A 144,179-nucleotide genomic window follows, 5' to 3' on the forward strand; every position below is an offset into this window, starting at 1 on the left:
TATATTCATTTAATTAGCCTATGCTTTTGATACCAAAAGTAATCATCACAATTCAACGTACACACTATTTCCCCAGTAATTTAAACCCAAAACCGAAAACAAAAAACAAAAAACCCAAAACAAAATGATTTTAAAAAGCGAAAAACAAAACGGGAAGAGGAAATTCCGGCACACATCATATGCAGAGGAAATATTGATACCTCCCCATTTACATGATACAAAATATGGAGAGAGAGAGAGAGAGAGAGAGAGAGAGAGAGAGAGGAGGATGGGTGGGTGGAGCTGAGTCGACTCAGTGGTGGGGGGCCGGGAGCGGGGGCGAGGGCGAGGGCGAGTGAATCGGCACCGGAGGCTTGCACTGGTAGCACTTGGCGAAGAGGCCGAAGGAGTCAACCTGGTTGACGAAGTTGGTCATGCTGGCCCACCCGCCGAACCCGAACCCGACCACCAGCACCCATACCACCACGAAGGCGTTCACCACAAACATGGCCGTCCAGCTTGGCATGAAGAACGGTGGCTTCTCTGCCGCATTCTGCAATTATACAAGCCCGCGTCACTTAGCAATCCCCAGAATTATTAAACTAAGATAAAATATTACACGACTAGCACAGTAGCTCTGCCACGTGACCGAACAGTTCATGGAGAAAGAAAGAATCCCAGCTGAGTTGGCGTCTGGGTGTCAACAAATCAAAATTTGTACATGCAACTGAATCCGGAATAAGAGCGAGTCAACTCGCCAGCTCATCCGAGCCAGACATACCCAATGACTCAACTGTAGCACATAACTAAATGAAAATGACTCGCCACCTATCGCCCCTCTAACTCCTAATATTTCCAAATCCATGCTTTAAATGCCGCTGTACCCTACTGTCACTCTCTCTAATGGGGGCAGGGCAGGGCACAGGCACTGCACCCGCTGCAGAATGTAAGCAAGGTTTCCAATGACCAAAATGGCCTCACCATTTTAGTGGAATCATATTAAATGACAATAAAGCCCTTGGGAGCGACGAAATGAAATTCTACCTGACGGGCGGAGGGTTTCCGGTAGGTGAGCATGTGGGCGAGGGCGGGGATTATGTAGACGGTGAAGCTGACGAGGAGAGATCCGACGGTGGAGTTGATGGGGCCGAAGAAAGGGAAGATGATAGCCAGAAACCAGATGGGGATGACCACCGGCAGCCGCGCCAGCGCCCGCAGGCACAGGCTCCTCGTGTCGTGCATCCCAATCACCTTCTCCCACACGAAGTACAGCGGCGTGCATGCGAACCCAAATGTTATGAACTGCGCAGGAAATTACCGGAATCTCACAAGGGCAATTGCGGAATTTCATAGATTATAGTTTTAAATTATAAAGTTTCTTCAATTAATTAGTCGGTCCAAATATTCTTGAACAAATTAAAGTAACCAATACGTGGTGGGGAGGTAATTAATTCATAATATTATTATTTAACCTGGTGAATGAGCATGAGGATAACGGCGGCGTCACGGAAGCGCGTGCGGGGAAGGAGAGAGAAGGCGTTGGAGTGGTCGAGCAGCTGGTCGCCAAACGCCCAGTACATGGCGGAGGCCGACGGCAGCGTCAGCGTGAAGACGTAGAGGGTGGCCAGCAAGTAGATGTACTTGAATTTCTGAGGCTTCCACATGGCGTGCATTATTTCCCTGCGTCGCGGACAAATTTCCCACCCCAATCAGAGCATGAACTTGAAAATAACATGACGGAAAACTGCCGGGAATCTTTTTTCAATTCCCTCAGAATTCAAGGAACAAATAACTATGTATATACACACAGTAGGACGGCCGGAAATCTGAAAACGGATTCCCACTTTGTTTTGTTTTTTATACATATTTCGCTTTCAATTCCTCATCAAAGGAATCGTAATACGAATGTATATACTTGTACATGCAGCAGTAGTACTTGAAACATATGCATTTACCCAGGAGAGGAAACGTGGGATGGTGATTAATTAAGTTAAATGACTAAAGTGCCCCTGGATGACTTTGGATTCTGCAGTTCCGTGAACAGGGGTTTGTGAAAGAAATGATGTCAAGCTTGAGAAAAGGGCGACCAGATCAAAAATCATATCAATCTTGACAGCGAAAATCGAAAATAAAAAATTAATAGTATGAAGACTAGAAAATATAAATGATTGGCTCGTTCATTTTTACAGCTGTGGATTTTTTTTTTATCCCAATGGAAATGCAGAGAAGTGCTGTTTGTTTTCCGAGCAAACAAAAGCAGTTGGCATGATTTTGTCTGTGGTCTCGGACCACGAGACTGCCGGCAAAAGCTGCAAACAAAAGCCGTGTAGAATGAAGCGAAGAACAAGAAGCTCCGTAATTAACAATATTACGAAGTCAGAGATCTAGAGAAAGCGAAACTCACACAGTGACGGCATGTCCGCCGAAGGTGTAGAGGATATTGGTGGCGCCGGTGAAGTACAGCACCAGCTTGTTCGGACCTGTGTGCAACACGCCTTCCGCCTGCCCAAAAAATAACACCCACACAAAACCTCTAATTACTTAGAAACAAAACCCAAGCTAGACAAATGAATTATCAATTTTCAGATAAAAAGTAGTAAGGCCGTGAGGGGGGAATACCTGACCGTGGACGAGGGCGGCGACGGTGAGGTACCAGGCTGTGAAGGTGGTCATGCCGAGGCCGAGAAAAGACCAAATCCGATAATTGTGGAAGGAAGGTATGAAGACGGTGGTGGCGCAGCAAGCTCCAAATATGTACGTCCATGTCCGCTTGTCCAATCGGTCGTTGATGTAGTATATGTTACTGCTCCAATCAACGGTACTAGTTAAATTAATATATGTTTCAATCGGAGACAGCTCACTTCAGATTTTACCTAATTGAGGTTAAAAGAAGAAAGATCTTACCTTGCACAGGCTATGAGCTGAATCACGGACCCAAACAGCAGGAAAGTACAGTTGAAAGCCAAACCCACAGCCTTCCAGTAAGGACCCAGTAACCCATCCAGCACTTCAAACCACTACAGTTGTAGGGAAAAAATACATAGCATAAAATTAGTTCTTTTTTTTTTTTCGGTGGTGGTTGTGTATCGGGGACGGCAGCGGCGAGAGGCGGCGGTGGTGGTGGGAAGGAAATTAAGTAAAGAAATTATATTTATAATTAATAACCTGTATGACATGGTTCTTAAAGCTGACGTTCTCTTTCTCCTTGCGGCTGCGGTACTCGATGTATAGGACACTGATGAGGTAGGCAGTCCAGCTTCCCATGATGCCATAGAGCACCTGCAGTAAGATCCCCGAGAGCATTCCCAGCTGGGAGAAAGAGTACGGTAGCGTCAACAGCACTTGTGCCACCTGCAATGAAGAATTGCAAATCAAATATCTGCTTTCAGCTTATTGAAGAAGAAGAGAAGATTTAAATTAAAGGAACTTGTGTGTGGTTTCAAGGACCTGATTAGAGGCGCAGCTGAACCAGGCGTCCCAAGCAGAGCCACCATGCCAGAGGAAGCTCTTGACGCTGAACATGGAATTGTCTTCTTCTTTCTCTTCCTCACGACTGGCCTCATGCTCTGCCTCGCTGAAGTTTGGGACGATGGCTTCTTCTGCTTGCTTTTGACCCAACATTGTCTCCGTTTTCCCTAAACCTGAAGTCTAAAACCTGATGAATCTGAAACGCAAAAAAAGACAGTATATGAGACAAAACAAGCAATCCAAACCCCCCTCCGAGAAAATGAAAGCCAATTAGGCCCCAGATCCCCTAACTATCAGTAGCTAAAAACCAGATTTCTAACACAAATTGAAGACCCAGAAAAGAAAAAAGAAGAATTTAAAAAAAGACAAAGCATGAGAAACAGTTACATAATTTTCAAGAACCAGTACGTTGAAAAATAAACCCAACCCAATACCACTTTTCTGCTATACCTTGTTCAACAGTTCGAGATGTCACTTTCTCGTACTGATTGAAAGACCCAGCGAGTGATTTATCCGATCCGTCAATGGACAAATGCGCCTGCGCACAAAAATGAAAAACCCGTCCTTTCCCTGACCGGATTTTACCACTTTTCTCTTGCTTTAAGAAGCCAGCGAGGAAGGGGGCTTGCTAAACGCAGAAACAGAGCCGGCAGGAGCTGAAACAGAGGCTTTTAAAAATTCCCCATTCCGAGATTTGGCAGGGGAAATTAAATGCTGGAAATAATTGCTAAATCTCCAAGTAGGATCTCTTCCCTTCGAAAGCAACAAGATGGCCCGAATTCCCAACTTCAATGCCGCCCCCAATCGCCAGAAATGACAGTGCAGAGCAAGATACGGCGAGACCTTAAAAGCAGCGAAATCAAGCAGAGCGCCTCCGAAAGTGTTGCCGCAGCTACAAGAAAAGACCCTTTTTCTTCTATCCAGCTACAGATTATACATATATATATATATGTATATATATATTATTGTTATTATTATTATAACAAAAAAAAAAAGATGTGCTGAATTTGCTTATCCCCCCATAGGTTATATATGAGAGAGAAAGAGACAGCACAGCTGAGCGAGGTAACAAATGCTAAACCCAATTCCCAGATTTCTACTTTCGTATTCGATTCCCGGCTACTCTCTTCAGAGCGAGAGAGAGAGAGAGAGAGAGCTATGGATTGGACAGAGACTTGGTTCTGATCAGCAGAGGGGTGAGAATCGCCTGCTGCTGCTTTTATAAAGCTCAAATCCCGCTCCTAACGGCTCTCATATGGTCAAATTAGAAAATTAAATTTCGGAAAGAAATCAATTTTCCGTGGAAAATGTTTTCCATTTCCCACAGTCCTGTCTGCGTCTTTCTAAATTAATTTCCGTCTCAGAATTTATTTATTTATTTTTTGTTCTAGCGGGGGAGAGGGGGCGGGGGGTCTCAGAATCCTTCATCACTTCCCATCATTTTTTAAATACGGAAAATGTTTAAGTCGGATTTAAATCGCCGTCAAATCATTTGTGGGGTTAATTTCTATATTAATTCATCGACCTCCTCGCTGTCTCTCTTAAACAATATGGCCATGCAAATCCCCATTGCTTCCACGGCGCGTGGATTACAATTTCCATAAATTTTAATAATTTTTTTTGGCCTTATTTTTGTTTTTTCAGAATTAAATATTAAATAAAATTATCAATTTGTTATTAAGTCACAAAAATTGAATCACTGTCATGATTTAATTTGAATGTCTCTGCTATTTAAGTCAGAAAATTTTATATATATATATATATATATATATATTTATCAACTAGACCCTTAAAAGTAAAAAATATAATATCTTTCTAAAGATTTTAAGGATTATTTAGTATCATTATAAAAAATTACAGAAACGAAAAGCAAAAAGACAAGAAACATAAACTAAAAATATGAAATTAGAACCTATCTAATTAACATTTATAAAACTAATAAAAATTAAAAAGTTAATTAAAAATGCTCATTTTCATCTTGAAATCAAATAATATTATTAAAAATACACATTAAAAATTATAATAATAATAATAATAATAATTTTTTTATAATTATTTTATTTAATTGTTCTATTTTTTAAATTTACTTTACAATAAAAAAATTATTGGAAATGACAAAGGAAAAGCAGTACAAATATTTTGTAATTAACTTTATCATTATTTTTTGAATATGTACATATATATATATATATATATATATATCTTTTAGTTATATTTAAAATCACATGATCATTTAATTTTAATTTTAATTTAAAAGTATATCAAATGAATAATTTGATACGAAAAAATTATTTCTAGATATTAAAAGTTTTAACAACAGGTTGTAAAAACAACTAAAAACCACAAAAATCTAGTTTTCAATTTTTTGGCAATCAGTTGAAAACCAAAAAAAAAAAAAAAAAAAAAAAGCAATCTAACAACAATAAATGTGTTTTTATAATTTATTTTCTTCATTGTGGAGAAAATAGAAATAGAAAACAATAATCATACCAAACAGGCCCTTATTTTCATATATTTTACTTTAATAACGTGATAGAAAATAATTTTCAATTTTTTTTGTAAATAAGGTTATTGCCTTTTTGGTGTTATTTTTTTTAAATTAAATGCTAATTAAAAATGTCAATTTGCTAACATGTCACAAAATTGAAACAATATTCTATATGATGTAAATTTGAATTTCTCCACCATGTCATTTTTGTTCAAAAATTATTTTCTAGACTCCATGTGTATATATTGCACATCAATAAAGTGATGGAGATTTTTTTTTTTTTTTTTTGTCATCCTACATGTGCATTAGAAATTAAAAATGGTTAATTTTAAGAAAATATTTTTTATTAGGTGATTTGTTCAATAATAGGAAAAAGGTAAGCTTAGCTTTTGAACTTGAAACATCAATTTAACTTTAACCTTACGAAGAGAAACAACGACAAATCAATACAAAAATAATCTTTACATATAACAAACTAGCAATGATACAATGTTTCTATAAGCAATGTGTCGGTTACACATTGCACGACATAATAATCTTACTTAATATGTGGTAAATTGACCCTTTTCTTGGATTGTTGGAAATCATGTAAATGTACTTTAATTAAATGTATATCATAGTATGTGAAGAAATCATAATACTAAGAAAATATTTTCTATTAATTACTAGGTGTACAATCTTATGAAATTGAAACATTAATTTTACTTTGTCATACTAAAGTAATAGAATAAATTAATGATATTATGTATAGAAGACCACATGGCAATAATGATATAATATCACATGGTTAGTTAATAGATGGCAACCCTTTAGAAGCAACATAAATTGACTATAGCTATAGAGAAATTTTTATAATTTGTGAAGATTGATAATTGTAAATGAGGACAAAAAGAAATCATGGATGGCCTAAAAAAATTTAGAAAAAAAAAATGATATAGTTGTAAAAGTAAAATCGTCCTCTTAGGAGATGATACGAAAAAAATCTGAAAGTAGTGAGTCGTGATAATAGTAAAATAAATTGTTCTTAGTTATTATTGAATAGTGAGAGGCACGACCTATAATGATAAGCCAAATGGAGAAATTTTTTTTTCAAGAAGGGAAAAGAAAAAATTAATGCTCATGCAAACCTAAGTATAGGTCTAGTTTATATTTAGTCCAATTTTTATATATTTTTCCTTATTTAATATTGCTTTTATTTTTTAACTTATAATTATGAAAATAAAATATCTTAGTTATACCTTTCCTCAATCGCAAACAAACCCCTGTAAAGCCAAATTTAGATCTTATCATTTTAAGGTTATTGTTATCTTACCAAACTCATAATCAACTAGTCCATTTATTTAGAAAAATATGTTGTAAAAGAAATATTACCATTGTAGTCATTCTTATTTACGTAATTAACAAAACTCGTTCAAATAAAGGTATAACTATGAATTATGTGTTGTGTTTTGTTGTGCTTCAAAGGGTTAGCTAGGGTTCACTCAACAAAAAATAGTGTTTCAATTTTTGTGGATCATATTCTCCAACACATGATTTTTTTTTTTCATCACCATTACTTTGTCAAAAAGTTTCTTATACAAGTTGTAATTTTCAAATGATGTAATCAACCAACAAAATCCTTGAAGTAGACAAGGGTGAGACAACTTCTATCCTAATCCAAACCCACTTTGCAGAAAAGCAATTAATATCGTTACTATGACAAAATGGATAATTTGAAAAAATATTATTGTATCTTTGTGAGAAATTTACCATGAGTAAGTGGCCATATGTATAAACAATCTAATTATAAGCATAAATTTAATTTTGAAATATAATTTACTCATTTTTTTGTTGAGATACTCACTTCCACTGTCTTGAACTTGAACAAGACATCTGGCGAAGTAAAACAATTTAAGATGCTCTCGAGCGAAAGCAATCCTATTGGAAATTTAAAAGAATATTGGCGAATTTGGCCTTCCATTTTTACCTTAATTTTCCTTTTCAAAAGTAAAATCAAGTATAATAAGTTCAATAAATAACTTTTTCAACTAAAAGTCAACTTCTAACTTTTTTTAGAGAATATATGTTTATAAAATATTGGTTTGAAACTTTTAAAAGTTAAAAGTTAATATTTATCCCAACAAATTCTTTTATTTCATTTTTATCCTTAATCTTTTTTTTGAAATAGTACAAAATTGTCAATGTATTAATTACATTTTCTAAAAATATATATTCATTAGTCATTTTAAATATTTTCAGTCACTTTATAATATATTGTTTTGATAATTCAAAATTCCAACTTAAACAAAATTGAGCGAGCGCCACAACTTCCTCCTAATAAATTAAGGATTATTTTTCACGCAAAATTGAATTGAAGACCTCCTATTATCAAGAGCCTTTTAAACCAATCCTTAGAGGCATGTCTTTTTCTTTCTGACAACGTCTCTTTTATAAAGAGTGAATAAATTTTTACAATGCACTCAATTATTTATTTTTCATCAATTTTTTTTTAAAAAAATTACTTTACAAGGGCAAACTCAACTTTACAATGATTAACATTAACAATATAATTTGAAACATGGTTAAACCATAAGGCAAATAAATTGACTTGACTTAATTAGACGAGTAGGTACAACTTGATAAACAACCCCATCTAAATATTCTTACACTTTTCAAAATTTTGAGTTCAATTGATCACATTTGAAAATATTTTTCCTCTTTTATTAGAAAATATTCAAAAAAGACTACCTTAACCCTATGTTTGGACGGGTCTTAGATTTGAAGTTGTATTGAATTTGAATAAAATGTAGTATAAATGATATTCAAATTTGTTCAAATCCATCAAAATCCAATTCTATGGTCTGACGCTCCCACACGCTACCTAAGTTGAAAGAGAATTTGCAAATCATTCAAATAGTGCATTTATTACCTTCTAACAAAAGTCCTTATTGCGTTTCATTCTCATTATTTGCACCCAATAAATTATGGCCACTAATAATAATCAAACAACTCATTTTTTAGCCTTTCGAGAATTTTAAAATTTTCTAAGACAAACATTTTGCACCTAAAAATTCAAGCAAAAATTATCATATTTTTGTAACATAGAAGGAGGCGAATATTTCTTCATACAACGAATTTTTTACTTTCTCGTCTGATAAATTGAGAATCATAATCATAAAATCATCATTTAAAAAATTAAAAATAAAATTAGAGTTCTAATTTTTTTTTTTTTAAAGCCCCAATAGCTCAAACTTATTACTTACAAGGTTTGGGAAAAAAATAAATAAAATAATAATAATAATAATAATGCATGAATGGGGGAGGTTGTGGTCACGCTCCATGAAAGGGAGTGGCAATGTGGGGTTTAGGGTTGGAAAGAGGATCCAACCCAAAGAGACTGTCCACTGTGGGCTGCCGAATGGAGGCCCATAACATAATGGATCTTTAAGAGCAGCAGCATCATCTTATATGCATGATTTCGGCGCGGCGCAGGCGCAGGCGCAGGGCAGCCGAACATTTTGCCATGGAGAGCGACAGACACAGTGAGACAGGTGGGGGGTGGGTGGCTCAAGCCGAGCCACAATGGCCCCGCCACATTCCCTTGAGGGGGCACGCGTTTAAAGCGTCACGCGCACCATGAAGCCTAACCCCACTCCTCCTCTTCCTCGCCGGCTCCTCATCAACAAAAGCTTCCCTTTTTACCCTACTCCTACAGTTCGCTGTTCGCCTAACGGCGTTGGGACCCGCTTCCTCCCAACCACACTTGGACATTAATCTCTTAGTGTAATTAAATTAAATTGAATTATATCAAATTTCTTCTTTCAATTTTTTTTTTTCTCAATGATTCTTGCCTTTTTGACTGAATGAATTGAACCTTTTGATAAGTCACTTGGGGTCAACTTTTTTTTTTTTGGATTTGGGCAAGGGTGGGGGCATTGGAAATTTAGAATGTGAAATTAAAGAGAAACAAAGGAAGGGGATCACTAAGCAGCCAGGGCCATGGATGAAAATGTGAGGGACTAATGAAGGAGGATAATGATTCTACGTGTAATTATTTAAAATTTAAAATTATAATTAGACTCTTTGAATATATAGAAATATATTATTGAGGCAAAAGACATTAACATTCACGAGGTTTGACAAAAAATAATAATAATAATAATAATGATTTCCTTTGAAGTTTCAAAAAATTCAGAGACATCCCTTAAGACTTCAAGAATTCCAAGGACTTCTCTTGAAGTTTGCCAAAAATGTACAAACCTTCCCTTATATCTTACAAAAAAGACAAGTTTTTTGAAAGGAAGTCTGTGTCTTTTTAACAAACCTCTCTCGAGGTTTGTTTAATTTTTGAAACCTTAGAGCTATTGATAGGGATCGGCAATCCTTACCTCTTTCTTTTGCCGACATGGTGATATGTGGACGACCACCAGATTTCCATATTAGCGTGTAATTCTTGCAAGTACACGTGAAGTACCTTGAAGATTTTCAGCACGAGAAGACCTGAGATGACATGCCATTGCAAGCCTAAGTTCAAGACCCACGTGGGCCTCACACGGCTCCATTGAGCCCCACACATATTGGACCTCCCTTTTAACTTATGATTGTATTAAAATTTGTAATGTTGCAAGACAGTTTGCTTGCATGTGCAGGTTTAGAAAGTTGTGTTAAGATTTAAATGTGCTAGTAAGTTGTGTGTGTGTTAATTTCCCATGTGTGTTTTCCCATGCCTTATCTCCCATGCTTGTGTAAGAGTTTTGTCTTGTCCCTTTGTGCTAAATCTTTATATTTGGCATTGCAAGAACTATGTAGAGCAGCAGATATTGATATTGAATATAGTAAAAGGTATTTCCTTTGCTGAAGCTTGTTATAGCTTTGTCCAATCATTTGTGATTGTATAGTGAGAGATTCGAAAATCAGATGTTGAGAAACCACTATCTATCTAGCATTTCTATCACCATCAATTTCCTTTCACCCATGTCACTTTCATATACATAAAACAACTTACGTCTTCACTCGTTCAAAGTTTGTTTCAAGAATATTTTGTTGAGATTTGAGTTTGTGGTGAACAATATTACGTTATCCAGTGATTTTCCCCACTAAGATTGTTCTTTACTTCACTTTGAATTGGTTGTGAAACTTTATTTGAAACCTATAAGCCTTAGTTGAGAAATAGCCCTTGAATCATTTCTTCAAAACCCGTAGCAGGTCAAGCAATTGACCCCGACAGTCAGTCGACTAACCTGCTTCTGCCACTCCATAATTCAGTTTAAAAATTCATTAGGTGACTGAGGTCTTTAGCTCATTCAACTGACCAGCTACTGCCTTCCCAAAATTCAATTTCTAAATTCTTTAGGCGACTTACTCTAAAGCCTAGGTAACTGAAGTCACCCAAAATCTTAAATTTCAACATTTATACACTTATTTCTTTGTCAATTCTGGGAATATTGCTTTGTTAACTTAGACCTTGAAATTAGGAATAGCTTCCCAAGGGGGAGGGGGTGAATTGGCTTTTAAAACTTTCATTTTAGTTCCTTTTAGAATTCTTAAACTTATTTTATTTCTTTTAACCAATTCGTAACTTATTTGTTTAATTTGTTAAGCACTCAAGAACTTAGTTTCTTTATTTAATCTTAATCATACAAACATCCAATCATTCAACCAAACCAATCAACTATAATTAGAAAGTAAACAAACAAGCCAATACACAGCACTTATGTAATATAAAAACTCAAGATGGTTTTTTGTTTATATTAGCCAAATTTGAACCAAGCCCTATAGTGAATGAGAATTTATGCTTGCTGATGTAAAGCCCTGTATAGATGAATCCAATCACTCTTTCCAAATATTTAGAACTCAAATAAACTCTTAGTAAATTTATCTTTGGGACGTTAACCAAGTAACATACGCCCGTATGGTTTCCACAAGATATGGTGTAACCAACGTACTCCCTTTCGGTTCCCGCAACCCAAATCAAAATTAAACCTTAAGTTTGTTTGATTTCCAAATTTACGTAGTTTATATGAATATCAAATTTAAACCATCCACGCAATTTAAATATGCACTGAAAATAAAGAATAGGGAAAAAGAGAGTGAGACAGAGATTTTTACAAGGTTCGGCTTATACCTAGCCTACGTCATCGCCTTTGGCAAACCACCAAAGGATTCGCTAAACCTGTTCCGTTGACGGGTGGAACAAAACCTTTACAAGCGATACCCCACGCTCAAACACTCCTTCACTAGGCTATAGCTTGCCTCTCCAAACGATGTCCCCTCATTCAGTCACTCCTTTAGGCTAGAGCCCGCCTCTCTAAGCAATATCCCCTTGCTTAACCAACGATCCAAACAATCCTTGGAACGTCAAAGAACTACAAGAAACATAAGATAAGATCTGCGTACAAGTATACTCTCTCAAAGAGCAAGTTAGTACAATTTCAGCACTATATACTTGAATGTAAAATATCAATATGAAATAGAATGAAGCTTAAGTGTAGAATTCACCGATATCCTTCTTAGATGAGAATTAGCAGTAGGAATTTAGAGGAGGAAGGATTAGCACTTCAGAATATCTTAGCAAAAGAGTTTTGCAATGAGTGAGTAAGAGAACTTGTAAGAACAAGAGTGCTTTCAGCTTCACAAACAGATTTTTCAATTCTTGGGTATATTTTGATTTGCAAAACCATATATTTATTGGCTTTCAAACTTGTTTCCATGTTGCTAAAGTTTCCTTAGAGAATTTCTTAAGTTGTTAGAAAATTTGGAGCTCAAAACGGTTATATTTTAAAATATTAGAATTTAAAAATTTCCTTGTTGAACATTGTTCAGATGTCTGAAGTATCGAGTTCATTCATCTGAAGTTCCTGAAACCCCTTAAAAAATGAACTGGACACAGGGTCAGATGTCTAAAGAGAGGGTTCAGATGTCTGAAGTGTCAAGTTCAGATGTCTGAAGTGTCAAGTTCAGATGTCTGAAGTGTCTCGTTCAGTCATCTGAATAGCTACTGCCTGTTTTAGTTTTGTCCAAAATATCTTCAGACGTCTGAGGTGTCGCGTTCAGACATTTGAAGTGGTTCTGTGTGCTGTTCAAACAGCTGAAGTGCCTCCCGTGAACAGTGTTCAGATGGTTGACAATTGTGACCCCGCTTCAGTATTTTGCTCATAACGTTTTCTGTATAACTCCAAATTAGGTGTTCTTGGTTTCAAAAAGAAATCTAAGAGAAAATACTACATCTTTCATGTTGAATACATTTTAAAATAAGGAATTTTTGATAGATAAAAGTTCACCTCAATTCGGATGTATAAAAACTGACAGCATTTGGAAAAACTCTTTTTGGTGCTTTTTATTCCAAAAATGATTCCAACTTTTTAAAATAATTTTTGACCTTATAAAAATATTTTTCAAGTATTTTAAAAGGTATCTAGGTCCAAAAAGTTAACCTAAGAGCTTCAAAATATTTCAAACGATATTTTAAACATTAAAGCACTTACATGAGACTTCTAAGACATTAACATTCTAGGTTCTTGAATCTTCATGCTTTGTCCTTGGATTAAGTCCATCTTTTCTTCAAGCTTCCATATTCTTCGAGCTTTCTCACTTTGCCTTTCTTTGGCTCTTTCGACTTTAATATTCCTTGGCTTTCAACAACTCATTCATGTCCTCATAATCTTCAAGGTTTAATATATCATCTTTAAATCCATGCTTTGACTCATTTAAGCTTCATTTGATCCTTGTGAGCACTTTGATCTTACTTTCTCATATGTGAACCCTGAAATATCATTACTCACACAAATACATTAAATTTCACTTGTTTGTTAGCATCAAAATAAGATAATAAGATTTTAAGCCTTGTAAGACTAACAATCTCTCCATTTTTGTCGATGACAAATAAGGAGTAAAAATGTGAGTAAACCTTAAAAAGGCTCCCCCTTTCAATAAGCTTCATCTTAATAAGATCAATATTAATTTCATCAATCATGCTCATCACTTTCTTTTGGTTTTACAATCTTTTTCAATCAATATTAAATACTTAAATACTTCTTTTGAATAGATATTATGCTCATGCTCAATTTTTGCTTCACAACTTCTCCCCCTTTTGACATCAATTAAAAAGAAAAAAAACATGGTTTAAATTCAAATACAAATCATTTTGAGCTTATCAATAACTATGTATTCCAAACATATGTACACACTCAAGTTATTGTTTTTCAATATAGCATGTGTAGTGTGTAGCTCACAGCATTTATTCAAGATACCAACTGATATTAATTTGATGGATTTTTATTTTACCAATTTAAAATTTTAAAATTTAATTCATGATATCAATTAATTAATGATTCATGACACTCCCCCTGAATTCAATACATTCAGTTTTGTTATGAATTTTGCTTTTATCATCCCATGTAAAATATTGAATCATATCATGTATCAAATATTAATATCATGCTAAGATCATCAATGTCACATCATGCTCATAGACATAATCATGCACATAAATAATTTGACTTTGTGATACCAAGTGAGCTTTTAGATTTGATATCTATTGAAATTTTTAACATGTGAAACCAAAAATACTTTATAAATACCAAAGCTTAATATCACATAATGTATAGTTCATGGATATCAATATAACTACTATATCTTTCATGGCTCATAGAAAAGAAAAAAAAACAGTATGTTTATCCATGTGATTCATTTAAAATCATGCATGTTCAAGAATTATCCGTATATCAAAAATTTATGATTAAGCTTAATAATCTCATTCTCAATTTTCAACATAGTGAACCATACTTTTCAATATAAATCAAGTCAAGTTAATTAATACACATGTAGCATATAGCATATCAACACATCACATGTAGGCAAGTAAGCATGTAGCATGTAACATCAAGGCGCTTATATAATAAGCTCAGATTTGATATTTTCTTAAGTTAAGCCTTGTAAAAATTCATCCTATGATTTTGGCCAACAATGCCATTTTCTATTTTATATATATGTGTGAAGTCATTATTTCATTTTTGGTACCTATATTTTCTTGGGTCCGGAGAATTTTTCAGGAGAGGTTTCTTTTATTTTCCATTCTTGTTTGGTTTTAACACCTTTCCTTTTAAATGGACATTCAAATTTTATATGCCCATTTTTCTTGCATTGATAGCATATGGTGTTTGTGTAGGCATTAGAAGATGTCCAAGTATAGTCTTTAGATTCTTTTGAGAAATATCCCTAGTAAGAATTCTTCTTCATTTTATTTTCAATTCCATTGAAACCAATGCCTTCTTTATTTAGAGACATTCTTTGTAAGCCAATCATCTTATCAAGGTTTTTCTTTCCTTTTGTGAAGTTGTAAAATATTTTATCCTTATCTTTGATTTGATTCTTAAGATCATTTAACTCTATGTCTTTCTTGTTATCAACCTTCTTTAATGATTTCTCTAATTCTAGAAATAATTTTTTGATTCTATCCTCTAATTCAGAAATATACATATCTTTCTCATATATGGTAAAGGATAAGGATCGAAGGTCTTCTATCATTTGGTCATTCTTGCTCTCGAGTTTCTCAATTTTCAAGTTGTTTTCTTTTTCAGCAAGATTTTTGGATTCTATTTCTTTCATTGCTGATTCATACTTATGTTCTAATTGCTTGAGTTTTAAGTCTATATCTCTTTTAGCATCCTTTAGGAATTCTAACTCTTTCACTAAACTTTTATTCTTATTCTTCAATGAGGTGTTTTGTTTATTTGCTTTCATCAGCATCTTATGTACTTTGAATAGATCATTTTGAAGTTCATCATAAGATGGCATACCCTTATCACTTGATTCATCACTACAAGAATTATTTGAAGATTTAGTTGAGGAGTTTTCTTCGTTATCCCATGCCATAAAGCACATGTTAGCTTTACCGTGATCCCAAGAGGGGGGGGGTGAATTGGTTTTTTTTTTAATTTTATCTCCTAGGTATTCCTCTTAGCAGCAGTATGTTCACAAACCTAGAGTCAATCTAGTGCAAATAATGTAAATATACCAGAAATTAAATAAAGCAGTTTAAACAACTATACAAGCACCAGAAAGCAGTAAAGAGAGGATGACACGCAAATATGTTATCGAGGTTCGGCCAACTGCCTACATCCCCGCCTTGGCTAACCAGCACAAGGATTATCACAATACCTTGCTCACTTAAACGGGTGGAGCGGCACCTATACAACCAGGTCAAATTACCACAGGGTTGACCTCAACCTTTACACCAATCCTTACCGGACTGGATTACCGCCCCCTCAGGCCACGCTTGGAATCTCTTAGATATACAATCACAAGGTACAATATAAGAGTGCTTTCACTTAAAGCAGATTTGTACCACAAATGCGCACAAACACAAACACCACAGATGATTTAATAATGTAAGCTCAGTGTGGTCTAGATGGTTCAACTCTCAAACAATTTTTCTATTAGTGTAGTACGCACGTGAGAGTGTCAATAATAATAATCTGTGTACTTCAAAATATTAAGTCAAGCGTGTTCACACAGAGTATCAAACAAGCCTCAACATTATCAATCAATAGAATGTGTCAATCATACGAATGTGTAAATGCTTGGATTGCAAAATAGATAATCTTTGTTTTCGGCAAATGATATATATACTTGTACAAATAATACCACAAAGATTAGTGTAACAAGCACAAATATCTTTTCACAAATTGTTCAATAAATTCCACAAGATATTTGAGTAAGCTTGAAATATGTTTTTGCAAATCAAAACAAATACAAACTTCCAAAGATATTGCAATGATAATGCAACACTCAGAAGTTTACCACAAGTCTTCTTAGAGTAGGCTTATTAGCAAAGCCTCCTAAGAAAACTTAGGTTATGCCCTTGAGAGAAAAATCGATTCAAACACTCTAAACAATGAGAGCAAACCTCTAAGCAATAATACTCAATACACTTACAAATGATTTTGATAGATGAAGAAGGTAAGCTTGAGTAGGTTTCAAAAGGAGTATGAGTAATGAGAAGCAAAAATAAGTATTTTGGCTTGAGAGAGATTTTCTTAATCTTTTTGCTAATCAGTGCTTAATCCATCAAATGAAGGAGTATATATAGACATACTGAAAATTTTGACCGTTGGGGACCTATTTGGGATTGTTAGAAAAGATTAATGACATTTAAAATAATTTAACCTTGTTTAAAGCATTTAACCACTGTAAAAAAATAGGAGCAACCCGAGAGGTCCGGTCAACCAGAAATGGTTCGGTCGACCAGGACTCAAATGGCTCGGTCGACCAGGGGCATTTTGAACTGAGTAGTCGGTCGACCGAGGAAGGGCGATTTTCCAAAATTCTGAGGTTTGGTCGACCGGGCCCTTTTGAACTATGTGGTACGGTCGACCAGACCGCTGTGAATTCTCCCGAGACCCTTCGGTCGACCAGGTAGTTGGAATACAAAAGTGCTTGGTCGACCGGGAGGTTAAAAAGTTGACTTCCAGGTGGTTCGGTCGATCGGGGTCAAATGAACTACATGGTCTCGGTCGACCGGGACCTAGGTCAACGGTTGACCCAGGTAGGGTTCGGTCGACCAGGCCAAAAATGAACTATTTTAGCCGGTCGATCGAAAGTGCACCATGTGCATTTTGGTCCCGTATTGACCCAAACAAGTCTTATTCAAGTGCCTAATAAACATATGTGAAATATGTGTGTGTCCTAAGGTCACTTGAGGTCCAATTTGAAGGCACCGAAAAAATTCGGTGTCTTCGGTCGACCGAAGGGCACCCTAAGGTTCTGTCTCATTCACGGTTCGATTTGAGCTTACAAAACAAATCATGCATGTGATGTGTGTACTTATTACAAACCGAAAACCCTAATTACTATTACAGACAGTTTCACTGAAAATTATTACAATTAAGAGTATGAAATTGTCTTCAAGCTTCGAGCTTACACGTGCCACTGAAGATATGCTAATATGAACCTACACATGAACTGGATATTTATTAAATACAATTGTATTTGTCATTATCAAAACCAAGGTGTGACCTATAAGGTCAACAGCACGTGTAAGCAACCTCTTGGTCACTTATTTCATTCTCCGAACTAATTGTAGTATCCCAAGTAGTGACTTTCATGGCCTTCTTGTTTTTCCTTTTAGACTCTTTCTTTAATAGTAGACATTCCTGTTTTAAATGTCCAGCTTTATTGCAATTATAGCATTTAGATGCTTTATTCCTTGATTTCTTTTTACTAACTTCTTCTTCTTCTGATTCAGAGTCTTGATTTCTTCTTTTAAATTTGTTTCTCCTTCTTAGTATCCTTGCTAGTTTTTTAGATATGAAGGCTTCTTCATCTTCATCCATTTCACTACTTGAGTTTTCTTCTAAGACTTTAAAGGCTATTTTTTCTTGGGCTTTGGTTTTCCCACTCTTTTCATTCATTGTCATTTCATATGTGAGAAGAGAACCTATAAGTTCATCTAAGGAAGTGTTTTTCAATTTCTTCCTTCTGTTATGGCAGTGGCTTTTGGTTCCCATACGGTTGGTAGCCCTCTAAGAATTTCCCTTATCATTTCATAAGTAGTGTAGGTTTTTCCTAATACATTTAGGGAATTGATTATGTGAGTGAACCTAGTAAACATATTTGTATTTGATTCATCCGGGTTCATCTTAAAAGCTTCATACTCGCTTGTGATTATATCAACCCTATTATCCCTAACATCCATTGTTCCTTCATAAGTAACTTCTAGCTTATCCCATATTTCCTTAGCTGATTTACAAGCCATTACTCAATTAAATTCATTAGCATCCAAGGCACAATATAAAGCATTTAACTTGAATTTGTTTGGAGCATTTTATAATCTTGATCGGCCATATCTTTCTTCTCTTTTGGGATTTGTTTTCCATCTAATATCTTAGTGGGAATTTGTTCTCCATCTATAACAACTTCCCATACTTTCCAATTCATCGTTTGGAGATAAATTTGCATTCTCTTTTTCCAAAACGTATAGTTCAAACCACAAAAGATAGGAAGCCTAGTTGAAGATTGTCCCTCTCCAAAGGGAGCTACACCTAAGTTAGCCATTTAAATATTTTTATAACTACTAATTAGGATTTTTTATAACCCTACTTCTGATACCAATTGAAATTAGGAATAGTTTCCCAAGAGGGGGGGGGGGGTGAATTGGTTTTTAAAACTTTTGTTTTAGTTCCTTTTAGAATTATTAAACTTATTTTATTTCTTTTAATCAATTCGTGACTTATTTGTTTAATTTGTTAAGCACTCAAGAACTTAGTTTCTTTATTTAATCTTTAACTATACAAACATCCAATCATTCAACAAAACCAATTAACTATAATTAGAAAGTAAACAAACAAGCCAATACACAACACTTATGTAATATAAAAACTCAAGATGGTTGTTTGTTTATATTAGCCAAATTTGAACCAAGCCTTGTAGTGAATGAGAATTTATGCTTGCTGATGTAAAAGCCTCTATAGATGAATCCAATCACTCTTTCCAAATATTTAGAACTCAAATAAACTCTTGGTAAATTTATCTTTGGGACGTTAACCAAGTAATGTAGTCCTGTATGGTTTCTGCAAGATATGGTACAACCAACGTACTTCCTTTCAGTTTCCGCAACCCAAATCAAAATTAAACCTTAAGTTTGTTTGATTTCCAAATATACGTACTTTATATGATTTTAAAATTTAAACCATCCACACAATTTAAATATGCACTGAAAATAAAGAATAGGGAAAGAGAGAGTGAGATGGAGATTTTTACGAGGTTCGGCTTATACCCAGCCTACGTCATCGCCTTTGGCAAATCACCAAAGGATTCACTAAACCTGTTCCATTGACAGGTGGAACAAAACCTTTACAAGCGATACCCACGCTCAAGCACTCCTTCACTAGGCTAGAGCTTGCCTCTCCAAACGATGTCCCCTCGTTCGGTCACTCCTTTAGGCTAGAGCCCGCCTCTCTAAGCAATATCCCCTTAGTTAACCAATGATCCAAACAATCCTTAGAACATCAAAGAACTACAAGAAACATAACATAAGATCTGTGTACAAGTATACTCTCTCAAAGAGCAAGTTAGTACATATTCGGTACTCTATACTTGAATGTAAAATATCAATATGAAATAGAATGAAGCTTAAGTGTAGAATTCACTAATATCCTTCTTAGATGAGGATTAGCAGTAGGAATTCAAAGGAGGAAGGATTAGCACTTCAGAATATCTTAGCAAAAGAGTTTTGCATTAAGTGAGCAAGAGAACTTGTAAGAATAAGAGTGCTTTCAGCTTCACAAACATATTTTTCAACTCTTGGCTATATTTTGATTTGCAAAACCATATATTTATAGGCTTTCAAACTTTTTTCCATGTTGCTAAAGTTTCCTTAGAGAGTTTCTCAAGTTGTTAGAAAATTTGGAGCCCAAAATGGTTATATTTTAAAATATTAGAATTTAAAAATTTCCCTGTTAAACAGTGTTCAAATGTCTAAAGTATCGAGTTCAGTCATCTAAAGTTCCTGAAACCCCTTAAAAAATGAAGTGGACACAGGGTTAGATGTCTGAAGAGAGGATTTAGACGTCTGAAGTGTCAAGTTCAGATGTCTAAAGTGTCTCGTTCAGTCATCTGAATAGCTACTGCCTGTTTTAGTTTTGTCTAAAATATCTTCAGACGTCTGAGGTGTCGCGTTCAGACATTTGAAGTGGTTCTGTGTGCTGTTTAGACAGCTGAAGTGCCTCCCGTGAACAGTGTTCATATGGTTGATAGCTGTGATCCCGCTTCAGTATTTTGCTTATAAAGTTTTCTGTATAACTCCAAATTAGGTGTTCTTGGTTTCAAAAGAAATCTAAGAGAAAATACTACATCTTTAATGTTGAAGACATTTTAAAATAAGGAGGTTTTGACAAGATAAAAGTTCACCTCAATTCGGATGTATAAAAACTGACAGCATTTGGAAAAACTCTTTTTGGTGCTTTTCATTCCAGAAATGATTGTAACCTTTTTAAAATAATTTTTGACCTTATAAAAATATTTTCCAAGTATTTTAAAAGGTATCTAGGTCCAAGAAGTTAACCTAAGAGCTTCAAAATATTTCAAATGATATTTTAAACATTAAAGCACTTACATGAGACTTCTAAGACATTAACATTCTAGGTTCTTGAGTCTTCATGCTTTGTCCTTGGATTGAGTCCATCTTTTCTTCAAGCTTCCATATTCTTTGAGCTTTCTCACTTTGCCTTTCTTTGGCTCTTTTGTCTTTAATATTCCTTGGCTTTCAACAACTCATTCATGTCCTCATAATCTTCAAGGTTTAATATATCATCTTTAAATCCATGCTTTAACTCATTTAAGCTTCATTTGATCCTTATGAGCACTTTGATCTTACTTTCTCATATGTGAACCCTGAAATATCATTACTCACACAAATACATTAAATTTCACTTGTTTGTTAGCATCTAAACAAGATAACAAGATTTTAAGCCTTGTAAGGCCATATACCTATATTTTTGAATGATTGAAATAGCATCTTTAAAGCATATTACTTGATTCCTTTGTGAAATAAACTTTGAGATTGAATTTCGGAACAATTTATATACCTTTTCAAAGTTCTTAAACTTGTGAACCATAGCCTACTTTATATTGTTTAAGTTTGGTTGTTCAATTCTTAATTTGATGTGTATTTGATGTATGTGTTGATTTGAGGGTTAACAAGTAGGACTTGGTCACCCTCCCCCGTCCTACATCATCTTGGTATCAAAGCCTAAGTTTAGTTAGGCTAAACCCTCCAACCCCTTTCTTCTTTGGCTGAATTGGCCTCCCCAAAATTCTCTTCCTTAGCTGTGAGTCATCTGCCCTTATGTTGGTATATTTTGATGGCAACTCGAGCTGGGAACTGTTATCATGGCTGTATGACTAATATAGACCTTGATACCCTTTTAGATGACCTTCAAGCCCAAGTTCAAGTCTTAGCTCAAGACTTAACTCATGCCCTTGCCAGAATGGAAAGATTGGAAGATAATTTAGTTCTTGAACCACCTCTAGAGAATCTAGGATAGCCCCTTGAGGTTGACAATGAGATTACTTGCCACCACTCTAGGGAACCAAATAACCTTCCAAGAGAAAGGACACCACCTTTGGAACGACCTCCTGTTCATCCCCCACTAAGACCAAATGCTCATAGAAGATTCCAGCGTCATAACCTTTATGTTCCAAATTAGAATGAAGAGGATTATGATGAAGAAAAATTCCAACCAAGAAGATCATATGGTAGTGAAAATCATGATCTAAAAATGGATGTAATGAAAAGAGTAAAAATTGAAGTCCTTACATATAATGGTCAAATGGATCCAAAATTTTTTCAGGATTGGTTAGTTAAAATGGATTCATACTTTGATTGGTATAAGATGCATGACCCACACCATGTGAGGTTTGCAAAAATGAGACTAACTGGGCAAGTTAAGCTTCATTGGGTAAATGTTGAAAGACAATAAGTTTGCTTAGGTTATAGACCTATAGAATATTAGGACGTGATGAAGGAGAGGCTGACAGAAAAATATGTTCCAATTTCTTATAGGGAATGTCTCATGGATCATCTTTATAACCTTAGACAAGATAGTATGAGTGTGACCGAGTATATGAGCAAGTTTGATGAACTATCCATTAGATAAGGGGTAGAAGAGAGCATTAGCCAAAAAATTTCTAGGTTTAGGTTTGGCCTGAAACCTGAACTTATGAAAGACTTGTTTCCCTATCACATCGACTCCCTTGAGCATGCCTTTAACTTGACATATGACTATGAACATATGAGTAAAGCTCAAATGGGAAGAAAATTTGGAAACTCCTCCAATGACACTTACTAGAGAAAGGCTATATCTTATAAGAGGACTAGATTTACCAACACGGGTCAAGTCACTTCAAGAGGTAGCATTCCCATTGTCCAGTAGCCCTTGGACAAAGGAAAGGCTCCTATGAATGGGTCCTCTAAACAAATCTCTAAAAATGATGTGTGCTACAAGTGTTATAAAAAATGCCACTTTGCTAAGCAATACCCCACTAGAAACTTAGCAATTGAAAGAGAGGACGAAGAAGAAGAGTCGGGAGAAGAACACCCTTATATTCTTGAAGAAGCAGCAAATGAGGATGAATTGTCCATTGAAGAAGAAGAAAATGCTACTGTGAATGTGATGTGATGTATCATGGTGACTCCTTGAGAACAAAAGGATTGGCACCAAATTTCTATTTTTCATACTTACATCAACGGTGGAAATAAGAGTTACAAAATGATCATCGATGGTGGAAGTTGCATGAATGTGATCTCAAAATTAGCTTTAAAAAAATTGGGATTGAAAGTTGAAGCCCATCTCAATCCATATAAAGTTTCTTGGTAAAATGCCACAACAATGCTCATAAGCCACAGGTGCTTAGTCCCTATCAAGATTGCGGACTATGAAGACGAAATCTGGTGTGACGTCCTTCCCATGGATGTTGCCCATATTTTATTTGGAAGACCTTGGTTGTATGATCTTGATGTTGCACACAATGGTCGAGCCAACACCTATACTTTTAGGTGCAATGGAAAGAAGATTGTCTTAAGTCCTTTAGAGCCTAAAAAGGACAAACAAGACAAAGAAAAAAAAAAGTTTGAAAAGAAGAGAGAAAGTTGGAACTTCTTTGCATGTTCTAAGCAAGAAGCAATTTGAGCAAGAGAGTAAAAATATATAGGTTTTCTATGCCGTAAATGACTCCTTTACTCTTAACAATGAAACACCATATGAAGTGTCACCTATACTTTCTGAATTTGATGAATGTTATCTCTAAACCTCCAAATGAATTACCCCCAATGAGAGATATTCAATATGCTATATATCTTATTCAAGGATCATCTTTACCCAATTTTCCTCACTATAGGATAAATCCTAAAGAACATGAGGAATTGAAAAGGCAAGTTAAAGAGTTGAGAAGTAAGAGATTTATTCAAGAAAGCATGAGCCCATGTGCATGTCTTGCCCTTCTTACTCCAAAGAAATATGGGATTTAGAGAATGTGCATTGACAGTAGAGCCATTAATAAAATCACAGTTAAATAAAGATTTCCTATACCCAAGTTAGATGATATGTTGGATCAAATGGTTGGTTCCAAGATCTTTTCCAAAATAGATCTTAAGAGTAGATACCATCAGATTAGAATTGGACTTGGAGATGAATGGAAAATTGCATTCAAAACTAAAGATGGCTTGTACGAATGGTTGGTGATGCCATTTGGTGTAGCGCCCCGACCCGCCACGTGGGGCCGGAGTGCTAATAAAACATACATATATATAAATACATCTCTTTCTGATACCAATTGTAGTGTATAAATATGCAACCCGCCCTAACTAGGGGATCCCAGGTGCAACTATCATTACTGAAATTAAATCCTTACAGCGGAAAATACTAAAAACATCCCAACCACTTTACCAGAGTTCTAGCTGTTTCCCAAATATACGTACACACCACTATCTGTCTACATATTACAATCCCAAAACAACAACATAATATATCTAGTATCTCACCAAATCTAGTAACCACTCCCAGAAGTTTAATCCCAGCCCCGAGGTAAGCTAGGTACGGTTCCCTAGAGGACCTGAAAAATAATTTGTATAATGGGGTGAGACACTTCTTAGTAAGACGAATTATAGTACTATCAGTGTGTGGCTAGCATAAGTTCTCGTGAATATAAAACTTTCATTATTTAATTGTATATAAAATGGCAATTAAAACTGTACTACACTATATCTTTAAAAATACATAATTCTGAATAATAAACTGTCGACTCAATGTAGCCCTTTTATAGTAAATTTTCCCATATATGCATAAAAGATACAACCTAAACTGTTGTATTAGTGTCGTCACGCTATCATAAACTCATACGAGATACTTCCCCCCAAGACGGGTTATGCGGCTATTGGCTTTGGTGTATGCCCAAGAGGGGGGGGGGGTGAATTGGGTATTTAAAAGTTCTCCCTAGGTTGGACCAGACATTTGCAATATTACACAACCTAGAGTCTGTCTATGTAATCCCAAATGCGTAGATAAGTATGCTGTGCAGAAATTTAAATCATGCGCATCATTCACATTATAACATACACGTGCAAGAATATAAATTGTGGAAATATAAATAGACAAACGATATGTTATCGGGGTTCGGCCAACTGTGCCTACGTCCCCACCTCTAGCTCGCAAACCACAGAATTCCACTAATGCTCACTTAACGGGTGGAGCAGCATCGGTTACAACTAGATCAATTAACGGGGTTGACCTCAACCTACACCTTACCAGGATGGTGAACCTAACTTTCTTAACTGGGTCTAAGCCAATTCAGGACTATTCCACAGGACTAGTCTCCCTCTTCAGGACCACGCCTAGAATACAATGAAAATAAAATTTACGCACACGGAAATGCTCCTTACACAAGCTAATATGTACCAATATAATCAACACACAACCAAATGATAAGATATGATAAGCTCAGTGTAGTCTTAATGTCTATTCTCAAAGATTAATGCAAATATGATAATCAGTTCGTAAGAGTGTATGTGAAAAGATCTTTGTGTCAAAATAACAGTATCAATCACAATGCAGCAACAAAGATCTCAAGCACACTTTAAATATCCTCAACAAATATTTTTCTCAAAATAAATTACAAGAGACATTTGAAATTGGTTTGTAAAATAGTATTTATCTTCAAGCACACTTCAAATACCTTCAACAAATATTTTTCTCAAAATAAACCACACAAGATATTGGAAATCGGTTTGTAAAATAGTATTTCACAAACAAAACACAATATAAACTATTGAGTATTTCAATGAATATGCAAAACTCAAAAGCTCTAAGAAGTTTTCCTACGGAAGGTTTATTTACAAAACCCCCTAGAAAAACTAGAAGCTTACTCTCAAAGAAAAATTAATCTCAATCAAAACGAGCAAGTGAGAGTTTAAGCTTGGTGAGATGAACACAAGAGCACTCTTACTAAGTGGTATTTGCAATATGGATAAGTAAGAATGCGAGTATGAAGCTTGAGTATGAGAAATAGGCTTTTTGAAATTTAGATGGTATTTGCTAATTATGTTTTCTAATCTGACACTAATTTTTGCAAATGAGGGGTATATATAGAATTCCCCAAAATTATAACCATTTAGGACATAGATGTCATTTTTGCAAAAGTTTAACTGAATTTAAAAATATTTAGCAGTGTTTTAACCTCAGTAAATTCGGAGCAACCCGAGAGGGTCGGTCGACCATTTTGATGGTTCGATCGACTGTGGAGCTCAGTTTGGTCAACCAGGAAAAGTTTGAACTGAGTGTTTGGTCGACCATATATAGGGCGATTCTGAACCTCCGTAGTTCGGTCGACCGTACTGGGTTTTGTTGACCGAACTATACAAAATTCGATCGACCAAGTCATTTTGAACTTGGAGGTTCGGTCGACCATAACGTTGGGACATCACCCGAGGTGGTTCGGTCAACCAGAGCGTTGTAGCTCATTTTCGGTCAGTCGACCGAAGAGCCAACTTGTTGACCCAGGGAGGTTTGGTTGACCAGGACGCTAAAGTACATTTTTGGTCAGTCAACCAAAGGGTCAAAATGTTGACCCGGTGGAGGTTTGGTCGACCGAATGCTTCTGTGCATTTAAAATTCAATCAACTGAACATGCCTTTTTTGAGCATTTCAGTCATAGTCCCTTTATAAAATTATTCTGATTCATATGATGATTGAATTTAATTCAATAGGTCATATTTTAATGCTGACATAAGGGTCCTAATGGTCAGTCTAGGTCTTTTTGAGCATATACCCTAAAAATTTGGCGTCGGTCAACCGAAGGGTGATCCCTAAGGTCCATCTATGGTCTTGAGCTTATCTATCCTACCATACAGGTAAGACATTAATTATTATAGACCCTTGAACTTAAATTATTACAGACTTAATAATATTACAACAAATGATATATATGTCGGGTCTTCATAATTCTTCAAGTCACTACATGCTATCAATTTGATCTAGTTAGTATGATCTGGAACACAAACTTGAAAGTCATCTAATACAAATAGTATTTGTCATTATCAAAATCGGGTATGACCAATATGGTCAACAGCGTCCTGAAGGCTGAGATCAATTCCTGGACGGCCGACCATAGCTGAGTCAGAAAAGGTAGTAAGTACGATCGCGCCTACCTATGGTCATCCAGAAACTACCTCGGATGGGGCCCCTCGGTAGAAACCTTAGAGTAGTACTGTGGCCCAGGTCACCAAATTGTCTATCCATTATCACACTATCATTCCAGTGTGATTGCACTCCCTGCCAACATATAGCTACAATATCGTGCTCATAACATCACATTTCATAATCACAGGGTTCTAGAATCATATACGTCAATTTACACATTAAAAACCGCTTTATTCTCATTTCATATAAAACCTATCATTTACTAACTCTCGACCCTCAGCCGCCATATAAAAATCTCAATCTCGGGCAGTTATAACAAATCTCAGTCCCCGGCCGTCATATTAAATCTCAGCCCCCGGAAGTCATATCAAATCTCTTATTATCAATAAAAACATTTTACTCATATATGCCATTTAGAAACTGTTCTCATGCCACACAATTTTTATCGGATAGATCATAAATAAATAAACTAACAGGGAAAGACATTAATTCTTGAAAATAGGGTATGAACATCTCCAGGGTTTTATTTAACTTAAACTATTTATTTTATATAAAATAAGAGATTTCAAACCAACTATGTAAATTTTCCCCAAAACATATAATAGTCAAAACCATCCTTTTATACACTCGATTCATTCATAAAATCGTTTATGCAATTTAATCGGATCCATATTTCAAAATCAACTGACATAATATAATCCCCTTACTTGACTTACTGAAAACCCTAAATCTGTGCCCTATGGCATTCGAAGATCAAAATCCTGAATTAAATTTTCCCCAAATTAATCAACTCAACTCACAAAATATTTCTCATTAAGCATTCCCTAAGCCTCATATACTCCAAATCAACAATAAAACCCTAAAATACTCTACTTACCCTGGTTTTGGAGTGGTGTGTGAAAAGCCCCGATCAAAAATCCACTCCGCTAGACTTGTAGATAATTTCTCCTAGATCCTTGTAACGACTTCCGATTGTCGAATCAGGCAACGAACGATGATAGAATCAAAGAGGGAGAAAGTAGGGGGAGAGAGAGAGAGAGAGATAGAGAGAGAGAGAGAGATAGATAGATAGATAGAGAGAGAGAGAGAGAGAGAGAGAGAGAGAAACTATTTTCTTAATCACTAAGCAACAAAAATCCTATTTATAAGTCGTTGACTCGATCACATTCGTCGAAGAAATGGCGCCTTCATCGACGAATTGCAAAAGGATGTTCATCGACGAAAGCAGGGGCTTCGTTGACGAACCCTAAGCCTGAAATTTCAGTCATTCGTGATTTCTTCGTCGATGTCGCCCTGAACTTCGTCAATGAACCACAGAAGGACATTCATCAACGAAAACAGGGGATTCATCGACGAAGCCTATTATTATTCTCTTTTTAAATCCCCTTTCTTCTTTTCTTATTTATTTCCTAATTTCTCGAGTTCGGGTTTTTACAATCTCCCCCCTTATAAAAATTTTGTCCTCGAAATTTGCTATTTGATTTCCATTACATTCCCCAAATTATCGCTGATCTGTTGATTCGACTCTAGGAAGAGCCGGCGGCCACCCATATAGCAGCCCCATCCCAAATTTATTAAATACCCTCACTTATGGAGGAGGAATACCATGGTTACATATACTATCTCAGGAGAATATAATATCCACACAAAACTCTCCCTGTGACCATCCATAAATGATAACAATAAACAACTGATACAACTAAACAAACCTACTTTAAGAAACCTATATACAAAACTAATACCTACCTACCGCTCTACTTGTTTAATGCTGAGCCTCTCCGAATAGCTGTGGATACTTCTGACGTATCTCTATCTCTAATTCCCATGATGCTTCTTCCACTGCATGATTGCGCCAAAGTACCTTTACAAGTGGAATCCTTTTTGTACGCAGCTCCTATTCCTTATAGTCTAGAATCTGAATTGGTATCTCTTCACATACCAACGTATCCCCGAGCTCGAAAGACTCATAATTGATCATATGCAAAGGATCCAGAATGTACTTCCTTAACATGGACACGTGGATCACTTCATGAATCCTAGAAAATGCTAGAGCTAATGCAATTTTGTACGCCACTAGACCAACTTTATCTATAATCTCGAATGGCCCGATGTATCTGGGACTTAGCTTCCCCTTTTCCCCAAATCTTATTACCCCTTTCATCGGAGCAATCCTAAAAAATATGTCATCACCTACCTCAAACTCTAGCTCTCGTAGGCGTGAATTCGCATAGCTTTTTTACCGACTATGAGCTGTCTTTATTATTTACCTGATAAACTGAACCTTATCAGAGGTTTGTTGAATAAGCTTTAGCCCTAAAATCTATTGCTCACTAACCTCGTCCTAATACAACGAAGATTGACACCTACAACCATACAGTACCTCATAAGGTGCTATCCTGATACTAGCTTGATAATTGTTATTATATGCGAACTCAACTAACGGTAGATATTTAATCCAACTACCCCAAAAATCCAGTACACACGCTCGCAGCATATCCTCTAGAATCTAAATAGTTCTCTCTGATTGACCATCGGTCTATGAGTGAAAAGCAGTACCAAAAATGGGTTGAGTTACCAAAGCTTCCTATAAACTCTTCCAAAATTAGGAAGTAAACTACAGATCCCTATCTAAAACAATAGAGACAGGCACCCTGTGCAGTCTGACTATCTCCTGTATATAAAGCTCTGTCAGCTTATTCATAGAATAAATGACTTTAATCAGAATGAAATGGGTAGTCTTCATTAGCCTATCAACAACTACCCAAATAGCATGCTATCCCTGAAGTGTCGATGGTATTCCCGTGGCAAAGTCTATGGAAATATGCTCCAATTCCACTTAGGAATGAGAAGTGGTTGCAATGGTCTTGTTGGCCTTTGGTGCTTGGCCTTCACCCGTTGACACGTCTGGCACTGTTCAACAAAACATGCGATCTCTCTTTTCATATTAGACCACCAAAAAGATTCTCGCAGATCCCTATACATCTTTGTGCTCCCTGGGTGCACTGTATATAAAAGGCGATGTGCCTCTTCCAAGATGGTTCGTTTAATTTCAACATCATTCGGTACGCATATTCTAGTGTGAAATTTCAACACCCCGTCATCTAAGAAATTAAGATCTGCATTCAACCCATCCTAAATTCCACTCACAATCTCTACCAGCTCTACATCTTTCATCAGAGTTGTTATGATTCTTTCCTGTAAGGTTGGTTGCACTACCAGACTAGCAATGAACATTTGGTGATTTTCTTCCACTAACTCCACACCCAAACTTTCCAGACTCATTCTGATCTGATGCTGAACTCCAACTACTGAGACTGATGCAAGCACTAACTTCCAACTCAAAGCATCGACTGCCACCTTAGCTTTTCCTGGGTAGTAACTAATGGTATAATCATAGTCTTTTATTAACTCAAGCCATCTCCGCTGCCTCATATGAAACTCTTTCTAGGTGAAAAAGTATTTAAAACTCTTGTGGTTGGTAAATATCTCACACCTTTCACCGTACAGGTAGTGCCTCTAGATTTTCAATGCATAAACTACTGCTGCCAATTCCATGTCATGCGTCAGATAATTCTTCTCGTACTCCTTAAGTTGGCGAGAAGCGTATGCAATAACCTTTCCCTATTGCATTAAGACACACCCGAGTCCCTTCTTAGATGCATCACTGTAGATTACAAATCCACCTTCTCTTGATGGAATAGTTAACACTGGAGTAGTAACTAGACGCTGCTTCAGTTCCTGAAAACTCTACTTGCACTATTCATTCCACTCAAATTTCATGTTCTTCCTCGTGAGCCATCTCAGTAGACCTGATAGTTTAAAAAAACTCGCTACGAACCACGCGGTAATATCCTACCTGACCCAAGAAACTTCTAACCTTGTGCACATTCTTTGGTCTCACCTAATCAACTACCGCTTCAATCTTACTTGGGTCCTCTAAAATGCCTTCCTTGGACACTACATGTCCCAGAAATGCCACTTGTTCTAACCAGAATTTGCATTTCTTGAACTTTGCAAACATTTTCATTTCTCTGAGTACCTAGAGTACTATCCTCAAATGAATTTCATGCTCTTTAGAACTCTTTGAATAAACCAAGATGTCATCGATGAATACCACCACAAACTGATCTGCGTACTCGTGAAACACCCTGTTCATCAGATCCATGAATACCACAAGAGCATTGGTCAATCCGAACGGCATAACTAGAAATTTGTGGTGGCTATACCTAGTATAGAAATCCATCTTTGGTACATCCTCTGATTTAACTCTCACTCGATGATACTCGAATCGCAGATCGATCTTGGAGAAGATTTGAGTGCCCTGTAACTAGTCAAACAAATCGTCAATTCGAGATAACAAGTATTTATTCTTTATTGTCACTTTATTAATCTCTCTATAGACGATGCACATCCTCATCGACATCCTTCTTCTTTACAAATAACACTGGTGCTCCCCGAGGTGATACACTCGGTTTGATAAACCCCTTATCAAGAAGTTCCAGCAGTTGCTCCTTTAAATCCTTTAATATTGCTGGAGCCATCTTTTATGAAGCTTTAGAAATAGACGTTGTCCTTGGAAGCAACTCAATGACAAACTCCACCTCACGATCCAGAGGCAATCTCGGTAAGTCCTCTAGAAAAATGTTTTAGAACTCCCTTACCACGGGGATATCCTCTAGTTTATGTTCCTCCCTTGGTGCTTCTTTTATGAATGCTAAATATCCCTGACATCCCTATAGGAGTAACCTTCTCGTCTGCATAACTGAAAGGATCTATGGTGTAGAGCGCACACATGACCCGAAAAATATAAACTCCAGCTCCTCAGGAGGTCAGAACACTACCTCCTTCCTGTGGCAGTCAATACTCGCATAACTAGATGCTAACCAATCCATCCTCAAAATAAGATCAAAGCCATGCATATCAAATACAATCAAATTAGTAGGTATCATTCTCCCTTGAATTTCCATTGGGTATTCTAGGATCATTTTACTACGCACCACAATTGACCGAGTCTGTGTGACTACTTCTAACTCGGCATCTAACAGTTGTGTTTCTACCTTGTATAATTTAATAACCCCTGAGACATAAAGGAATGTGTCACACCTTAGTCAAACAATATAATGGCACTATTTGATAAAATGGAAATTGTACCTGTCATCATGTCACCGGTGTTCTCAGCATTGCCAGGAGTTAAGGAATACACCCACACCTGGGTCGTACCCCTCTGATAGTTTCCACGTGGTGCCTGGTTACCTCCCCCAAGGGCCCTGCCTAGCACCCGTATGAGAACTAGAAGGCATCGGCCTATGCTTTGGATTCCGAACCTCCACATCACCCTGTAGACTCATCTTTGCTACAGTGACCTTATCCACCAGTGTAGCAAACTCTTGCACTTGTAGTAGAGCCACCTGCTTTTTAATCTCCCGCTTCAAACCCATCTCAAACTTCCAAGCCTTTGTAAGCTCGCCTGGTACCATGTAAGGAGCAAACTATGACAGCTCCAGAAATCAAGCGGCATACTGCTAAATAGTCAGCTGTCCCTGAGTCAGGTTCAGGAACTTCTCTACCTTTGCTTTTCTGATAGAGGTTGGAAAATATCGATAAAAGAATACTTCTCTAAAACGGCTCCACATCATCGACACAGGTACTAGTCTCTGCTCCTCTAACATCTTTACTGCTTCCCACCATCTCTTGTTTTCTCTAGTCAATTTAAATGTAGCATATAACACCTTATGCTCGTCAGTGCATCGCAGTACAACCAACATCTTCTCAATCTCCCGAATCTAGTTCTCTGCAAGGATCGAGTTGGTACTTCCCGTGAAAGTAGGAGGGTTCAGGCAAGTGAACTCCTCAATAGAATCTCCTAACTCAGCAGTGGGATGATCCTACGCTCAAGAATTTTGCATAACCTTGGCCATAAAATGTTGGGAAAAATCTCGAAAAGCCACTATAGAATCACTGCCACCCTCATGGGCAGCTCCCTCGCTGTTGCTTCCTCCTACAACAACATTACTGTCCTTGGGATCCATCCTGAAGATAGAACCAAAATGAATTTAGAATTCTCACATCCTAACATATCTGGTGCAATTTTAACACTAAAATATTTACTTTCAATAAATTTCAAATACCAGCCTAACTCTTTTTCCTCTAATTCATGACATATTCTGCCAATTTCATATTCTCATTCTAATTTTCAAGTTCCCGCCCTTCCACTCGGAAACAAAACCATCAATGGATTGCCATGGTTTTCTGAACCCATCAATTGATCTAGAAAAACATAGAAGTTCATCAAGGAATTTCTGCCTCCGGGCTTACGAAGCCAAAACTCAAAATTCCTATTCTACCCATTCCTATCCTCGTCCTACTTAAACCTATACTCTGGTAAAATCATCTGCCCTTGTCTACATAACCTAGCAACCTAAGCTTTGATACCACCGATAGAGCCTTGACCCACCACGTGGGCCCAGAGTGCTAATAAAACATACATACATACATACATACATACATATATATATATATATATATATATATATACATATAAATACATCTATCTCTAATACCAACTGTAGCATATAAATATGTAACTTGTCCTAACTAGGGGATCCCGAGTGCAACTGTCATTATTGAAATTAAATCCTTATAATAGAAAATACTAAAAACATCCTAACCACTTTACCAGAGTTCTAGCTATTCCCCAAATATACATACACACCACTATTTGTCTACATATTACAATCCCAGAACAACAACATAATATATCTGGTATCTCACTAGATCTACTAACCACTCCCAAAAGTCTAATCTCAGCTTCAAGGTAAGCTAGGTATAGTTCCCTAGAGGACCTAAAAAATAATTTGTATAATGGGGTGAGACACTTCTAAGTAAGACGGATTATTACTATCAGTGTGTGACTAGCATAAGTTCTCGTGAATATAAAACTTTCATTATTTAACTGTATATAAATTGGAAATTAAAATTGTACTACATTGTATATTTAAAAATACATAATTCTGAATAATAAATTGTTAGCTCAATATAGCCTTTTTATAGTAAATCTGCCCATATATGCATAAAAGATACAACCTTGACTACTGAGTTAGCATCTTCACGCTATCATAAACTCATACGATATGCGTCCTCCCATAATGGGTTGTGTGGCCCGAAGGCTAGACTCAGCTCGTAGCTGGCTGACTATAGCTGAGTCAGAAAAGGTAGTAAGTACGATCGTGCCTACCTATGGTCATCCAGAAACTACCTTGGATCCCCCCCGACAAAAACCTCAAAGTAATACTATGGCCTAGGTCACCAAATCATCTATCTATCATCACACTATCATTCCAGTGTGATTGCACTCCCTGCCAACATATAGCTATGGTACCGTGCTCATAACATCACATTTTATAATCACAGGGTTCTAGAATCATATTTGGAAATTTACACATTAAATATTGCTTTATTCTCATTTCATATAAAACCTATCATTTACTAACTCTCGGCCCTCGGCTGTCATATAAAAATCTCGACCCCCGGCCGTCATAAATATCGGCCTCCGACCGTCATATTAAATATGGACCCTTGGCCTTCATATTAAATCTCGGCTCTCAGCCATCATATTAAATCTCAGCCCCCGACTATCATATCAAATCTCATATTATCAATAAAAACCTTCTACTCATATAAACCATTTTGAAATTGTTCTCATGCCACACAATTTTTATCTGATAGATCATAAATAAATAAACTGACTGGGAAAGACTTAAATTCTTGAAAATAGGGTCTGAACATCTCCATGGTTTTATTTAAATTAAACTATTTATTGTATAGAAAATAGAAGATTTCAAACATACTACATAAATTTTCCCCAAAACATATAACAATCAAAACCATCCTTTTATAGACTCGATTCATTTAGAAAATCGTTTATGCAATTTAATTGGATCCATATTTCAAAATCAACTGACATAATATAATCCCCTTACCTAGCTTACTGGAAACCCTAAATCTCATCCCTATGGCGTTTAAAGATCAAAACCTTGAAATTACATTTTCCCCAAATTAATCAACTCAACTCACAAAATATTTCTCGTTAAACATTCCCTAGGCCTCATATACCAAATCAACTATAAAACCCCAAAATACCCTACTTACCCTGATTTTGGAGTGGTGCCTGAAAAGCCCTGATAAAAAATCCACTCTGCTAGACTTGTAGATAATTTCTATTAGATTCATGTAGCGGCTTCTGATCGTCGAATCATGCGATGAATGTTGAGAGAATTGAAGAGAGAGAGAGAGAGAGTAGGGCGCGAGTTAGAGAGAGAGGGAGAGAGAGAGGGAGAGGGAGAGAGAGAGAGAGAGAGAGAGAGAGAGAGAGAGAGAGAGAGAGAGAGAGAGAGTGTGTGTGTGTGTGTGTGTGTGTGTTTTCTTAATCACTAAGCAACCAAAAATCCTATTTATAAGTTGTTGACTTAGTCACATTCGTAGACGAAATGGCGCCTTCGTCAATGAATTGCAGAACGATGTTCATCGACGAAAGTAGGGGCTTTGTTGACAAACCCTAAGCCTAAAATTTTAGTCGTTCGGGATCTCTTCATCGATGAATACCTGAGCTTCGTCGGTGAACCATAAAAGGGCATTCATCGACTAAAATAGGGGATTCATCGACAAAGCCTACTGTTGTTCCCTTTTTAAATTCCCTTTCTTCTTTTTTTATTTATTTCCTTATTTTCTGGGTTCAAGTTTCTACATTATGTAATAACCCAAAAAAAAAAAATTAATTAATTAAAATTATTAATAAATTAATTAGTTAAACATTATTAAATTAATTAATTAAATAAACAAAAACAAGGAATAGTGTGGAAAAGAAAAAAATTGAAATAAAGATATATAAATATATATAAGGTTATTGAAAAGTAAGGTGTAGTCTCAAGAGGGGGGGTGAATTGGATTTAAGAACTTTCTTTTAATTCTTTTTGAGAATTCTTAAACTTCTTTCAATTCTTTTAACCAATTCTAAACTTGTTTGTTTAACTCTTTAATAAAAAAAAGAACTTAAATTATTTTATCCAATCAACAACACTATTGCTTAGCCAAACAAGTAATCAATCATTCAACCAAACCAATCAAGCACAATGTTTAAACCAAACAACCAAATAATTTGTCAAGTATAAGTTAACTGCATCACTATTCGATTAATGGAAAATTCAGCACTCTTTGGAATATAAACACAATCCACTCAATATCAAACTTTAATCCATTTAATCACAATATAACTTATGTTATTAGCCTTAAATATAAAATTGAATTAAGCCCTGTATATATGAAATGTTATGCTTACTGATATAAAGCCCTGTATGAATGGATTTGCCTCTTTAATATGATGTGTAATATAGAATCCAACACTTTTCCCAATATTCAAAATCTAAATAAACTCTTAGTTAATTTATCTTTGGAATGTTTAACCAAGTAACGTACTCCTGTATGGTTTCCGCAAAATATGGTTTAACCAACGTTCTCCCTTTCGGTTTCCGCAACCCAAATCAAAATCAGACTTCAAGTTTACTTGTTTTCCAAATATACATAGTATATATGATTTCCAATTTAAACCATCCATGCAATTTAAATATTACTGAAAATAAAGAGTAGGGAAAGAGAGAGTGTGACGAAGATTTTTACGAGGTTCGACTTATACCCAGCCTACGTCCTCACCTTTGGTAAACCAAAAAAGGATTCACTAAATCTCTTCCTTTAACTAACGGAACAAACCTTTACAACACTCCTTGGGTAAGGTTAGAGCCCACCTTCTCCAAACGATATCCCCTCATCCGATCACTTCTTAACTAGGCTAGAGCCCACCTCTCTAAGCAATATCCTCTTGCTTAGCCAACGATCCAAACAATCCTTAGAATCTTCAATCTATAAGAAATAAATCAAATAGACTCGTACAAAGAACTTGCTCCCTAAAGAGTTGGTTAGTACACCAATTACAACACAACTAATATACTTCAAAGTAAACAACAATATGGAAATTAACTTGAAACTCAATGAAGTATATCACCGATTAATTCTTTCAATGATTGAAAGATTTAGAATTTGTAGCACAATTTCGGTGGAAGAAGATGAGCAAAACTCATTTGAATTCATGCAAGTTAAGAGCAAAAGAGAGACTTGAGAATTTGAGAGCAATTGAGAGAGATTTTGAATTTTTGCTGAATTGAATTCTTTGTTTCTTTGATTTAATGATCTTTGAGGCTTATTTATAGACTTGAAAAGGTATGTAACTTGATCCCCAAGTGTCTTGGAGTATTCCCCAAGTTTTTACAAATTTTGAGCCCCAAGCAACCTGTTTTAAAAATTTGACCGTTATGAAAAAAATTCAAAACAGCCACATGACAGATGACTGTCCATTTTTTGTAGTCGTCTGTCTAGTTAAATTAAAGGGGAAGTAGGGTGTCAGTCATCTGTCTAAACACGCACATACGTCTCATTTTGCATTGACAGTCGTCTGCCAAGTTCTTGACAATCGTTTGTTATGCTGTCAACTTCGAGCACCCTTCAGTATTTTGGTCATAACATTTTATGTATTAGTCCAAATTTGATGATATTAGTGTAAAATGAAAGATAAGAGAAAATCCTAAAACTTTCATGTTAAAGTCATTTTAAAATAAAAGATTTTTGATGGAGAAAAATGTACATCAATGCAGATGTAGAAAAAATTATAGCATTTGAGAAATCCTCTTTTTGGTGATTTTCATTCCAAAAATGATTCTAACCTTTTTTGAAACAATTTTTTATCTTATAAAAATATTTTTCAAGTATGTTCAAAGATATCTAGGTCCAATAAATTTACGTAAGAGCTTCATGCATCCATATTGAAATTTTTTGAAGTACTTACATGAAATTTCCTAGACTCTTTCAAACTTTCAATTCTTGAATTCCTTGAGGTCTTTATGCTTGCTTCATCTTTCTTTGAGCTTTCCATGTTGATCACTTGGGATTTCATTCTTGAAGATTTTTTTTTGATATGAATGCTCTCATGATTTTCAAGTTTTAATCCATGCCTCAAGCTTTGATATAATCATCCTTCTTTGAAGTACAAGCTTTAATGAATTCTTTAACCTTATATTCATCATTGAGTCCAGAAAATACATCACTTAAACAAAGCATGTTAAGTTCTACTTATTTATTAGCATCAAATCAAGATGTTAAGTCTTGTAAGGCCAACAATCTCCCCCTTTTTGATGATGACAAACAAGAAGAAAAAATTGGAGTGAGTCTTAAAAATACTCCCCCTTTCAATAAGCATTATCTTAACAGTATTTGCAAGATCAATATAAATTTCAAAAACTCTTTTACAGTCATGCTCATCGCTATCAAATACTTATCCTTTTGATATATATTATGTTCATGCTTAGTTTTTGCGATTTGCAATACTTTGCTCAAATTTTGCTTAAACACTTCTCCCCCGTTTGGCATCAATCAAAAAGAGAAAAAAATTAATTAAGTTCAAATAAAATCACATTTTAAGTATATCATTAAACATGCGTATCAAACATATGAACACACTCAATTTATTATTTTTCAATATAGCATGTGTAGTGTGTTATAACATTCAAGTATATGAGTTGTAATTTCATTACTAATCGCTTTTTCCTTTAGACAATATTCAAGATTTCAATTGTTGATTTTATGATGCCGATTTAAAATTGAATTCATGATATCTAGTTAAAATTCATGATACCAATTGAGAATTGATACCAATTGAAAATTTAATTCATGATACCAATTGAAAATTCCTTGAATTGATTAATAGGAAAACAATCATAATATAAGCAATATGACATAACACTCCCCTTGAATTCAACACATTCAGTTTTGTTATCAATTTTGCTTTCATCATCCCATGTTTCAAAACATTGATTCACATCATGTATCAAATATCAATATCATGCTAATATCATCAATGTCATACTATGCTCATAGATATAATCATACTTTTCATGCTTAAAAGACAAATTTAACTTTTAGATTGTGATACCAAGTGAGCTTTGTAAAATTGTCATACCAATTAAAATTTTTAAAATATGATACCAAAAATATTCGTGGATACTAAAGACTTCATAGATACCAAAGTCATTATCACATTATACACAGCTCATGGATACCAATATAACCATTATATCTTTTATAGCTCATGGATATCAATATTAAAAGTAGTAAGTCTATCCATGTAATTTATCAATAGCATGCATGATAAAGAATTAATCTCATATCAAAATTCATGCTTATACTCAATAATCTCATGCTCAAATTTTGAACATAGTGAGCCATAAATTTTCAATATAAGTCAAGCATATAATGTAGCATAGGCATGTAAGCATGTAGCATATAGCATATCATATAGGCATGTCAGCATGGAGCATATAGCATTTCATTCTCAAATATCTTTTAAAAAAATTTTATGTTGTCGCCTGTCAACAAGGGGTAGTCGTCTGTCACTAAACAACTAGGTTTTTTAAAAATGAACAGAAGGGTGACAGACGTCTGTCCGTGAACAAATCAGTTTTTCAATATACACAGAAGGTTGACAGTCGTCTGGCAGAACACTCACAGACGGCTCACTGGTCATTGGCAGTCGTCTGTCAGTCTTCTGACTTGTGTTAAAAAAATTTCAAAAACATGCCAGTCATCTGTCACTAGACAGACAGTCGTCTGTCAGCTGGTTGATTGTCATTTTTGATTTCTCTCTCTTTTGTTTAATTAACCTTAGAATTTTAATTTGTTTTAACTTTTGAAAAACATGTTCCAAGACTTAAAACTAAGGTCTCTAAGTCTCTTTGCCTAGTGAGCTTAAAAAAAATCATACTTGAATCAACTTGAAGTACTTATGTAATAAGCTCAATTTGATATTTTCTTAAGTTAAGCTTTGTAAAAAAATCATCCTATGATTTTTGCCAACAATGTCATTTTGAATTTGTTATAATAAGCTCTTAAACTCATCTTTAAGTTTTTCTATTTCAACTAGTTCATTTGTTGATCATGAATTAAGTTACTTTCTCAATTTTTAAAGGGGAATGACTTAATCCATGAAGTTTTTCGTTAATGAGTTAGTCTATCATCTCGGTACCCATACTTTCTTGGGTCCGGTTGGTTTGATAAAGGATGTTTCTTTTACTTTCCATACTTGTTTAGTTTTTACATCTTTTCTTTTAAATGGACAATCAAACTTGATATGCCCCTTTTTCTTACATTGATAGCATATGGTGTTAGCGTAAGCCTTAAAGGATGTGCTTGCATTATCTTTGGAGGCTTTTGAGAAATAACCCATGTAAAGATTCCTTTTCTTTTTATTTTCAATTCCATTAAATCCAATGCCTTCTTTGTGTAGAGACATTCTTTGGGAGCCTACCATTTTGTCAAAGTTTGTTTTTCCTTTTGTAAAGTTATAAATGATTCTTTCTGTATCTTCAATTTAATTCTTGAGATCATTTATCTCTTTATCTTTCTTGTCATCAACCTTCTTTTGTGATTTCTCTAATTCTAGAGATAATTTTCTGATTTTATCCTCTAATTTAGAAATATATATATATCTTTCTCATATACCGTAGAGGATAGGGATCAAAGGTCTTTTATCATTTTTTCATTCTTGCATTCTAATTCTTTGATTTTCAAGTCTTTTTTACTTTTCAGCAAGATTTTTGGATTCTAGCTCATTTGTTATAGCTTCATTTTTACTTCCTATTTTCTTGATTCTTGAATCCTTTTCTTTTTCAGTAGTTCTACGAGATTCTAACTCTTTCATCATTCCTTCATTCTTGTTTTTCAATGAAGTATTTTGTTCAGTTACTTTAATCAACATCTTATGCACCTTGAATAAGTCATTTTGAAGTTCTTCATAAGATGGTATGCTTTTCATAATTGGATTCATCACTACAAGAATTATTTGAAGATTTAGATGAGGAGCTTTCCTCATCATCCCAAGCGATAAAGCATGTATAAGCAACCTCTTGGTCACTTGATTCATTTTCTGAACTGCTTGTACTCATCATGTCCCAAGTAGTGGCTTTCATGACCTTTTTCTTTTTCTTCTTAGACTTTTTCTTAAGTAGAGGACATTCCGATTTTAAATGTCCAGCTTTGTTGCAATTATAGCATGTAGGAGTTTTACTTTTAGATTTCTTTTTGCTGATTTCTTCTTCTTCTTTATCTGATTCGGAGTCTTGGTTTCTTCTTTTAAATTTTTTTCTCCTTCTTAGTATCCTTGCTAGCTTTTTAGATATGAAGGCTTCTTCATCTTGATCAATTTCACTACTTGAGTTTTCTTTTAAGGCTTTAAAGGCTATTGATTCTTGGGCTTTGGTTTTTCCATTCTTTTCATTCATTGTCATTTCATATGTAAGGAGAGAACCTATAAGTTCATCTAAGGAAGTGTTTTTCAAATTTCTTCCTTCGTTTATGGCAGTGGCTTCTAGTTCCCAAACGGTTGGTAGCCCTCTAAGAATTTCCTTATCATTTCTTACGTAGTGTACGTTTTTCCTAGTGCATTTAGGGAATTTATTATGCGAGTGAATCTAATAAACATATTAGTTATGGATTCATCCGGGTTCATTTTAAAAGCTTCATATTCACTTGTAAGCATATCGATCCTATTATCCCTAACATCTATAGTGCCTTCGTAGGTGACTTCTAGCTTGTCCCATATTTCATTAGCTGATTTGCAAGCCATTACTCTATTAAATTCATTGGCATCTAAGGCACAATATAGAGCATTCATAGCACTAGAGTTTATTTGCAACATTTTATAGTCTAAGTCTGTCATATCAATTTTCTCCATAGGGACGTGTTTTCCGTCAACTATCTTAGTGGGAGTTTGGTCACCTTCCATGACAACCTCCCAAGTTTTCCAATTCATAGTTTGAAGATATATTTGCATTTTCTTTTTCCAGAAGGTATAGTTCAAACCACAAAAGATTGGTGGCCTAGTTGAAGATTGTCTCTCTCCAAAGGGAGCTCTGCCAAAGTTAGTCATTAAGATCTTTTTATAGCTACTATTTAGGATTTGTTATAACCCCACTCTGATACCAATTGAAAAGTAAGGTGTAGTCCCAAGAGGCGGGGGGGGATTAGATTTAAAAACTTTCTCTTAATTCCTTTTGAGAATTCTTAAACTTCTTTATTTCTTTTAACCAATTCTTAACTTGTTTGTTTAACTCTTTAATCACAAAAGAACTTAAATTCTTTTATCCAATCAGCAACACTATTGCTTAGCCAAACAAGTAATTAATCATTCAACCAAACCAATCAAGCACAATGTTTAAACCAAACAACCAAATGATTTGTCAAGTATAAGTTAACTGCAACACTATTTGATTAATGGAAAATTCAGCACTCTTTGGAATATAAACACAAACCACTCAATATCAAACTTTAAACCATTTAATCACAATATAGCTTATGTTATCAGCCTTGGATATAAAATTGAATTAAGCCCTGTATATATAAAATGTTATGCTTGCTGATATAAAGCCCTGTATGAATGGATTTGCCTATTTAATATGATATGTAATATAGAATCCAACACTTTTCCCAATATTCAAAATCCAAATAAACTCTTAGTTAATTTATCTTTGAGATGTTTAACCAAGTAACGTAGTCCAGTATGGTTTCTGCAAAATATGATTTAACCAACGTACTCCCTTTCGGTTTCCGCAACCCAAATCAAAATCAGACTTCAAGTTTACTTGATTTCCAAATATACGTAGTATATATAATTTTCAATTTAAACCATCCACGCAATTTAAATATGTACTGAAAATAAAGAGTAGGGAAAGAGAGAGTGAGACGAAGATTTTTACGAGGTTCAGCTTATACTCAGTATACGTCCTTGCCTTTGGTAAACCACCAAAGGATTCACTAAACCCGTTCCTTTAACGGGCGGAACAAACCTTTACAACACTCCTTGGGTAAGGCTAGAGCCCGCCTTCTCCAAACAATATTCCCTCGTCTAGTCACTCCTTAACTAGGCTAGAGCCCGCATCTCTAAGAAATATCCCCTTGCTTAGCCAACGATCCAAACAATCTTTGGAATCATCAATCTACAAGAAATAAATCAAATAGATGCATACAAAGAACTTGCTCCTCAAAGAGCTGGTTAGTACACCAATTACAACAACACTAATATATTTCAAAGTAAACAACAATATGGAAATTAACTTAAAGCTTAATGAAGTATATCACCGATTAATTCTTTTAATGATTGAAAGATTTAGAATTTGTAGCATAATTCCGGTAGAAGAAGATCAGCAAAACTCAGTTGAATTCGTGCTAGTTGAGAGCAAGAGAGAGCCTTGAGAATTTGAGAGTAATTGATAGAGATTTTGAATTTTTGCTGAATTGAATTCTTTGTTTTTTTGATCCAATGATTTTTGAGGCTTATTTATAGACTTGAAAAGGTATGTAACTTGATCCCTAAGTGTCTTGGAGTATTCCCAAGTTTTTACAAATTTTGAGTCCCAAGCAACCTCTTTTAAAAATTTGATCGTTATGAAAAAAATTCAAAACATCCGCGTGACAGATGGCTGTCCATTTTTGGAAATCATCTATCCAGTTAAATTAAAGAGCAGTAGGGTGTCAATTGTCTGTCTAAACACGCACAGACGTCTCATTTTGCATTGACAGTCGTTTTTCAAGTTCTTGACAGTCGTTTGTCATGCTATCAACTTCGAGCACCCTTCAGTCGTTTGGTCATAACGTTTTCTATTTAACTCTAAATTTGATGATCTTGGTGTCAAATGAAAGCTAAGAGAAAATAATAAAACGTTCATGTTGAATACATTTTAAAATAAATATTTTTTGATGAAGAAAAATGTACATCAATGTAGATGTGGAAAAATTGACAACATTTGAGAAATCTTCTTTTTGGTGATTTTCATTCCAAAAATAATTCTAACCTTTTTTGAAAAAAAATTTTGCCTTACAAAAATATTTTCCAAGTATGTTCAAAGATATCTAGGTCTAATAAATTTACCTAAGAGTTTCATGCATCCATATTGAAATTCTTTAAAGTACTTACATGATATTTCATAGACTCTTTCAAACTTTCAATTCTTGAATTCCTTGAGGTCTTTATGCTTGCTTCATCTTTCTTTGATCTTTTCATATTGATCACTTGGGCTTTCATTCTTGAAGCTTTTTCTTTAATATCAATGCTCTCATGATCTTCAAGTTTTAATCCATGCCTCAAGCTTTGATATAATCATCCTTCTTTGAAGTACAAGCTTTAATGAATTCTTTAACCTTACATTCATCATTTAGTTCTGAAAATACATCACTTAAACAAAGCATGTTAAGTTCTACTTGTTTGTTAGCATCAAAATAAGATGTTAAGCTTGGTAAGGCCAACAGTTATTATATAATATAAGTTAAAGTAGATATATATATATATATATATATGTATGTATATATAAAATATCAAAATAATATATGTTAAATTTAATTGGATGGATTGGATTTCAATTTGAAATCCATTTCCATCTTCTTCATCAGCTGCCTCTCTCCATCTCTCTCAATCTCCCACTCTCTGTCACTCTTGTCCGTCTCCGTCCCTCTTTTCTCATCTTCTTAGCGGATATATGGCCGATCGGGAAACGGAAGGTACCGTTGGGTTTCTAGTTCTGCCACTGACATTTCTATTAGAGCGGATTTATCGTGGGAGCGGCGTAGGCACCACTTTTTGGGAAAGGTATATTTCCTCTAAATCTTTAATTTCTCCTTAAATCTGCCATTAAATTGATGATCAGGCACCACCACGGCGTCCTAGTCAATTTGGCGTGAGTAAATTTGCAATTGGGGTTTTCTAGACCTCACTCCAAAGTGAGAGTGAGATTTGGGAAATTAGGTAAATTGGTTATATTTGAGGGTATAATTATTTATTCAGAATTTATGGGCCTAGAAAATATTAAAATATTATTTTATTTAGGATTAATTTAATGAAATTAGGATTTTTGATTTAGGACTCGGGTGAGCGCTGCAGGTATTTTTTGAGGTCCCTGTTGGCATAATTCAAGAAATCAGGTAAGAGGAAAAATATATATTAAACCAGAATTTTTATGAGTTTAATAGAAAATGAATTGTGTTATATGTAAGTATATATGTTTCAGTAAGGGTTTAAAATGCCAACCATTTAAATTATATTTTTCAGAGTTTAGGACTGTCTATTAGATACATATATGCAAAAATGAACTGATGAAAGTGAAAAATATTTTAATGATAGTTATGTAAGAAATGAAAGGTATTTTCAGTATATAAATGTTAAATATTGGTTCGCTTATTTTACAGGCAATGTATGAATTTTATTGCTAAATTGTGTGTGGCATGAGTAAATGTAAGTTTTGTGCAAATATATGTTAAATGTATGAGATGCAGACAAAGTAAGTAAACCATTAAGAATGAAATATGATATGAACCATGTTGTTTGTGTATGTTAATGCAACCATGTAAATGTATGACTGCTAAAAGCCGTGTTAGCAGATTTTAGCACATTTCTATGTGGACTAATTGATGACAGCTAAAAGGAGTTGTGTTAGCAAATTCTAGCGCATTTCTATGTGGACTAACTGATGACAGCTAAAGAGCGGTGGTAGTATGAATGAATGAAATCAAAATGGAATGAAATGACAATGGTATGAAATGTGAAATGTGAACGATGTAAATGGGAAAGAGTTACTTAAAGTGAAATGCAACATAATGCTTAAGCTATGAACATGAACATGTGTGAATAGTTGAATAATGACAGAAAGAATAATGTATTATGATATTAGAAGTATTTATGCTAATAGAATATGCTACAACTGGGATGGGGCATATTCTTCGCTCGAGGGCTCGCTGAGAAAGGTGAGTGCTCTATAGTATCAGATGTAGCAATAGGCTGCATAACACATTAGGGAAGAGGGAACCTACTTGTATGGGCGGGTAGATTTCCCTATCCTAGGGGCATTCACTGGTAAACCTTTGTTTGAACTGTGTGAGTACGAGATCAATTTAACACTAGAGAGTTTACCGAGTAAGGTGAGTGCCCTGATATGCTTCAGTAGTGACCTTCAGGTTGACAAATGTATCAGAGCAGAGGGGTGCTACTTGTATGTGCGGGTAATCACTCATATCCTTAAGTAATCTCGTGGGTAAAATACTTGACATGTGTTTGAATAGGATCAGAGAATGATTTCAGAAATTATGTTAAAGATTTTCAAATGTTAAATATTATATTGTTATATAAGCTCATGTTAGCCACATGCTATTTTAATATATTGTTTCTTCCCTTACTGAGATGTGTCTCACCTAAATATGAATTTATATTTTTCAGGATTTCCTCGAGATCGAGCTTAGAGAGTTCGAGGTTTTATAGCATTTTTGGGAAATAGAAAAAGAAAATGGTATATTTTTATGTTTATTTTGAGATGTATATTTTATGTTTTATGTTTTATGTATTGAAGTCTTCAGATATATGAATAGTTGTGAATACGAGTATTTTTTTATTTTTGTTTTGGAGACATGTATATATGTGATTATAGGTGGTGAATAGTTAATTCAGATTGTGGATAGGAACAGTAAACTCTGGTATTATATTTGTGGAGATTATATTTATATTTTTCGCTGTGTACATGATGTTAGAATGTGGATTATCAGGTAAATGAATGGATTAGTAGCACTCCGTGCCCACGTAGGGGCTCGGGGCATTACAAATGGTATTAGAGCAATGTCCAGCCGGAAGTGTAATTAGTTTCACATCGCCTGGTTATGGAAATATTTAAGTATTAGGTTAGGGATGATTTATACCAGAGTATAGGATTGAGTTGCGATAAAGATAGGGATGGGTAGATTAAGATACCATGAGGAATTATGAGTTGTGTTTCATAAGTTTGGGGGCAGAAATCCCTTGATGGTCTTCTATGTTTTTTTGAAGAAGTAACTAGCTTTAGAAAATAATGGTAAATCCATCGATGGTGATGTTTCCGAGTAGAGAAATTAGAACTTTGAATTTAAACTCGATGGTTAGGTTGGTTGATTTAGGGAGAAAAATCTTTGAAGAAGAATAATTTAAGTGTTGTGGTTTATCGGTTTGTGGTCAACTTGGGTGTTTGATATTTAAATTGGAGTGTATGGAAATGTGTGGTATGATGTTGGTTAGTTGATTTAAGAGGTTATGGTATCGGGGGGAAACAACAAGTATTACTAGAAAGAGGTGGACTGGGACGAGTGTACTCGTTGATCCCGACTAGGGCGAAAATTGCCAAGGAGGCAGGTATAAGTTTATGTTTAAGATAAATAATAGTTTTATTTAATTATGCATAATGTAGAAATCTATATAATGATATGTATTAGATTATGTGAGATAGTTAATAAATTTTAAAAAGCAAATGTGAAAAATGATCGGGTAGCGAATTTCGAGGACGAAATTCTTTTAAGGAGTGAAAAATGCAATAATCCAAAAATAAAAAAATAAAAAAAATAAAAAAATAAAAAAATTAAAATTATTAATCAATTAATTAGTTAAACATTATTAAATTAATTAATTAAATAAAGAAATAAAAGGAATAGTGTAGAAAAGAAAAAAATTAAAATAAAGATATATAAATATATATAAGGTTATTATATAATATAAGTTAAAGTAGATATATATGTAAATATATATAAATAATATCAAAACAATATATATTAAATGTAATAGGATGGATTGTATTTTAATTTGAAATCCATTTCCATCTTCTTCATCAGCCGCCTCTCTGCATCTCTCTCAGTCTCCCACTCTCCATCACTCTCCTCTGTCTCCGTCCCTCTCTTCTCCATTTCTCGGCGGATATTTGGTCGATCGAGAAATGGAAGGTACCGTTGGGTTTCTAGTTCTGTCATTGATATTTCTACAAAAGCGGATTTATCGTGGGAGCGGCGTAGGCACCACTCCTTGGGAAAGGTATATTTCCTCTAAATTCTTAATTTCTCCTTAAATCTGCCATTAAATTGATGATCAGGCACCACCACGGGGTCCTAGTCATGATCGTCGTCATTTTGGGATGAGTAAATTTTCAATTGAGATTTTTTAAGCCCCACTCTAAAGCGAGAGTGAGATTTGGAAAATTAGGTAAATTGGTTATATTTGAGGGTATAATTATTTATTTGAAATTTATGGGCATAGGAAATATTAAAATATTATTTAATTTAGGATTAATTCAATGAAATTAGGATTTTTGATTTAGGGCTAGGGTGAGCGCCACAGGTATTTTTCAGGGTCCCTGTTGGCGCAGTTCAAGAAACCAGGTAAGGAAAAACATATGTGTTAAACTAGAATTTTTATGAATTTAATGGAAATTGAATTGTGTTATATATACGTGTAAATGTTTTGGTTTGAGTTTAAAATGCCAACCATTTAAATTATGTTTTTCCGAGTTTATGACTGTTTATTAGATACGTACATACAAAAATGAACTGATGAAAGTGAAAAATATTTTTAGGATAATTATGTAAGAAATAAAAGGTATTTTTCAGTATATAAATGTTAAATGTTGGTTGACTTATTTTACATGTAATGTATGAATTTTATTGCTAAATTGTGTGGCATGAGTAAATGTAAGTTTTGTGCAAATATATGTTAAATGTATGAGATGCAGGCTAAGTAAGTAAAGCATTAAGAATGAAATATGATATGAACCATGCTGCTTGTGTATGTTAATGCAACCATGTAAATATATGACAGCTGAAAGCCGTGTCAGCATATTCTAGTGCATTTTTATGTGGACTAACTGATGACAGCTAAAAGCAGCCATGTTAACAGATTCTAGCGCATTTCTATGTTGACTAACTAATGACGGCTAAAGAGCGGTTGTAGTTTGAATGAATGAAATGGCAATGAAATGACAATGAAATGAAATGTGAAATGTGAACGATGTAAATTGGAAAAAGTCACTTAAAGTGAAATGCAACGCAATATTTAAGTTATGAGCATGAACATATGTGAATGGTTGAATAATGACAAAAAGAATAATGTATTATGATATTAGAAGTATTTATGCTAATAGAATATGTTACAATTGGGGCAGGACATACTCTTTGCCCAGGGCTTGCTGAGAAAAGCGAGTGCACTAGTAGTATCAGATGTAGCAATAGGCTGCTTAACTTACTAGGTTAGAGGGAACCTACTTGTATGGGCAGGTAGATTTTCCTATCCTTGAGGCCTTCATTGGTAAACCTTTGTTTGAATTGTGTGAGTACGAGGTCAATTTAACACTAGAGGGCTTACTGAGTAAGGTGAGTGCCCTAATATGCTTCAATAGTGACCTTCGGGTTGCCAAATATATCAGAGCAGAGGGGTGCTACTTGTATGGGTGGGTAATCACCCCTATCCTTAAGTAATCTCATGGGTAAAATACATGACATGTGTTTTAATAGGATCAGAGAATGATTTCAGAAATTATGTTAACGATTTTCAAATGTTAAATATTATATTATTCTATAAGCTAATGTTAGCCACATGCTGTTTTAATATATTGTTTCTTCCCTTACTGAGATGTGTCTCACCCGAATATGAATTTATCTTTTTCAGGATTTCCTCGAGATCGAGCTTAGAGAGCTCGAGGTTTTATAGCATTTTTGGGAAATAGAAAGAGAAAAGGGTATATTTTTATGTTAATTTTGAGATGTATATTTTATGTTTTATGTTTTTTGTATTGAAGTCTTTAGATAGATGAATAGTTGTGAATACTGGTATTTGCAATTTTTGTTTTGGAGACATGTATATATGTGATTACATGTGGTAAATAGTTAATTTGGATTGTGGATAGGAATAGTAAACTCTGGTATTATATTTGTGGAGATTATATTAATGTTTTCTGCTGTGTACATGATGTTAGAATGTGGATTATCAAGTAAATGAATGGATTAGTAACACTCCAGGCCCACGTAGGGGGTCGGGGCGTTACAGATGGTATCAGAGTAATGTCCAGCCGGAAGTGTAATTAGATTCATATCACCTGGTTATGGAATTATTAGAGTATTAGGTTAGGGATGATTTATACCAGAGTATAGGATTGAGTTGCGAGAAAGATAGGGATTGGTAGATTAAGATACCATTAGGAATTATGAGTTCTGTTTCATAAGTTTGGGAGCAGAAATCCCTTAATGGTCTTCTGTGTTTTTATGAAGAAGTAGCTAGCTTTAGAAAATAATGGTAAATCCATTGATGGTGATGTTTTCGAGTAGAGAAGTTAGAACTTGGAATTTAAACTCGATGGTTAGGTTAGTTGATTTAGGGAGAAAAATCTATGAAGAAGAATAATTTAGGTGTTGTGGTTTAACGGTTTGTGGTCAACTTGGGTTTTTGATATTTAAATTGGAGTATATGGAAATGTGTGGTATGATGTTTTTTGGCCCTATAGGTCACGTTCGGTTTTGATAATGTCAAATACTCATTGTATTTAATGCATGTTTGAGGTTATGTGTAGGTACTCAAATTGGCAGATTATGATGATAGCACAAAGAGAGAGTGAAGTTGAAGACCCAATATTTATGTGTTGTATTTCATTTCATTATTATTGAAAGGGTATGTAATATTCATTAGGGCTTGGTTTGTAATAATCACACACACATCACCTGCATGATCTGATGAGTAAGCTCAAAACAAAAAATGACTAAAATGGACCTTAGGGAACACCCTTTGGTTGACCAACATTGGATTTTTTTGGTGCTCTCAAAAGGCCTAGAATGACCCTAGGACACTTACCCACTAACTTGTATGTGTTAGTCATTTGAATAGGGTGTTTGTTGCATGAAATAGGACCGAATTACACAAAATGTGCACCTTCGGTCGACTGACCTGAACAGTTCATTTTGTCTCTAATCGACCGAAACCGGTCTGGGTCAACAAGGTTACTACAGCTCGGTCGACTGAGCTATGTCAGTTCAGTTGGCCCTGGTCGACCAAACCTCCTTAAAGTCAACAATTTGACTTCCTAGTCGACCGAGCATGTATTGTACTGCACCGACCTGGTCGACCGAGTTCCCACGTGTGGGAACCCAATCGTCTAGTCAACCGAGTTCCCACGTGTGGGAATCCAATTGTTTGGTCGACCGACCGGCTAGTTCATTTTCACCCTGGTCAATCGAATCTCGGACATACTGAAAAATTGCCTCAGACATACATGTTCGGTCAATCGAGAGGGTAGTTCATTTTTTGCCCAGTCGACCGAACCCCAAGAACCTAGGTCGGCCAAACTTGTCTTTGTCGATCGGTGCTCTCGGGTTGCTCCGAATTTTTAACTATAGGTAGCTTTTTTAAATGAGGTTAAATTAATTAAATAATGTTAAAACTTTCCTACTTATTCCACATGTCTCCCTAATGGTTATATTTTTGGGGAAGTCTATAAATACCCCCTTATTTGGAATAATTAGTTTGAGATTAACAATCTTGATTAAGAAAATTCTCTGAAATTCCCAAAACCCATAATACTCATTTCCAAGCTCCATACACTCATACTTACCATCTCTTTTTGCAAAACTCCTTCGTAAGTGAGATTTGAGTGTTGTTTTGCTTTAAGGATTGCTCTCTCAAGATTGTGTTTGTGTGAAATTATTTTATTTGAGAGCACATCCTCACTTGTTCTTAGGGAGCTTTATAAATAAGTCTTTCCTAAGAAGACTTCGTTGGAGCTTCTGAGTTTTGCATAATCATTGCAATATCTTGAGAAGTTTGTATTTGATTTTGGTTGCAAAAATTCTTTTCAAATCACTTTCAAATATCTAGTGTGTTTCATCTTGATAAATCTTTGTAGATATATTTGTTTGCGTGATAAAAATCTTTGTTGCAAAGATTAAAAATCTTTTTGCAAACCAAGCATATACATTACTAGAACATCATACGATTGAGAAAATCCACTGATTGAAATATACATATATATTGTTTGGCTAATATCTTTGTTTGGGAACTTAGATTGAATACATCTTGTGATACAAAGATTATAGTGATTGCACTCTCACGCACTGATTACATCGATAGAAAATATTTATTTGAGTGTTGATATATTAAACCACATTGATCTTACTTATTATATCCTATTGGTGGTGTATGTGATTGCACGTAACTGGGTACACATCTACTTCACTTGAAAGCATAATCACTGTACCATTTCATTGATTGTGAACATACTGCTGCATTTCCAGGCACGAGGCCTGAAGAGGGAGACTAACCCTTTGAAATAGTCCCAGATTGGCTTAGACCCAGTTAGGAAAGCTAAAAGCACCATCCTGTTAAGGCGTGTAGGTTAAGGTCAGCCCTGTGCTAATTGACCTGGTTGTAATCAGTGCCGCTCCACCCGTTAACTGAGCTATTAGTGGAATCCTCGGGCTTGTGAGCTAGAGGCGGGGACGTAGACATAGTTGGCCAAACCCCGATAACATATCATGTGCCTTGTTTATAGTTCTGCACTTTATATTTATTGCACATGTATGTTATGGTGTGAATGATGTGCTTGATTTAAATTTTCGCATATTATATTATTGGCACATTTGGAATTGCATAGAAAGACCCTACGTTGCATTATACGAGTATTTCATTTAACCTAGGAGATAAATTTTAAAATTCCAATTCACCCCCCCTCTTAGGAATACACCAATTCTAACAATTGGTGTCAGAGCCTCGTAGCAATGACTTAAATGTTTTTGCTAAAAGATCAAGATGGCTCAAATTGGTGTATCCCCATTCGGTGAGAGACAGTCACCTTTCAATCCTCCTATATTTTGTGGTGTCGATTACACCACGTGGAAAATTAGAATGAGCGTTTTCATAAAATCTATGAACTGGAGGGCCTGACAGGTGATTATAAATGGAATTTGTATACATGTAGAAAATGATATTACTTTAATGTATGCAAATTCATATGCCATGGATTTATTATACTGTGCTTTAGCTACTGATATTCTCCATGAGATTATGGTATATAGTAGTGCACAGGAAATCTGGGTTGAGCTAGAAAAGAGATATGGAGAGACCCAGGAAAAAGAAATTGCCACTCCAAACGATGATCAAGTAGTGGCTAATCATAAACAGGTTGCATTAGTAGATGATGAGGTATATAAATCTTACCCTACCTTATTTACTGATTCATGTAGTGAAGAATGTGATGATTCTTATACTGAAACTTATGATATATCTTATGTTGAATCATCGGTTGCCCCTAATGACTGCTTTGACAATGATGCATGTACTAATTCATGTGATGTTTACTGTGATGATTCTTGTGCTAAATCATGTGATGTGTTAAATGCTGAATCATCTGTTGAATATTATAATAATTCTGTTGTTGATGTATGCGATGATTCTTATGAAAAATTTTGTGATATATCTTATAATGAGTCATCGACTGTTTCCGATAATGATACTGTATGCATTGATTCATATGATAGTTATAGAGATAAATCTTGTATTGAATCATGCTATGAGTTTTATGATGGAAGCATGTCATTGAATAGACAACTGGAAAATGATTCATTTAAAATTCATAAGTCTCTAGTTGGAATGTCTAACCATAAAATGCTTTTGAAAATTCAAAACAAAAGGTTGGCTAAACAATTAAAGGAAATAAAAGATTATCATGCCACCTTAGAGAAGAAAAGCATGAAGAAAATATTGAAAATAATATGCCAGGAGGAAGAAATGGGAGATGATAAATCCTCAGGTCGTAAAAAGAAAAATCTTTTTAAAAAGGGTTTAAAATCACTTAATGAATCTCATACAAATTTTTATGCCTCATCGAGTAAACATAATATTAGTAAGCATAACCTTTCACGAAAATTCAAAACTTGCTTACAACATAAAAGAAAAGGGCACAGTAGGTTTAGTTGTTTAACTAGAAGTGCCAAAGGCATGGAAAAAGAAATGAAATGGATAATCAGTAACGCACACCCCGTAGGACCTAAGGAAAAATGGATTTAAATTAAGATAATCAAATTAGTTAATTCTTCCTTAGATCCTAGGTTTAGGTTTAGGGGGTAGTGATGACGATAGGCTCGGGAAGTGGTGCGCACTTAAAATTCTTTGAAAATTTAGCCAATACGAAAAGTCATGAAAAATATTTAATCTAATCACTTAATAAAGAAATATCATGATGATTAGATAAAATATGAAAACATTGGCTGTAGCATAATTGAATGAAATCCACTTCCAAATGGACATGACATCTATGCCTGATATTTAATTCTAAATGCTTAACTCATGCTTAAAGATAAACATCCTAAGTTAAGCATACTTTTGTCCATTGCATAAGATTGAGTTTTAGGGATCCATCTTATATCATATATCATTATACCTCAAACTCACTTTTGAGTATGAAAAGCCTAAATCAAAATCAAGTCATCACTCTTGGCTTAAAACACTATTGATCATAAATGACTAATATATACTGAGTGCTTCTCATAGTTGTAACCAAATTAGAGGTATCCACTAAGGGATTGGTCCCTTTGAGTTTAACTTGTAAATCCTTTAATTTTGGTTTAATCCCTCCATAGGAAATCTTTACCATACCACGATCATATCCAGTAAAGATTTATCCTTCTAGTGGTTTGTATCCTTGCTCTAATTTATGATCATCTTTAGAGGATACCCTCCATTTGTGGAAAATGAGAAATACCCAAAAAGAGCTTCGTTCAAATAAATTCATATACTCATCAACGCTCTTTGCCTAAGCAGTTGGACTTATTCAATTCCACGTGAATATCTTGAATCTTGTCCACTCAAAATGAATACTCTTCAAACTTAACATAAAGTTTAATCCTTAAGAGTATTTACTCATTTTAGCTCCACATGCTCTCAAAATTTAAGTCAAAATCTTTAGAGCTTCATCTTCATGAATTAAGTTAAATGGCTAACATGATTGGCCATAGGTTTCAACATATATGAAAATGCAATAACTAAGAAACCTATGCATAAATGTTAAGAAATAAAAGCCATTTGAACTTGGGCCTCTATCATATATTGAAATTCATAAGTAAAGATGCAGACATAGGCTTATCATACTTAAACGAATGTACGTTGTGACTATTTGGTCAAATAAGCCTAAAGCATTCACGCCAAAATTAAACCATTAAAAATCTTAGGAACCTTGGCTTAAAATATTTGGAGATGAAAAAGACATAAATTGAATAAGTGCATAACTCAGGGGGAGCATTTATTGTTTATATATATATATATATATATATATATATATATATATATTTGAATGCTCTCATATTCTTATATCATTTATACCTTTATTCCTATATGTGCATAGCATTGTAGCACACTATCCATGATTTGATTAAAGGCTAAAATTTCTTTGATAGTTTATATCTCTACTATTGAGCTATACTGAATATCTTAAGTTGATCATACTACTGAATTGCATGCTTGTGTTGAAAGCCTCCTACATGGCAGATGAAGTGATATATTTTGCATGCTTGTTGCGGATATTAGGTTGTTGCTTGCTTTACATGGTTTATCTGTTGAAAACAACTCACTATCAGATACTGGTTTTATGGGAAACTATCCTATATAGAAACAGCATGTTGCCGAAATCTCGTCAAGATTTTCCCATATAAAACCTTGTGCTAAAGATGATTATGATAAAATTAATATTAAGACATTTTTGAAAGGATGAGTGAAACCAAATACATAATTAAACTTCAACCTCATATAATCATCTAATGATTAGGGAGCTCAGCTCCATCCCTATAGGAAGCATATAAATGATCCATATGCATCACTTTCATTTATTAAATATCAAGGCTCTTAAGAATACCCTAAACATTATATCCTGTGCTTAAAGTCTTATGATTTGATATGGAATGTTCTTGGGTCATGAACATTATTGCATGCCTCAATATATACTCTTTGACGCATCTATGGTCTATAGGGATAACTATACTAATGAAGTGACAAATGCAATTGACAAATACTCAGTATAGTTGATTTTAAAGATTTGGATTGATGGCTTATACTACGAATTATAATGATATTAATCTTTAGTTAGTATAAGTAGTTAAAGAATCTAAGCACGTACTCAAATTGATAGGGGGAGCATCTAAACATAGATTCCTATTTTGTTTTGCTCACAAATATGTTTAGCTTAGATATATTTTTGAATTGAGTATGGTATGTGCTTAACTAAAATATGTTGATTAGCCACAATCATTTTCTTTACCATATGATCTTGCATGTGATTGTTAAACATTTAGGATCATTATGGTTATATTTTTCTGGTCTTTCTTAATCTTGTACTTAATGAAATACTAGAAAAATAGTGCTTGCATTGTCTTCAAAGCTTCTTTTTCAGCAAGCACACCCCCAGCACCATTTTGCAAACATCATAAGGGGGATGTGTGTGTGTGTGTGTATATATATATATATATATATATATATATATATATATTTATTTATTTATTTGTTGTAATACTTTATGGAAAAAACTATTTTTAAAACTCAAACTTTTTATCTTACCTCATTATTATTATTATATACGTATATGTCTTAAAGTCACAAAACTGGTTCGGTAATTTTATATGAAAATGCATGCGAACTAGTTAGACTGTGTTTATGCTCAAACTTCCTTTTTGGTATCATATGCCGTGTGCTTTTAACTCAAATCTTTCACGGGTCTTATGATATGTGTCAATTGAAATGGTTTGTGCATAGCTATGGTCTAATTCTGTTTGTCATGTCATTTAAATCATTTAAATGACCAGTTGTATAGTTTATGTGCTAAATTGCTAAAGTTATCTTTGTCATTCATTTTGCATTGTAGGCTATTCTATCTCTTGAATGATTAAAAGTTATACTTCTATTTCATGTTTTGAGAATACTGAATTGTTTGAGTAGTTGTGGACAAATTGCTAGGTTTTATAAGCTTAAATAGGTCATTGTTTATATAGGATTTGTTTTGGAAAGTCCTATTTTCAAACGGCACTACTGAAATTTTTCAAAAACTTTCCAAAACTTACAGTGTATAAATATGTCATTTATCCATTGCCTAGAGTTCTTAATTATTATGGCTTTTTTTGCTGTTGCTAAAAGGGGGAGATGGAGAGGCAAAAATAATTGGGTTAAAAAAAATTGGGTTAAAAATTGATTTTCTTTAATGCATATTGATAAAGGGAGCCTTCTTAGGCTTATACCCATATTTTTGTTTGATGTATTTGTTATCATCAAAAAGGGGGAGAATGTTGACCCTATAGGTCACGCCCGATTTCGATAATGACAAATACTCATTGTATTTAATGCATGTTTGAGGTTATGTGCAGGTACTCAAATTGGCAGATTATGATGATAACACAAAGAGAAAGTGAAGTTGAAGACCCAATATTTATGTGTTGTATTTCATTTCATTATTATTGAAAGGGTCGGTAATAGTAATTAGGGTTTGGTTTGTAATAATCACACACACATCACCTGCATGATCTGATGAGTAAGCTCAAAATAAAAATGACTAAAATGGACCTTAGGGAACACCCTTCGGTTGACCGGCGCCGGAATTTTTGGTGCTCTCAAAAAGGGGTAGAATGACCGTAGGACACTCACCCACTCATTTGCATGTGTTAGTAATTTGAATAGGGTGTTTGATGCATGAACCAGGACCGAATTGCACAAAATGTGCACCTTCGGTCGACTGACCTGAATAGTTCATTTTGTCCTTGATCGACCGAACTCGGTTTGGGTCAAGAAGTTGACTACAGCCCGGTCGACTGAGCTATGTTAGTTCATTTGACCCCAGTCGACCGAACCTCCCTGAAGTCAACAATTTGACTTCCTAGTTGACTGAGAATAGTTTGTACTACACCAACCTGGTCGACCGAGTTCTCATGTGTGGGAACCCAACGGTCTGGTTGACCGACCGGTTAGTTCATTTTCACTCTACTCGACCGAACCTCGGACATACAAAAAAATCGCATCAGACATACTTTTCCGGTCGACCGAGAGGGTAGTTCATTTTTGGCCCGGTCGAGCGAACCCCAAGAACATGGGTTAATCGAACTTGTCCTGGTCAACTGGTGCTCTCGGGTTGGTTTGAATTTTTTACTACAGTTAACTTTTTTAAACGAGGTTAAATTAATTAAATAATGTTAAAAATTTCCTAATTATTCCACGTGTGTCCCTAATGGTTATTTTTTTGGGGAAGTCTATAAATACCCCCTCATTTGGAATAATTAGTATGAGATTAACAATCTTGATTAAGAAAATTCTCTGAAATTTCCAAAACCCATAATACTCATTTCCAAGCTTCATACACTCATACTTACCATCTCTTATTGCAAAACTCCTTCGTAAGTGAGATTTGAGTGTTGTTTTGCTTTAAGGATTGCTCTCTCAAGATTGTGTTTGTGTGAAATTATTTTATTTGAGAGCATATCTCCAAGTGTTCTTAGAAGGCTTTATAAATAATTCTTTCCTAAGAAGACTTCATTGGAGCTTCTGAGTATCGCATAATCATTGCAATATCTTGAGAAGTTTGTATTTGATTTTAGTTGCAAAAATTCTTTTCAAATCACTTTCGAATATCTAGTGTGTTTCATCTTTATAAATCTTTGAAGAGATATTTGTTTATGTGATAAAAATATTTATTGCAATATCCATTGATTTATATCATTCGTTGAATACAAAGATTAAACTCTTTTTGCAAACCAAACATATACATTACTAGAGCATCATACGATTGAGAAAATTTGCTAATTGAAATATACATATATATTGTTTGGCTAATATCTTTGTTTGGGAACTTAGATTGAATGCATCTTGTGACACAAAGATTATAGTGATTGAAATCTCACGCACTGATTACATTGATAGCAAATATTTGTTTGAGAGTTGATATATTAAACCACATTGAGCTTACTTATTATATCCTATTAGTGGTGTATATGATTGCGCGTAACTGGGTACACATCTGCTTTATTTGAAAGCATAATCACTGTACCATTTCATTGACTGTGAACATATTGCTGTATATCTAGATACGGGCCTGAAGAGGGAGACTAGCCCTGTGAAATAGTCCTAGATTAGCTTAGACTCGATTAGGAAAGTTAGGTGCGCCATTTTGTTAAGGTGTGTAGGTTGAGGTTACCCTCGCTAATTGACCTGGTTGTAAAGATTGAGGTCAGCCCTGTGTTAATTAACCTAGTTGTAATCAGTGCCACTCCACCTGTTTAGTGAGATATTAATGGAATCCTCGGACTTGCGAGTTAGAGGTGGGGACGTAGGCACAGTTGGCCGAACCCCGATAACATATCGTGTGTCTTGTTTATAATTCTGCACTTTATATTTATTGCACATGTATGTTATGGTGTGAATGATGTGCTTGATTTAAATTTTTGCATGTTATATTTTTGGCACATTTGAAATTGCATAAAAAGACCCTAGGTTGCATTATATGGGTATTTCATTTAACCTAGGAGATAAATTTTATAATTCTAATTCACCCCCCTCTTGGGAATACACCAATTCTAACAAAGTTGGTTAGTTGATTTAAGAGGTTATGATATCGGGGAAAACAAAAAGTATTACTAGAAAGAGGTGGACTGGGATGAGTGTACTCGTTGATCCCGACTGGGGCGAAAATTGCCAAGGAGGCAGGTATAAGATTATATTTAAGATAAATGATAGTTTTTTTTAATTATGGATAGTGTAGAAATCTATATAATGATATGTATTAGATTATGTGAGATAGTTAGTTAATAAATTTCAAAAATAAAATGTGAACAATGATCGGGTAGCGAATTTCGAGGACAAAATTCCTTTTAGGAGGGAAGAATGTAATAATCCAAAAATAAAAAAATAAAAAAATTAATTAATTAATTAGTTAAACATTATTAAATAATTAATTAAATACACAAATTAAAGGAATAGTGTGGAAAAGAAAAAAATTGAAATAAAGATATATGAATATATATATATATATAAGGTTATTATATAATATAAGTTAAAGTATATATATATAATATTAAAATAATATATATTAAATGTAATATGATGGATTGGATTTAAATTTGAAATCCATTTCCATCTTCTTCATTAGCCGCTTCTCTGCATCTTTCTCAGTCTCCCACTCTCCGTCACTCTCCTTCGTCTCCATCCTTCTCTTTTCAATTTCTTGGCGGATATTTGGCCGATTGGGAAACGGAAGGTACCGTTGGGTTCCTAGTTCTGTCACCGACATTTTTACTAGAGCAGATTTATCGTAGGAGCGGTGTAGGCACCACTCATGGGAAAATGTATATTGCCACTAAATCTTTAATTTCTCCTTAAATCTGCCATTAAATTGATGATTAGGGACCACCACGGGGTCCTAGTTGTGATCGTCGTCATTTTGGCGTGAGTAAATTTCTAATTGGGGTTTTCTAGGCCCACTCCAAAGCGAGAGTGGGATTTGGGAAATTAGGTAAATTGGTTATATTTGAGGGTTTAATTATTTATTTTGAATTTATGAGCCTAGGAAATATAAAAATTATATTTTATTTAGGATTAATTTAATGGAATTAGAATTTTTCATTCAGGGTTCGGGTGAGTGTCGCAAGTATTTTTCAGGGCCCCTCTTTGCGTAGTTCAAGAAACCAGGTAAGGGAAAAAATAAATATTAAACCAGAATTTTTATATTAATACATATGACTTAAATATCCCTGCTATAAACTTTAGGCCTGAGATAGGCACTGTGGTATTTTTATAGATAGTGGGCATACCTATGCAGTGGAAAAACATGAATCACATAACCACATATATACATACCATACTAGAATCCAGTAATTTTCCATATTATATTTGCATATACTAGTATCATCTCCCCCAAAATTCAAACCTCCCTGTATTAACTTACCCTAAGTACAGAGCAACCAAGGGACTCTCTATCCGCGAGCCTGATCTGCTCGCCTAGCTGGCTCACCTAAAAAATGTTAAAATAATGGGACGAGTCAACGCTCAGTAAGTGAAAATATACTATTACTAGTGTGTGGCGACCAAGTTGCATATCAATAATAATGATATTTGAAACTGTAAAGCTAGCAAATTAGTATAAATAAATTTTACATTAATCGTAACTTAAAATATAACTGTATCATCTGAACTTTCTATCTTTCGTACTGCTAATATCATACTATATATATTAAATGCTGTAAAACTTTATACATATATATATATATATATATATATATAACTAGGCTTTTCCCTGGATATCTGTATGTCATGATTTGACCCCTCATGACAGGGTTGTGCAGCCCGTAGGTGGGACTTATCGCTGGTCGGCCCTCCAGGTATGTCACTATACTCTACACTACCTCAGTTCGGCAAAACTACATCCACTTTTAAGCACGAAACTGAAACTGCTATCTCATCAAATTAGCCCCCTCAACCCAACTGGGGAGCGCCATTCTCTCCGAGCATGGTTTGACGGTACCCACTTACTATTTGAGATATGTGCTTGCACTCTATTCTATATATAGCAATGATACCGTGTTCTATAGACTGTATATGTCTGTAATATCTCATGAGGGATCTGATATTATATAACTACATATACTATAATTATCTTTACTGTTTTTATCATGTTTCCAAAATAACCATAACATTATAATTCTGTACTGTAAATACTGTAATATATGAACAACATGTCTGTAGCATCTTGATGCTATAACTTTATATTTTTTTTGTATAAACTGTCTGTATAAACTGAGTGTTATGGCATTAGGAAAACATGATATTCAGTAAATACTGTATATACTGATTTGAGTAAACATCTGTGTACATGTATATATATATATATATCAGTCTATGTAAATATCTGAATATATACTGATATGAATGAAACTGTAGATGTACATATGCTCGTATATACTATATAACATGATATTCTGAGAAAAACTGCATAAGATTCTATATTAGATAATATATACTCAGGCCACACATTCTTTAATACTCTTATTCTATAAAATTGTATAATAACTTGTATACATGCATATAAAATCTCTAATAATATAAGTAAAATCTCCAAGCATAGCATATTTCCCTTACCTAGTTTCTGAAAAGCCCTCACTGAACTCTGACCCTACACACGCAGGGTTCTCCACTCAATACCCAGAAAGCGACATCCCCCCAGAACAAAACATCAGTATTTTCTTACATACTACATTTCCTATAACTGTAGGGAAAGAAGATTTTGAATAAAACACCTTATCCTGAATTTGGATGAATTTCAAACCACTTCCACCGATGATCCGCTCTGGCAGACTTGCAAAGAACTTCGCCAGGAGTGTCGTGGTGGCTTCAGATCATTGATTTCGGCGAGAGACGGGGCCGGGATCGAAAAGAGAAGGAGAGGGGTGCGTTTTAGAGAGAGAAAGGAAAGATTTGCGTTGAAATTATGTAAAAAATCCAAGTTTTAGCAATTTATAGAGTCGAATTCGTCGACGAGACATGTCATCTCATCGACGAGTCCTCAAGGAATTTCGTCGACAAACTTTCTCCCTCATAAATGAATTTCAGACTGCCCTAAGAACCTTTGTCGGTATTTTCTCGTCAATGAAACTTGTCCTCGTCGACGAGTTCCTCTTATATCCCCGTCGACGAATCCCCTATGTTCGTCAATGAGGAACCTTCTAATTTTTCCAAGTTATTACATCCAAAGTGCAATGTCGTCGACGAAGCCTACTGCCTCCTTCTATTTCTGTTTCCATTTCCTTCCCTCTTTACTATTTAAATACCATTATTCTTTGGATCATTACATTCTCCCCTCTTTATAAAATTTCTTCTTCAAAATTTTCTATTCATATAACTCATCATTCTTTAAAGGCAAAATGGTGTACTTGTCTTATTACATGCCCTCACTTATGGGAGAGGAATACCGTGGTTACATTTTATGTTCTGGGAGATTACATAAATAAAATTAAAAACTACTTACTAACTAAGTAGTACATGTACATGCAAAAGAAACATTACCTAACTATTTACATGACGTGATTACTCTTGGAACAAATATGGGTATTTCTTTTTAATTTCATCCTCAAGTTCCCATGAGGCTTTTTCCATAGCATGGTTCCTTCACAAAATCTTCACTAACTGAATTTCCTTAGTACGCAGTTCTTGTGTCTTTCTTTCTAAAATCTGTACTCGCGTCTCTTCATAAGCTAGTGAATCCTTAAGTTCTATCTCTACATAGCTGATTATATGGGACGGGTCTGGGACGTATTTCCTTAACATAGCAACATGAAACACGTCATAAATTCAAGCCAAAGCTAGCCTATAGGCAAATGACTCTATTTTCTCTAGTATCTCAAAAGGGCCGATATACCTAGGGCTCAACTTACCCTTCCTTCCAAACCTCATAACTCCTTCTAGAGGAGCTATCTTAAAAAGTACTCGATCTCTCACATCAAATTGTAGCTCTCGGCGGCGAGTATCTGTGTAGCTTTTCTGCCGACTCTACGCGGTGCTGATTCTGTCTTTAATTAGTCAAACTTTATGACATGCCTGCTGTACAATCTTTGGACCTAACACTTGCCTTTCACCTACTTCATCCCAGAAGAGAGGAGAATGACATCTCCTGCCATACAGTGCCTCATAAGGAGCCATGTTGATACTAGTCTGGTAAGTGTTATTATAGGAAAATTCTAATGGTAAAAATTGGGTCCATCTACCCCTAAAATCTAGCACGCAAGTACGAAGCATATCTTCCAATGTCTGGATCGTCCTTAGTATGACCGTCAGTTTTGGGGTGGAAAGCAGTGCTAAATGCTAGCTGTGTACCCATAGCCTCCTAAAAACTTTTCCAGAATCATGAAGTAAATCGAGGATCTTGGTCCGAGACTATGGATACTAGCATTCCATGAACACGCACTTTCTCCTGAACATATATCTCTGCCAGTATGTCCATGGAATAGCCGACTTTAATCGAAATGAAATGAGCGGTCTTCGTAAAAATGATCAACAACCGCTCAAATTACATTCAACCTATGTCGCGCTGGTGGTAATCTCGGAATGAAATCTATCTAAACGTGATCCCATTTCCACTCGGGAATAAACAATGGCTGTAACTGCCCTGTTGGTCTCTGGTGTTCAGCTTTAACCTGCTGGCACATCAAGCATTGTTGTACAAATTTAGCTATCTTTTTCTTCATTCCACTCCACCAGATGCACTCTCGTAGATCCTGATACATTTTGGTGCTACCTGGATGTACAGTGTATAGGGATTTGTGAGCCTCCTCTGATACAGTTCTCCTGATCTCGGTATCTGCAGGAACACAGAGCCTAGTATGGAACTACAGGGCTTTGTCATCTGATATGCTGAATTCCTCACCCTGACCAGCTCGCACCCTAGCCATTACCTCTGTCAACTCTACATCATCACTCTGGCCTGGTTTAATCCTCTTATATAATGTAGGCTGAACCACTAGAGTGGCAATGGCTGCTTGAGGACTTTCCTCTATCAATTCTATGTTGAGCCTCTCCAAATTTATCAAAATTGAATGCGGAATCTCCATGGTTGCTAGTACTAGTCCCATTGATTTCCTAATCAAAGCATCAGCTACCACATTTACTTTCCCTGGGTGGTAACTAATGGTGCAGTCACAGTCTTTAACAAGCTCTAGCCACCTTCTTTGTCTCATATTTAGTTCCTTCTGCATAAAGAAATACTTCAGGCTCTTGTGATCCGTGAAAATATCTCACTTTCCACCATATAGGTAATGCCTCCAGATTTTGAGAGCATACACCACTGCAGCAAGCTCTAAATCATGGACAAGATAATTCCTCTCATACTCTTTAAGCTATCTAGACGCATATGCAATAACCCTGCCGTGCTGCATTAACACACAACCAAGTCCCTTCAGGGATGCATCACTGTATATCACAAATCTGTCCTCCCCTAAAGGAATAGATAGTACTGGACCTGAAACTAATTGCCGCTTTAACTCTTGAAAACTTTGCTCACAGTTGTTGGTCCAATCAAACTTCATATTTTTCCTTGTAAGTCGTGTTAACGGACCAGACAACCTGGAGAAGCCATCCACGAAGCGTCAGTAATAGCTTGCCGTCCCAGAAAACTCCTGACTTCTTGAACATTTCCCGGCCTTTCCCAATTCAGTACTGCTTCTATTTTACTTGGATCAACTTACACTCCCGTTTCAGAGATCACATGGCCGAGAAAGGTAACCTACCTTAACCAAATCTCACACTTCTTGAATTTTGCATACAATTTTCTTTCTTTTAATACCTGCAACACTAGTTTCAGATGATGCTCGTGTTCCTCAAAACTTCTCGAATAGACCAGTATATCATCAATGAAGACAACCACAAATTGGTCCAAATTGATGAAACACTCGATTCATTAAATCCATGAATACTTTTGGTGCGTTCATCAACCCAAATGGCATCACCAAGAACTCGTACTGCCGACTGCAGGTCAATTTTAAAGTAAACCTGGATCCCTTCCAGCTGATCCAATAAATCGTCGATCCTAGGCAGAGGATATTTATTCTTGATTGTTAGTTTATTTATCTCCCTATAATCGATACACAACCTCATGGTCTTGTCCTTCCTTTTCACGAATAGAACTGGCGTAGCCCAAGGCGACACACTAGGCCTGATGAAACCTTTATCCAGCAATTCTTGTAACTGTTCTTTCAATTCTTTTAACTCTACTGGGGTCATACGGTAAGGTGCTTTAGATTTTGGTGCAGACCCTGGCAACAAATCTATAGTAAATTCAATCTCACGGTCAGGCGGTAAACCAAACAATTGTTCTGGAAAGATGTCTGGGAATTCCCTTACTACTGGTATGTCAGCTTGTTCTAATTCTTCTTTTGGAAAATCTTTTATGTATGCGACATACCCCTGGCAGCCGCCGTATAGCAGTTTCTTCACCTAAATAGCCGACACTAGGTGTGGTGAGACACGTACGCGTGAACCCACAAATCTGAATTTTGGCTCACCCAAAGGTCTAAAAATCACTTCTCTCTGATGACAAACAATGTTGGCATGATGAGTTGCTAGCCAATCCATGCCCAGTATCACATCAAACCCCTGCATATCTAGGACCACGAGATCATCTGGTAGTATTCTCTCCTGAATACTTATTAGGAAATTTTGAAACACCTTCCTGCATCTCATTACAGATCCCATCGATGTACCCACAGACAATTCTTCACATAATAACTATGTCTCCACCCCAGTTATTCTGACATATCTCGCCGATATAAAAGAGTGGGTAGCACTTGTATCAAATAAAACAATAATTTTATATGGTAAAGCAATAATGGTACCTATAACTATGTCTCCCGCCATCTCAACATCACCCGGAGTCAACGCATAGAGCCTCGCTAGTGTAGAATTCCTCTGCTGACCTTCGCGGGGTGCCTGATATCCACCTCGAAATGGTCTGGGAGCCAGTGCATAATACGATGGCATCCAACATGATCGAGTAATATGGTCAGGCTTCCTGTAATGATAACATACATTCTCCCCCAACCGGCACTCACCTAGGTGTGTCCATCCACATCTGGTACAAATGGTGGGAGGTTGACCACCTTGAAATCCACCCTGCTCTACCATATGCCTCTGACCTCTACTAGATTTACCTCCTCTCCAAGGGCCTTAGCTGGGAACCACCTGAAAGCTCGAGGGCGCTGTCATCTTTTTCTGAATCTGTGTCTCAGTCTCTTTCGGCAGACTCTCCTCTGCTATAATGGCCTTGTCAACCAACTCTACAAAATCCTGGATCCTTAGTACTGCCACCTACCTGTAAATATCTTGCCTCAAATTCCTCTCAAACATTCTAGCTTCTTTACTTCACTGGGGACGATATATGGGTAGAAATGCGAGAGCTCGATAAATTTTGCCACGTATTGCTAGACTGTCAATGACTCCTGGGACAAACACAGGAAATCCTGTACCCAAGCCTCTCTAACTGAGGCAGGATAATATCTATCAAAGAACACGTCCCTAAATCGAGCCCAGGTCAGGGGTATTGGAATCGCCTTCTACTCCTCCAACAATGTGGTGGCTGCCCACCATCTCTCAGGCTCCCCGCCAGTCTGTATGTGGCATTTAAGACTCTTTTTATCGGTGTAGTGAAGTACCATCAGAATCTTCTCTACCTTCTGCAACCAGTTTTCTTCCACTGCAAGGTCAGCTGTTCCAAAAAACGCCAACGGGTTCATCTTCATAAATTTCCCTATAGTACATCTCTGAGACAACGATGACCCCCTGTTCCCTAGAGCACCGAGCAATCTTAGCCATAACTTGCTGAGCCACACTACGTAGCATAACATCTGAATCTCCGCCGCCTGCGCCAGAAGGACCCGCTCCATCATCTCCACTAGCATGAGTGCTACTACCCCTTGGGTCCATCCTGCAAACACACAAAACACCATTTCAGAATCCTATTTCCTATATATACCTAACTTATTCTATTCAACTAAAACTTCAGATTCTCTATAAACAATCCCTCATGTTCCTGACCCCAAATCAAATCCAGCAATCCAAGCACATGACTCGTGAATAGTTTGCTATGGTTTTCCTGGAATTGTCACCCCAGGAAAAGCACGGAAACTACCACGAAAGTCCTATATCCAGATCACAAAACACAACCTCAAATCCTTTTTCCTATATTCTCGTATTGTTTCCCACTACACTCTAGAGTCTACAGACCCTAGCAACCTAGGCTCTGATATAAAATTGTAATGACCTCAAATTTATATCATTTTTCATTTTTTTTATATCAATATATATTACTTAAATATCCTTGCTATAGACTCTAGGCCTCAAATAGACACTGAAGTATTTTTGTAGATAGTGGGCATACCTATGTAGGGGAAAAACATGAATCACATAACCACAAATATATATACCATACTAGAATCCAGTAATTTTTCATATTATATTTACATGTACTAGTATCACCTACCCCAAAACTCAAACCAGTACAGAGCAACTAAGGGACTCTCTATCCGCGAGCTTGATCTGCTCACCTAGCTAGCTCACCTGAAAAATGTTAAAATAATGGGTCAAGTCGATGCTCAGTAAGTGGAAATATGCTATTACTAGTGTGTGGCGACCAAGTTGCATATCAATAATAATGATATTTGAAACTGTAAAGCTGGAAAATTGGTATAAATAAATTTTACATTAATCGTAGCTTAAAATATAACTGTATCATATGAACTTTCTATCTTCGTACTGCTCATATCATACTATATACATTAAATGTTGTAAAACTATATACATATATATAACTATGCTTTTTTTGTGGATATTTGTATGTCATGATTTGACCCTTCATAATAGGGTTGTGCGGCCCGTAGGCAGGACTTAACGCTGGTCAGCCCTCTAGGTTAGTCACTATACTCTACACTACCTCAGTCCGGCCAAACTACATCCACTCCTAAGCATGGAATTGGAACTTCTTCCTCGTCAAACCAGCCCCCTCAACCCAACTAGGGAGCGCCATCCTCTCCGAGCATGGTTTGACGGTACCCATACACTATCTGAGATATGTGGTTGCACTCTATTCTGTATATAGCAACGATTCCATGCTCTGTAGACTGAATCTGTCTATAATATCTCATCAGGGATCTGATACTACATAATATATATACTATAATTACCTTTACTATTTTTATCATATTTCCAAAATAAGTATAACAATATAATTCTGTACTGTAAATACTGTAATATCTGAACAACATGTCTGTAGCATCTTGATGCTATAACTATATATTTTGTCTGTATAAACTAAGTGTTATGGCATTAGGAAAACATGACATTCTGTAAATACTGTATATACTGATCTGAGTAAACATCTGTGTACATGTATATAAATATATATATCTTTCTGTGTAAATATCTGAATATATGCTGATATGAATAAAACTGTAGATATACATATGCTCGTATATACTATATAACATGATATTCTGAGAAAAACTGCATAAGATTCTATATCAGATAATATATACTCAGGCCACACATTCTTTAATACTTTTATTCTATAAAACTGTATAATAACTAGTATACGTGTATAGAAAATCTCTAATAATATAAGTAAAATCTCCTAGCATAGTATATTTCCCTTACCTAATTTCTGAAAAGCCCTCACTAAACTCTGACCCTACACTCGCAAGGTTCTCCATTCAACACCCTGAAATCGACATCCCCCAGAACAAAACATCAGTATTTTCTTACATACTACATTTCCTATAACTGTAGGGAAAGCAGATTTTGAATAAAACACCTTACCCTGAATTTGGGATGAATTTCAAACCACTTCCACCGACGATTCGCTCCGGTAGACTTGCAAAGAACTTCGCTAAGAGCGTAGTGGTGGCTTCAGATCATCGATCCAATGAGAGACGGGGTCGGGATCGAAGAGATAAGGAGAAGGGTGCGCTTTAGAGAGAGAAAGGAAAGATTTGCGCTAAAATTCTGTCAAAAATATGAGTTTTAGCAATTTATAGAGCCGGATTTGTCAATGAGAAATGTCATCTTGTCGATGAGTCCTCAAGGAATTTCGTTGACGAACATTTTCCCTCGTCGATGAATTTTAAATTGTCCCAAGAACCTCTCTCGGTATTTTCTCATTGACGAAACCTGTCCTCATCGACGAGTTCCTCTTATATCCTCATCGAGGAATCCCCTGTGTTCGTCAACAAGGACCCTTCTAATTTGTTTAAGTTATTACATCCAAAGTGCAATGTCTTCGATGAAGCTTGTTGCCTCCTTCTGTTTCTGTTTCCATTTCCTTCATTCTTTATTATTTAAATACCATTATTCTTCAGGTCATTACAAAATACCTTGCATGTGTTTGAATAGGATCAAGGAATGATTTCATAAATTATGTTAACGATTTTCAAATGTTAAATACTATGTTGTTATATAATTAGCCACACGCTGTTGAAATATATATTTTCTTCCCTTACTAAGATGTATCTCACCCGAATATGAATTTATCTTTTTCAGGATTTCCTTGAGATTGAGCTTAGAGAGCTCGAGGTTTTATAGAATTTTTGGGAAATAGAAAGAGAAAAGGGTATATTTTTATGTTAATTTTGACATGTATGTTTTATGTTTTATGTGTTATGTCTTGAAGTCTTCAGATAGATGAATAGTTGTGAATATTGGTATTTGTGATATTTGTTTTGGAGATATGTATATGTGTGATTACAGGTGGTGAATAGTTAATTTGGATTATGGATAAGAATAGTAAACTCTGGTATTATATTTTTGGAGATTATATTTATGCTTTCCGCTGCGTACATGATGTTAGAATGTGGATTATTAGGTAAAGGAATGTATGAGTAGCACTTCGGGTCCACGTAGGGGGTCGGGGCGTTATGCATTTGGTCTCAATAAAGCACCAAGCACCTTCATGAGACTAATGAATCAAATTATGAGACCTTTTATTGGGAATTTCCTTATTGTCTATTTTGACGACATCTTGATTTATAGTCGAATAAGGAAAGAGCACCTAGATCACTTAAAAAGAGTGTTTAAAGCTCTAAGAGAGCAGAAATTGTATGCAAATATGAAAAAGTGCTCCTTCATAACTCAGATAATCTTTCTTGGATATGTTGTATCTGAGAATGGGGTTTCTCTTGACCTTGAGAACGTCAAGGCTATCCAAAATTGGCATACTCCTAGAAATATTCATGAAGCACAAAGTTTCCATGGGTTAGCCACATTCTATAGAAGATTCATTAGGAATTTCAGTACCATCATGACACCCATTACAAATTGTTTTAAGAAATGAGAGTTCGTGTGGCCTAAGGTTGCAACCAAAGCCTTCTTAGACATTAAGGACCGGATGACAAAAGCCTCTATGCTACACCTCCCTAATTTTCAAAAGTTGTTTGAAGTAGCTTGTGATGCTTCTGGTGTTGGCATAGGAGGAGTACTGAGCCAAAAGGCCATCATGCTACCTTCTTCAGCAAAAAATTGAATGATGCTAAGCAGCGTTACTTTACCTATGATAAGGAATTCTATGAAGCGGTCTAATCCTTAAGGAACTAGAGACATTACTTACTCCCATACGAGTTTGTACTTGTTCCTAATCACCAGGCCCTTAGGTACCTAAGCACTTAAAACAAACTAAATCATAGGCACGTAAATTGGATTGAGTATATTCAGTAGTGCACTTTTGTGCTCAAACACAGCGCCGGTGTTGAAAATAAAGTTGTTGATGCTTTGAGCCGAGTAGTGGCCACTTTACAAACTTTGGAAGTGAGAGTAATTAGCTTCGAGAGCATTAAGAAAGAATACTCTCAGTATCCGAATTTCTGTGACATTTTTTTGATATGTTACAAGGACTACCCGGATCCCGTTCAGACTTTGTGATCCATGGAGGATTCCTATTCAAAGGAACTAGGTTGTGTATCCCCTCTACATCTCTACATGACCAGTTAATATGGGAACTACGCGTAGGAGGTGCTGCAGGTCACTTTGGTAGGGATAAAACCATTGCTATGGTAAAGGATAGGTTCTTTTAGTCTAGTCTGAAAAGGAATGTCACTAGAGTTATATCTCATTGTGGAACATGTCATTTTGAAAAAGCTAGAAAGCATAACATTGATCTATACACTCTTTTACCAGTACCCCATACCCATTGGCAAGATATTAGCATGGATTTTGTTTTAGGACTCCCTAAGACTACTATAAAGAATGATTTTTTGTTTGTTGTCATGGATAAATTTTCCAAAAAGTCTCATTTTATTTCATGTAACAAAACACACGATGCTTCAAAAATTGCATCCATCTTTTTCAGGGAATTTGTAAGATTGCATGGTCTTTCCAAGACCATTGTTTTTTATCGAGATGTAAAGTTTGTCAGTTACTTTTGGAAAACTTTGTGGGCAATGTTAGGTAATAAACTTCAGTTTTCTACTGCTTATCATCCCCAAACTGATGGCCAAACCAAGGTAGTTAATAGGAGCTTATGTGACCTATTAAGATGGCTTATAGGTGAGAACATAGGTTCATGAGATTTGTGTCTTCCAATGGCTGCTTTTGTGTTCAATAGCTCAGTGAATAGAACCACAGGCCTTAGCCCATTTTAGGTTGTCATTGGTTATCAACCTAGGAAGCCAATAGATCTTGTGCCATTACCTCCGCGGGTTAAAGTGAGTGAACAAGCTGCTGCTTTTGCTGAACATATACATGACCTATACTCTGAAATAAGAATGAAGATCAACTTGAACAATGAACATTATAAATCTAGTGTTGATATTCTTCATAGGTTATAAGAATTTCTAGAGGGTGATATTGTTATCATTTGTATTCATCCTGAAAGGATTCCTGTAGGAAAGGTAAGAAAGTTACATGCTAAAAAGATGGGTCCTTTCAAGATTTTAAAGAAAATCAGTTCTAATGCATACATGATTGATATTCCCATTGAATTTGGCATTAGTAATGTGTTTAATGTTGAAGACTTAACCCCATTTCTTGAAGCATCAACTTTTGTAGAGCCCTCCAGTTCTAACCTTGCAAGTGATCCCACTCCGTTCCCCACTCTTAATGAACCTAAACAACAAAAATTGCCTTTGCCTCCATCTTTACCTATACCAAAGAACCGTGATGAAACTGAGGAAATCTTGGATGATAAAACAATGTTCACATGAGCAGGATCATATCAGAAATTCTTGGTTAAGTAGAAATGTAAACCACTTTCTAAGCATAGATGGATTTTGAAAGAAGATCTACTTCATCTTAACCCGAAATTATACTCCCAATACTTCACTTCTCATTCTTCAAATAAGAATTCTTTTGGTCTCGGGAGAGATGATGGGGATCAGCAGCCTTTGTCTCTTTCGTCTCAGGAGAGATGATGGGGATCAACAGCCCTTGTCTCTTTCTTTCATCGACATGGTGACAAGTGGACGACCACCAGATGTCCATATTGGTGTGTAATTGGTGTAGGTACACATGGAATACCTTGAAGATTTTCAACATGAGAAGACCCAACTTGACATGCTGTTACAAGTCTGAGTTCAAAACCCATGTGGACCCCACTGACTCACTCGAAAAATGAGCAGCTCGGAAGCTATCCCAAGTATAGGAGTTTTGTCGTGTAATATTAAGCCCAAGGGCTAGATCGTCTCCTCAGGGAATGCGTTTTAATCTCAAAATTTATGTTCGTCCAATCGAAAATAAAAATGTACTGAACTCATTTCAGATTCGAGATTTTCAAGGTTGTTTCAATTTTACTTTTGATGAATTAAATGACATGTAATTTAAAACTCTAAACTAACATGCACTAAATAAAAAAAACAAGAATAGAAACCCTACGTCTACATAAGGAAACATTGGGACACGCGTTAATAAAAACTGGAAACCTAGAACATGGAACTAAAACATGCAAGAATGGAAACTCAATTAGACACAAATGCACACACTAAAATCGAACCTTTAACAAAACTATGAAAATTAAATCAAGCATCATATTTTAAACGCAACACAAACTCAACGAGAATTTAAAACACGCAAACAATGACGAAATATGATAAAAACATAACCTTTAATCAAACCGAGAATTTAAATTAAGAGAAAGATAAAAACAAACAATATAAAATTTTTAAATCTACTAACAACAAGATAAGAAAATTTAAACTTCAATAAAAAAATAAAATAAGAAAAACCATCTTCTAAACATAGCAATAAACTTAAATACATAAATTAAAACAAGTGTTATTTTGCAACTAAAAGAAGTGGAAAAGAAAGAAAGAAAAGAGAGAGAGGAAGAGAGAGAGAGAAAAGAGAAGGAGCAGAGGCTGCTGTTCTTTGGCTCGAGTGTGTGCTGCTGTGTGGCTCGCGGGTTGTTGCCCTGCTGAAGGAGTTGCTCTACTGTCGCTGAGTTATGGCCGTGGATGGGTCTGCTGTGGCATGGAGCAAGGCTGGCTTCTTGTGGAGTCGTGGAGTTGCAGAGCTGCTGCCATACCAGAGCAGGCGCTGGAGTTTCTGCTGCCGTACCAGAACAAGGGCTGGAGTTGCTGCTGTGGCTCACGGGTTTGGTGGCTTACGGTTGCAGCAGTATTGGGGTAGTGGAGGCTGGCCGCTAGTTTGGCTTTGTGTGGCCGGAGAAGAAGCTTGAAACAAGGAGTTGCAGGGCTCAGGAGAGAGGTATAAAGGGAAGGGAAACCAGAGAGAGAAGAAGAGTAAGAGAGAGTAAGAGAGAAAGATAGGGCAAAGGAGAAGTAAGGGAAGAAGAAGAAGAAGAAGAAGAAGATAGGGCTCTGGAGCCCGTTTCTCGCAAAACTCAAAACACAAAAGTTGTAGATAATCCTTTCCTCTTTTTTCAAAAATTTGAATTGTCTCGATCGGAGCTCTGACGGAAAAGTTATACACAAAATACAAACAGGTGTTGGTTTGGTTCCCGGGATTTTTCCTGCAACAAAAAATTACCATAAATTCATAAATAGTGCAATAAAGTTCAAGAATGATGATTTTGGCACTTTATTAAAATATTGAATAAATTTAGATATTTAATTAAAAATATAAGCCATAAAGACCGGGTTAAAACGTTCAATTACGCAGTTTCGGTGCGTAATCGCCCACGTGGCTCTATTGGGCCCCATATGGGTTAGGCCTCCCTTTTGACTTATGATTGTATTAAATTTGTAATATTGCAAGACAGCTTGCTTGCATGTGCAAGTTTAGAAAGTTGTGTTAGGATTTAAATGTGTTAGTAAGTTGTGTGTGTGTTAATTTCCCATGTGTGTTTTCCCATGCCTTATCCCTCATGCTTGTGTAAGAGTTATTGTCTTGTCCCTTTGTGCTAAATCTTTATATTTGGCATTGTAAGAACTATGTAGAGCAGCAGATATTGATATTGAATATATTAAAAGGTATTTCCTTTTCTGAAGCTTGTTATAGCTTTGTCCAATCCTTTGTGATTGTGTAGTGAGAGGCTATGTGTTTTCTTCGGAGATCAGGTGGTGAGAGACCACTATCTATCTAGCATTTCTATCACCATCTATTTCCTTTCACCCACGTCACTTTCATATACATACAATAGCCTATGTCTTCACTCGTTCAAAGTTTGGTTCAAGGATATTTCTGTTGAAATTTGAGTTCATGGTGAACAATATTACATCATCCAGTTATTTTCCCCAATAAGATTGTTCTTTACTTCGCCTTGAGTTGGTGTGAACCTTTCTTTGAAACCCATAAGCCTTAGTTGAGAAATAGCCCTTGAATTCTAGCCATTTCTTCAAAACCCGTAGCAGGTCAAGCAACTGACTTCAACAGTCAGTCGACTAACCTGCTAGTGTCACTCTAGAATTCAGTTTAAATATTCATCAGGCAACTGAGTTCATTGGCTTAGTCGACTTACCCAATACTGCCTTCTCAGAATTCAATTTCTAAATTTTTCAGGTGACTAACTCTGAAGCCCAGGTGACTAAAGTCACCCAAAACCTTAAATTTCAACATTTATACACTTATTTATTTGTCAATTGTGGGAATATTGCTTCATTTACTTAGACTTATATTCTTGAATGATTGAAATAGCATCTTTAAAGCATATTACTTGATTCATTTGTGAAAGACACTTTGAGATTGAATTTCAGAACAAATTATACACCTTTTCAAAGTTCTTAAACATGTAAGCATAGCCTACTTTATATTGTTTAAGTTTGGTTGATTCAATTCTCAATTTGAAGTGTATTTGATGTATGTGTTGATTTGAGGGTTGACAAGTAGGACTAGGTGATCCTCCCCTATCCTACATCAACTATTTTTGAAATCTCATGGGAAGTATCATTCTTTTTACCAATCCTGAAGGGAGGTGAGTGTTTTTTTTGTCCTATATTGTTACGTCATTGGATGAGTCATCTCTTTTTTACATATATATATATATATATATTGTGACTGATTGTCTGAGTTATTGTTTGAAATTGTTACTAAGTATATCTATTGTCATTACTAAGTATATCTATTGTCACATATGTGCTTTAACTTGTTGATGATATCATTCCAAGCATTGTAACTTTAACCCATGTGACTTATGTGATGGTCATACATGCAAACTTGATTGAGTTAAATGTTATATGACCTAGTTGAGAAAGAATTCTTGATAAGTACCACATGAACATTTCAAGTGTGAGTAAATAAAGGTTCATAGCACTTAGTAATAGAGCATGATCAATCACTATGAAATGGTAATGTAAAAGCTGCTGAGTTGGTAAAAACAGAATGCATTAACACAATTGAGGCAAGAGTTGTTTAACCTAAAACACTAGAGAGAAGATTTTCTAAAATCTAGGGTACTAATAGTAGCAAAGATGTCTAGCTAGGCCTAGTGGTGTGCTAATACAACTTGAGGACACCTATTGCGATAGTAGAGAGCTTAAATTAGAATGTGCTAATGCTTTTTACATAAAAGGATCCCTAAATTGGAGAACCTTGTTTAGCAAGTTAGATATTTGGAGAATAAACCATTATATTTTGAAGCCTTCCAAAAGAGTGTTGAAAGAATGGAAGCCTTTGGGATGAAGCCAAAAGTTCTTAAGGTTTTGACACGATACTATTGAAAGAATGTGTTCTGGCAACGTCGGTTTAACATTGCCAAAAATAAGGCAAGCATTGGTAAAATTTTTGGTAATACAACCATAATGTTGTCTATAGTTATGTTGTAGTAAGTTTTAGCAACTTTGGAAAACATTTTACAACATCAAAATGGCAGTTCCTTTAAGTCACCATTTAGTAGCAACAACAAAGGCCAAAAAGGGAAGAAATTTGATAACGTCAGATGAAATTTTTGGCAACGTCTATTTGACATTGTTATAAGTGACTTTTTGAAACATCTGCTTTTTAACATTGCCAAACTTGAATATTTAGCGACCGTAGAATAATGTTGCTAGAAAGTAGAGAGTGTTGAAAAAAAAAATGATAAGTGGCAACATCAAAGTTTTGACGTTGCCAAAGATGAATCTTTTTGTTAATACCCTCCCTTTTGCAAACTTATTTTCCAAAAAAAAAGAAAAACAGTGGATTGAACATGTTTAAAGTATATAAAATACAATTCATTAAACTTTCTTAAAGTATTCAAAATACATTTCATTAAACCTGCTTAAGGTATTCAAGATATAATTCACTAAACCTGCTTAAAGTATCCAAAATTTGTTTAAAGTACATTATATTCACATTAAGGTAGGGAAGTGCTGATAAAATTAAAAGTTTCCTAGTCCATAATTAGTTTCCTTAGCACACAATCAATACATTCCAATATAAAATTCAAAAAACATATCATTTCGATAGAAAAATACAACTCATATACTAAACAAATAATTGTCAAAGTTGTCACCAATTCAATTGCCTATAATTGTGATATTTCAAGAGAAGGATTTGTTTCCTCCTAAAAAAAAAATTAAAAAACATATATAAGTGAGTCACTGTATTCAATCTTTTTTTGAAAACAATAAATGTTAATTTTTGTAATTTTAATTTAAAATACTTACATTCCATACAAACCCAAATTTGGGGTTTGACAACTATTGTGGTTGGTTACTTGGATCGTTGACTTATGCACCTACAAATATACTTATATGATAAAAGATCCAAATTTGAAAGATTAAGGATAAAATGCAATGCTTGATTGTGTCCACAATTTGCAATTAGAAATTAGTTCACAAGTCTACTACAGTGCTAATGCTATAAATTTTGAGAAGGTTATGAATTTGACAAAAGAACTATCAAAGCTATCAGGCCCCATAGTTATATTATGTATCATGATTCACTTATTTTCTTGATCACTAGTTGCTTCTTGATCTTAATAATAGAAATATAATAATGTGAAAAAATTTGTTGGATTGAAAAAGTTGGATTAACTAAAAACATGTTGTTTACCTTTCAACAAGGTAAATCCTTTGGTATTATACTAGACCTCCATTGGCCTAACTGGACTTTTCAATCTTGTTTTGATGATAACAAAATGAAGGATGCTTTAACATGTGTTGTTGAGTGGTTTCATTTTAGGTCTAAGTAAAAGGACACTCACGGTTAATCATGGAAGTAAGCCAAAGATCAGTGTTAATCAAGTGAAAGCCCCTCAGTACATTGAAGCAATGTATGACAAATGAAGAGCTTAAAGGCCAAACAGATCTTGAAGTCAAAAGTGAACCTCAAGAGGTTGCAAGACTTAGTGATTAAGGAGATCATGCGTAGAAGGATATTTGTAAGTACTTCAAAGTCATTACTATTTAGATATGTGAAACTCCTTAAGATACAAAGACCTAGAGACCAACACTTGAAAAACTCTTGAAAATGTTTTTGAAAAGTTTCAATTAAGTTTTTTAAGTAAACTAAATTTTTAAAGAAATCAAAAGTAAAAATTATTTGAAAAAGAGGTCTGCCCAGCCGACTGACACGTTCAACTAAATATACCCAGCCGACTGACAGTACCCAGCCGAATGACCAGTTTTGAACGTAGTTCAGTTAGCCGGTTGATAGGAAAACTTCAGTAAAGTTAACTGTCTAGCCGACTGACTCAATGAACAGGAAAGGCCCAGCCGACTGACTATTTTGAAAGTGGTTCAGTCAGCCGACTGACAATTTAGCAGAATTAATTTTTGAAAGTCAGAATTGTGTCAGCCGCCTGTCCAACTGACTGACTAGTGAAAAAAATTAACCCAGTTGAGTGGTTCAATCGACTGACTCTGTGGGGAATTTCAAATTTCAAACGTGCGAGAAATTTTTCAAAATTGATTGTCTGAATTAATATTTTTTTGAAAAGTCACCTAAATAATCTGTATTAAATGAGGAAACTTTTCTCCATAAAGGTCTATAAATACCTCTTGTTCAATGAAAAAATACAAGCACACAAGCGATATACACTAAAGGAAAAGACGATTTCTACGCTAAAATTCTCCTAAAAGATCATTCTTGCTCCCATCTTTTTGCTAGGGGAAAACTCTACTAAGTTGCTAGATTGAAAAACAAGGATTTGGTTTTGAGTTGCATCTTGAATCCTTTTAAGAACCATCGATGACTTCTAAACCTTAAGCTTCATATTGTCTATTTAGTTTTGGATTTGAAGTACAATTTGAAATTTAACTTGTACAACTTGCTCTGTGTTTGAGAGTGTTTTTATACGCAGATTTCAAATTGTTTCTACTTGATCTTTGACGGTTCAAGGCATTGTTGAATCGTTGGACCAAACATAGGTTGTTGCTTGGAGAGGTTTCTCTCGCTAAAAAAGAGGGTGATTATTGTAAGACTTTTGTTCCACCCAGAATGAACAAGGTATAGTGAAATCCTTAGGTGGTTGACCTAAGGCGAGGACATAGCCTAGGGTAAGCCAAACCTCGTAAAAGCTATGGTGTCACTCTCTTTGCCTCACTCTCTTTTAAATTTTAGCAAAGATATAAACTGCGTGGATGTTATAATTCTTTCAATTATAAAAATAACGCACATTGGAAATTAAATAAACCAACTTCTAATTTCTTGGGCTTGCGGAAACCGAAAGGGAGTACGTTGGTTAGTCGATAGTTTGCGGAAACCGTAAGAGTACGTTGATTGGTTAATAACCCAAAACCTATTAGCTGAAGGTTTATTTAAATTTTGAGTTAGAAAAAGGGATTGGATGTTATTTTAATCTTCAAAGGCCAACTACAGGTTTTGCATATTCATATACAGGGCTACTGAGTATTGCAAAGCTAATTACTTGTATGATGTTTGTTTAGCTTGAATTGGTTGTATATGTTGAGTTTTCGTATTGAATAGAGGAAGTAAGAGTTTGTGTGGATTGCCTAATCAACAAGAATATAAGAAATCTTTAAAAGATTGTAAAAAGGCAAGAACTCCTAAAAATACTAAGGATAATTTTTAAATAACCCAATTCACCCCCTTCTTGCGACTACACCTTCGGTTTCAATTGGTATCAGAGCCAGGTTATAACAAAACCTAACAAGTAGCTATATAAAGATCAAAATGGCACAAATAGGAGTAGCTCCCTTTAGTGAGGGTCAATCCTCAACTAGGCCACCCAATTTTTGTGCACTAAATTACACTTTTTGGAAGCAACGAATGAGAATCTACCTTCAAACAATGGACTGGTAGGCATGGAATGTTGTTAAAAATGGAAATCTAATTCCTACTAAACTAGTAGATGGAAAAGAAGTACCTAAAGAAGATAAAGAACTAATCGAATTAGATTACAAAATGCTGCAAATTAACTCAAGTGCAATAAACACCTTATATTGTGTACTTGATGCAAATGAATTCAATAGAGTAATGACGTGTAAAATAGCTAAAGAGATTTGGGATAAATTAGAAGTAACCTATGAAGACACGGTAGATGTTAGTGAAAGTAGAATTGATATGTTAACCAGTGAATACAAAACTTTTAGAATGAACTCCGATGAAACTATAACAAGTATATATACTAGGTTCACACATATCATAAACTCACTAAGTGCCTTAGGAAAAACATATTCCACCCATGAGATGATCCGAAAAATTCTAAGAGCACTTTCACCTATTTGGGAACCAAAAGCTACAGCCATAACAGAAGGGAGAAACCTTAAAACAACTTCCTTAGATGAACTCGTAGGATCTCTTCTAACCTATGAAATGATATTGAAGGAAAGAAGTACTGAAAACAAAAACAAGAAGTCTATAGCTCTAAAAGCCTTGAAAGAACATTTAAGTGAGGAAGATAATGAATCTAGTGAATCAGAAGATGAAGACTTAGCTCTCATAACTAAAAGACTCGGAAAATTCTTGAAAAGAAACAAGAAATTTGCTAGAAAATTCAACGGATCAAAAGTTGAAAGAGGTGAAAGTAATAAAAAGGAATCCAAAAGCAAAAATGATCCTCCCACTTGCTATCACTATTAAAAGGTTGGGCACATCAAGCTGGAATGCCCACAACTCAAGTAGGAAAAGAAGAAAAAGAAGCCTGTAATGAAGGCACCTTGGGGTGACACAAGTTCGAGTGAATCGGAGAGTGAGTCAAGCGATCAAGAAGTAGCAAACATGTGCTTCATGGCATATAATGAAGAGGTAGACTCTTATTACTCTCTCTCTGAAGATTCGTGTGATGAGTCTTGTAGTAATTCGTATGAAAGCATGCCCTCTTACAAGGAACTTCAAGCTGAATTATTTTCTCTACATAACAAGTTTATTAAGGTCTCAAAGAGGAACATAAGCTTGAAACAACAAAACGAAACATTTAAAAATTAGCTTGAATCCTTAAAACTTGTTGATGAAGAAAAGTACTTAAAGATTGAAGTGCTTGAGAAGAAAGTAGATAATTTATCTCAAAAATCAGCTAAGTCTCAAGTGAATGAAGATAGCAAGAGAGTGTAAGAAATAAATGATCTTAAAAACCAGATTCAAGAGAAAGAAAAGGTCATCTACAACTTTACCAAAGGTAAAGATAACTTCAAAAAAATGGTAGGACAATAAAGGATGACAAACAACAAAGAAGGAATTGGTTACAATGGAGCACCAAACAAAAGAAAAAAAACTTGTTTATGTGATATTTTGTAAATCAATCTAAATATTATGCAAGCACTTCATCAACAAATATTTATGAGCACACCACTTGCTACATGTGTAAAAATAAAGGACACATAATCTCTAATTGTCCACTCAAGAAAAAGTACATTAAAGTAAAAAATGAGTGGAAGATAAATGCTAAAATTAGACAAGATTTAAAGAAAGTTAAGAAGGTTTGGATTCCAAAAGTGACAACATAAATCCTTTCTTGTAGGTTTGTTTGAGGACCACTCAGTTTAAGGAAAAATGGTACCTTGACAACGGATGTTCAAGGCATGTGATGGGAGATAAATCTAAGTTCACTTCTCTCACTCAAATGGATGGAGGATTTGTAACCTTCGGTGACAATGCAAAAGGCAAGATCATCGGAATTGGTAAAATAGGTAAAGACTCTTTACTTACTATAGATGATGTCTTGTTAGTAGATGGTCTAACACATAATTTATTAAGAATTTGTCAACTTAGCAACAAAGGATTTGAAATAATATTTAAGAAAGAAAAATGCTTAATTCAAGATTCTAAGGATTAAAAGACACTATTCACTGCACATAGAATGATCAATGTATATTGCATATACATTGATAGCTTGATTTCTCAAGATATAACTTGTTTAGCGGCCATGAGTGAAAATAGTTAGCTTTGGCATAGAAGGTTAGGAAATGCAAGCATGGATCTTATATCCAAGCTTTCTAAAAAGAATTTAGTAAAAGGCTTGCCTAACACCAAATTTGTCAAAGATAAAGTGTGTGATGCATGTCAACTAGGAAAAAAAATCAAGAAAAGCTTCAAAAAGAAGAAACATATATAAACTAGTAGACCCCTAGAACTCATACACCTAGACGTTTTTGGTCCTACTAGAACCCAAAGCTTAGGAGGAAAACAATACACCTTCGTAATTGTTGATGATTACTCAAGATACACATGGGTGTTGTTCTTAGCTAACAAAGAGGAAGCTTGTAACTCGTTAATCACTCTATGTAAAAAGCTTCAAAATGAGAAAGGGTATAATGTCTCAAATCTAAGAAGTGACCAAGGAAGAGAGTTTAAGAATCAAGACGTTGAAAAATTTTGTAATGAACATGACATAAATCACAACTTTTCAGCACCTAGAACCCCACAACAAAATGGAGTTATGGAAAGGAAAAATAGAACCCTCCAAGAAATGGCAAGAACTATGCTTAATGAAAATAACCTACCCAAGTATTTTTGGGCCAAAGCTATAAATATAGCTTGCTATATAATTAATAGAATTTCCATTAGATCAAGCTTAAACAAGACACCCTATGAATTATGGAAAGGAAGAAGACCCAACATAACTTACTTTCATGTCTTTAGATGTAAGTGTTTCGTCCTAAATAACAAAGACAACTTAGTAAATTTGATGCTAAATTGGATGAAGGTATTTTCCTAAGATACTCCACAAATAGAAAGGCCTATAGAGTCTACAACAAAATAACACTCACCATAATTGAATCAATTCACGCAGACTTTTATGAATCTAACCCTTTTTCAAGAGAAATCAAAAATGAAGAAAAAGATGATATGTTCAAAAGGAGGATGAGATAGAAATCAAGAAAGAAAAGGAAATTGTTGGCCTTACAAGGCTTAACATCCTATTTTGATGCTAAAAAACAAGTGGAACTTAACATATTTGATGAGTGATGATATTTTAGATCGCGCATATATGAAAGCAAAGTCAAGTACTCACAAGGATTAAATTGAAGCTTATATTTCAATGGAACATGATCACATGAAGCTTAAAGAATACTTAAAGGAATGGCTGATATATTAGAGTTTGATGACTATGAAAGGACGAACTTGATATGAAAGCTTGAAGAAATGATGGACTTAAAGCATGAACATGCATGAAGACTTTAAGAGATGAAAGATTTAGAATCTTAAGGAAATTTCATGTAAGTACTTCAAGTAAATTCAATATGGATGCATGAAGCTCTTAGGTTTAATTACTTGGACCTAAATACCTTTTAACATACTTGGAAAATATTTCTATAAGGTTAGAAGTTGTTTCAAAAAAATTAAAATTGTTTTTGGAATGAAAAGCACTTAAGTGGTATTTTTCCAAATTCTGTTAATTTTTCTATATCCTTATTGATAAGCATTTTTCTCTATCAAACACTCATTATATGAAAAGCTGTTCAGCATGAAAGTTGTAGGATTTTCTCTTATATTTATTGTGACACTAAGAACTTTAAATTTGGAGCTATATAGAGAAAGTTATGACCAAAATACTAAAGTGGGGTCAAAGTTGTCAGCAACACAGTGAATTTGTCTAGTCAGTTGGCTGACTAGAATGAACTGTGTTCAGTCAGCCGACTGACCAGTTAAAAGCATTGATTTTTGGGAGACAGAATGCACCAAGTCGCTTGTCCAGTTGGCTGACCCTGCATAAACACCCTCCCAGCCGCCTGGTCAGCCAACTGACCCTATGAAAATTCAAATTTTGACCTCCAACGGGAAAAATCTAAAATTTATTTTTTTAAATCTAAATGTTATGAAAACTTAGGGGATACTCCAAGTCACTTGGGGAGCAAGTAACATATTTTTTCAAGTCTATAAATAAGCCTCAAGATCATTGAACCAAGAACCAAGAATCAAAATCAGCCATAAAACTCTCTCAAGTGCTCTCTTCATTGAAGGGCTATCTTGCTCATACCTTGTGTCCGAATAAACTTAAGGTATAATTTTGATTTGGGTTGCGGAAACCAAAAGGGAGTATGTTGGTTGAACCATTCTTTGTGGACCATACGGGAGTACATTACTTGGCTAAACATCTCAAAGATAAATTAACTTAAGAGTTTATTTGAATTCTGAAGTTTGGAAAGAGTAATTGGATTTTATATTGAACATCATATTGAAGAATAAATTTCATATATACAGGGCTTTGTTCAAAACTCACATTCACCACAGGGCTGAAAACATCAAAATTTGAAAGTTACATATATTATATTGATTATGATTGGATGGTATAAACATTTGTTTTATATTCCATGAGTCTTAAATCTTGAATGCTTTCATCAATCTAATAGTGCTGTAGTGAACTTATATTTGGTAAATAAATTGTGGTTGTGTTGGTTTGAAAATTGTGATTAATTGTTTGATTGTTTTTACTTTCAAAGTGTGGTTGAAGATTGAATGTTTAATTGTGTTTAACTGTGTTGTTGATTGATTGTTCAAAAGAAATCATGTTCTTGTTTGATTGACAAAATAAATAAACAAGTCAAAGAATTGGTTAAATATTAAAAGAAGTTAAGAACTTTAAACGGAATTAAAAGAAAGTTTTTAAAATCCTAATTCACCCCCCTCTTGGGATGCTATCCTAATTTCAATTGGTATCAGAGCGAGGTTATAACAAATCTTAATTAGTAGCTATAAAAAGAGAATGCAAATATACCTTCAAACCATGGATTGGAAAGCCTGGGAGGTTGTCACGGATGGTGATCTAATTCCTACCACATTAGTAGATGTAAAACAAATACCTAAGAAAAAGAAAGACATGACTGAAAGAGATTATAAAATGTTGCAAATAAACTCTAGTGCTATGAATGCTCTATATTGTGCTTTAGATGCCAATGAATTTAAAAGAGTAATGACTTGCAAATCAGCTAAGTAAATATGAGACAAGCTAGAAGTCACTTACGAAGGCACTATAGATGTTAGGGATAATAGGATCGATATGCTTACAAGTGAATATAAAGCTTTTAAGATGAACCCAGATGAATCTATAACTAGCATGTTTACTAGGTTCACTCACATAATAAATTCCCTAAATGCACTAGAAAAAACCTAAACTACTTATGAGATGATAAGGAAAATTCTTAGAGGGCTACCAACCGTATGGGAACCAAAAGGCACTGCCATAACCGAAGGAAGAAATTTGAAAAACACTTCCTCAGATGAGCTTATAGGATCTTTACTCACATACGAAATGACAATGAATGAAAAGAGTGGTAAAACTAAAGCCCAAGAAACAATAGCCTTCAAAGCCTCAAAGGAGAACTCAAGCAGTGAAGAAGAAATGGATGAAGATGAAGTAGCCTTCATATCTAAAAGGCTAGCAAAGATTCTAAGAAAGAAAAATAAAATCAAGAAAATAAATAAAAAATCTGAATCAGATGAATCAAAAGAAGAAGTTAGTAAGAAATCAAAGAATAAAACTCATACATGCTACCATTGCAACAAAGCTGGACATATTAAACCAAAATGTCCACTACTAAAGAAGGAATCTAAGAAGAAAAATAAAAAGGCCATGAAAGCCACTACTTGGGACATGATGAGTACAAGTAGTTCAGAAAATGAATCAAGTGACCAAGAGGTTGCTTATACATGCTTTATGGCTTGGGAGAATGAGGAAAACTCCTCATCCAAACCCTTAGATAATTCTTGTAGTAATTCATCTAGTGAATCCAGTGATGAGGGTATGCCATCTTATGATGAACTATAAAATGATCTATTCAAAGTACGTAAGATACTTATCAAAGTAAATAAATAAAATGCTTCATTGAAGAATAAGAATGAAAGATTAATGAAAGAGTTAGAATCCCTTAGAAATGTTGAAAGAGAAAAGGATTCAAGGATCAAGAAAATAGAAAATAAGTATGAAGCTGCAATAAAGGAAATAGAAGCTAAAACTCTTGCTGAAAAAGACAACGACTTGAAAATCAAGAAATTAGAAAGCAAGAATAAACAAATGATAGAAGACTTTCAATCCCTATCCTCTATGGTATATGAGAAAGATATGTATATTTCTAAATTAGAGGATAGAATCAGAAAATTATCTCTAGAGTTAGAGAAATCATTAAAGAAAGTTGACAACAAGAAAGAGATGGAGATAAACGATCTCAAGAGTCAAATCAAAGATAAAGATAAGATCATTTATAACTTCCCTAAAGGAAAAGAAAATCTTGATAAGATGATTGGCTCACAAAGAATGTCATTGAACAAAGAAGGCATTGGTTTCAATGGAGTTGAAAATAAAAGGAAAAAGAATCTTTACGAGGGATATTTCCTCAAAAGGATCCAAAGACTATGCAAACACGTCTTCTAATGCCTACACTAACACCATATGCTATCAATGTAAAAAAAAAAAGGGCATATAAAGTTTGAATGTCCATTTAAAAGAAAGGGTGTTAAAACAAAACAAGTGGAAGATAAAAGAAACATCCCTTGTGAAACCTACTGGACCCAAAAAGGTATGGGTACCAAAAATGAAATAATAACTTCATACAAATATAAAGAGAATAGCATTGTTGGTCCAAAATCATAGGATGATTTTTTACAAGGCTTAAACTTAAGAAAATATTAAGAAAATATCAAATTAAGGTTATTACATAAGTATCTTGATTAAGAAAAAGATATTTGAGAATGAAAGCCTATATACTACAGGCTTACATGCCTATATGATATGCTCCTTGTTTATGTGATGTGCTGATATGCTATATGCTACATGACTTGACTTATTTTGATAATTTATGGCTCACTATATTGAAAATTTGAGCATGAGATTATTGCGTATAAGTATGGATTTTGATATGAGATTAATTCTTGACCATGCATGCTATTGATGAATCATATGGATAAACTTACTACTTTTACTATTGATATCTATGAGCTATGAAAGATATAACAGTAATATTGGTATTCATGAGCTATGCATGATGTGATAATGACTTTGGTATCTATAAAGTATTTTTGGAATCACAATTTAAAAATTTTAATTGGTATCAAAATTTAAAAGCTCACTTAGTATCACAATCTAAAAGATCAATTTGTCTTTGAGCATGACAAGTATGATTATGTCTATGAGCATGGTATGACATTGATGATATTAGCATGATGTTGATATTTGATACATGACATGATTAAATGTTTTGAAACATGGGATTATAAATGCAAAGTTGGTAACAAAACTAAATGTATTGAATTCAGGGGGAGTTATGATTTACTGCTTATATTATGATAATTTCCCTATTAATCAATTGATATCATGAATTAAATTTAAAATTTAAAATTGGTATCATAAAATCATCAATTTGTATAAAAAATTGGTATCTTGAATAATATCAAAGTGGGAGTATCATGACTCATAACTTGTATTTTGTTTCTCCCTAATTTTGTTTTTTTTTGTTATCATGAATTATTTTTTATTGGTATCATAAATCTTCAATTGGCATCATAAATTTTCAATTGAGTTTGGTATTAAAAATTCAAAATTTCAATAGGAATTAGAATTAATGAAAATATAAATTGGTATCATATACTTGATATGCATGATTGATATTTATATGCTCAAAAATATGATTTATTTTGTTTATATCCTACTTTTTTGATTGATGTCAAAAGGGGGAGAAGTTTTTGAGCAAAAATATGAATTTTGCAACATGAATTATATTTCAAAAGAGAGAGAACTATTTGATGAAGGGGAGAAGTACATGATATTGAATGATCTTGAAATTGGAAATGATATGCATGATATTGAATGATCTTTACAAATATGTTGAAGATGATGCTTATTGAAAGGGGGAGTCTTTTTAAGGCTTACTCATATTTTTACTCATTTTTTGTCATCATTAAAAAGGGAGAGATTGTTGGCCTTACAAGGCTTAGCATCCTATTTTGATGCTAACAAACAAGTGGAACTTAACATATTTGATGAGTGATGATATTTCAGATCTCGCATATATGAAAGCAAAGTCAAGTACTCACAAGAATTAAATTGAAGCTTATATTTCAAAGGAACATAATCATATGAAGCTTAAATAATACTAAAAGGCATGAATGATATATTAAAGTTTGATGACTATGAAAGGACAAATTTGATATGAAAGCTTGAAGAAATGATGGACTCAAAGCATGGACATGCATGAAGACTTCAAGGGATGAAGGATTTAGAATCTTAAGGAAATTTCATGTAAGTATTTCAAGTAAATTCAATATGGATGCATGAAACTCTTAGGTTTAGTTACTTAGACTTAAATACCTTTTAACATACTTGGAAAATATTTCTATAAGGTCAGAAGTTGTTTCAAAAAGGTTAAAATTGTTTTTGGAATGAAAAGCACTTAAGTGGGATTTTTCCAAATTCTAATTTTTTTATATCCTTATTTATGAGCATTTTTCTCTATCAAAAACTTAATATATTAAAAGGTGTTCAACATGAAAGTTGTAGGATTTTCTCTTAGATTTATTTTTACACCAAGAACGTTAAATTTGGAGCTATATAAAGAAAGTTAACACCAAAATATTAAAGCGGGGTCAAAGCTATCAGCAACACAGTGAATTTGTATGGTCAGTCGGTTGACCAGAATGAACTGTGTTCAGTCAGCCGACTGACCAGTTAACAGCATTGATTTTTGGGAGACAGAATGCACCCAGTCGCCTGTCCAGTCGACTGACCCTACATAAACACCCTCCCAGTCGCCTGGTGAGCCAACTGACCCTACGAAAATTCAAATTTTGACCTCCAATGGGAAAAATCTAAAATTTAGTTTTTTAAATCTAAATGTTATGAAAACTTGGGGGATACTCCAAGTCACTTGGGGAGCAAGCAACATATTTTTTTAAGTCTATAAATAAGTCTCAAGATCATTGAACCAAGAACCAAGAATCAAAATCAGCCATCAAACTCTCTAAAGTGCTCTCTTCATTGAAAGGCTATCTTGCTCATTCCTTGTGCACAAATTCAACTAAGTTTTTACTGATCTTATTCCATTGGAATTGTGCTACAAATTCTAAATCTTTCAATCATTGAAAGATTAATCGGTGACATACTTCCTTGAGCTTCAAAGTTAAAATTCCATATTGTTATTTACTTTGAAGTATACTAGTTTGTAAATTGTACTTATCAGCTCTTTGAGGAGCAAGCTCTTTGTACACATTTATTTGATTTTTATCATGTAGATTGACGAATCCAAGGATTTTTTGGATCATTGGCTAAGCAAGGGGATATTGCTTAGAGAGGCGGGCTTTAGCCTATTTGAAGGAGTGATCGAGTGAGGGGATATCACTTGGAGAAGGCGGGCTCTAGCCTTAACAAAGGAGTGTGTAAAGGTTTGTTCCACTCATTAACGGAACAAGTTTAGTGAATCCTTTGGTGGTTTTGCCAAAGGCGAGGACGTAGGCTGTGTTGAAGCCGAACCTTGTAAAATCCCGGTCTCACTCTCTCTTTCCCTTACTCTTTATTTTCAATACATATACAATTACGTGGATGTTTTAAATATCTAAATCATACAAACTACGTAATTTGGAAGTTGAATAAACTTAAGGTATAATTTTGATTTGGGTTGCGGAAACCGAAAGGGAGTACGTTGGTTGAACCATTCTTTGCGGAAACCATACGGGAGTACGTTACTTGGCTAAACATCCCAAAGATAAATTAATTTTAGAGTTTATTTGAATTCTGAAGTTTGGAAAGAGTAATTGGATTTTATATTGAACAATATATTGAAGAAGAAATTTCACATATACAGGACTTTGTTCAAAACTCACATTCACCATAGGACTGAAAACATCAAAAGCTGAAAGCTACATATATTATATTGATTGTGATTGGATGGTATAAAGATTTGTTTTATATTCCAAGAGTTTTAAATCTTGAATGATTTCATCAATCTAATAGTGTTGCAGTGAACTTATATTTGGTAAATAAATTGTGGTTGTGTTGGTTTGGAAATTGTGATTAATTGTTTGATTGTTTTTACTTTCAAAGTGTGGTTGAAGATTGAATGTTTGATTGTGTTTAATTATGTTGTTGATTGATTGTTGAAAAGAAATCAAGTTCTTGTTTGATTGAAAAAATAAATAAACAAGTCAAAGAATTGGTTAAATATTAAAAGAAGTTAAGGACTTTAAAAGGAATTAAAAGAAAAATTTTAAAATCTCAATTCACACCCCTTTTGGGATGCTATCCTAATTTTAGAAATAAACGAAGAAAATCCAAAAGATGAACTTATAGAAAATACAGAATTACCAAGAGAATGGAAGTGTAAGAAAGATCACCCTCAAGAACAAATTATAGGTGAACCATCTAGAGGTGTGACTACTAGATCTTCTCTAAAGAACCTGTGCAATCACTATGCATTCCTATCTCAAAATGACCTAAAGATGTTGAAGAGGCCCTTAAGGATGAATCTTGGATAATTGCAATGCAAGAAGAATTAAACCAATTTGAAAGAAGCAAAGTATGGCAATTAGTACCCAAACTTGAAAATCATTTAATCATAGGAACTAAATGGGTATTTAGAAATAAAAAGGGTGAGAATGGTATAATCATTAGAAACAATGCTAGACTTGTAGCGAATGGATATAACCAAGAAAAAGGGATAGACTATGATGAAACCTTTGCCCCTGTAGCTAGAATGGAAGCTATAAGAATACCAAATGGATGTCAAAAGTGCATTCTTGAATGGGTATATTAATGAAGAGGTATATGTTGAACAACCCCCTGGTTTTGAAGATAATGAAAATTCTAACTATGTATTTAGACTAACTAAGGCCTTGTATGGATTAAAACAGGCCCCTAGGGCTTGGTATGAAAGACTTAGTTGATTTTTAATTGAGAAGAGATTTTTAAGAGGAAAAATTGATAGTACCTAGTTCATTAAAAATAAGGAAGATGACATGCTTTTAATTCAAATCTACGTAGATGATATAATATTTGGCGCTACAAATGAACATATATGTAAATAATTTACAAAGAGTATGCAAGAAGAATTTGAAATGAGCAAGACAGGGGAATTAAACTATTTTCTTAGGCTTCAAATCAAGTAAGCAAAGAATGGGACTTTTATAAGTCAATCCAAATACATAAAAGAAATGATACAACACCTATGAGCACCACCATCAGCCTAGAAAAAAGATGAAAAAGGAAAATTCGTAGACCAAAGCACTATAGAGGTATGATTGGAAGTCTGTTATATCTAACAGCCAGTAGACCCGACATAATGTTTAGTGTGTGTATGTGTGCCCGGTTTCAATCAGCACCTAAGGAATCACACCTTATAACTGTTAAGAGAATCCTAAGATACTTAATAGGCACTATGGACTTAGGGCTATTGTATCCTAAGGACACCGATTTTCAAATGATCATTTATTTAGATGCGGACTATGCCGGTTGTAAAATAGATAGAAAAAGTACAAGTGGTACATGCCACTTCTTAGGAAGATCTTTAGTTTCTTGGTTTTCTAAGAAACAAAACTTTGTGGCTTTGTCAACTGCTGAGGCTGAATATGCAGTAGCCGGTAGTTGTTGTGCACAAACACTATACATGAAACAACAATTAAGAGATTTCAATTTGAAATACACAACTATACCAATTAAGTGTGATAATACGAGTGCGATCAACATATCTAAAAATCCTATTTCACACTCAAGAACAAAGCACATTGACATAAGACACCACTTCCTAAGAGATCATGTTCAAAAAGAAGACATCATTCTAGAATTCATCAATACAAATGATCAATGGGCTAATATCTTTGCTAAACCACTCTTAGAAGATAGATTTATAACCATTAGAAGAGAGTTTGTTCTACTACATAGTAGAGAAACTAACTAAAAGGACAAAACATAAAGAAAAATTTACAGTCAGCCAACTAACTCTAAGGTCAGCCGATTGACTGAAGCAATTTTTTTTTTTTGGGAACAGAGAGTAGTCAGCCTACTGACCCTGAGGTCAGCCGATTGGCTGACAGAGCAACCCTAGACTTGTTAGTAAAACTCAAGGTTGTCATTCATCTGACCTAAGGTTTGTCTCTTTGTGTGTTCTATAGTTTGTTTTGGCATGCACTTTGATAATACAACACTTAGCTTGGTTTCTTTCCCCTTGTTTCTTGAAAAATAGATTCATGCTTATATGATAAGCAATATGCTACAAGTGTATGTTTTAAAATTGGTATCTTGAAATCTTTAAAGACAATGAAAATATTAATGATGTATGGCTCACAATACTTGTTCAAAAATCTGAGCTTAAAATTATTAAGTATGATTTGGAAACATGATTTTTGAAATGTCTTGACCATGTATGCTTATGATGGATCACACAAATAAATGAAAAATTGGCATCTATGGATGTATATTGGAATCCATGAATGTATCAATAGGTATTTGAGCAATAAAGCATACTTATGCGCATGTAATGATATTGATAATATTGCCATAATCTTGGATTTGAATGATGAAATATGAATGTCACTATATATATAAAACATGCACGAATACTTGACTATTGTAGCACACTACATATACTATATTGTAATATATTGAAAAAATATGTGGTCATATGTTTATTTGAATCTTTTTTACCCTTTAAGATTGATGTCAAAAGGGGGAGTTATATTTGAGCAAAAATTGAGCATGTTGAGCATGATATTGAAAAATGATATTTGAGCATAGCATGTTGAGCATTATGTTAAAAAATTTGAGCATGAGATATGTATCAAAAGGAGATCAAATGATATTGTATGGTACCTATTATGAGTATGATGAGCATGATATTGTATGATTTTGAAATTGGTGTTGAAACTAGAAATTGTTAAAATGATGCTTATTGTAGGGGGGAGTAGAATAATGCTAGTTGTGAGGGGGAGTCTTTTTAAAGCTTACTCAAATTTTTTCTCTTCATTTTTCATCATCAAAAAAAGGGAGATTGTTGGCCTAACTGGGCTTTTCAATCTTGTTTTGATGATAACAAAATGAAGGATGCTTTAACATGTGTTGTTGAGTGGTTTAAAGTCTAAGTAAAAGGACACTCATAGTTAATTATGGAAGTAAGCTAAAGATCATTGTCAATCAAGTGAAAGCTCCTCAGCATATTGAAGCAATGAACGAAAAATGAAGAGCTTAAAGGCCAAACAGATCTTGAAGTCAAAAGTGAACCTCAAGAGGCTGCAAGACTTAGTGATTAAGAAGATTATGCTTAGAAGGATATTTGTAAATACGTCAAAGTCATTACTATTTAAATATATGAAGCTCCTTAAGATACAAAGACTTAGAGACCATCACTTGAAAAACTCTTGAAAATGTTTTTGAAAAGTTCCAATTAAGTTTTTCAAGTAAACTAGATTTTTAAAGAAATCAAAAATAGAAAATATTTGAAAAAAGAGGTCTGGCCAGTCGACTAACTCATTGAACTAAATATACTCAGCTAACTGACAGTACCCAGCTGACTGATCAGTTTTGAATGTGGTTCAGTCAACCGACCAACTGGAAAACTTTAGTAAAGTTAACTGTCCAACCGACTGACTCAATGAAATGGAAATGCCCAACTGACTGACAGTGCCCAGCCGATTGACTATTTTGAACGTGGTTCAGTCAGCCGACTGACAATTTACCATAATTAATTTTTGAAAGTCAGAATGGTGTCAGCCGCCTATCCAGTCGACTGACTAGTAAAAAAAATTAACCCAGTCGAGTGGGTCAACCGTATGACTCTGCGGGGAATTTCAAATTTCAAACGTGGGAGAAATTTTTCAAAATTGATTATATGAATTTATATTTTTTGAAAAGTTACCTAAATGATATGTATTAAATGAGGAAATTTTTCTTCAAAAAGGTCTATAAATACCTCCCTTGTTCAATGAAAAAAATACAAGCATACAAACAATATAAACCAAAGCAAAACATGATTTCTACACTAAAATTCTCCTAAAAGATCATTCTTGCTCACATCTTTTTGTTGGGGGAAAACTCTATGAAGTTACATGATTGAAAAACAAGGGTTTGATTCTGAGTTGTATCTAGAATCCTTTTAAGAACCATTGGTGACTTCTAAACCTTAGGCTTCACATTGTCTATTTAGTTTTGGTTTTGAAATACGATTTGAAATTTAACTTGTACAACTTGCTCTGTGTTTGAGAGTGTTTTTGTGCATAAATATCAAATTGTTTCTACTTGATTGTTGACGGTTCAAGGCATTGTTGAATCGTTGGACCAAACATAGGTTGTTTCTTGGAGAGGTTTCTTTTGTTGAAAAAGAGGGTGATTATTGTAACGTTTTTATTCCACCCAGAAGGAACAAGGTATAGTGAAATCCTTAGGTGGTTAACCTAAGGCGAGGACGTAGGCTGGGGTAAGCCGAACCTTCGTAAGAGTTGTGGTGTCACTCTCTTTGCCTCACTCTCTTTTAAATTTCAGCAAAGATATAAACTGCGTGGATGTTATAATTCTTTCAATTATAAAAATAACGCACATTGGAAATTAAATAAACCAACCCTAATTTGTTCTTGGGCTTGTGGAAACTGAAAAGGAGTACGTTGATTAATTGATAGTTTTCGGAAACCGTAAGAGAGTACGTTGATTGGTTAATAACCCAAAACCTATTAACTAAAGGTTTATTTAAATTCTGAGTTTGAAAAAGGAATTGGATGTTATTTTAATCTTCAAAGGCCAACTACAGGATTTGCGCATTCATATATAGGGCTGCTGAATATTGAAAGCTTATTACTTGTATGACGGTTGTTTAGCTTGAATTGGTTGCATATGTTAAGTTTTCGTATTGAATAAAGGAAGTAAGAGTTTGTGTGGATTGCCTAATCAACAAGAATATAAGAAATCTTTAAAAGATTGTAAAAAGGTAAGAACTCTTAAAAAGACTCTAAGGATAATTTTTAAATAACTCAATTCACCCCCCTTTTAGGACTACACCTCAGGTTTCAACCTCCTCACTTCACTTTATGAAAAAGATGCACACATAAGTGCACCACAATAATGAAGAATGAAGGAGGGAAAATCATCTCTCTCTTATATAAGCTCACAACTATTTTTTCTTGTAGAACGTAAAAAATTTTCTTAACTTGATCACCTTAGTACAAATTTCCTAAAAAAAAAAGACTCAAATCCATTAATGGATAAACAACTTCTTTTTAGAAGTTGTCGATAATCATTTTTTACCCAAATAATTTCATAACCTATCTGAATATATGAAGAATTGAGCTGAGAAAAAAAAAGTAAAGAGTAAAAATATTGCATAGGATGTTCAATTGACTATTTAAAGGCGATCAATTGGTCCCTTTGCTTCCTTGTTTCCTCACGCACGCGTGAAGGAAATCTGGCGCCACCAGATATTCGTTGATTGGTCTTCATGAGGCAATTGACTAACCTAGTGAATTTTGAATATTTGAGTTGTTTTGATTGGATTAATGAATAGATCTAGGTATGCCAAATGTCTTAGAAGTTACCACGTAGAAGGAAACGACCAAGGTCGCTGGCAGTTGTTGGTTATTTTAGTTTTAAATTTAAATTTTTGAAATTTAAATTTCATAGTTGTTTCCCTCCACTTTTGCATAGTATATAAACATACCATGTGAAAGGCTTTTTGTTGTCAAAATTGAATGCACAACAGAACAAAACGATCATATAATGCAGTAACCAACAATGAAATATATAAAGAGAATACAATCATGCAGATTATAAAGAAAGCAATAAAAATGACACAAAGAATTACGTGGTTCAGAAATGCCTATATCCATGGGAGCAATCAGTAATATAATTTTCACTATCATGTGTCCAAAGATATACTTTGTTACATAGTACAACATGTATATATAAGTTTTCCAGAGGCTTTCCATCCAAAACCCAACATGTCCAACATCCCAATTCAAAATTTGAAAACAAACGTTGAGTAATGAGCCAAACATTCAATGGTTTGTAGACATACCATCAATGGTTTAATACCGAGAGCAAACAGTTGATGTAACGACTTCGAAACCATTGACTGTTTCACTCCACCTAGATCAAACCATCAACGGTTTATTCTTGCAAGCTAGCATTCCTATTTCTTCATGTTTTATTTTTGTATATGCCTTCCACTCAATCATATAAGCCACCTATTACAACAATCTCCACCTTGGTGAACCCTTAGGAGAAATTGAAAATATAAACCCGTTGCTCCACCTTGACATTGGGACATTAGGTTAGGACCGCCTCCTGTCTAGTAACTTGAGACATTCAGTAAGTTCAAGCAATGCTTGAACTTTTTTGTGGTAACCGGTTTAGCCAAAATATCTACTGCGTTCTCAGATGTGTGAACTTTCTCAAGCAAAAGTTCACCTAAATAAATAAACTCCCGGATCCTGTGGAACCTCACATCTATATGTTTGATTCTTGCATGATACACTTGGTTCTTCTCCAAATAGATGACACTCTGACTATCACAACGCAGCTAAACTCCACCTTACTGTATGCCAAGCTCCTTGTCTAAACTAGCAAGCCACAATGCTTCTTTTACAGCTTTAATGACTGCTATATACTCTGACTCAGCTGTTAATATTGGCCCCAGAGATTGTACCATTGACCTCCAACAAATAAATTCTCCCACAAGGGTAAACACACCCCCTATTGTAGACCTCCTATCATCTAGATTCCCTGCAATATATGCATCAATATACTCTACAACTGACAGATCACTCTGTTGCTTGCTGAACAATGTGCCATAGTGAGAAGTACCCCATAAGTATCTAAAAATCCATTTTATGGCATCCTAATGTTGTCTACCGAGATTTGAAAGGAACTTAGTTACCACGCTGACAACTTATGTCAGCTCCGGCCTTGTACATACCATAGCATACATTAAACAGCCTACTACACTAGCATAGGGAACCTTTGATATGTTACGGATATCATCATTTGTCCTTGGGCATTGAACGATAGAAAATTTATAGTGATTCTATAACGGTGTACTTACCGATTTTGCATTAGCCATGCTAAACCTTTCCAAGACTTTCTCCACATAACTTCCCTAAAATAACCATAATCTTCCTACAGTTCTCTCCCTGCGAATTTTTGTAATCATCCCAAAAATGTATATATATTATATGAGTAGAAACAGGATAATAATATAATAATAAAATATTATTGTTATTGAAAGCCCATTCCCACTTCCAGTCTTCTATGTAACATTTCATTATAAACACATAAAAATAAATAAATAAAAAATAAAATAAAATAAAAAATATATAATAATAATAATAATAATATAATAATTATAAAAGGATGGATATGGATGGAATAATAATAATAGTAAGGATAGGATATGGATGGATGGATGGTCATCATCCATATCCTCCTTTCCATTAAACTCTAAGAGTACCCCCCATTTTGTTTAAATTTTGACCAAGATGCATTTACGCCCACCCCAAGACATTTAATTCCTTGAGTGTTGAATCAATCAACGTACTCCCTTATGGTTTCCACAACTTATTGATCAACCAACGTACTCCCTTTCAATTTCCACAATCCCAAAAACAAATTAAGCTTAAGTTTATTTAATATCTAATCCACATAGTGTATATGAATAAGGAATTAAAAAGATCCATGTAGTTTATATATTTGCTAAAAATTAAAGAAAGTAGGGGAAAGAGAGAGACTCTGGGTTTTTTTCGAGGTTCGGCTTATTCCCAGCCTGTGTCCTCGCATTAGGCAAACCACCTAAGGATTCCACTGTACCAGTTCCTTTCTGGGTGGAACAAAACCTTACAAGCGATGCCCCACGCTCAAACAATCCTTCACTAGGCTAGAGCAATGCGTCTCCAAGCAATACCCCATGCTTGGGCAACGATCCAAACAATCCTTGAATTGCCAAATCTACAAGAATAAGATCAATAATCTATGTACAAATAATTACCCTCAGATAGGGTTGATTAGTACAATTTCAAATACTATATACTTAAATCAAAATATCAATATGGCATAGAATTGAAGCTCAAGAGAGGTCTCACCAAGTTTTCCTTCGAGATGAGAATCTACAATTCAAAAACATAGAGATGGATTGATTAGTTGCTTCCTGAAAATCTCAACAATTCAAGTGTGAAAAGATGAGAGCATGAGAGTTTTGAGAGTATGCGAGTTTTAGCTTTGAGAATTGATTTTGAATTGCTTGGTATAATTTGATTTGAAAAACCACATATTTATAGAGTTTTTAGAGTGAGTTTCCTTGTTTCTCAAGTTGCTTGGAGTGTCCCCAAGTTTTTATAACGTTTAGATTTGAAAAAACAAAGTTTTAGAATTTTCCCATTCAAGTTCAAAATTTAAATTTCCGTAGGGTTAGATGGCTGGACAGGCAATAAGGTAGGTGTTTATTTAGGGTCAGTCGGCTGGGCAGGTGACTGAGACCTTTTTGTCTACCAAAAATTGATTTTATTAGATGGTTAATCGGCTCACTGTACACAGGTCAAAATGGTCAATCGGCTGACCTGTCAATTGGCTGATGAAATCAGTTTATTCTAGTCAGTTGGCTGACCAGTCAGTTTGCTGATGTGCTGACAACTTGTTCTAAGCGAAAACATCATAACTTTGATGTTAAGCACTTTTTAAAATAAGGAGCGTTTGATAGAGAAAAATGCTTATCAATGCAGATATAGAAAAAAATAACATAATTTGGAAAATCCCATTTTAATGCTTTTCATTCCAAAAGCAATTTTAACTTTTTTGAAATAACTTCTAACCTTATAAAAATATTTTTTCACGTATTTTAAAAGGTATCTAGGTTCAAGTAATTACTCTAAGAACTTAATGTATCCATATTGAAATCGAATGAAGTACTTACATAAAAACTTCTTAAGACTTTGACATTCTAAGCACTTAAGTCTTCATGTTTGTCTTTCTTTGACTCCATCTTGTCTTCGAGATTCAATATATTTTAAGCTTTCTCTTTAATATTCATGCTCTCATAATCTTCTAGTTTTACTAGATCATCTTTGAATCCATGCCTTAAGCTTCATATGACCATCCTTCTTTGAAATATAAGCTTTCATGAATCCTTTTAAACACTTGACCTTACTTTCTCATAGTTGAGTCCTAAAATGTCATCACTTAACCATATGTTAAGTTTCCACTTGTTTGTTAGCATCAAAACAGGGTGTTATGCCTTGTAAGGCCAACAAACACTACCCCAAAGGGTCCTTTTATTGACCTTTTAGGAATGTAGTAAAATACATTTTCAAATTTGAATTTAAAATTTAAAATTTGAAAATAACAACAAATAATCACTATCTCTTAAGTACCAATGACGGAGGTTGACATGTGGCATGAAGAGAACACGCAGTTGGCCTAATATCTTCAGCCAGTCATATGAAGACATGTAAAAAACTCCAATTTTGGTGTAGGCAGGTAACAACCTTAAGGTTCTAAAAACCTTTTTTTCTTTGGCGAGGGCTGATGGACTACTCCATGAGACTGATTGACTGCATTTAGCCTTTTTTTTTTTTCTCTACTTTTTTCATTTGCTTCCCACTTTTCACATACTTAAAAGATGTAATCTTTAATAGGTAAAAAATGACTATCAACGTCCATCACCATGAATCCCCAATTTTAAGTAGTGGTTTTTCATCTCAATCACCATTTAATATCTAATTCCAATCTTGGATTTCAACTCTCCATCACCATTGATCCTTGATTTTCAATCAATGAATTTCCCAATCAAACACCATTTGGTCTTTGGTTTCAAACATGGAATTCAAATCTTCATCACCATCAGTCCCCTTTTCAATTAGTGTATGTTAATTTAGGTGTAATCTCAAGAGGGAGGGTGAATTGGGTATTTAAAAATATTTTAGTATTTCAATCCTTAATTGAAAACCCAACCATACATCCACAAATTTGGATATACACTGATTTCAGTATTGTACAACTAAATTAAATTTGGGTATCCTAGGCACCACTCAAAGTGAGAGTGGGATTTGGGGAATTACGAAACTTGGTTATATTTGGAAGTTTAAATGTTTATTGGGAATTTATGGGCCTAGGAAATGTTAAAATAGTATTTTATTTAGGGTTATTGAATTCAGGGTTCAGGTGAGTGCCGCAGGTATGATTTTGGGATCCCTGCAAGCGTAGTTCAGGAAACTAGGTAAGGGTGTTATTTGGGTATTTTTTGATTGATTATTAATTTATTGAAGGTATAAGCTTAGATATGAATGTATTTCTGAGATTAAATTGAGAAATTGAGATTTTATACAATTTAGGGTTGGTATATACACGGCAGGCATGCTAGATTTTTAATGGGTGTTCCTAGGAATCCATGTATAATAATGAATAGTTTTTAATTCGAGAAATGTGAGTATAAGATTATTCAGGCAATTCAGTTATTTGACAAGAATATATATATATATATATATATATATATGTTGACCTTATAGGCCGCACCCGGTTTGGATAATGACAAATACTCAAGTATTTGATGATTGTCAAGTGTTTGTGTAGGCTTAAATGAATATCCGAAGGAATGACACTTGAAGCAATTAGAAGATGCTGAAGAATTTAATTTGTAATTGTAAATTCAATAATTGTAATATGGGTCTGTAATAGTAACCTAGGATGTGGGTTGTATTTATCTTACAAGCATATCATGCATATAGGATATATGGTAAGCTCAATAAGACCACAACACGACTCTAGGTTCCAACACTCACACACATATCATATAATATATAGGTGTGAAATTTGTTCCTTAAATGGAACAATTATCAGGAATTTGAGAGAGCTCGGGTGACCGAACCCCTGGAGTTCAAAACCCCTCCGGTGCCCAAACTATTGAGGAGTCAACAGTTGACTTGAGCTCTCGGGCGACAAAACCGTTTTGCTCATACTATTCATGGGCACCCAAACCCTTCGAAATGAACATTCCACCAACTCGAGTGACCGATCTTTTTAGTTCAAATTGAGCACCAGTCGACCGAACACACGAGTTTGGGCCACCGAATATATGATCAGTCACCCAAAGTTATGAAGCAATGTTACTGACTTTGATTCAGGTCACCGAACTTGAATCCGGGTGACCAAACTGTCTTGAATAATTTTTCTTACTTAGGCTAGTCGGGCGACCGAACCTCGGTTTAGCCACCTGAACCTCGGCGGGTTAAAATAATTTTAACTGCGAAAAAGCTAGGTTAAATTGGGCTAATGGTGTTTTAACTATTTGAGACTTTATAATTTTACCTTTGCCTATAAAAATAGGCTCATTTGCAAAGATTAGAGAATAATTAGCAATTTACATTAGCCAAAATTCTCTCTTTTCAAAATACACTCTTTGGCCAAATTCTCTCAAATTTTCACTTCCCTGATATATTATGAGATTGTGAGAACATTTCTAGAGTGCTTGTGATTGCTAGGATTGCCAGAACCTCTCATTTGATTGATTGATTGCAATTTTTTTATTAGGGAGTTTTAGCTTAAGTTTATCCCATAGATTTTGATTATAAATCTTGTGCTGGGATAAACAAAGTGAGCTTAGGATATTTGCATCTTTGTTGCAAGTGTCCAATAGCTTGCTTTTTGTTATGTAAATATTTTTCAAGCAAACAAATATTTTCATACTAGTATTCTGCATATTTCATTGAGGAAAACTCTTTTGAACTAGTTTGATTATTTGATTCGAATCTTTGGAATATTGATCTGCTTTGAAGCATTTTTTTTTTTAGATACCAAGATATTACTTGTATTGAACACTCTTGAGCATCTTATTGTTAAGACCATATTGAGTGTTGATAGCACAAGTATTTGCATCACTGAGCTTACACTATATCTATATCATTGATGTGTATGTGACTGCGTGTATTGGGTACATATCTACTTACATGAAAGCATAATCACTGTACCAACTTCATTGTTGTGAAATTACTGAGTGTCTGCAGGCATGGCCAGAGGGGGCGGTAATCCAGCCCGGAAAGGATTGGTCGTAAAGGTTGAGGTCAACCTTGTGCTAATTGACCTGGTTTGTTTAGGTGCCGCTCCACTCGTTTAATTAAGAAAGTATAGTGGTAATCTTTGTGCTTGTTAGCCAAGGTGGGGACATAGGCAATTTGTCGAACCTTGATAACACTTCTACGTGTCACTCTCCTTTACTGCTTTTTGATGCATGTGTTGTTAATTAGATTGCTCTATTCAATTTTTGGTACATATTATAACTGATTTACATTACTTGCACTAGATTGACCATAGGGTTGTGAATATACTGCTTTTAGGATACTTACCTAGGGCTTAAATTTTTAAAGTACCAATTCAACCCCCCCCCCCTCTTTCTCGAGATCATGGTAAAGCTATCAATTGGTACTAGAGCCACGGAGCATAAACTAGTAGTTATTTTTCAAAAGATCACATATGACACATAGCTCTGTGACCCTTTTCCCTGAGGGACCATCTTCCACACGACCTCTAGTTTTCAGTGGTGTTAATTGTACCTTCTAGAAACAAAGGATGTGCATTTACCTCCAAAATACTGATTGGAAGGTGTGGACGATTGTCTCTAAGAGAAATTATGTCCCTATGAAAACTGAGGGTGCAACTAGAGTTCCTAAGACTGAAGAAGAATATGGTGATGATGATATGAAAGTTGTTAGTTTAAACGACACTGCTATGACTATTTTATACTATAGTTTTTATGTAAATGAATTTAACAGAATTATGGCATATTCTACTGCAAAAGAAATTTGGGATAAGTTATAGGTCACATATGAGGGTACTAGGGATGTGAAAGATAGTAGATAGATATGTTGGTCAGTGAGTATGAGGCCTTTAGGATGAATGTAGGTGAGTCCATTCAGAGCATGTACGCTAGATTCACATACATCATAAACTCGCTGCATGCGTTAGGGAAGACCTATCCCACATATGAGATGATTCGTAAGATCCTTAGAGAGTTACCTCCTATTTGGGAAGCCAAGGCTATGACCATTGCTGAGGGTAGAGACCTTAAAGCCATGACTTTAGATGAATTGATAGGTTCCCTGATCACTTATGAGTTAGCCATAAATGAGAGACTCAATTAACACAATAGGGCAAAGAAAGTGACTACATTGATAGCTTCCACTAACTCATTTGGTGAATGCAGTAAACCTGATGCTGATGATGATATGACAATGCTAACTGGAAAGTTTAGCAAATTCTTCAGGAAGAATAGAAGGCCATACAAAAAATATAGGAAGTCAACATCTGAGAAGGGAGAGTCTAGCAAAAGAAAATAAAAATCAAATGCTCTCAAGTGTTATAATTGCAACAAAGTTGGGCACATCAAGCCGGACTGCCCACTATTGAACAAGGAGGCTAAGAAAAAGAAGAAAGCCATGAAGGCTGGGACATCATGGGATAAATTAAGCAGCAGTGACTCAGAATCAGACCACAACGACTCAGAGGTCGCTAATCTGTGCTTGATGGCACACGATGATGAGGTATCGTCTTCTAGTTCATTATCTTCATATTATTCAACTGATGATTGTGATTCTGATTGCATACCTACATTTAAGAATTAAAATTTGAATATATTCATGTATCTAAACAGTTGAGTAAAATGACCAAAGAAAATGGTGATTTGAAAAATAAATGTGAAAATTGGTCAAAATTGTTTGGTATTGCAAAAACCTCTTATGCTTCTATTTTAAAAGAAAAAGATGTGACTATTGCTGAACTTGAGGGGAAATTGGAGGATAACTCCAAAATTATTTATAAATTCACCGAGGGCAAATGCAATTTTGAAAAACTACTTGGTACCCAAAGGAATTCCTAAAGTAAAGAGGGTCTTGGTTTTAATGGTGTTGAAAATGTTAGACAACCTAATCTTTACTTAGGACATTTCACATGTGAATCAAAATCTCATGTCCCCCCTAAAGATCCTAAGTGTAGAATAAAATGTTTTAAATGTAAAAAAATTGGTAATATTCAATTTGATTGTCCACGTAGGAATAAGCATGCGAGAATTAGGAAAGAATGGATAGTTAAAGGCAATCCAGCTACTAACCCCCGTGGACCCAACAAAATTTGGGGACCAGCATTAGTTACTTAGTTTATCTTGTAGGTATGCTTAAGATCGTCCACCTCCAAGGACTGGTGGTACCTGGATAGCGGGTGCTCACGACACATGATCGGCGACAAGGGTAAATTCGCATCAATCATTTTCAAGGATGGAGGATATGTGACATTCGGCGACAATGCCAAAGGACACATCATCAGGGTAGGTAAGGTTGGTAAGGATTCTTCTCTTACTATTGACAATGTTTTATTGGTTGATGGGCTGAAGCATAATTTACTAAGCATAAGTCAATTGTGAGATAGTGGATATAAAGTATCTTTTTAAAATGATAAATGCATAGTAGAAAAAAAATCAAATCACAAAGTACTTTTTACTGCCGATCGCCATGAAAATGTTTATACTACTTCTCTTAATAACCTAGCTTCACAACAAGTAATTTGCTTTTCTGTTGAAAATGAAGCTAGTTGGTTATGGCATAGGCGCTTAGGAAATGCTAGCATGGACCTATCGTCAAAATTTGTTAGAAAAGAATTAGTAAAAGGTTTGCTTAAAATGTCATTTGTAAAAGTTGAAATCTGTGATGCATGTCAAATGGGTAAGAAAACAAAATCTAGTTTCAAGAAAAAGAAATTCATATCTACCACTAGACCACTTGAAATGCTTCATTTAGATTTGTTTGGTCCTAATTCTGTGCAAAGTCTTGGTGGTAAATCATATGCTTTTGCTATTGTAGAAGAATTTTCTAGGTTCACATGGGTATTATTTCTTGCACATAAAAATGAATCATGTGAAAAGTTTACCAAGCTTTGTAAGAGAATTCAAAATGAAAAGGGATATAAGATAACTCATATAAGAAGTGATAAAGGCACGGAATTTAAGAATGAGGGCATATCACATAACTTCTCTACACCTAGGACACCTCAACAAAACAGTGTGGTAGAAAGAAAGAATAGTTCACTACAAGAAATGGGTAGAACTATTCACTACAAGAAATGGGTAGAACTATACTAAATGAACATAACTTACCTAAATATTTTTGGGCTGAGGCCATAAATAGTGCTTGTTATGTCATGAATAGGGTGTTGATTAGACCGTCAACAAATAAAACCCCTTATGAATTGTAGAACAACCATTAACCTAATATTTCCTATTTTCATATGTTTGGTTGTAAATGCTTTGTTCTTACGGATAATGAACACTTAGGGAAATTTGACTCTAAATCCGATGAAGGTATTTTCCAAGGTTATGCACTTAATAGTAAAGCACATAGGGTTTTCAATAAAATAACATTAACTGTCATTGAATCTATTCATGTTGTGTTTGATGAATATAATCCATTTTTAAAGAAAGATGATGAAGATGATATTGATATTAGAAAATGCTTAGATAAATTTCTATTGAAAACAATGCAATTGAAAACTAAGAAGTAAATGAAAAATCATCTGAAGATAATGACAATGAAATTCATGAGTTGCCTAGAGATTGGAAATTTATTAGAAACCATCCTATAGATCAAATCATAGGTGAACCATCATGTGGTGTAGCCACAAGATCCTCCTTGAAAAACCTAGCGAATCATTCTGCTTTTTTATCCCAAGAAGAACCTAAAAATATTAAAGTAGCTATAGAGGATGAATCTTGGGTGATGTCTATGCAAGAAGAACTTAATATATTTCAAAGAAGTAGAGTATGGACCCTAGTTCCTAGGCCTAGTGATCATACCATTATTGGAACCAAATGGGTATATAAATATAAGAAAGATGAGAATGGGGTAGTAACTAGGAATAAAGCTAGACTAGTTCCCCAAGGTTATAATTAGGAGGTGGGGATTGATTTTGATAAAACATATGCTCCTATTGCTAGGCTAGAATCCATTCGTATGCTACTTGCTTATGCTGCTTTTAAAAATTTTAAATTATTTCAAATGGATTTTAAAAGTACTTTTCTAAGTGGCTATACTAATGAATAAGTATATGTAGAACAACCACCCGGTTTTGAAAATCATAAATATCTAGATCATGTTTTTCGGTTGTCTAAGGCCTTGTATGGATTGAAACAAGCTCCTGAAGTTTGGTATGAGAGGTTTAGTGGTTTTCTACTAGAAAATGGGTTTAGCCGTGCCAAGATTGACATTACACTCTTCATCAAATTCAAAAAAGATGATATGCTCCTTGTTCAAATTTATGTGGACGATATCATTTTTGGAGCAACAAATGATGAGTTGTGTAATGAGTTTGCCAAATGCATGCAAAGTGAATTTGAAATGAGCATGATGGGTGAACTTAGTTTCCTTTTAGGGCTACAAATTAAGCAAGCTAAATGTGGAACTTTCATATGCCAATCTAAATGTATCAGGGACTTGTTAAAGAAATTTAATGTGGAAGATTGTAAAATTCTTGGCACATCTTTGAACTCTTCCATTAAGCTTGATAAAGATGAGCAAGAAATCCCAGTTGACATGAAATTGTATCATGGCATAATTAGAAGTCTCCTATATCTCACTGCTAGTAGACCTGATATTATGTTTAGTGTGTGTATGTGCACTAGGTTTCAAGCTGCTCCTAAGGAATCCCATCTGAAAGTAGTTACATGAATCCTTAGGTATGTAGTTGGAACTATAAAGTTAGTCTTATGGTACCCTAAGCATACTACCTTTGAGATTGTGAGTTATACTGATGCAGACTTTGTCGGTAGTAAGGTTGATAGAAAAAGTACCAGCGACACCTGTCAATACTTAGGATAGTCTCTTGTTTCTTGGTTTTTAGTGTGTGTATGTGCGCTAGGTTTCAGGCTGCTCCTAAGGAATCCCATCTCAAAGTAGTTAAACGAAACCTTAGGTATCTAGTTGGAACTATAGAGTTAGGCTTATGGTACCCTAAGCATACTACCTTTAAGATTGTGAGTTATACTGATGCTGACTTTGTCGGTAGTAAGGTTGATAGAAAAAGTACCAAAGGAACCTATCAATACTTAGGAAAATTTTTTGTTTCTTGGTTCTCCAAGAAACAAAACTCTGTTGCCTTATCAACAGCCAAAGGAGAATATATTGTGGCTGGAAGTTATTGTGCTCAAATTCTTTAAATGAAACAACAACTTATGGATTTTGGATTGCACTATGACACAATATTGATTAAATGTGATAATACTAGTGCAATCAAAATCTCCAAAAATCCTATCTCACATTCACAAACTAAACATATTGAGATTAGACATCACTTCCTTCATGATTAAGTGCAAAGTGGAGATGTGGCTCTTGAGTTTGTATGCACTAATGAACAGTGGGCGGGCATATTTACTAAACCACTTCCTGAAGATAGGTTCATACTAATTAGACATGAGTTAGGTCTAATGCATAGTAGAGAGGCTTCTTAGATATTTCACAGTTTGCATAAACTTAGGGGGAGCTTTCAAGTAAAAGTTACAAGTCTAACTACAATATATGATTGTTGATATTTCCTATTAGTTTAGACTTAGTGAAAATTGATCATTGCTTGTTGTGTATAATTCATACTTTTATTATCTAAAGCATGATAATGTTGGACTTTATGTTTTATTGCTTTGATCATACTGGAACTGTTTGAGTAGTTATGGATAAACTGCTAGGATTTATAAACTCAAACAGATCATTGTTTATACAAGATTTGTGTTAGAAAGTCCCATTTTCAAATGGTACTCTACTGAAATTTTTCCAAAACTTTCCAAACTTATTGTGTATAACAATGCTTATTTACCCATTATTGTTGCCTTGAACTGTCATTCTTATGGCCCTTTTTGCTGTTGCCAAAAAGGGGAGATGTAGGGGCAAAAATTGGGTTAACATATTAGATTGAATTGAATTTAGGATTGAATTTAGGATTGATTTGAATTGAACTTATTATTTAAAATTTTACATGATGCACGTTGTTAGGGGGATCATTCTAAGGCAATACACGCTTTTTGCATGATGTATTTGTCATCTTCAAAAAGGGGAAGAATGTTGACCTTATAGGTCACACCTGGCATTGATAATGACGAATACTCAGGTATTTGACGATTGTCAAGTGTTTGTGCAGGCTTAAATGAATATCCCAAGGGATGACACTTGAAGTAACTAAAAGACCCTGAATACTTTAATTTGTAATTATAAATTCAATGATTGTAATATGGGTTTGTAATAGTAACTTAGGATGTGGTTTGTATTTATCTTACCTGCACATCATGCATATAGGATATATGGTAAGCTCAATAAGACTATAGCACGACTCTAGGTTCCAACACTCACACACATATCATATAATATATGGGTGTGTTAAGTTTGTGCTTTAAATGGAACAATTATCAGGAATTTGAGAGAGTTCGAGTGACTGAACCCTTAGAATTCAAAACTCCTCGGACGCCCGAATTGTTGAAGAGTCAACAGTTGACTTAGGCTCTCGGGCAACCGAACCGTTTTGTGCATACTGTTAACAGGCGCCCGAACCCTTCAAAAAGGACATTCCACCAACTCAGGTGACCTAAGTTTTTAGTTCAAATTGAGCCCTGGTCGACCAAACATACGAGTTCCAGCCACCGAATATATGACCAGTCAACCGAAGCTACGAAGCAATGCGACTAACTTTGATTCGGGTCGCCGAACTTGAATCCAGGTGATCGAATTGTCTTGAATAACTTTTATTCTGATTCTGGTCAGGCGACCAAACCTTGGTTCAGCCACCCAAACCTTGGTGGGTTAAAATAATTTTATTTTCTGTAAAATTGGGTTAAATTGGGCCAATGGTGTTTTAACTATTTGAGACTTTTTTAATTATTGCCAACATATCCCAAACGGTTATAATTTTACCTCTACCTATAAATATAGGCTCATTTGCAAAGATTAGAGAACAATTAGCAATTTACATTGGCCAAAATTCTCTCTTTTCAAAATACACTCTTTGGCCATATACTCTCAAATATTCACTTCCTTGATATATTCTGAGATTGTGAGAACATTTCTAGAGTGCTTGTGATTGCTAGAATCGCTAGAAACTCCCATTTGATTGATTGATTGCAATATTTTTATTAGGGAGTTTTAGCTTAAGTTTATCCTACAGATTTTGATTATAAATCTTGTGCTGGGATAAACTAAGTGAGCTTAGGATATTTGCGTCTTAGTTGCAAGTGTCCAATAGCTTGGTTTTTGTTGTGCAAAGATTTTTCAAACAAGCAAATATTTTCAAACTAGTATTATGCATATTTCATTGAGGAAAACTCTTTTGAACTAGTTTGAATATCTGATTCATATATTTAGAATATTGATATGCTATTGAAGTACTTTGTTTAGATTCCAAGATATTGCTTGTATTGAACACTCTTGAGCATCTTATTGTTAATACCATAGTGAGTGTTGATACCACAACTATTTGCATCACTGAGCTTACGCTCTATTTATATCATTGATGTGCATGTGACTGTGCGTATTGGGTACATATCTACTTTACATAAAAGCATAATCATTGTACCAACTTCATTGTTGTGAAATTACTGAGTGTTTCCAGGTGTGGCCTGAGGGGGTTGTAATCTAGCCCAGAAAGGATTGGTTGTAAAGGTTGAGGTCAGCCCTGTGCTAATTGACCTAATTTGTTTAGGTTCCACTCCACTCGTTTAAGTGAGCAAGTATAGTGGTAGTCCTTGTGCTTTTTCGCCAAGGTGGGGACATAGGCAATTTGCCGAACCTCGATAACACTTCTGCGTGTCACTCTCCTTTACTGCTTTCTGGTGCATGTGTTATTAATTGGATTGCTCTATTTAATTTCTGGTACATATTATAACCAATTTACATTACTTACACTAGATTGACCATAGTGTTGTAAATATACTGTTGTTAGGATACTTACATAGGGCTTAAATTTTAAAAGTACCAATTCACCCCCCTCTTGGGATCACGGTGAAGCTAGCAATATATATATATGTGTGTGATATTTTCAGCGAAATGGAATTATGAATGTCGTGGGCGTGAGTTAGAATCGGTAGACGAGTTCAGTTAGCCAAGGAAAGGGAAATATGCTATGCTAGTAAATTCATAAATATTATCAGTAAATTATAGTATTTGTTTATTAAGGTACAAGGCATAAATTATATAGTTTTACATATTCCAAAACATGAGTCTTATTAATTGTGTGGCCTGAGTAGATATTTGTTTAATACAGAGTTTATATAGTTTTTTTGAACCATGATTTACAGTATTTTTTGCATAGAAATATGTTATACCAGATTTTACAAAATTATAAACTACTGTGTATATATAGAGACAGATATTTTACTAACAAATATTTTGTAGATATTTTACAGACATATATTTTACAGCATTTGTAGAATTTCATGATTTCCAAAACCATAACACTTAGACATTATAGATTGTTCAGTTAGATATTACAGATTATTGAATCAGATATTTCAACCAGATATTATAGTTATTTCAATCATATATTTCATTATTTCATATCAGATTTATAGTGTTATGGAAATTTTTGAATCATGATGAAACAACAAGATAATTACATATATTAGTATTATAGAGTATCAAATCCCTGACGAATTATTTCGGACAGATTCAGTCAGCAAAGCACGGTACCATTTCTATTTCAGATCAGAGTGCAACCACATATCTCAGATAGTGTGTGGATTTCATCAATTGTGCCTATGGAGGGATTGCAGGCTCCCCAGACATTTGGGTTGAGGAGGCTAGTTTGACGAGGTAGATACCAGTATCGTGCCTTTGGAGGGATTGTAGTATGACCGGACTGAGGATTGATAGAGTATTCAGGTGACTTATCCTGGTAGGCCAACTAGAGTTAAGTTCAGCCTATGAACTGCACAACCCTATCATGAGGGGTATATCTCAGTTCAGTTATTTATCAGTAAGTTATTTATGTAGACTCAGTTACCACACACTAGTAATAACATATTTCTTCTTACTGAGCATTGTCTCAACCCAGTAAATTAACACTTTTCAGGTGATCCAGCTAGACGAGTGGATTAGGCTCGCAAATAGAGGGGTCGTCTACACTACCCTGTCTGAAGGGTAAGTGTTATCAAGGGATTTTATTTTTGAGTAGTATTCAGGAGTGTTGGGTAGAAGGTGCTGGGATGATGTATAATTATGTACGTATGCTTTAGGTTAATATTGGATTCTAGTATTGTAATTATAGATGTATGACTTTAAGCTTTCCGCTGCATAGGTAATTTTAGGGGTATCAAAGTGAAATGACTATCACTATATTTTAAATATTATTGTACAAAAGAATGATATGAAATTTCAGGTCATTACATAGCCTACGTCCTCACCTTAGGCAAGACCACTTAAGGATTCCACTATAGCATTCCTTTACGGGTGGAACAAACCATTACAATCCCTCCTTTAGTGTGGAGCCCCCTATCCAAGCGATACCCCATACTCGATACAATGATTCAACCAAACTTGAACCGTAAAAAACTACAAGAGAAACAAGAAACAATTTGGTGTACAATGACACTCTCAAAAGAGTAGATTAGTGCAATTTTAAGCACATAGTATACTTCAAAGTAAATATGAATATGCAATGAAATTGAAGCTCAAAGTAAACTTATCGCCGGTATGATCTTTTTATGATTGAAAGATTCATAATTTCTGCTCAATTTCGGTGTGAGAATCAGTAAAAATTGAGTAGAGAATATCAGCAAGATGTGAGCAAGATGTGAGCAAGATATGAGCAAGATAGCCTTTGAGAATTGAGAGCACTTGAGAGTATTTGATTGCTAAATAATATTTTGGTGTTTTAAAATATTTTCCTTGGAGGGCTATATATAGAGTTTAAAAAGTGTATTCCTTATTCCCTAAGTTTACTTGGAGTGTTTCCCAAGTTTGCACAAAGTTTGGACCCCAAGAAACCAAATTTAGAAACTTTCCCGCACTGAACTTTGAAAAAGTTTCGAATGGCAGTCGCCTGTCGTTAAAGGGTTAGACACCTATCTTGTTCAAATCTAGTTTTATTTAAAAAGCCAGTGTACAGTAAGTCACCTCAGTTGTCAAGGTCAAGCACCTGCCAGGGTAAGTTGAGGCGCCAGACACCCTTCTGTCTAGCAATCTTAAAAAACATAAAAAGGTCAATCGCTTGTCTGTTTTAGGTCAAGCTCTTGAACATTTTAAAAACTTGTTTTTTAAGACTTTTATTTCAAAAAATATTTTTGCTCTTTGGGCCTTTTAATTTATAACTTTGAAAAACATTTTTCAAGGCTTTAAAAATAGGTCTCTAGGTCTTTATTATTCCTAAAGAGCTTTAATGCATTCATATTGAACTTTAAATTGAAGTACTTACATAAGACTTCCTTAAGACTCTAAAACGTTCAATTATTGAAGTCTTTATGTATGTCCTGGCTTGGATTTTATCTTGTCTTAAGCTTTAACATTCTTTAAGCTTTCAAAGTATTTGTCAAATTTTGAGCTTTCATAAGATTTGTCAAACTTTGAGCTTTCATAATATTTGACAGACTATGATATGAGCTTTGTTTGAATCACTTGTTTGTAGGTTTACAATGTACTATTGTGATTACTTAATCTTAAACTTTATAATACTTGATTCCTGAAACATCACCACTTTAAAAGCATATTAAATTACCTTGATTTGTTATCATCAAAAAAGGATTTTCAGCCTTGTAAGGCCAATAGCCAGGGATTCAAATCTTCAATATCTTTGACTTCTTCATGCCTCAAGGTCTTGATGGTCAAGTGGACGGTCGAAACTTGCACTATCTTGATCCTCAAGAAATCTCAAGAACTCGACATGGTCACTCGTTAAGGTCTCTTGGTAGACCACTTCGTTGAGACTCTTGGTATTTTTGTCTCAGTATCTAGACATTGTTGCTTCAGGGTGTCACTTGGTTGCACACCTAGTCGAACCTTGCAGCATTCTGATCTCAATCTGAACCTTGGAGTTTACAATGGAAGACTAAGTCACCCTTGTGATTTGCTAGTTGCGCCACATAGTCAAGCATCATCTTCTTGTCTATTTATTATGTGAAGCTTCTGAAGTTTGGCTGAATTTCTGAATTCAAGCTTTGAATCCTCATAATCCTCCTTGGCTTCTTGTAATGCCTAACTCCATGGTTTTAACCTGTTTTTCCTAAAAAGACAAACAAACCTTGCGTAACTCTAAACAATGATAACTCTGTGCAAATATGTAATAAAATGAGGATAAACAAACGTAAATGAGGGTCTAAAATCATGTATTTTAGGGATTCATCACATTTCGTACTGGTCATTCTCTTCTTTCCATCTTGGGTTGGTGGTGCATTGCCCACTCATAGTCCATCTTTGACTCAACCCAAAAATTGTGGCACATTCCTCACTAGCGGTTCTCTTAGTTTGACCTTGGGCTAGTGGGGCATTTCTCACTGATGGTTCATTTTCAATTCAACCCCAGGATGGTGGCACATTCCCTATTATGGTTCTCTTCATTTGACCATGGACTGGTGGCGCATTCCTCACCAATGGTTCATATTCAATTCAACCCTAGGATGATGATACATTCCCCTCTAGTGGATCTTTTCATTTGACCTCATGATGGTGGCCATTTCCAACCATTGGTTACTTTTCCATTCAACCTTAGGATGGTGGTGCATTCCTTATCAATGATTACTCATCCATTAAACCTCGAGATGGTAGTGCATTCAATGCTAGTGGTTACCATTATTCTAACCTTAGGATGATGGTGCAATTCTCTCTATTCAACCTCAAGATGGTTGTGCATTCCTCATTGATGGTTCCTATTCCATTTAACCTAGGATGGTGGCATATTACCCACTACGGGTTACCTTTACTCTAAACCTATGATGATAGTGCATTCCCTACTAGTGGCCCTTTATTTTCCACCTTGGAAAATCCCTATGTAGTTGACTAGAAAGTTATTGGGTGGCTTCCATATCCTTCCACAAAGGTGATTGGTTACCATCTAATCATTGCACCCCTTTATGCATAGAGATGATTGGTAGTCATCTATCACTTAATCTTCTTATCCTTTTGCAAAATTTATTGGTAGTCATCCAATCACTACATCTTTTCAAGCATAGAGATGGTCAGTATTCATCTGCCACCATCTTTCAGTATCCTTCCATAGAAATGATTAATTATCATATAATCACTGCACCCCTTCAATTGTAGAGATGGGTGGTAGTCGTCCACCACTATGTCTTTTCATCCCTTGGTAGAGATTATTGGTTTTCATCCAATAACTACACCCATTCATGCGTAAAAATGGTTGATAGTCATCCACCACTACATCTTTTCTCCCTATTACAAAGATTATTGGTTGTCATCCAATTATAGATGATTGGTTGTCATCCAAATATTGCATCCCTTCAAGCATAAAGATTGTTGGTAGGTGTTTGCCACTATGTATTTCCATATCCTTTTTTTGAAATGATTAGTTGTCATTCAATCATTGAATCCTTCAAGTGTAGAGTGGTTAATAGTCGTCCATCACTGCATTTTTTTAACCTTTTAAAAAGATAATTGGTAGTCATGCAATCATTGCATCTCTTTAAGTGTAGGTGCTCCCTCCGTACTGGCTAGGTTCTTACTAGGTGACTCCTTCAGCTTTTCATCTCGGGATACCCCTACATAATTGACTAGGTACTTACTAGGTGGCTCTATTAACTTTTCAAGCATAGGTGATCCGGGTATAATTGGCTCAATTCTTACCAAGTAATTCCTTGAGCTTTCTATCTTAAAAAACTCGTGTAATTGACTAGAAACTTACCAAAGGGTTTCCATATCCTTTATCAGAAATGATTAATCAATCATTACATTGCTCCAAGCATAGAAATGGTCAGCATTCATCTGCCACTATGTCTTTTCACTCATTTCACATAGATGATTGGTTCTTTTTCAATAACTACATCTTTTCTGTGTAGGTTCTTCTTGTGTAATTGGCTAAGTTCTTACCAAGTGACTCCTTTAGTTTTCTATCTTGAATTCCCTAGTGTTATTGACTAAGAACTTTCCAACGTTTCCCATATCCTTTTGCAAAAATGATCATCTAACCATTTCATCCTTATAAATATAAAGATGGTTGGTAGTCATCCAATCATTGCCCACTTCCATTAACTGATTTTATCTTTTCCACCCCATCACCACACCTCTCGTTTATTTTCCTTCCATTCTAGCTAAGCCAACTCAATCCCTAAATCTCATCATAGTCATTCGAAGCTTGTCAATCACTCCTTCCCAATACATGTCCCCCTAGTGTTTACTTGTATGATTACCTAAATTTCCCTTGCCACCAAAATAGTGGTTTTGTATCTATATGTCTCCTACTTCATAAGTGTTAGGAAGGAAAGATCCTAAGTATTCATTGTAGGAAATATACAAAAAGGAGTAGTTGTTTACACCTTATTTTTTCTAGGTTCAATTTAACCAATAATTTGGCTATTTTTAGAATTAATTGGGAGCTCAAAGGGTGAATTTGAATATAGGTCAGTTAATTAGAGCCTTGCTCTCCTTTTTTGTGTTCCAAGGCCTTCGACTATACACCGATCTTCAAAATAGCACAACTCCAATATGTTTTTCAAATTTCATATGAATATCCTTAATTATTCCATAGAAAAGTGCAAATGATTGAAGCATCAAATATATGAATTATGGGATGCCACAATACTAGTAAAATCTCAAATGAATAGTACTGGAAATCTAATTGTGAAGATCAACCCACTAATGGAAATTGAGAGCCCATTTATAAACATGATTGAGAAAGGAGATGAATGCTCAATACAAATTGTTAGTGAGCACTCAATGGAGGCAACAATTTTAGAGAACAATGTTGTAAAATATTGAAAAGATTTTGCCTCAACTTTGGCCTATGGTAAAAGGGGGTAACCCCATCCATATCAATGCTGCCTTTCAAACATTGTCCCTTCCAAAAAAGATCCTCCCATGATCATAAATCTAATGGTTGATTCGTGCTATCACTCAGACGGTATAGCTAACCTTGGAGAAAGAGTTAATGCCACTAAAAAGACTTTTTATCAGTTTTCGTTGCTACAATAAAAAGAAAGACATTTGTTGCCACCATCACTGACTCTAGTCCACTCGATCCTCTTGTTCTTCTAGTAAAGGTAGGTGATACTCCTAAAGAACCAAAATCTCATTGAGCATTGACCACATTATTCTTACCTTTAACAAAACTCTACAGAAAACTAGTTGCTTAAAGAATATTGGCACTTATCCCATTGAAGTAAGAGCATGTATCCATGTGGCATAACTCGAAGGCCTCCTGCAGTACCATATGGTTCCCTTAGGTCGTACAACTGAAAAAATTATTATTCTGAGGCATAGGGTCCAAGATTTTCTAAATTCAAGCAATCTTGTGAGCACAAGATTTTAAGGATTTCAAGTTATATCAAATGGATGTCAAAAGCACATTTTTAAATGGCTATCTAAATGAAAAAGTGTATGTAGAAAAACCCCTAGGTTTTGAAAACCATAAAAATCCTGATCATGTTTATAGACTGACAAAAGCCTTGTACAGTTTAAAGCAAGCTAGTGCTTGGTATGAAAGGCTAAGCAGTTTTCTATTAGAAAATGGATTTATAAAAGGAAAGATAGATACAACCCTATTCATAAAGTCTAGATGATATTCTCCTTAGTGCAAGTATATGTAGATGACATCATATTTGGCGCTACAAATAAAGAATTGTGTAATGAATTTGCCAATACCACGCAAAATAAATTTAAGATGAGCATGATGGGTGAACTAAATTTCTTCCTAGGACTTCATATCAAACAAGGAAAACATGGAATATTCATAAATCAATCAAAGTATATTAGAGACTTACTCAAAAAGTTTTATATGGAAGATGAAAAAATACTAGGTACACCTATAAGCACTTCATTGAAATTAGACAAAGATGAACAAGGTATACCAATAGGTGTCAAGCTATATCGTGGAATGATAGGCAGATTGTTATACATGAGTGCCAGCAGACCTGATATAATGTTTAGCGTATGTTTGTGCGCAAGATTTCAGTCTGCACCAAAAGAGTCTCATTTGCTAGATGTTAAAGGAATACTTAAAAAATCTGATAGGAACCATGGAAATTGGATTATGGTATCCTAAGTACACATCTTTTGAGATTATCAGCTATTCAGATACTAATTTTGTAGGTAGAAAAGTGGATAGAAAGAGCACAAGTGGTACTTGTCATTTCTTAGGACATTCCTTAGTCTCTTGGTTTTCCAAGAAATAAAATTCAGTTGCTCTTTCCACAGCTAAGGCTGAATACATAGCGGCAGGTAGTTGTTGTGCTCAAACGCTATACATGAAACAACAGCTGAAGGATTTTGGATTAAGTTATGAAACAATTCCTATAAGATGCGATAATACGAGTGCAATAAATATCTCAAAGAATCTCATATTACATTCACGAACTAAGCATATAGAGATACGACATCACTTTCTTTGTGATCGTGTACAAAAAGGGGATGTGACACTTGAGTTTGTATGCACAGATGAACAATGGGAAAATATATTCACGAAACCACTTGCGAAGGATAGGTGTATCCAAATTAGGCGTGAATTAGGTCTGATGCATAGTCGATAGGTTGCTTAGAATTATAGTAGATAACATAATTCAGGGGGAGCAACGTCACTTAAGATGTAATCACTTGCTATCAACTCAATCATCTTTTGGCGTGGCATTAATTAATATTTGATATCAAATCAATCAATCAACTTGTGTGCGCATTCGACATAACATTAGTCCACAGTTGGTATCTCATCAATCAATATTTGGTATTCTCACATAATCACTAAAACTTATGCATTAGCAAGGGAAATGCTTGATGTAAAAAGGGGAGTAGTACAAATTTTTTTTTTTTTTTCCAAAATCTAATGGTTGAACAAGATTAAAACTCAAAGCTTTTAAAAGGGAGAAAAACATAAGGTTATGTCCATTCATGCCTTCTTAATTCACACTTTTTTGTTGCTCTCAAAAGGGGGAGAAGAATGAGCAAAAATAAAATTGTCCTTGAAATAGAAGAATGAGCAAAATTGTTGCAAAGGGGGAGAAGGAAAATTGCACACACAAACTTATTTTAACATTTCATTTTGATTCAGGGTAAACACTTTGTGTATGAACATAAGCATGAACATATTGTCATTCATTAAATATTTGATGCATTATTTGAGGGGGAGCCTTGTTAGGCATAACCCATTATGTTTCTTTGGTCGTGTATTTGTCATCATAAAAAATGGAGAGATTGTTGATTCTATGAGTTCAATCTTGTTTTGATAATGAAAAATCACTTGGTATTTGATCTGTGCATTGAGTTTGTGAACAAGAGTTATATTAAGTATGCATGGAAAGATAACGAGTCATGGAAGCCATAAAGTAAAGCTGACAAATTTTTGCAAGCTCCATGGAAATCAAAGAGTACAAGAATCAAGATGCAAGCGGCAAAGTTCAAAGAACATCTTGGGAATGGGTATTTAAAACTTATGTATTTACATTGTCATATGATTTATTTTGAGGCTCGACATATACCTAGAATGACTTTAGGTTTCATGCATTTCATGAACATCATTAGGAGACCTTCATGGACTTAGAAATATTCTTAAAATCTTGGAAAGTGTTTTTATAAAATAGTCAAGAAAGAAAGTAAAACTGATTTTTAAATTAAAAAAAAAAAAGAGAAAATTTGAGAAAAAGGGGACTTCGGTAGCCTGAACTAAACCTCAGTCGCCTGAAGATTAAGTTCGGTAGCCTGAAGAATTAATGGGAAACACAGCAAGTTGGCCGAGGTACTTCGGTCGCCTAAACTTGGGACTTCAGGCACCTGAACCCGCCACTTCAAGAGCCTGAACCACACTTCAGTTGCCTGACCCTATATTCCAAGTGAATTTTTCAAAGGTTTAAGGAACTTCGGTCGCCTAGGCTTCGACCTTAGTCGCCTGAACTTGCGGGAAAACTTAAAATTTTGATTTTTATTAAAAGAACTCGTGAGCTATTTCTTTGATCCAAGAGTTGAGATCAATTCTAAGGGTAAGACACTATATATACTGAATATCTAAACCCTATAATGAAGCTAAGACACACAATGAGAGAAGAACATATCTTATTGTAAGAACATAGAGAAACTTGAGCTGATTACTATATGATTGCTTGCACTTCATTCTTCATTCATCTTCTTTGGGCAAATCTACTCCAAAAATTAAAGGGTATTCATTCATTCAACTTTATTTCTTCTTGGTATTGAGGTTTGGTGATTCAAGTTATTTTTTTTTTCTTCAAGAGCTTCTTATCTCATAACTTGTTATTGAATATCATTAGAGAAATTGATCTTGAATGTGCATATACATATAAATTGAAATTAGGAATAGCTTCCTAACAAAAGGGTGAATTGGCTTTTAAAATTTTCTTTTAATTCCTTTTAGAATTCTTAAACTTATTTTATTTCTTTTGACCAATTCGTGACTTATTTGTTTAATTTGTTAAGCACTCAAGAACTTAGTTTCTTTATTTAATCTTTAACCATACAAACATCCAATCATTCAACCAAACCAATCAAAACAAACAAGCCAATACACAACACTTATGTCGAATAAAAACTCAAGATGGTTGTTTGTTTATATTAGCCAAATTTGAATCAAGCCCTGTAGTGAATGAGAATTTTATGCTTGCTAATGTAAAACCCTGCATAGATGAATCCAATCACTCTTTCCAAATATTTAGAACTCAAATAAACTCTTGGTAAATTTATCTTTGGGATGTTAACCAAGTAACGTACTCCCGTATGGTTTCCACAAGATATGGTGTAACCAACGTACTCCCTTTCCGTTTCCGCAACCCAAATCAAGATTGAACCTTAAGTTTGTTTGATTTTCAAATATACGTAGTTTATATGATTTTCAAATTTAAACCATGCACGCAATTTTAATATGCACTGAAAATAAAGAATAGGGAAAGAGAGAGTGAGATGGAGATTTTAACGAGGTTCGGCTTATACCTAGCCTACGTCCTCACCTTTGGAAAACCACCAAAGGATTCACTAAATCTATTCCGTTGACGGGTGGAACAAAACCTGATTACAAGCGATACCCCACACTCAAACACTCCTTCACTAGGCTAGAGCCCGCCTCTTCAAACGATGTCCCCTCGTTCGGTCACTCCTTTAGGCGAGAGCCCGGGCAATGTCCTCTTGCTTAGCCAACGATCCAAAAAATCCTTGGAACGTCAAAGAACTACAAGAAACACAAGATAAGATCTGCGTACAAGTATACTCTCTCAAAGAGCAAGTTAGTACAATTTCAGCACTATATACTTCAATGTAAAATATCAATATGAAATACAATGAAGCTCAAGTGTAGAATTCACTAATATCATTCTTAGAAGAGGATTAGCAGTAGGAATTCAAAGGAAGAAGGATCAGCACTTCAGAATATCTTAGCAAAAGAATTTTGTAATGAGTGAACAATAGAGCTTTGGAAGAACAAGAGTGCTTTTAGCTTTACAAACATATTTTTCAATTCTTGGATGTATTTTTATTTGCAAAACCATGTATTTATAAGCTTTCAAACTTATTTCCATGTTGCTAAAGTTTCCTTAGAGAGTTTCTCAAATTTTTAGAAAGTTTGGAGCTCAAATGGCTATATTTTAAAATATTAGAATTTAAAAAAATTTCTTGTTGAACAGTGTTCAGATGTCTGAAGATTCGAGTTTAGTCATCAGAAGTTCCTAAAACCCCTTAAAAAATGAACTAGACACAGGTTCGGATGTCTGAAGTAGGGTTTAGACGTCTGAGATGTCAAGTTTAGATGTCTGAAGTGCCGGGTTTAGATGTCTGAACAGCTACTGTCTCTTTATTTTTTTTTTTCAAAAATTCTTTAGACGTTTGAGGTGTCGAGTTCAGACGTTTGAAGTGGTTTTGTGTGCTGTTCAGATAGCTGAAGTCCCTCCCGTGAACAGTGTTCAGATGTCTGACAGCAGTGACCCCGCTTTAGTGTTTTGGCTATAATATTTTCTGTATAACTCCAAAGTAGGTGTTATTGGTGTCAAAATAAAGCTAAAAGAAAATCATACAACGTTAATATTGAACACATTTTAAAATAATGAGTTTTAGATAGACAAAAATTCACCTCAATGCGGATGTATAAAAAATGACAGTATTTGAAAAAACTCTTTTTGGTGTTTTTTATTCCAAAATTGATTCTAACCTTGTTAAAATAATTTTTAACTGTACAAAATATTTTCCAAGTATTTTAAAAGGTATCTAGGTCCAAGAAGTTAACCTAAGAGCTTCAAAATATTTCAAACGATATTTTAAATATTAAAACACTTACATGAGACTTCTAAGACATTAATATTCTAGGTTCTTGAGTCTTCATGTTTTGTCCTTGGATTGAGTCCATATTTTCTTCAAGCTTCCATATTCTTTGAGCTTTCTCACTTTGCCTTTCAACAACTCATTCATGTCCTCATAATCTTCAAGGTTTAATATACCATCTTTAAATCCATGCTTTTACTCATTTAAGTTTCATTTGATCCTTGTGAGCACTTTGACCTTACTTTCTCATATATGAGCCCTGAAATATCATTACTCACACAAATACATTAAATTTCACTTGTTTGTTAGTATCAAAATAAGATAATAAGATTTTAAACCTTGTAAGGTCAACATAAATATTTTTTTAACAAGATCATTATTTGAGAAAGGTTTTAGCTGTTGGTTGAATAGTGTTTGAATCAAGAGTATATCTATTTTTCAAAGAATTTCTTATTCCAAATCTATTATTGAAATAAGTCGGGTGATTGATAGTGAGTATATTTTCACATAGATTATTTGGATAATCTCACTACTTGATTAAGGTTTTGTCATTAATTGAATAGTTTGATTCAAGTGTATATTCAGTTAAAGGATTCATATTTTAGATATATTAAAACACTTGAATATATATCCTTGGTATTCATAAATATTTATTTTATTGAGGGATATTTTTTTTGGAAAACCTTATACTCAATATTTTGATCTTTGAATTACGTATCATATAAATACTTGCATATTACAAAGATCGGGTTGTGGTTAAATATTTGAAAGAAAGCTTTTGACATAGATTGATAAAATATTCAAGATAAAGCTTTTAACAAGTTCATATTAGATATATTTGTGCATCTTTACAAAGTGAACTAGAACCCTAATATACTCCAAAGTGTTTCAAAATTTATTTACTTGGGAGTTTTTGATAAAAAGGGATTTGTATGTTGAAGCATAATCATTCACAAAACGATTGTATCATTTTCATGCATTATGAACTTCAAGTTGTATCATATGTTAATGTATTAGGAATTTGAATTGTGCTTACTAGAATTTTGTTTGGAAGCATTTTTGAGTGTTTTTAAATGATTCTATTGTATACACAGTTTGGTGTGTGAACCGGTGTTTGAGGAGAGAGCTGTATCTCTTGTAAGCAGCGGGTGAGGAGGAAGTTGTACCTCTTGTAAGCAGTGGATTGTAAGGGAAGCTCTATCCCAATTTAAGGAGCAGGGATTTAGTGAAATCCTTGAGTGGTTGGTCAAGGTGAGGAAGTAGGCCAAGTCGGCTGAACCTCGTAAAAACCGTGTTTGTCTTCTCTCTTCCCTCTACTATTTACTTTCAGCACTGCATTTCAATTGTTTATATTGCTTGTATAGGTTGGATAGCATTGCACATAATTAATTGAGTTATAAGAACTGAAATTAGGAATAGCTTCCCATGAAGGGGGGGGGGGGAGGTGAATTGGTTTTTCAAAAAAAATTTCCTTTAGACTTAGTTCTTTTAAGTTGCAAATCTTAGAAACAATCACAATCAATCACAACAAGATCAAACTCACAATTTAAGTAACAATATATGTGAAAATTTGCTGCATTCAGTTTAAGCTATGTATAACAATTATTTTTCTTTCCAATGTTCAATTTTTAAATAAACTTTCAGATTAATAGGTCAAGGATAATAAACCAACGTAGTCCCTTTCGGTTTCCGCAATCAATGCTGATTTATCTAAAACGAATTACCTTCCGGTCTATTTAACAACCAAACATTCAGGATTTAAATTTAAAGCAATCACGTAGATTATATCCTTGAAAAATAATGAGTAGAGTAGGGAAAGAAGAACACAAGGATTTTTACGTGGTTCGGCTTCAACACAGCCTACGTCCTCGCCCTTGGCCAAACCGCTAAAGGATTCACTGTTACCATTCCTTTATTAGTCGAAAAAAAACCAATTACAAGCACTCCTTGGGTAAGGCTAGAGCCCACCTTCTCCAAAAAATCTATCCTTGTTTGGTCCAACAATTCAACTACTCAATCGTCAACAAACCTTGTTACAAAGATAGAAAAACAATACGTACAAGAACTTGCTCCTCAAAGAGCTGATTAGTACAAGTTTAAAACACTAATGCACTTCAGTAAATTCAGAATATGAATTTCAAAATGAAGCTCTTAGAAATTTATCACCGTGGGTATCTTTCAATGAAAAAATTAGCAACTCAATGATCAAACATAGTGATGTTTAGCAAGAACTTCGCTTAATTTCGAGCAAGGATGAGAGTAATGTGAAGCACTTTCAGAATTTCAGAGTGAGAGAGAGTATGACAGTAGATTGTGAGTTCTTAATGATCTTGGTGTAAAAATCAATAAGCCTTTAGGGGTATTTATAAATGTATAAAACCTTATTGCTTGTTCCCCAAAGGATACTCAAACTTGTTTCCATATACTAAACTTATTTGAGTTTCCAAAAATTTGAATTTCAAAAATTATATCCGTTGGAAAATAGAAAATTGCCGCGAGGTAGACGACTGTGAAGTCCTAACAGTCGTCTGTCCATTTAATATAATGGTAAGAATCGTAGGCAGAAAGGTGGCATTCGTCTATTCCTTGAGTGGCAGTCATCTGTCATTAGAATATAAGGTGATAGTCGTCTGTCCATATGATGACAGTCATCTATCCATGTGTAATTTTGAGCCTTTCAGAAACATATAAGGTGGACAGTCGTCTGGTGAAACTTTCACAGACTTCTCACTTTTCACTAACAGTCGTCTGTGGGAGCCTTGACAGTCGTCTATCAGGCTTCTTTGTTTCAATTTTAAGCCTTATTAATTTAGTCAGTCATTTGTCTAGTAACACACAGTCATCTGTCAACTGAATGTTTTTCTTTTCTAGTCACTTTTTGATTTCTTTATCATTTTTACTTGGAATATAAATTTTTTTTAACTTTGAAAACATGTTCCAATGTATTATCTTAAGATCTCTTAGTTTTTTTGCTTAATGAGCTTCAAAATGAAAACTTCATACTTGAATAAACTTAAAGTACTTACAAAGACTTTTCCTAAGTTCTCAAAAATTCTTCTTTGCTCTGAACTTTCTTTGTTGCTAATCTCTAATCTCTCAGAATAACCTGAACTTTGAGCTCTCATATTGATCTTCTTTAATCATCATGCTCTTATGTTCTTCATACTATCAAACTTTGATTCATGCTATATGAGTGCCTTCAATATGGATTCCTGAGAAAACACACACTCAACTGAAGCATATTAAATCCTACTTGTTTGTTAGCATCAAAATGGAGTATTAAACCTTGTAAGGCCAACAATCTCCCCCTTTTTGATGATGACAAACAAGAAACAAAAAATTTAGAGTGAGCCTTAAAAAGACTCCCCCTTTCAATAAGTTTCAACTTATAAAAAAATCATTAGAATCAGTAATAATTTCATCAATCATTCATGCTCATTTCAAGTTCAAGCAAAATTTTTACTAAATACTTCTCCCCCTTTGACATCAATAAAAAAAAATATAATTTGAGTATATAATGATCAAGGGCAAATATTAATTTGAGTATGTGTGATACCAATATTAATGTTTTAACATTAATTGATTAAGAATTATGCTCAAGTGATAACTCATAATACTCCCCCTGTCAATTAGCATACTTAAATTAGAACTTGCAAAGTTTTCAGAATTATCATTAATATTAGAACTTATAATACATCAAACTGATAACAAAACATTGCAAAAGTTCAGAGTTCCAGAGGTAGAATATATATAAAGACTCATAGTCTTTAGCTTACACAGTCTCCACCTTTCTATAAAAACAAAATACATCCATAATATAAGCATACAAAAGAGCAGAAGCACCAACATAAGTCTATATTTCAGAATTAGTGTCACTGTCTTCAGCAATTCCTTTTCCTTTGGATTGCTATGAACCTTCTTCTTCTTCTTCTTCTTCTTCTTCTTCTTCTTCTTCTTCTTCTTCATCATCTCCTACATCTTCTTCTGCTTCTTTTTCTTCTTCTTCTCCTTCACCTTCTTCAGATTCAGCTTCAACCTCATTAGAATTTTTACTATCCTCATTATTTGAATCAGTGTCATGTTTAGTGACATGATGTTCTATCTTAGCAATATGAGTGTCTAATGAGGTATACTTCATCAGTGGTGGAGAGTTTATCTTGAAGAGAAGAAAATTTTCCTCTCATTTAGGAACTGAAGCTAGTATAATTCTGATAAAATGGAACAAACTAAGGTGGCATATTAGCTTCTTCAGGAGCTGGACTCCTTGCCTCAGGTGCAGGTCTTGCCAGTCTATTGCCCCAAAACATCCAGCCCTCCGTATACTTTTGGTAGCCTATTCGTTTTAATGTAGTAGATGAGAAAACATGATAATGGGTTCTTTTTACTATTTTTGAAGCTGGAGAGAGGACTTGAAAATGCACAAAGATCAAGGAAAGAATACCACCGTATAGAAGCCCAATTCTAGGTGATTCAAGCTTCATTACCATCCACTTCAGTATGATACTGGATAAGTCTAAGTTCTTCCCTTTGAGTAAGCACCACATAACAAAACAATCAAAATATGAAATGTGATCAAAAGATCCAAACCTCAGAATTATGTTGTATGCAATGATCTTATGCAGAATTTGTGCCTGAAGATTAAGCTGCTTGTATGGCGGAGGATGTCCAAAATACACAGGTGCATCATTCATCACAAGAGGTAGAAATTCTTGTGGTGTAAATCCTTGTTCCATGGTCCAATGCTTCTCAATTGGTGTACACTCAAAATTCCCATGCTTGATATGAAGAATTTTCCGTAATGAGTGTGGGGTGAGTGTAATCCTTTGACTATAAATTTTAGAAGTAATGCCATCTTCCTTCTTAACCAAGTTAGAGTAAAAAATCTTAATCTGATCTAGATAATACCATTTTACTTGATGAAAGATAAACTTGTCCCATCCTATATCTTTGAACATTTCTAAAATTTCAGGAAAATTTTCTTCAAAGAAAGTAACATCTAAAATCTTACAGAACATAGGTTCAATAGCAGATAGGTGATTCTGATACAACGATTTTGCATGTGAAGAGACTAGCCATTTTTCGATGTCATCGTTGCTTGTAGGCTTTGAAGAAGACAAAGAAGCTTTGTCCTTCTTTCCCATAGTTTTCGTACTTTCCATTTTGATAAGTAGAAACCCTAGATTTGTATGAAGTAGTGTTTGATGGATAATCATTTTGTGAAGCTTGGGGGAGAAAGAACTGAAAGGAAAGAGAAGAGAAAATGTTTTAGAGGAAGGAAGACGAATGGTCAGTCATCTGTAGGGTTTAAAAATCATGTTTTTAAGTGAAAAATACATAAACTACTGCGAGACAGTCGTCTGTCTCTAATTGGACAGTCGTCTGTCCATAGACAGTAACCTGCCAGACGATTGTGAGCTCACTGGTAGTCGTCTGTCTACAGTGTTTTACATAGACAGTAGCCTGCCACTCGTCTGTCAGCTCCTTAGCAGTCGTTTGTCCTGACCAAACTCAGCTTCTTGCTTTTTTAATTAACTTCTCTTATATGTAACATGCCTAATTCTCATCGAATAAATAAAAATTGATCCTCAGCTAATGGTTTGGTGAATATATCAGCTAATTGAGTGTGAGTATTGACAAATTCAAGAACTATTTTTTTCTTGTCTACATTATCTTTTAAAAAGTGATGACGTATATCAATATGTTTAGTTCTTGAATGTGATACCGTATTCTTTGAAATATTTATTGCACTTGTATTATCACATTTTATGGGGATTGTTTGGTATTGAATTTTGAAGTCCCTTAATTGTTGTTTCATGTATAAAATTTGAGCACAACAGCTCCCAACTGCTATGTATTCTGCTTCAGCTGTAGATAATGCTACGAAATTTTGTTTCTTTGAAAACCATGAAACTAATGAGTGTCTTAAAAAGTGGCAAGTCCCACTAGTGCGTTTTCTATCTATTTTGCATCCTGTATAATCTGCATCTGAATAACTCATCATTTCGAAATCAGTTCCTTTTGGATATCATAACCCTAAATCAAGTGCGTCTAGCAATATCTAAGGATTCATTTTACTGCTATTTGATGTGATTCATTAGGAGCCGATTGGAACCTAGCACACATACACACACTGAACATTATATCTGGTCTACTTGCAGTTAAGTAAAGTAAGCTTCCTATCATACCTCGATAATGTTTGGTATCAACTTGTTTCCCTTTTTCATCCTTATCTAGACTAGTTGAAGTGCTCATGAGAGTTCCTATAGGTTTACTTTCTTCCATATCAAACTTATTTAACATGTCTTTAATATACTCAGTTTGATTTATGAAAGTTTCATTTTTAACTTGTTTGATTTGCAAACCTAGAAAGTAAGTTAATTCTCCCACCATACTCATTTCAAACTCTCTCTACATAGTTTTAGAAAATTCATTACACAAATCTTCATGAGTAGCTCCAAATATAATATCATCAACATAAATTTGAACTATAAGCATAATATTAACTTTTGTTTTCATAAATAAAGTGTTGTCTATCTTTCCTCTTGAGAAATTATTTTGAAGTAGAAATTTGCTCAGCCTATCAAACCAAGCTCTAGGAGCTTGGTTCAATCCATATAGGGCCTTGGTTAGCTTAAATACATGATTTGGATTTTTAGAGTCTTCAAAACTTGGAGGTTGTTTAACATAGACTTCTTCATTAATATAGCCATTTAGAAATGCACTTTTTACATCCATTTGGTATAATTTGAAGTCTTTATAGGCTACATAGGCAAGAAGCATCCTTATTGCTTCCATTCTTGCTATAGGGCCAAAGGTTTCTTCATAATCAATTTCTTCTTATTGATTGTAACCTTGTGCTACAAGCCTAGTTTTATTTCTTACAACTACTCCATTTTCATCCTTTTTATTTCTAAACACCCATTTAATTCCTATGATTGACTTGTCTTTGGATTTAGGTATAAGTTTCCATACTTGACTTCTTTCAAATTGATTTAGTTCCTCCTGCATAGCTATGATCCAAGAAACATCATTTAAGGCTTCAATATTTTTGGGTTCATCTTGAGATAAAAAAGCATAATGGTTGCAGATATTCTTTAATGAGCCTCTAGTAGTTATTCCTTTTGATGTTTCACCAAGAATTTGTTCTTTTGGGTCATTTTTTTCATATCTCCATTCTTCAGGAAGCTTCAGATTTTCTATAAGGTTTTCATTTGGAGCATCATTATTGATTTCTTCTTTTATTTCAAGATCTTCTTCTTTTTGTGGAGTATCTTCTTTTTCATCATTCTCATTTTTATTGTCATGATTGTTTGATTCATCAAATGTTATGTGCATTGATTCCATAATAGTAAAGGTTCTCTTATTATAAACCCTATAAGCTTTATTTTTATAGAGTACCCTAGGAAGATACCTTCATCACATTTTGCATCAAATTTTCCTAGATCATCTTTAGTATTAAGGATAAAACATTTGCATCAGAATACATGAAAGTAGGAAATATTAGGTTTTCTTCCTTTCCAAAGTTCATATGGTGTTTTGTTTATTTTTGATCTTATTGATACCCTATTTACAATGTAGCATGTTGTATTTACAGCTTTTGCCCAAAATTGTTTAGGTAGATTATTTTCATTCAACATTATTCTTGCCATTTCTTGTAGAGTTCTATTTTTTCTTTCTACAACTCCATTTTGTTGTGGAGTCCTAGGTGCAGAAAAATTATGGTTAATTCCATATTTATTACAGAATTTTTCAACATTTTTGTTTTTAAATTCCCTACCTTGATCACTCCTAAAGTTTGTTATATTATAGCCCTTTTCATTTTTTAATTTCTTACATAATGTAATAAGCATGTCATAGGCTTCATCTTTGTTTGCTAGAAATAATACCCAAGTGAATCTTGAATAATCATCCACTATTACAAAAACATATTGTTTTCCTCTTAGACTTGAGGTTCTAGTTGGACCAAATAAGTTTAGATGCAACAATTCTAGGGGTCTTTTTGTAGATATGTATTTTTTCTTTTTGAAATTTGTCTTAACTTGCTTTCCCTTTTGGCATGCATCACATATCTTGTCTTTTATGAATTTTGTATTAGGTAGTCCTTTGACAAGATTTTTCTTTGATAATTTGGATAATAGGTCCATGCTAGCATGTCCTAGTTTCCTATGCCATAGCCAACTTATTTCATTCATTGCTGCCAAACAAGTTATATTCTGATTTACTAAGTTCTCAAAATTTATACAATAGACATTGTTTAACCTATGAGCTATAAACAAGGTTTCATTGTTCTTAGAATTTTGAATAACACATTTTTCTTTCTTAAAGATTATTTCAAACCCTTTATCACTTAATTGACTAATACTTAAAAGGCTATGCTTTAATCCTTCTACTAATAGCACATTATCTATAGTGAGTGAAGGTTCTTTACCAATTTTACCGATGCCAATGATTTTACCTTTGGCATTATCGCCGAAGGTGACGTATCCTCCATCCTTTTGTTTTAATGTAGTGAACTTGGTCTTGTCACCGGTCATATGCCTTGAGCACCCGCTGTCCAAGTACCATTTATCCGTTGACGGTGTTGTCCTAAAGCATACCTACAATGGAGGATTTTTTGTGTTAGTCTTTGGAACCCAAATTCTTTTGACTTTCTTTGTTCTGTTGTTAGTTCCATTATTGGCTTTCCATTCTCCTTGAACTTTAACATACTTTCTTTTCAATGGGAAATTAAACATTACATGACCTTTAGTCTTGCACATATAGCAAGTGGTGTGTTCATGTTTGTTGTTTGATGAAGTGCTAGCATAGTACATAGTTTCCTTAACAAAGTATCCCATGTATAGCTTTTTGTTCCTTTTATTTGCTTTACCATTATAGCCTATACCTTCTTTGTTCCTATGAAGCCTTTGCTGTCCAATCAACTTTTCAAAGTTTTTTTTTCCTTTGGTAAAGTAATAGATAATTTTTTCTTTATCCTCGATTGCCTTTTTGAGTTCACTTACTTCTAAATCTTTTTTATTCAAACTATTTTTATGAGTTTTGTTTAATTCTTGAGTTACTTTATTTACTTCTTCTTCTAACTTCTCAATACAAGTGTCTTTTTCTTTTTCAATGGTTTTTAATAATTCAAGCTGCTTTAATGATTCTTTATTTTGATCTTTCAAAGTTATATTTCTTTTAAAAATTTTTATGAATCTCTTATGCAAAGAAAACAACTCAGCTTGCAATTCCTTATAGGAAGGCATGCTATCACATGACTCATCACACGACTCATTGTGAGATTCTGTAGAGGAATAGTAGAAGTTTACCTCTGCTTCATTCGCCATGAAACATATGTTTGCTATCTCTTGTCTGCTTGATTCATTTTCTGTCTCACTGGAGCTTGAATCATCTCACGTAACTTTCATAGCTTCCTTCTTTTTCTTCTTATCTTTCTTGAGCAACGGATAATCTAGTTTGATATGCCCTGGTTTCTTGCAGTGATAACATATTGGAGGTTCATTCTTACTTTTATTTTCATTTCTACTTGTCTCTCCTTTTTCAGGTTTCTTTTTATTGAACTTCCTAGGAAATCTCTTATTTCTTCTATAGAACTTTCCTAGTCTCTTAGTGATGAATGCTAATTCATCTTGATCTATGTCACTTGTCTCACTTTCCTCTTCACTAGAGCTGTGGCTAGACGCTTTTAGTGAAATAGATCTTTTATGCTTTGGTTTAAGATTCCTTTCTTTTAAGGTCATTTCATAGGTAAGAAGTGAACCTATGAGTTCATCTAAAGAGGTAGTCTTAAGATTTCTACCTTCAGTGATAGCTGTAGCCTTTGGTTCCCATATTGAGGGAAGGCCTCTTAGGATTTTTCTGATCATTTCGTAGGTAGTATAGGTTTTCCCTAAGGCACTTAAGGATTTTATTATGTGGGTAAATCTGGTGTACATACTTGATATTGTTTCATCAGAATTCATCTTGAATGCTTCATATTCGCTTGTTAACATGTCTATCCTATTGTCTCTAACATCAATAGTTCCTTCATATGTCACTTCTAATTTGTCCCATATTTTTTTAACCGATTTGCATGCCATGACCCTATTAAATTCATTAGCATCTAAGGCACATTATAAAGCATTTATAGCGCTTGAATTGATTTGTAGCATTTTATAGTCTGAATCGATCATATCACTTTTTTTATTTTGGAATATGTTTTCCATCAACTATTTTAGTGGGAATAAGGTCTCCATCCATAACTACTTCCCATGCTTTCCAATCCATGTGTTGGAGATAGATTTGCATTCTCTTTTTCCAAAGCGTACAATAATCTCCACAAAAAATTGGTGGACAAGTTGAGGATTGGCTTTCACCGAAGGGTGCTACTCTTATATTTGTCATTTGATCTTTTTAAAGTTTCTTGTTAGGAATTACTATAACTAGGCCTTGATACCAATTGAAATTAGGAATAGCTTCCCAAAAGTGGGGGTGAATTGGTTTTAGAATTAGTTCTTTTAAGTTGCAAATTTTAGAAACAATCACAATTAATCACAACAAGATCAAACTCACAATTTAAGTAACAATATATGTGAAAATTTGCTGCACTCAGTTTAAATCCTGTATAACAATTATTTTTCTTCCCAATGTTCAGTTTTTAAATAAACTTTCAAATTAATAGATCAAGGATAATCAACCAACGTAGTCCCTTTTGGTTTCCGCAATCAATGCTGATTTATCCGAAACGAATTACCTTCCGGTCTATTTAACAACCAAACATTCAGGATTTAAATTTAAAGCAACCATGAAGATTATATCCTTGAAAAATAACGAGTAGAGAAACGAAAGAAGAACACAAAAATTTTTACGAGGTTCGGCTTCAACGCAGCCTACGTCCTCGCCCTTGGCCAAACCGCCAAAGGATTCACTATTACCGTTCATTTATTAGCCAAAAAAAAACCAATTACAAGCACTCCTTGGGTAAGGCTAGAGCCCGCCTTCTCCAAAATATCTCTCCTTGTTTGGTCCAACGATTCAACTACTCAAATCCTCAACAAGCCCTGTTGTAAAGATAGAAAAACAATACGTACAAGAACTTGCTCCTCAAAGAGCTAATTAGTACAAGTTTAAAACACTAATGCACTTCAGTAAATTCAGAATATGAATTTCAAAATGAAGCTTTTAGAAATTTATCACCGTGGGTATCTTTCAATGAAAAAATCAGAAACTCAATGATCAAACACAGTGAAATTCAGCAAGAACTTCTCTTAATTTCAAGCAAGGATGAGAGCAATGTGAAGCACTTTCATAATTTCAGAGTGAGAAAGAGTATGACAGCAGATTGTGAGTTCTTAATGATCTTGGTGTAAAAATCAATAAGCCTTTAGGGGCATTTATAGATGTATAAAAACTTCTTGTTTGTTCCCCAAAGGATATACTCAAACTTGTTTCCATGTACTAAACTTATTTGAGTTTCCAAAAATTTGAAATTCAAAAATTATATTCGTTGGAAAATAGAAAATTGCAGCGAGGCAGACGACTGTGAAGTCCTAACAGTCGTCTATCCATTTAATATAATGGTAAGAATCATAGGCAGAAAGGTGACAGTCGTCTATCCCTTGAGTGGCAGTCTTCTGCCATCAGAATATAAGGTGACAGTCATTTGTCCATATGATGACAGTCGTCTGTCCATATGTAATTTTGAGCCTTTTAGAAACATATAAGGTGGACAATCGTCTGGTGAAACTTTCACAGACTTCTCACTTTTTACTGACACTCGTCTGTGGGAGCCTTGACAGTCGTCTGTCAGGCTTCTGTGTTTCAATTTTAAGCCTTATTAATTTAGTCAGTCGTCTATCTAGTAACACACAGTCGTCTATCAACTGAATGTTTTTATTTTCTAGTCACTTTTTGATTTCTTTCTCATTGTTACATAGAATATAATTTTGTTTTAACTTTGAAAACATGTTCCAAGTTATTATCTTAAGGTCTCTAAGTCTTTTTTCCTAATGAGCCTCAAAATGAAAACTTCATACTTGAATAAATTTAAAGTACTTACAAAGACTTTTCCTAAGTTCTCAAAAATTCTTCTTTGCTCTGAACTTTCTTTGTTGCTAATCTCTGATCTCTTAGAATAATCTGAACTTTGAGCTCTCATGTTGATATTCTTTAATCATCATGCTCTTTTGTTCTTCAGACTTTGATCCATACTATTAAACTTTGATTCATGCTATATGAGTACCTTCAATATGGATTCCTAAGAAAACACACACTCAACTGAAGGATATTAAATCCTACTTGTTTGTTAGCATCAAAATGGAGTATTAAACCTTGTAAGGCCAACAAGAACTCATTGGTAAATATATAAGTAGGGATTAAGTGGTAAATAAGTGTCAAAGAATTTTAAAATACCCAATGCACCCCCCCCCCCCTCTTGGGATTACACCTGATTCAACAATTGGTATCAGAGCAGGTTTACATAGACTTGATAGTTAATTTGTAAAAAGATCACATAGCACACATCGGTGTAACTCCATTCAATGAGGGACACTCATCCACTAGACCACCCATTTTCTATGATGTAAACTACATCTATTGGAAACGTAGGATGAGCATATGTCTATTAAACGTAGATTGGATGGTTTGGAAAATAGTGACTAAGGGTAATCATATTCGCATGAAAGTAATTGATAAGATTAATGTACCTAAAACTGAAGATGAATATATTAAGCAAGACTGGAAGTCAATACAAATCAATGCCACTGCCATGAACTTGCTTTTCCATGCATTAGATGTAAATAAATTTAATAGGGTAATGGCATGTAACTCGGCTAAAGAAAATTGGGAAAAAAAATAGAAGTTACATATGAAGGTACTAAGGAAGTCAAGGATAGTAGGATTGACATGCTCACTAGTGAATATGAAGCATTTAAAATGACAATTGATGAATCTATACAATCCATGTATACTAGATTCACACACATCATTAATTCTTTAAAGTGCACTTGGAAAGACTTACCCTACTTATGAGTTGATTAGGAAAATACTCAGCGGATTACCTCCAGTGTGGGAAGTGAAAGCTATGGCAATAGTAGAAGGGAGAAATCTTAAGGAGATGTCGGTGGATGAACTCATTGGATCGCTCATCACCTATGAGCTGGCAATAAACGAGAGGAAAAATGAGCAAAGTAAAGCAAAAGAGGTCACTGCACTTAAGGCATCATCAAGCTATTCAAGTGAAGGAAGTGAATCCGAAATGGATGATGACATGGCCTTGCTAACAAAGAAGTTCGGAAGTTTTTGAAGAAGAACAAGAAGTTCAACAGAAAATTCCGAAACTCTAAATTGGAAAGAGGAGAGCAAAGCATGAAGAAAAAGAAGTAGGATCCACCAACATGCTACAACTGCCGAGAAGTTGGACACATCAAACCTGAGTGCCTCAAGCTCGTGAAAGCCTAAAAGAAAAATAAGAAGGCGCTGAAATTCGGTTGGGATACTCACAACACTAGCGGTTCAAAATCTGAATCCAGTGACGACGAGGTTGCCAATCTGTGTCTAATGGCACATGATGTCCTTAAGGTACAATCATCTTTTTCCTCATCTTCATATTATTCTAGTGAGTCTAAAAATGAAAATGATATGATTTCATATAATGAACTAAAATAAGAATACCTATACACTATTAAAATGCTTGAGAAGAAAACAAAGAAAATTTTTGAGTTAAGAAGTAAAGTCAAAGAACTTTCAAGCTTACTTGAACGTCAAAATGAATCTCACACATCTTTCATAAGAAATAAAGATTTGAAAATTAAGGAGTTAGAAAAGGATTTGAAAGATAAATATGAAATTATTTGTAAATTTACTAAAGGACAAAACAATTTTGAAAAGCTCCTAGGATCTCAAATAAATTCCATAGAAAAGGAAGGGCTTGGTTTTAATGGTAAGGAATATCTAAAGAAAAGACATCTTCACATGGGTTATTTTAGAAGAGAGTCAAAGTCATTTGTTCCAACTAAGAATTTTTATAGAAATACTACATGCTTTAAATGTAGAAGGTTGGGTCACATACAATTTGACTATCCTTTCAAAAATAAAGATGTCAAAATCAAGAAAGTATAGAAAGTCAAAGGAGAACATAACACTAACCCCCTTGGACCCAAGACAATATGGGTACCAAATCTTGTTATTTGATTGTGTTTTGCAGATATGTTAAAAATCGACATCCTCAAAAGATAGATGGTTTATGGATAGTGGATGCTCACGTCACATGACCGGGGATAAAGCAAAGTTCACATCCATCATACCCAAGGATGAAGGGTTTGTTACTTTTGGAGATAATGCTAAGGGAAAGATCACAAGTGTAGGTAAATTTAGTAATGATTCCTCACTCATTATAGATGATGTTTTATTAGTTGAAGGTTTAAAGCACAATTTATTGAGCATAAGTCAACTATGTGATAAAGGTTACAAAGTGTCTTTTGAACATAACAAGTGCATAGTTGAACACAAAACTGATAATAAGATATTGTTCATTGCTAAGCGTCATGAAAACCTATATACCACAAGCTTTGATAACTTAACTTCAGAGAGTGTGATATGCTTATCTACTATGAATGAAATAAGCTGGATTTGGCTTATGAGACTAGAACATGCAAACATGGATTTAATCTCAAAACTAGTTAAGAAAGAATTAGTTAAGGGACTGCTTAAGACTAAAATTGTGAAAGATAAAATATGTGATGTATGCTAACTAGGAAAACAAGCAAGAACAAGCTTTAAGAAGAAGAAAGAGATCTCCACTATTAGGCCACTCCAAATACTACACTTAGACTCATTTGGACAAAACCCAATTCAGAGTTTATGAAGAAAATCATACGCCTTTGTCATAATTGATGATTTTTCAAGATACACATGGGTACTATTCTTAGGTCACAAAGATGAAGCATGTAAAAAATTTATAAACCTATGTAAGGAAATCCAAAATGAAAAGGAATATACAATTACTAAAATTAGAAGTGATAAGGGTAGAGAATTCAAAAATAAAGGAATGGAAGACTATTGTAATTCATTAGGAATTACCCATAACTTTTTAGCACCTAGAATACCGCAACAGAATGGTGTAGTTGAAAGGAAGAATAGGTTTGTACAAGAAATGGCCAGAACTATGCTTAACGAACATAAATTACCTAAGTACTTCTGGGGCGAGCCAGTGAATATCGCCTGCTATGTTCTAAACAGAGTAGTAATCAAACCATCAGTTAATAAGACTCCTTACGAATTATGGAATGACCATAGACCAAACATATCATATTTTCATGTCTTTGGCTGTAAGTGTTTTGTGCTTACAGACAATGAGCATCTAGGGAAGTTTGATGTGAAATCAGATGAAGGTATCTTCCTAGGGTATGCCTTAGATAGTAAAGCTTATAGAGTATATAACAAATGAACATTGACGGTCATAGAATCTATTCATGTAGTGTTCGATGAGTCAAATCCCTTCTCTAAAAGAACTGATGAAGATGAAACTAAATTAAACAAGGAATTTGAAGAACTATCAATTGAGAATGATTCAGAAAAGAAAAATGAATTTAAGGAACCATCCATTGAAATTGATCAAACTAAAAATGAGGTTAATCTACCACCTAGAGAATGAAAATATATAAAGAATCATCCCATAGAACAAATAATAGGTGAACCATTGCGTGGAGTAGCCACTCATTCCTCACTTAGGAATATGATAGTCATTTCGAATTTCTATCTCAAGAAAAACCTAAGAATGTGAGTGAAACTATAGAGGATGAATCATGGGTGTTGTCCCTGCAAGAAGAATTAAATCAATTTGAGAGAAACAAAGTATGGACATTAGTCCCCAGACCTAAGGATAATTCAATCATAGGGACCAAATGGATATATAAGAATAAGAAAGATGAACATGGAGTAGTTGTGAGAAATAAAGCTAGATTAGTAGCGCAGGGATATAATCAAGAAGAAGGTATAGATTTTGAAAAAACCTTTGCAACTGTAGCTAGGAAAAAATTGTATTTCAAATCGGTTGTATTCTAGGCATAGGCCTGAAGAGGGAGACTAGCCCTGTTGAATAGTCCCGGATTGGCTTAGACTAGGTTAGGAAAGATAGGTGCGCCATCCTGGTAAGGCGTGTTGGTTGAGGTTAGCCCCTTGAATTGACCTTATTGTAAATGGTGTTGCTCCACCCGTTAAGAGAGCTTTAGTGGAACCCTCGGACTTGCTAGCTAGAGGCGGGGACGTAGGCACAGTTGGCTGAACCTCGATAACATATCGTGCGTGCATTTTATTTTCCCATAATTTATTTATCGCACATGTTTGTTATATTGTGAATGTCGTGCATTAATTTCTAAACATTATATTTATTTGCGCATTTGGAACTATAAAGATAGACCCTAGGTTTGAAATATACTGCTATTATTTTAGCTAAACCTAGGAATAAATTTTAAAATTCCAATTCACCCCCCCCCCCTCTTGGGAATACAGTAAAACTAACATATCCATTAAAGAATATAGATAGCACAGGATAGATTTGAGTTCAGTATAGTTGGGTTATTTATTAAGGCATTAAGACATAAATGATATAAGAATATGAGAGCATTTTCATTTATATAGATACGAATGTAAAATTTCCCCCTAAGTTATGCACTTAACTCATTTAATGCCTTTTTTAATTTCTAATTTCTTTAGCTAAGAGTTATAAGATTTTTAGTGGTTTAATCTTCGCATGAATGCTTTAGGCTTATTTGACCAAAAAGTCACAACGTATATTCATTTAAGTGTGATAAGCCTATGTCTGTCTCTTTTATTATAATATTTTAATACGTGAGAGAGGATCGAGCTAGAATGATTTTCGACTTAAAATTGCACATGCATAGGTCTACTTGAATTTTATACATTCATCTAGATTGAGACCTAAGCGATCATATTAGCCATTCAACTCATCTCTAAGTACATAAAGCTCTAAAGGATATGACTTAATGATTTGAGAGCTTGTGAAGGGAAGATAAATAAATACTCTTTGAAAATTTAAATCACTAATGGGTATAGAAGAGTATTTAGGATAGATAGGAAATTTTTCAAACTATTTCTGTGATGGTAATAATGTCCATGCTTGGGCAAAGAGCATATAGGATATGTGAATGTTGTGAACAATGCTCTTTGGTGATTGGAAAGTATCCTTTAGATATTATCACAATTTGAAACAAGGATACAAACCAAGGAAAGGATTGTGGTTTGGTAAAGATTTTCTATGGAGGGATTAAACCAAAATTAAAGGATTTACAATTAAAAATCAAAGGGACCAATCCCCTAGTGGTTGCCTCTAATTTGGTTACAGCTATGAGAAGCACTCAATATATATTAGTCATTTATGATCAATAGTGCTTTAAGCCTAGACTGATGACTTGATTTTGATTTAAGTTTTTCTTATTCAAAAGTGAGTTTAGGGTATAGTGATATATTATATAAGATGGAACCCTAACACTCAATTTTGTGTAATGGACAACAGTGGCTTAACTTAAAGTATTATATTTAAACATGGGTTAAGCATTTGGAAATATTTACCCAACAAAGATGCCTAGTCCATTTGGAAGTTAAGTTTATTCAATTTCTTAGTATGTAAAAAGTGTACAGTGAATACATATACTAAGAATTTTTATTTTAAGCACAAACCACTTCCTATGCCTACAGTCATCGCAACCCCTAAACCTAGGAACTAAGGGAAGATTAAAATAGTTATACAATTTCTATTGGAATTCGATCTTCCTTAGATCCCAAGAGATTCCCCATCATGATAATCCAATTCATTTTCTTATCTAGGCCTCTAGCATTACTAGATGGACATGACGATTGAATGTGCATTTTCTTTTATAGTGTAAGCAGGTTTTGTAAATACATGAAAGATTATGCTTACAAATCTTATTTTTGCTCGATGAGGCATAAGAATAGCTATTGGATTTAAAGGTTGAACCCTTCTTGAAAATGTTTTTCTTTTTAATTCTTAAGGGTTTATTATGATTATTCGTTTCATTTTTAACTTTGAGTGTAGCTCTCGAATAATCATCCATTTCTTTTTCTAAGTAGATAATTTTTAAGATCTTCTTAATCTTTCTCTTTTCTAAGATGGCATAATAATCTTTTATTTTTCTTAATTTCTTTGCCATGCTTTTATTTTCCTTTTTCAAAATGGATTTCTGCTTAGATAACTTTGTTAGAAATTTATTCATTTTTAATTAAGTTTTATCTAGCTTTTCATATGAAGGCATGCTTTCATTTATCAATTCAGCGCAAGATTCATCATAAGATATATCATAGTTATTATATGAATCATCGCATGCAATTTAAACAGTATTGTCACAGGGAATTTTAGATGATTCATCATATGACACAACATGACATTCAGCATAAGAATCATCCTATGCATCATCAACAATTATCATGGTATTCAACAGATGATTTAGCATTTGACATATCACAACAGTTAATGTAAGAATCATCAATTGAGTTTGAGTTAGAATCATATACCTATTCTTCTATTAATGTCATTTCCTTATCACTTACCACTCCCTGATCATTTGAACATGACACCTCCGGAGTGATGGTCTCATTTTCCTCGGATTCTCCATATTTCTTTTCAAGTTCATCCCAGATTTCCTGTGCACTATGACATGCCATATGATTACCAAAAATATTAGATTCTAATGCAAGATATAACATGTCCATGGAATATGAATTCGCATGCATTAACCTAATATCATTTTCATCCAAGGTCATACGAATTCCAATAACAATCACCCGCCTAGCCATCCAATCCATTGATTATATAAAAATGCTCATTTTCGTTTTTCAGGTGGTGTAATCGACACCACAAAACAATGGAGGATTGGAAGGTGACTTTCCCTCACCAAATGGGGATACACCAAGTTGAGCCATTGTGATTGTTTTGCAAAAACGTTTAAGTCTAGTGCAACGAGGCTTTGATACCAATTGTTGGAATTTGTGTATTCCCAATAGGGGGTGAATTGGAATTTTAAAATTTATTCCTAGGTTTAGCTAATCTAATAGCAATATATTCACAACCTAGAGTCTATCTATGCAGTTCCAAATGTGTAGATATATATAACGTTCGGAAATTAAATCATGTGCGACATTCACAATTTAACATACACGTGTAATAAATAAATTACAAAAAAAAAAAAAAATGCACACACGATATGTTATTGGGGTTTGACCAACTATGCCTACATCCCCGTCTCTAGCTCGCAAGCTTGAGATTCCACTAATGGTTCACTTCACAGGTGGAGCAGCACCAGATACAACCAAGCCAATTCAAGGGGCTGACCTTAACTAACATGCCTTACTAGGATGACGCACCTAACTTTCCTAACCGGGTCTAAGCCAATCCTAGACTATTCAATAGGGCTAGTCTCCCTCCTCAGGTCTATGCTTGGAATACAACAAATGTGTAATATAATTTTTTGCATACGCAAAAATATGCTTCTTACACTAAGCAGATATGTACTACAATATGCGCAAGTAATAATCAATCCACACCAAATATGTAAGAACTGTAAGATCAGTGGTGTATATATGTAATCTACACTCAATATATTGATTATACTCAGTCAAGCACAAGAGTGTTCAAGCAAGCTAGTCTTTGAAAGCAAAGTATATGAAATTTCAATATCAGATTAGTATTTCAAAGATGATAGCAATATTATTTAAACGAACTCAAAAATATTTTCTCAAATTGTATCAGGTACATGAGTTGTTTGAAAACAAGCTTTGAAAAATATTTTGTGCACAAAAATAATTACTTAAGGAATCTTGCAATGACAATGCAAAGATCCTTGAGCTAAAGAGTTTTCCCAGCACAGGATTTATCATGTTAAATTCGTGGGAAGAACCCTAACCAAACTCTCAACAAAAATCAAATAATACATATAGTAATGAGAGTATTGGGCTATTTAGGATAAAGAACTAATAATTTAAACACTCTCTCTAGGCTTGGATGATCAAAGAAAATGAAGTAGAGGAGTATTTTGGACAGTATTTGGCAAAATAGGCTTTTTAAATTTGAGAGGATATTTCGTTAATGATCTTGCTAATCTCTTGCTAATTTTTTCAAATGATCCCCTATATATAGAAGTTGGGCAAATTATGATCATTTAGGACATGTAGGGTATTATTAGAATAGTTTAAAAACATTTAAGCATAATTAACTCTGTTTAAAAATTTAACCACGGTAAAATTAATATGGCAACCCGAGAGCACCCGTCGACCGAAGGTAAGGTTCGGTTGACTGAGTGTCCAAGTTTGGTCATGTTGACCTCATAGGTCACGCCCGGTTTTGATAATGACAAATACTTATGTATTTAATGAATACTTAGTTCATGTGCAGATCTATATGAGCAGATTCATTAATGGTGCATGAAAGCTAAGAGTGGAAGACCCAATATATATTGTATTTCATATTGTAATTTATATACAAAGGGTCTGTAATAGTAATTAGGATATTTGATTGTAATAAGCACACACAACACATGCATGATTTATTATGTAAGCTTAAACCAAATACGAACTAAAAGTGACCGTAGAATGACCTTAAGGAAGGTCGACCGACACCAGATTTTTTCGGTGTCTCTATTTTTGGACAAAAATGACCTTAGGACACTCACCTTTACACTTGCATATATTAGGCACTTGAATAGGGTGAATGTGTATTGAAACGGGACCAAAATGCACACTTTGTGCACTTTTGGTTGACCAGCCAAGGCAGTTCATTTTGCCCTGGTCAACCGAAACATGTCTAGGTCAACAGTTGACCAAGTCTCCCGTTGATCGAAAAGTTTAGTTCAAAATTCCCCGGTTGACCGAAACACTCTCTATTCAACAATTTGACCATCTGGTCAACTGAGCCAATCTTGTACTCCAACTACCTGGTCGACCGTGGGTCCTCGAGAAAAATTCCAGCGGTTTGGTCGACCAAACCAGCTAGTTCAAAATGGCCCAGTTGACCGAACCTCGATAAAATGAAAAATCGCCTTTGAAAAGGCACTTTCGGTCGACTGACCATTCAGTTCAAAAAAGCCCTGGTCGACCGAACCATATAAGATCTAGTCAACCGAAACCTTTATGGTCGACCGGACCTCTCGGGTTTTCCCTCATTTTTTACCGTAGTTAATATTTTAAACAGGGTTAAAATGTTTTAAATATCATTAAACTTTTCTAGCAATTCCTAATAGGTCCCCAATGGTCAAAAATCATGGGATGTCTATATATACCCCTTCATTTGGGTAAATTAGGAACGTGATTAGAAAAAACAAAAATCCAAATTTTTCTCTTAAACAAAATACTTCCTACTACTCATACTCTTTCCAAATCCACTCAAACTTACCTTCTTCACTTCTTTGCATCATTTGTAAGTGTATTGAGTGTGTTTATTTAGAGGTTTGCTCTCTCATTTTGTGAGTGCTTGAATTGATTGTTACGAGAGCATAACCTAAGTATTCTTAGGAGGCTTTTCTAATTAGCCTACCCTAAGAAGACTTGTGTTGAATTTCCAAGTATTGCATTCCCATCGCAATATCTTAGGAAGTTTGTATTTGTTTTTGGCTTGCAGAAATATTTTCAAACTTACTCAAATATCTTGTGGTATTCATATTGACATTGTTGTGAAAAGATATTTGTGTTTGATATACTAATCATTGTGGCAATATTATTCAAGTTTATATCATTTGCTGAATACAAAGATTACTTAGCTTTTGCAAACCAAGCATATATACTAGTTGAAGTGATTGACATATTCTACTATTTGAAATATTTGAAACTTGCATGATATCTTTGTTTGAGCATCTTGATTAAGAAAATATTGAAATACAAAGATTGCTTGTTGACACTCTCACGTGTGTATTACACTGATAGAAAATACCTTTGAGAGTTGAACTATCTACACCACACTGAGCTTACATTTTAAATCATCTGTGGTGTATGTGATTGAATGCATTTGGGTACAATCTGCTTTACGTGAAAGCACTTTCATATTATACCATTTGATTGTAATATCTGAGTAATTCCAGGTGTGTCCTGAGGGGGCGGTAATCCATCCCGGTAAGGATTGGTGTAAAGGCTAAGGTCAGCCCTGTGCTAATTGACGTGGTTTGTATAGGTGCCGCTCCTATTGTGGAAATCCTTGTGCTAGTTAGCCAAGGCGGGGACGTAAGCAGTTGGCCAAACCTCGAAAACATATCTGCGTGTCATCCTTTCTTTACTACTTTCTGGTGTTTGTGAGATTGATTAAACTGCTTTATTTAATTTCTAATATATTTATATTATTTGCACTAGATTGACCATAGGATTGTGAACATACTACTGTTATGAGGAATACCTAGGGGTTAATTTTTAAAAATGCCAATTCACCCCCCTTTTGGGATTACGGTAAAGCTAATAGGTCGATCGGGCAAGATTTGAA

General features: G+C 34.6%; 1 protein-coding gene across 1 annotated transcript in view; it reads right to left on the reverse strand.

Moving 5' to 3' along the window:
• Positions 1 to 4,883, reverse strand: part of LOC131168337 (auxin transporter-like protein 2) — a 4,909-nt gene extending 26 nt beyond the window's left edge. Inside the window, exons 1-9 of the mRNA XM_058127674.1 lie at positions 3,898 to 4,883; positions 3,427 to 3,643; positions 3,145 to 3,330; positions 2,884 to 2,996; positions 2,599 to 2,782; positions 2,384 to 2,481; positions 1,452 to 1,659; positions 1,024 to 1,281; positions 1 to 532 (exon numbers count right to left, since the gene is read on the reverse strand). The exon at positions 1 to 532 is cut by the window's left edge and continues 26 nt beyond it. Of these exons, the coding sequence (XP_057983657.1) occupies positions 293 to 532; positions 1,024 to 1,281; positions 1,452 to 1,659; positions 2,384 to 2,481; positions 2,599 to 2,782; positions 2,884 to 2,996; positions 3,145 to 3,330; positions 3,427 to 3,600 (1,461 nt within the window). The 5' untranslated portion in view covers positions 3,601 to 3,643; positions 3,898 to 4,883 and the 3' untranslated portion in view covers positions 1 to 292. The remainder of the gene's footprint in view (positions 533 to 1,023; positions 1,282 to 1,451; positions 1,660 to 2,383; positions 2,482 to 2,598; positions 2,783 to 2,883; positions 2,997 to 3,144; positions 3,331 to 3,426; positions 3,644 to 3,897) is intronic.
• Positions 4,884 to 144,179: the final 139,296 nt, after the last annotated feature.

Source organism: Malania oleifera, chromosome 11, assembly GCF_029873635.1.
Source record: "Malania oleifera isolate guangnan ecotype guangnan chromosome 11, ASM2987363v1, whole genome shotgun sequence".
NCBI classification, from domain to species: Eukaryota; Viridiplantae; Streptophyta; class Magnoliopsida; order Santalales; family Ximeniaceae; genus Malania; species Malania oleifera.